At 44.5% G+C, this 144,179-nt stretch overlaps 1 protein-coding gene across 1 annotated transcript; it reads left to right on the top strand.

Annotated features, from left to right (window-relative positions):
- The first annotated feature begins 24,441 nt into the window (after positions 1-24,441).
- RNF41 (ring finger protein 41) lies at positions 24,442-133,911 on the top strand. Its single transcript, XM_073565152.1, has 6 exons — positions 24,442-24,655; positions 94,632-94,743; positions 116,801-117,072; positions 124,066-124,201; positions 125,711-125,814; positions 127,633-133,911. The coding sequence occupies exons 2-6, from the start codon at positions 94,654-94,656 to the stop codon at positions 127,982-127,984; spliced, it is 954 nt and encodes a 317-aa protein (XP_073421253.1). The 5' UTR covers positions 24,442-24,655; positions 94,632-94,653; the 3' UTR covers positions 127,985-133,911.
- Positions 133,912-144,179: the final 10,268 nt, after the last annotated feature.

The following is a 144,179-nucleotide window of genomic DNA, read 5'->3' as shown; positions in this document are numbered from 1 at the left end:
TCACCTATCTTTCTATCTGTGTTAGTGTTTTCATCTTGCTTCACCGTCATTATATGTTGGGGGCTGCCTATTGCTTTGGGGTCTGCTCTGGGGCAGTTTAGAATTCCCCTTTCTTTCTTTAGGCCTATTTAGTTCTCCGGCTGTGATCGAGGGGTCTAGGGCATCGTAGGAACCCCCCATGGCTACTGTTAGTTGTTGTGGATAGGATCAGGGGTCTGCAATCCAATAGCTGCCAACCTCTCCGGTTTTCTGGACTTAGCTTTTATTTATATTTTTTCCTCTATGTCTCTGAGGCCGTAGGGGGAATTTTTTTTTTTCTTTCTCAATGGAGATGAAGCAATTGTCTGATCGTGTGGAGCAGCTCACTGCTGAAGTGCGGGGAATTTCCGCCTATCTTGCTCATTCACATGCTGCTGAACCAAAGATCCCTACTCCTGATGTGTTTTTTGGGGATCGGTCTAAATTTTTGAATTTTAAGAATAATTGTAAATTATTTTTTGCCTTGAAGCCTAACTCGTCGGGGAGCTCCGCGCAGCAGGTTAAAATTGTCATCTCTTTGCTGCGCGGCGATCCCCAGGATTGGGCGTTTTCTTTGAAACCTGATGACCCTATTCTTACTAATGTGAACGCATTTTTTCAAGCCTTGGGGTTGTTGTATGATGAACCTAATGCTATTGATCAGGCTGAAAAGGCCCTGTTGGCATTGAGCCAGGGTCGGGATTCTGCAGAGTTGTACTGTCAAAAATTCCAAAAGTGGGCGGTCCTTACTACCTGGAATGATGGTGCCTTGGCAGCTCTCTTTCGGAAGGGTTTGTCCGAAACCTTAAAAGATACTATGGTGGGATTTCCTGTTCCCTCTGGTCTTGACGATTCTATGTCATTAGCCATTCAGGTTGATCGGCGTTTGCGTGAACGCAAAACCGCACGAGAGGTGTTGCCACCTGTTGAACAAATGTCTGAACCTATGCAATGTGATAGAGTTTTGTCTAGGGCGCAACGTCGGGAGTTCAGAAGGCGTAATAAGCTGTGTTTCTTCTGTAGTGATGCCTCGCATATTATTTCTGTTTGCCCTAAACGAGAGAAACGTTTTGCACACACATTTGCTGTGGGTGGTGTTCAACCTAAGTTTCTTCTGGCAATTACTCTGATCTGCTCCCTGTCAACATTTTCCGCTAAGGCTTTTGTGGATTTGGGAGCAGCTCTGAACCTGATGGACTTGGATTTTGCTAAACGTTGTGGATTTCCTATGACACCTCTGCGGATGCCTATCCCTTTGAGGGGTATTGATGCTACTCCTTTGGCGAAGAATAAACCTCAGTTTTGGACCCAGGTGGTAATGCGGGTCGTCCCAGACCATCAAGAGAATTGCAGATTTTTGGTGTTGCATAATTTGCATGATACCATTCTGGGGTTTCCCTGGTTGCAAATCCATAATCCAGTTTTGGATTGGAAATCTGTGTCTGTGGTGAGTTGGGGTTGTCGGTGTGCCCTTAGTGAAGCTCCTGTTTTCTCCACCACTCCCCAGTCGCATGATGTTCCTGACTATTTGGCTGATTATTATGATGTATTTAGTGAGAATGAGTCTGCATCTTTGCCTCCTCATAGGAGTTATGATTTTGCAATTGAGCTGAGCCCTGGGTGTAAATTTCCCAAGGGTCGACTTTTCAATTTATCTGTACCCGAACACGAGGCTATGCGATCCTATATTAAGGAGTCGTTGGAGAAGGGTCATATTAGACCATCCTCTTCACCCTTAGGTGCTGGGTTTTTTTTCGTGGCTAAGAAAGATGGGTCATTAAGGCCTTGTATTGTCTATCGTTCCCTCAACAAAATTACTGTTAAATATCAGTATCCGTTACCCCTGATTTCTGATCTATTCTCCAGAGTTAAAGGTGCTTGCTGGTTTACAAAGCTTGACCTCAGGGGGGCGTAGAATCTTAATCGCATTAAGCATGGGGATGAATGGAAGACGGCATTTAATACTCCGGAGGGACATTTTGAGTACCTGGTGATGCCTTTTGGGCTCACTAATGCCCCTTCTGTCTTCCAGTGCTTCATGAATGATATTTTCCGAGACTTGGTGGATAAATTTTTGATCATCTATCTGGATGATATTTTGCTCTTTTCCAAGGATTGGGACTCTCATGTGGAACATGTTCGGACTGTGTTCCGGATTTTGAGGGAGAATTCCCTGTATGTCAAGGGATCGAAATGCCTTATAAGGCAGCCGACGCCCTTCTGAGTCGCTGGTGATTTCTTTGCTGGATTCTTGGAGACCAGTCTGATTCCTGCTTCCCAAAGATAAGTTTTTGCTCTGCTATTGAACGTATTAGTTTTGTTTTGTTTACCTTGTTTTTTTGAGTTCAGCCATCCCCGGTCGGGGGTGTGCTGAGTTCCATTTTTGTCTCTGATCAGTTTGTCTCTTTGCTCTGTCTTCAGAATTTACCTGAGTGCTGACATAGTCTTTTTGAAGTCCTAGCAACTTCAGGGCCTGTTTTTCCTATCAGCCGGTTGGGACATTTTTTGGTAGGGTTTTTTACGGATTGCAGACAGCAGCTTTTCTATCCTGTTCTTTTTAGTTAGCTTGGGCCCCATCGTTTGGTCACCTATCTTTCTATCTGTGTTAGTGTTTTCATCTTGCTTCACCGTCATTATATGTTGGGGGCTGCCTATTGCTTTCGGGTCTGCTCTGGGGCAGTTTAGATTTCCCCCTTCTTTCTTTAGGCCTATTTAGCTCTCCGGCTGTGATCGATGGGTCTAGGGCATCGTAGGAACCCCCCACGGCTACTGTTAGTTGTGGATAGGATCAGGGGTCTGCAATCCGATAGCTACCAACCTCTCCGGTTTTCGGGACTTAGCTTGTATTTTTGTTTTTTCCTCCTTTGGTGACTCATTCATAACACTCCCCCCTCCTTCCTATAAAAGGTAATCAGCTGCTGCTGCTCCCTGTTGGTAATACTGGTCGTTCACTAACCAACCTTGGAGAAGAGAGGAGCTATTTAGAGCAGTGCTGTTGCAGCTTATATGAAGCCATGGTGTTTCTGCTGGAAGCTGTGTCCGGGTGCCATACTCTGCTGCCTCAGGAGCATTGGCAGCAGAGAAAGCTAAGTTGTTTGTTTTTCCCTGTCTGTTGTTTTCCCTGGTGTTTTACTAGTACAGTGGTGAGGACCAGTGTCCGCACTTGCCAGTTCCCTAGTAAGGGATAGGTGCAGGGTGTCATGGTTTGAACAGGGTTCTTGCCCTGCACTCACAGGGTTAAGTGTTCGTGGTCTCTTTCTGGATCTGGGAGGGGTATTTATACTAACTCTTTACCAGGGTTCTCTGTCAGCTATACTGTTGTTCTGGTGTGTCTAACCCCTGGTGTGCGTGTATTCTGCGTTGCTTGTTTGCTTCCCGTGTATGACCCGGCCTGTTCCCTCACTCTGTACTCCGTCTCTCGCTTTGGTACTACTGTCTTCTCCGGTTCTGACCTCCTGGCTTGGCTATCGTTACTCCGTTACAGTTTGTCCCTATTGTACCGTCTATTGCCCGTTCTGGTTTTCTGACCTATTGCTACGTCCTGACTATGCTTTCTGTCTAAACACCGTGGTACTGTATTGCTATCTGGTACTTTGACCCTGGCTTCGTCTGGTTTCTGTCTCTGTCTATGCCCCTTGGTAACATTGCCCCGTAGTTACCTTTCTAGGAGTTTCCCTGCAGCTCCTAGATCTGTGGAGCTTAGGCCACGCCCCCAGCAGTCATGTGCTTCAGGTCCTGATACTCTGAAGCACGCATCGTCACCGCTGCTGCCCTGCTCCACAGGTATCTGTGAGTACTGTCTTTGTACTCAGGACACCCGCACTGGCACAGTGAGCAAGTGCAGTGCGGGGCTCCTGACATTATAGCTGACCGTTTCAGGTTTTTTTTTTCCCCCTCTGAGGGAAAAAAAAAAAAAAAAAGTGTTATCCTCATGGATCCCATACAAGCTTTGGCTGGTCAGGTCAAGCACCTGACCCAAATGTTCCACAAACTTAATGTGGAACAGCGTACGATGGCCCAGACCCAGCAACAGTTGGTGGATACGGTACAGGGGGCTGCCGCTACAGGGGATTCTTGTGCTGGGGATAGAGATGTGTCATTGGCATTCCCAGAATCTCCGGTCAAATTGCCAGACCTTTTCTCAGGGGATAAAAAGGAGTTCAGGTCTTTCAGAGAAGGATGCAAGCTGTTTTTTTTCTCTGAGGCCCTGCTCTTCCGGGGATGAGTTCCAGAGGGTGGGGGTCGTCATTTCCCTACTTCGGGGGGCTCCACAGGCATGGGCTTTCTCTCTCTCTTCCTCTGCTCCTGAACGCATGTCTGTGAATTTGTTCTTTGAGGCTCTGGGGCACATTTATGATGAGCCTGATAGAGTGTGTCTGGCAGAGGATATGGTGATGAGTGTGACACAGGGAAGGAACTCTGCTGAATGGTTCTGCTCTGAGTTCAGACGCTGGGCAGCGGAGGTCTCCTGGGATGACGCGGCCCTCCGGGGTTTGTTCTGTAGAGGCCTGTCCGAACGTTTGAAAGATGCCCTAGTCCTTCATCCTCCACCGGATTCTTTGGAGGACGCTATGATCCAGGCCGTCCGCATGGACCGTAGGCTGCGGGCAAGAGGGGTCATGCTGCAGGAGACCCCTTTATTCTCCAATCTGAGAGACTCTGCATCTAGTTCTGAGCCCATGGAGGTTGGTGCCACGTCATTGGAGGAAAAAGAGAGGAGACACCGAAGAAACAACCAATTGTGCTTTTACTGTGGATCCGCTGGACATTGGAGAAGGAACTGTCCTTCTTGCCCTTCTTCAGTGAAGCCGTCAGGAAAACGACTGAGTCTGGGTAACAATCGAGGAGGTTGCCCAGACTCCCAGGTACCCTTTTACTCGCTTACTAAAATTCTGCTTCCGGTGGAACTGGAACTTACAGGCGGTCCGGTTGGGACTACCGCCTTTGTTGACTGTGGTTCTTCTATTAATCTGATCGATGCCAAAGTTGTGACTTTTCATAAGATAGGGACAGTCAGGTTAAAAGATCCTGTTAAAATCGTGGCAATTGATTCTTCTCCTATCACCCAGGAGGGAATTTGTTTCATGACTGATATCTTTTCTCTGAAAGTGGGTTCCACTCACGTGGAAAAATTAAGATGTTTTGTCATAAATAATCTGCCGGCTGGACTGATACTGGGTATGCCTTGGCTTCAACGTTACAATCCTACTATTAACTGGGTCACAGGGGAGATCATTCAGTGGGGTTGTATGGCTAACGGTCTATGTTGTAACTTGACAACCCTTGTCACCCCAGTAAAATCTGTGTCAGTGTCGTCTGTCGATCTGGAAGGTATTCCGGAGTGCCTGAAAGATTTTGAAGACGTATTTTCTGAAAGTGAGGCTGAGGCGCTACCACCACATAGACCCTTTGATTGTGCCATTAATCTAGTCCCTGGAGCCAAGTTACCCAAGGCTCGCCTGTTCAATTTGTCAGGGCCCGAACGTCTAGCCATGAAGGAGTACATTACTGAGAGTCTCCGCAAAGGGCATATTAGGCCTTCTGTTTCACCTGTGGCAGCGGGCTTCTTTTTTGTTCAGAAAAAAGATGGTGGTTTGCGGCCGTGCCTCGACTTTCGGGAATTAAACAAAATTACTGTGAAAAATACATACCCTCTCCCCCTAATTCCTGATCTATGTAACCAACTCACCGGGGCCAAGTGGTTCTCTAAACTGGATTTACGTGGGGCATATAACCTTATAAGAGTCCGTGAAGGGGACGAATGGAAAACAGCATTCCTGACGACTGAAGGGCTGTTCGAAAACTTGGTTATGCCCTTTGGTCTCACCAACGCTCCTGCTGTTTTTCAGAATTTTATTAATGTAATTTTCTCTGAATTAATCGGTCGTTTTGTGGTTATCTATTTGGATGACATTCTGGTGTACTCGGTGGACAGTCAATCTCACTTGCACCATTTGCGGATGGTTCTCATGAGACTGAGGGAGAATCATTTGTATGCCAAGCTGGAAAAATGCTCATTTTTCATGCAAGAAGTGTCCTTTCTGGGGTTGATTGTGTTAGGGGAGGGGTTCCGCATGGATCCTAAGAAAGTCCAGACTGTTACGGAGTGGGTGCAACCTCATGACTTGAAAGGGTTGCAACGATTTTTGGGCTTTGCCAACTTTTATAGGAAATTTATTAAGGGCTTTTCGCAGGTGGTAAAGCCTCTAACGGACCTCACTCTCAAGGGAGCTGATGTAAAAAATTGGTCTGTAGCTGCAAAAAACTCTTTCATGACATTAAAAAAGTGCTTTTCTTCAGCCCCTGTATTGGTACAACCCGACCCGTCAAGACCTTTTGTCGTGGAGGTTGACGCCTCGGAAGTGGGGGCAGTTTTGTCTCAGGGCCCTCCTACCCTTACTAACCTGAGGCCTTGCGCCTTCTTCTCTAAAAAATTTTCCTCTGCCGAGAGAAATTATGATGTCGGCAATAGAGAGTTGTTGGCGGTAAAGTTGGCTTTTGAAGAATGGAGGCATTTCCTGGAGGGGTCTGTTCATCCCATTACTGTCATCACTGATCACAAAAATTTGGCCTATATCGAGTCTGCCAAGAGATTGACCCCCAGACAGGCTCGGTGGGCGCTTTTTTTTTCTCGTTTTCAGTTTACCATCACATTCCGCCCGGGACCTAAAAACATCAAGGCTGATGCCTTATCCCGAAGCTTTGATTCGGTGTCCCCTCCAGAACCTCCATCCTCCATTCTTCAGCCAGGAGTAGTGGTGGCCGAAATCTCATCTGAGTTACAGAGAGGGATTTTGGAGGCCCAGGCTCGGGCTCCTGGTGGTAAACCCCCGGGTAAATTGTTTGTACCGGAACATTTCCGTCTCGGACTTATGCAGGAATTTCATGATTGTGTGTTGAGTGCTCATCCTGGGATTGCAGCTACCCGGGGGGCAATTGCGAGGGATTTCTGGTGGCCCTCTATGGTAACAGATATTAAAAAGTTTGTGACTGAATGTGGGGTGTGCGCTCGTTCTAAAAGTTCTCAGGTCTGGCCGGCCGGGGAATTGGTGCCTTTGCCAATTCCGGATAGACCATGAACACATTTGTCCATGGATTTTATCACAAATCTTCCTCCTTCCAGGGGCAACTCGGTGATATGGGTGGTGGTGGATAGGTTTTCAAAACAAGCTCACTTTGTACCTCTCCCCGCGTTACCATCTGCTGAAACCCTGGCCCGCTTATTTATGCAGCATATAATTAGGTTACATGGAGTGCCTATGAATGTGGTGTCAGACAGAGGGGTACAGTTTGTAGCCAGGTTCTGGAGGGCTTTTTGCAAAAAGCTGGGGATTTCGTTGTCCTTCTCCTCTGCCTACCACCCAGAGTCTAATGGACAGACGGAGCGCACGAACCAATCGTTGGAGCAGATTCTGAGATGCTTGGCCTCTTCCAGGCAGGAGGACTGGTGTGAGGTATTGCCCATGGCAGAGTTTGCATTCAACGGTCGTGTGAGTCAGTCTACTTGGAAATCTCCTTTTCAGGTCAACTATGGCTTTAACCCACATTTTGGAGAGTTTTCCCGTATGGATTCAGGTTGTCCTGGTGCTGAGGATGTGACACAACGTCTTAGAATTCTTTGGAGGGAGGTTCAGAGGAATATTTCCAAGGCCCAGGAAAACTATAAGCGGTTTGCTGACAGGAGGAGGGGGCCAGGTCCAGCATTTGCAGTAGGGGAGAAGGTGTGGCTATCCACCCGCAATATCAAGCTTAAGATACCTTCTATAAAGCTGGGCCCCAAGTTTATTGGCCCATACAAAGTTTTGGAGGTTGTTAACCCAGTAGCCTACCGACTGCAGCTGCCCACCTCCTTTAAAATTTCTAATGTCTTCCACAGGTCCCTGTTAAAGCCTGTGGGGACGGTGAGAGAGGATCCCTCATCAAATGCTCTGCCAGTGCTGGTAGAGGGGCAGCTGGAGTATGAAGTAGGGCGCATTGTTGACTCCCGGTGGGTGCGCCGGAGACTCCAGTATCTGATACACTGGAAGGGGTACTCTCTGGAGGATCGGTCATGGGTTCCGGCCAGTTCTGTGCATGCGGATCGTCTGGTGCGGGCTTTCCACGCCAGATACCCAGACAAGCCTGGGGGTCCAGTGGCCCCCCGTTAAGAGGGGGGTACTGTCATGGTTTGAACAGGGTTCTTGCCCTGCACTCACAGGGTTAAGTGTTCGTGGCCTCTTTCTGGATCTGGGAGGGGTATTTATACTAACTCTTTACCAGGGTTCTCTGTCAGCTATACTGTTGTTCTGGTGTGTCTGACCCCTGGTGTGCGTGTATTCTGCATTGCTTGTTTGCTTCCCGTGTATGACCCGGCCTGTTCCCTCACTCTGTACTCCGTCTCTCGCTTTGGTACTACTGTCTTCTCCGGTTCTGACCTCCTGGCTTGGCTATCGTTACTCCGTTACAGTTTGTCCCTATTGTACCGTCTATTGCCCGTTCTGGTTTTCTGACCTATTGCTACGTCCTGACTATCCTTTCTGTCTAAACCCCGTGGTAATGTATTGCTATCTGGTGCTTTGACCCTGGCTTCATCTGGTTTCTGTCTCTGTCTATGCCCCTTGGTAACATTGCCCCGTAGTTACCTTTCTAGGAGTTTCCCTGCAGCTCCTAGATCTGTGGAGCTTAGGCCACGCCCCCAGCAGTCATGTGCTTCAGGTCCTGATACTCTGAAGCACGCATCGTCACCGCTGCTGCCCTGCTCCACAGGTATCTGTGAGTACTGTCTTTGTACTCAGGACACCCGCACTGGCACAGTGAGCAAGTGCAGTGCGGGGCTCCTGACACAGGGCAAGTGAGGGACTGAGGCATCCTGGTTGGCGACAGGTTGAAAGAACCTGTATAGGGAACGTAAGGAGAGTTCAGGGCTCTTCCTTAGGGAGTGCAGGAGGTGTCCACTTCGCCCAATCCGTATCATAGGGCCCACCGTTGTAATTGTTTCCCTGGTGTCCCCTTGTCTGTCTTGTGGTTTTGTGATCGTCGGGTCGCATCACGCAGAGCCAGACATACCGTGACAATACCGTGACATTATTACCAACCTTTTTTCTGGTAAGCCATGACCCAAATACAGGCCTTTGCCCAACTGCTTCAACCCCTTATTGATGAGCTTAGGGTGCTGCGTGATGAGGTGGTAAAGCAGCTGCAGCAGTTGGGGTTTGGGGGCTTGGTTCAGGTGCAGGCCCAACAGAACCCAAGATATCTCTCCCTGACAGGTTTGCTGGAGGGAGAGATAAATTCTTGGTTTTTCAGGAGGCCTGCAAGTTATACTTCAGGTTCCATACTCGTTCATCAGGGAGTGATGCATATGAAGATTTCCGGGTCATAGAAGCAAGGAAAATACCAGCGCATGTGCAGTAGCGATTATATGCTTTGCCCACAGTTGGGCAAAGCATACTGTGCAAGCTCGATCGGCCTTATCAATGCGCAGGTGCGAATAAACAACAGCATCTGTGATATTTCACAGAAAAAATTACGTCCAGCAAGCCAAGGGGGGAGTAGAATAAGCCACGCCCATCGGACCGGACCGCGGCGATTTCCATAAATCAGAAGAGTAATATAAAAGGTATTTATGCATCAAAGGTGTGGGGACAGGGGGGATCAAAAGTACGACTAGAATACTTAGGTAACACACAATTCAATGATATCTTTACATGATATCTCAAAAAATGGGTGACAGATTCCCTTTAATTAGTCCGCACTTGCCAGTTCCCTAGTGTTAAGTAGTGTTGAGCATTCCGATACCGCAAGTATCGGGTATCGGCCGATACTTGCTGTATCGGAATTCCGATACCGACTTCCGATATTTTTTCAATATCGGAAGTCGGCATCGGAATCAGAAGTTCAAAGTTGATTGACAGCCTGACGTCATCATGATGCGCGGTGTGTGCGCATCATGATGCGCCGTCATTTCGGGCCTTCCGGGGGTCTCTGCCGGCCTGCCGGGGGGCTGTGCCGGCCTGCCGGGGGGCTGTGTGGGCTGCCCGGGGTCTGTACCGGCCTGCCGGGGGGCTGTGCCGGCCTGCCGGTGGTCTGTGCACCCTGTGGGGGTCTGTACCGGCCTGCCGGGGGGCTGTGCCGGCCTGCCGGTGGTCTGTGCACCCTGTGGGGGTCTGTGCCGGCCTGCCGGGGGGCTGTGCTGATGTCCGGGGGTCTGTGCAAGCATCGTCCGATGGGACTACAAGTCCCATCTGGCGATGCCTGCTACCATGACAGTGATTGACACATTAGCCAATGATGGGACAGTAGTAGTCCCATCATCCGGCTAATGTGTTAAATGTTAAAAAAAAAACAAAAAAAAAAAAACTACATACATACTACATGCATGCTACATACATACTACATACTACATACATACTACATACATACCACATATATACTACATACATACTACATACATACTACATACATACTACATATATACTACATACATACTACATACATACTACATACATACTACATATATGCTACATACATACTACATATATACTACATGCATGCTACATACATACTGCATGCTACATACATACTACATGCTACATACATACCACATATATACTACATACATACTACATGCATGCTACATGCTACATACATACCACATACATACTACATACATACTACATACATACTACATGCTACATACATACTACATATATACTACATGCATGCTACATACATACTACATGCTACATACATACTACATATATACTACATGCATGCTACATACATACTGCATGCTACATGCATGCTACATACATACTACATGCATACTACATGCTACATACATACCACATATATACTACATACATACTACATACAATACATTCATACAATACATACATAGACATACAGTACATATAACATAGAGTAACATACTTACCAATACTTGTCACATTGTTCCCCGAAGCCATTGTCTTTTACGGAATAAATATTAACATAACAAACCACAAAAATACTCACCCACGATCCGAAGCAGTCCACGAGTGTGTCCCACGACGATCTTGGGTAGAGAACTGCAGCATCAGCTGTTGCTGCCGTTCTCTACGGGCTGCAGGAATCCAATGACGGAAGGTAGGTATCCTTCAGCACTGTATTCCTCCGCCACTTAAAAAAAAAAAAAGTCCCTAGTCTCATTTTATGCCATTGCTGTGTGGGAAATTCAGATTTGTTTTTTATTCATTTCATTGTGCATTCAGTGCATATAGGGGTGTGACCGCCCTTTTTCTGAGCTGGGAAAGCCATCCAGTCTGGCCTAAGCTGTTGCAAGTGGTTCAGCCGCTCGACCCTTATTCACATTCACGCCACTTGGCAAGTGATAAGGTTTTAAATACTAGAGTAGGGACTGTCCCACAAGGGTTGCCGTGACGTGGCGGGATGGCTTGTACATTATTTTGATCAAAATTATGTTTACTAAATACCCTTATTATTATTATTACCTTTATGCATTATTTGCAGTATATTTTTTATTTTTAGTTCAGGATATTTGTGTTTTTTGCTTTCTGTTTTCTAAGATAGACTTTTGTTGAGACTTGTGTGAGTGATGACGGATGCATGAAACTGGTGACTGACTCATTAAATTACCCCTTCCTTTGATACGTATGTGTTAGGGTTAGTTTAGCCCAAGTTACCGTCTCATGGTGGCAAAGCATGTGCCACAGTGCTCCAGTCCAGCACAAAGGTTAGCGCCATAGTGCCGCCATATCTCCCGTAGCTCTGGGCGGTACGAGTCTATCCGCTGCACCCCGTGACAGCTAACAGGGCACAGCACTTTCCTAGTGTCACTCTCTAGCGCCGCTGCAGTGGCTCTGTGTGCAAGTGGGTCTAGAAGGACTCTGACTCCATGCCTCTGGGCAGAGTTCTGTGACCACATCGCTTGCGCTCACATTATATTAGTACGACCTTGTGAAGTAACAGGGTTCGCCTCGCACACTCCGGGTGAGGTAACTCGAGCGTGCTACTATCCGCTATTGTCTAGCAGCAGTTTCCATTGCAGCACGGTGGACCCCAGGCTGCGAACGCACCTCATTAACATCTATATTATTTGGTGCGTTCCGCCAGCCTAACAGTAAGGGATAGGTGCAGGGCAAGTGAGGGACTGAGGTATCCTGGTCGGTGACAGGTTGAAAGAACCTGTATAGGGAACGTGAGGAGAGTTCAGTGCTCTTTAGGGAGTGCAGAAGGTGTCCACTTCCCCGTTTTCTATCATAGGGCCCACCGTTGTAATTGTTTCCCCGGTGTCCCCTTGTTTGTCTTGTGGTTTTGTGACCGACCGATCGTCGGGTCGCGTCACGCAGAGCCACACATACCGTGACAATACCTTGACAATCACCAGGTTCTCATAGTGTCCCTCAGGGGTATTGAATGCTGTTTTCCACTCATCCCCTCTTTAATGTAAATGAGATTATACATCCCCGGAGATCCAGTTTTGAAATTCATTTTTCTCCTACAATCTGATTAAAGAGGTCCGGGATGAGAGGGAATGGATATGGATCCCGGAAGGAAATCTAGGCATGGGTGTACCCCCCATCTTTTTTCTTTACAAAAAAGAACCCCGCGGCAATGGGGGATGAGGATTGTCAAATATGACGTTTTGCCAAACTTCCCTGCCATATAGTCCTTCATGGCCTGCCTCTCTGGACCAGAGAAATTATACAGTCTGCTCTTAGGCAGCTTGGCACCAGGTAGAAGATTAATGGCACCATATGGACGATGGGGAGAGAGTTCTTGGCCCCTCTGCTCTGAGAACACATCCCCAAAATCAGACAGGTATTTCGGCACAGACTGGATATCCCTCCTAGCAAGCCAAGTACCCAAGCAATGCTCACTGCATTTCACCACTTCCTGAGTCTGACAATCTACTACAGGATTGTGCAGAGCGAGCCAAGGAAGTTCAAGAACCACAGGTGAGGGCAGACCCTCTAGCACATAACAATCACCTCAGAGTGCATGACCCCTACCTGAAGATGTAAACCTCAGACAAATACCCGTCTCAAGGGGGCGTGTTATGAATGAGTCACCGAGGAGGAAAAACAAAAACAAGCTAAGCCACAGATAACCAGAGAGGTTGGTAACAGTACCCCCCCCCTTGAGGAGGAGTCACCGAACCCTCATCCACGCCACCAGGCCGATCAGGATGGGCCCGGTGAAAAGCACGAACCAATCTATCGGCATGAATGTCAGCGGCAGAGAGCCAAGAATTGTCCTCCTGGCCATAATATAAAGCAGCAAACGAGATAAAATGTAACTTTTAGGCTATGTGCACACGTAACGGAACTCTCGCGGAAATTACCGCGAGAATTCCGGAATTCCATTCGGCGGGAAAATCGCATTTTAAATTCCCGCGATTTTCCCGCGGAAAAACTAGCATTTTGCAAGCGTAATTAGCTTGCGGAGTACTAGCGTTTTCCAAGCGATCTGTAGCATCGCTTGGAGAACTGATTGACAGGTTGGTCACACTCGTCAAATATAGTGTTTGACAAGTGTGACCAACTTTTTACTATTGAGGCCGCCTATGCAGCATCAGTAGTAAAAGATAGAATGTAAAAAAAAATAAAAAATGGTGCTATTCTTACCTTTAGACGTCCTGCGCAGCCGTTCCCAGTAATCCTTTGCGAAAATGCCCGCGATGACGTCCGTTCTCGCAGTAATACGCGATGACGTCGCGCGAATGACCGCGAGACTTCGCGATCCCGCGAGAACGGACGTCATTGCGGGCATTTTCGCAAAGGATTACTGGGAACGAGAGCGTGGAGAGAGGCGGGAAGGCTGCGCGGGACGCCGGAAGGTAAGAATAACAATATTTTTTATTTTAAATTCTATTTTTTACAGGGATATGGTGCCCAAAGCCCGGAGGACAGTCTCCTCTCCTCCGGACCGTGGGTACCATCCGCAAATGTTCTGCTTACTTTCCGCATGTTGTGCACAGCCATATGCGGGAAATAAGCGGAACAATGCATTCCTATGGGTGCGGGATCGCCGCGATTCCGCAAAATAATGAGCATGCTGCGTTTTTTACCGCAAAGCGATTCCGCCGCGGTAAAAACCGCAGCATTAGCACAGCATTGCGGAATCCCATAGGAATGCATGGGATGCTTATTTTTCACATTTTCGCGGCAAAATCGTGCGGTTAAAACCGCCGCGGAAACGCGAAAAAAACGCCACGTGTGAACTCAGCCTCAATATACCAATTAAAAAGTACCAAAAAAAATGTTACCCACAAGTGAGTTTAAAAAAAGATGCAAGATAAATGGGTGATCCTCAGAGGATACTTGCTAGCACCCAAACGCATCACATAAGGGATATAGAGTGTATCTGATGAAACAGATAACAACCTATATAATGGATACAGCATGAATAAAAGAATAGCACAATGCTATAGCCAATTGCACATGTATACACATGTATATTTCAAAGGCCAGACCACAAGTTCATAGCCTTCCATAGACGAGATTTAAAAAAAAAGGAACAATCTCACCGGTTTATGCAGACGGTCAGGAGTCACCAGGGATACTCTGTATGCCAACAGGAAGGTAGCGATGGGAAGACAATACCCTGTCAATTCCCTTACATGCTAACCATTAACTGATCCCCAGGCTCCTGCCCTTACAAGGGCAGTCCACAGCTAGCCCTATATTGCACATGCCCTGCACTTTCCCTATAAGGAGGTGCCCCCGTAGGAACCACTGGCTCAACCTCTTCAACAGAGACTTATGAAACACGGATCTTAAATGTAACAGGAAGAGCAGCCAAACGAAAAGAAACCGGGTTAAGTATTTCCAAAATCCTATAAGGTCCAATAAATCTTGGTTTGAACTTTGGAGACGCAACCTTCATAGAGATATTTTTTGACGACAACCAAACCATATCACCCACTTTATACCGGGGACCAATGGTCCTATGCCGGTTGGAAAACCGCTGGGCCTTTTCTTGAGAGAGAGACAACTTATCCACCACTTGGTCCCAAATCTGCTGCATTCTCTCTACCACAGTGTCAACACCTGGGCAGGCTGAAGATTCCACTTGCCCTGAAGAAAATCGAGGCTGAAACCCAAAGTTACAGAAAAAGGGCGACATCAGTGTGGCAGAACTAGCTCTATTATTTAGGGCGAATTCGGCCAAGGGCAAAAATGAGACCCAATCATCCTGATCAGCAGATATAAAACATCTCAAATAGGACTCCAAAGTCTGGTTTGTTCTCTCAGTCTGCCCATTGGTCTGTAGGTGAAACGCAGAGGAGAAGGATAAACTGAATTCCCAGCTTGGAACAAAAAGCTTTCCAAAATCTGGAGACAAACTGGACTCCTCTGTCCGACACAATGTTCTCAGGAATCCCATGCAACCGAACCACCTGTTGTAAAAACAAGGGCACCAACTCTGAGGAAGATGGCAGCTTTGGGAGTGGTACAAGATGGACCATCTTAGAAAATCTATCACAAATCACCCAGATAACAGTCATTCTCTGAGAGACAGGAAGATCAGAAATAAAATCCATTGAGATATGGGTCCATGGTCTCTTGGGCACCGGCAAGGGCATCAACAACCCACTAGAACGAGAACAGGGTTTAGACCGGGAACAAGTCCCACAAGACTGCACAAAATTCCTGACATCACGAGACAAGGCGGGCCACCAAAAAGACCGACTCAACAAATCTCTGGTAATAAAAATACCTGGATGACCAGCCAACGCGGAGCAATGAACTTCAGACATCACTCTCTTCCTCCACTGGTCAGGAACATACAATTTTCCCATAGGACAATGCTCAGGTCTGTCCTCCTGAAATTCTTCCAGGGCATGTCTCAAGTCGAGCGAGATGGCAGAAAGAACTACCGCCTCACCTAGGATGGTAGCAGGTTTGGTCACAATAGGAGAATCAGCAAAGAAACTCCTAGAAAGGGCGTCTGCCTTAACATTCTTAGTGCCCGGAAGAAAGGAGACCACAAAATTAAAACGCGTGAAAAACAAGGCCCACCTAGCCTGTCTAGGATTCAAGCGTTTGGCCGACTCCAGGTAAATCAAATTCTTGTGGTCAGTGGGGACCACAACTTGGTGTCTAGCTCCTTCCAACCAATGTCTCCACTCCTCGAATGCCCACTTCATGGCCAACAATTCCCGATTCCCCACATCATAGTTGCGTTCAGATGGGGAGAACTTACGGGAAAAGAAGGCACAGGGATTCATTTTAGAAGTCACCGGATCTTTTTGGGACAAAACAGCTCCTGCACCAATCTCCGAAGCATCTACCTCTACATGAAATGGAAGTGAGACATCAAGTTGCCATAAAACCGGAGCAGAAGTGAACCTCCGCTTCAGCTCCTGAAATGCCAAAACAGCCTCTGGAGACCAATTCAGCACATCAGCTCCCTTCTTGGTCAGATCAGTCAGTGGCTTGGCAATACCAGAAAAATTAGCTATAAATTTACGATAAAAATTAGCAAAACCCAAAAACTTCTGGAGAGCCTTCAAAGAAGTGGGTTGAACCCAATCATACTGTATATGGCCTGTACCTTGGCCGGGTCCATTTCAATAGTTGACGGAGACAAAATAAATCCCAAAAATGAAATCCTCTGTACACCAAAAAGGCATTTCGATCCTTTAACGTACAGGGAATTCTCCCTCAAAATCCGGAACACAGTCCGAACATGTTCCACATGAGAATCCCAATCACTGGTAAAGATCAGAATATCATCCAAATAGATGATCAAAAACTTATCCACAAAGTCCCAAAAAATATAATTCATGAAGGATTGGAAGACAGAAGGGGCATTAGTGAGCCCAAAAGGCATCACCAGGTACTCAAAATGTCCCTCCGGAGTATTAAACGCCGTCTTCCATTAATAATAATCTTTATTTTTATATAGCGCTAACATATTCCGCAGCGCTTTACAGTTAGCACACATTTTCATCACTGTCCCCGATGGGGCTCACAATCTAAATTCCCTATCAGTATGTCTTTAGAATGTGGGAGGAAACCGGAGTGCCCGGAGGAAACCCACGCAAACACGGGGAGAACATACAAACTCCTTGCAGATGTTGTCCTTGGTGGGATTCGAGGCTGCAGTGCTAACCACTGAGCCACCGTGTTTCCATTCATCCCCATGCTTGATGCGAATAAGATTCTACGCCCCCCTGAGGTCAAGCTTAGTAAACCAGCAGGCACCTTTAACTCTGGAGAATAAATCAGAAATCAGGGGTAACGGATACTGATATTTAACCGTAATCTTGTTAAGGGAACGATAGTCAATAGGCCTTAATGAACCATCTTTCTTAGCCACGAAAAAAAACCCAGCACCTAAGGGTGAAGAGGATGGTCTAATATGACCCTTCTCCAACGACTCCTTAATATAAGATCGCATAGCCTCGTGTTCAGGTACAGATAAGTTGAAAAGCCGATCCTTGGGAAATTTACACCCAGGCCTCAACTCAATTGCACAGTCATAACTCCTATGAGGAGGCAGGGACGCAGACTTACTCTCACTAAATACATCATAAAAATCAGCCAAATAGTCAGGAACATCATGAGACTGGGGAGAGGTGGAGAAAACAGGAGTGTCACCAAGAGCACACCGACAGCCCCAACTCACCACAGACACAGATTTCCAATCCAAAACTGGATTATGGATTTGCAACCAGGGAAAACCCAGAACAATAGTATCATGCAAATTATGCAGTACCAAAAATCTACAATTTTCTTGGTGGTCTGGGGTGACCCGCATTATCACCTGGGTCCAAAACTGAGGTTTATTCTCCGCCAAAGGAGTAGCATCAATACCTCTCAAAGGAATAGGCGTCCGCAGAGGTATCATGGGAAAACCACAACGTTTAGCATAATCCAAATCCATCAGATTCAAAGCCGCTCCTGAATCCACAAAAGCCTTGGCGGAAAATGTGGATAAGGAGCAGATCAGAGTAATTGCCAAAAGAAACTTAGGTTGCACGCCACCCATAGCAAATGTGTATGCAAAACGTTTCTCTCGATTAGGGCAGACAGAAATAATATGAGAGGCATCTCCACAGAAAAAACACAGCTTATTACGCCTTCTATACTTCTGATGTTGCACCCTAGACAAAACTGTATCACATTGCATAAGTTCAGACATTTGTTGAAAAGGTGGCAACACCTCGTGTAGTTTTACGTTCACGTAAACGCCGATCAACTTGAATGGCTAATGACATAGAATCGTCAAGACCAGAGGGAACAGGAAATCCCACCATAATATCTTTTACGGTTTCTGATAAACCCTTGCGAAACAGAGCTGCCAAGGCACCATCATTCCATGTAGAAAGGACCGCCCACTTTCGGAATTTTTGACAGTATAACTCTGCAGAATCCTGACCCTGGTTCAATGCCAATAGGGCTTTCTCAGCTTGATCAATAGCATTAGGTTCATCATACAACAACCCAAAGGCTTGAAAAAATGCATCCACATTAGTCAGAATAGGATTTTCAGGTGTCAAAGAAAACGCCCAATCCTGGGAATCGCCGCGCAGCAAGGAGATGACAATTTTAACCTGTTGCGCAGAGCTCCCCAATGAGTTAGGCTTCAAGGCAAGAAATAATTTACAATTATTCTTAAAATTCAAAAATGTAGACCGATCCCCAGAAAACACATCAGGAGTAGGGATTTTTGGTTCAACAGCATGTGATTGAGCGAAATAGGCGGAAATTCCCCGCACTTCAGCAGCGAGCTGCTCCACACAATCAGACAATTGCTTAATCTCCATTAAGGAAAAAATCCTCCTACGGCCCCAGAGAAAAAGAGGAAAAAATACATATATCTATATAAAAAAAAAATTCTGACTTTTTTTTTTACAAATTTTTTTTTCCTGCTTTTGAGTACACTAGAATCTGCGGTATGGCTGGTGATTCTGTTATGAATGAGTCACTGAGGAGAAAAAATAAAAACAAGCTAAGCCACAGATAACCAGAGAGGTTGGTAACTAAGCGGATTGCAGACCCCTGATCCTATCCACACAACTAGCAGTAGCCGTGGAGCGTACCTACGATGAGCCTAGATGCCTCGTCACAGCCGGAGAACTAAATAAGCCTAAAGCAAGAAAAGGGGAAATCTAAACTGCCCCAGAGCAGACCCCAAAGCAATAGACAGCCCCCAAACATGTATTGTCGGTGAGAAAAATAGGCTGAGCAAACGATGGGGCCCAAACTATCTAGAAAGGACAGGAAAGGAAAGATGCTGTCTGCAATCACGCACAAAACCCTGCCAAAAAATGTCCAACACTTTCTGATAACAAAAACCCTGAAGTCGCTAGACTTCAATTCCCTATATCAGCACTCTGGTATATTCTGAAGACAGAGCAAAAAGAGACCAATCTGATCAAGGACAAAACGCAAACTGGCATAAACAGAGACATAAGAATGGAAATTCAGCACAGCCCCAGCAGGGGCTGGCTGACCACCAAAAACTGAGTAAACCAAACCAAATCTCATGTGAAAAAAATAGCAGAGCACACTTAGCTTGAGAAGGCAGGAACAGAACTGGAAACTAGAACCTCAGGGCAGGAAAAAATCACCAGCACAAAATTAGGGAGTCGGCTGTCTTAAATCCAGTCAGAGACTCCTGATGTCCACTCACAATCCTCCTCCTCAGGTGACAGGTCTCTGCCATTTAGATCAGCTTCATTATCTACTGTCACCACTAGAGGGAGCCCGGATGGAGAACTCACGACTCCTCTGTCAACACAGCCAGCTCCACCACCCTCACCAGAAGCCAGAGGTAAACCAGAAAATGAGTTCACAACAGGGGCGGAGTCGATGACGATTATGGGTATGGGTCTAGACAGTGTATTTGGATTGAGTCCATGGACCTGGACGGACCTTGTGTCGATCAAGTTAAACCTCGCTCCACTGTCTAGTAATGCAGACACCTTTACCTTAATTTCACCCGGGTGAATTTCTGTTGTCAGAAAAAATTGTGTCCTACCCACGGAGGTGGTGAGCACACCCGGGTTGCTGACCTCCCCGCAACCCGGGCTTCTTACTTTCCCTAATGGCTGTTTACTGCAAGATCAGTGCCACGAAATGACACTTTTTACCACAGTAAAAACACACTCCCCCTTTTCGCCAAACAGGCAGTTCTCCAGAGTGAGTTTAGTTTTCACACCTACATGCATGGGTTCCTCAGATGACTCAGTCCCGATCTCCCTTGGCATCGGACCTACCTAACCTTGGGGTGTCTCCCTATGTCTTTGGTGAAGACGGCAATCATCCTGGATCCCCAGAGACATGGCTGCCTCAAGGGAGACTGGAGTCTCATGCAAGGCTAAAGCATCCTTCACCCTTACTGTAAGCCCCTCACAGAACAGGCTACGGAGTGCTGGATCATTACACTTAGTATCCATGGCCCACCTCAGAAACTCAGAGCAATACTCTGCCGGCCAGTCTCCTTGCTGAAGATGGCGCAGTGTGGACTCTGCCAAGGAAATGCGGTTGGGGTCATCGTATATAAGGCCCAGCACCCAAAAGAATTCTTCCACCGTCTGAAGTGACTGGGAGTCAGATGGAAGAGAAAACACCCATGCTTGGGGGTCCCCCTGAAGGAGCAAGATTATTATTTCCACACGTTGCTCCTCTGTACCTGAGGAAACAGGACGTAACCTAATGTACAGTTTAAAGGCCTCTGAAAACAACAAACTTGTCACGCCCCCCTGACAACCTGTCAGGCAAAGCGATCTTAGGGTCCACTATGGCTTGCCTGGGAGACGTGATGCCTACATAAGATGTACTAGGGTGCTGCAAAACAACCATGCGTAAATCTGCCACCTTCAGACTGAGCTGCTGCAAATGCCCCGTAAGAGCAGTAACAGGATCCATAATGGATCAGAAAATGGTTATGATCAGAACTAATGTCACGACTCAGCTGTTGGGTGACCCGAGACAAGTCACTCCTTCCCTGTCCCTACCACTAGGAGGTGCCCTATTCCCCGAGTTACTTCTGAAGGTGAAGATGCTGGGGCCGCCATGCTTACCTTATCTTCCGTCTGTACTCTTCCCCCACCCAGGGAAGAGGGGAGCTACTGTACAGTGCAGTATCCCGACAAGCAAGGCTACACAAACAAGGGGGTAACTGAAATACCAAGCATACAAAGTATGAGGAGGGAAGAGAATTACCACACTTAAAAACCACGCAACAGTCACGGATAACTTCTCCACAACTGCTTCTCATATAAACTGCTCTAACCAAAGCCATGCAGCAAAAGCTAGCTCTGAAGTGGGTTTGAATCAGGACTCAGATTATAAAGGGGATGGGACTGGCTAACTGAGCTCAGCTGAGAGCTCAGAGTTTCCAACATGGCCGCTTAACCCCTGTTCTGCAAAAAAAAAAAAAAAAAAAACACCATTAAAAAGTGCTTCTTTTAAGCGCAGGAGTAGGAGCAATCAGTTGCTGCGGTCTTACGGCTCCTTTCTGTTGCGCTTACCCCGTGACAGTGGGTTTCCTCCAGGTTGTTCCCACACATCAGAGAGATGCTTATAGGGATTTAGATTGAGCACAAATGGTGACAGTGAGGATAATGAATGTAAAGCGCTGCGGAATAATATTTAAATAAAGTATAGTAAATAATAATAAATATTGGCCAACACTTTGAGGATTCCCAATGCTTTTCATTACCTCCTTACTTCATCTTCTGGTTCTAATTAACTTTTCTTCCATGAAGTCTGCTCTTGTTTCCGCTACTGTTCTTGACAAGGAATTTGAAATTAAGAAAATTCTGGAAAATCAAACCGTTTGTGGGAATCTTTTCTACTTGAGAGATTTGAAGGAATACAGTCCCTAAATGAGATTCTGAGTCGTTATAAAAGACGTTAAAAGGAAACAGTCGGCTGATTCATATTGCCCATGGATCGAAGATTGGCTGCTGCATGCCAAATACACGTTCTATTCTGAAATGCAGATTTTGCTCTGATAATGCAATATGTTTACCGCAGCATTAACCTTTCCACTGTAAAGGGTGAAATCTGCATTGGAGAAATACAGGATAAAGTGACAGGTGATGATCTCTAGTTAGCAAGGCTGCTGTGGATTACTTCTACAGTGTGTGGATGACATTTTGTAAAGATTCGTTCTCAATGCCAGTACTGTACTAACCAACAGATATTCAACTTGCAAAATACTCTGGTCCCTGCTGCAAAATTTGGACCTGGGCCTCCACCAGCATGTTGGTCAGATGTACTATTCAAGATCCTATAGTGATAGAAGTGTTGGCTCCGACTAAAATAAAAAAGGGAAAAGACTAAAGATAAAATCTATAAATCTGATAGAAAACACTAAATATAATATAAGCTCTGAACGTGTCGCATGGATTTAGGTCTTTGTACATAAATTAAAGGGAACCTGTCACCTTATTTTTGGCTATTAAACTGGCCCCAGTGGGGTGTTAGTGATACAATGTGCAGCACTGACCTGTTTGTGTTAAAGAAAATCTCCAAGTATCAGATGTAAAAAAAAAAACCTTTATATCAATAGAAGATTCCCTCAGATACATTTTCTGTCAGTCATAGCGGTGGTGACTTTATCTTTTCCATCACGGATCAGTCAGTGTACTTTTGAAATGACACTGACTGCTCCGGAAAAAAAAAACACAAGCCGAAACACGTGTAGGGGTCGTGGCACTGCAGGTCTGAGGTAAGTATTGAATCGCACGTTTTATTTGCCCCTTCATCTCTTTACCACTTTATTGGTGTACATTACCAATGGTCTAAATTATATAACGGTTTGATACCTATTTACATTATTATTGATGTCTTGAGCAGTATGTTGCACTGATTTCTCACTTACTTGACTCTGATCTGTGGTGCCTATTTCTTGGTATTTTCACAGTCTCACCATTCCTTATTAATATTACGGATATATGTGGTTTAAATAATTGTCTAATAAAAAATTATACCCTTTTATCTACTTCCAGTTCTGCATGTGCAATTTTTCTTTGTATGGGTTATTAATTTTCATATTATGCAGGCCCACAGGATTGCATTTGATTGTCCCAACGTCACAGCAACCACGTATTAAATCCCGCGCGTGTGCACTGCCCATCTGTCCCCGACTCTGGGTGTACAGCCCCAGCTTCATGTCAGATGTTGGCATGCGCCAGAGCCGCTCCCAGTCAGTGGTTACATGACGTGTGAGCGTGAACGCTATACGCACCACTGTGTCTCCTCCACTCAGCACACAGCGCATACGACATGAAGCTGGGGCTGTACAAAAAAGTGTATTTTAAAGGGAACCTGTCACCTCATTTTTCAGCTATAAGCTGCAGCCACTGCCTTTCGGGGCTTATCTACAGCATCTATAATGATGTAGATAAGCCCCCGATCCGACGTGAAAGATAAGAAAAACAAGTTTTATTATACTCACCCGGGGCGGTCCGGGTCCGGCGCCTCCCATCTTCATGAGATGTCGTCATCTTCCTTGCTTCTTGTCGTGGCTCCTGCGCACGTGTACTGATCTGCCCTGTGGAGGGCAGAGCAGAGTACTGCAGTGCGCAGGCGCTGGGCCTCTCTAACCTTTCCTGGCGCCTGCGCACTGCAGTACTTTGTCCTCAACAGGGCAGATCAGTGCACCTGCGCAGGAGCCACGACACGAAGCAAGGAAGGTAACGACATTGCATGAACATGGGAGGCGCCAGACCTGTGACCCCCATCGGACCGGACCGTCCGTGGGTGAGTATAATATAACCTTGTTTTTCTTATCTTTCAGGTCAGATCGGGGGCTTATCTACAGCATTACAGACTGCTGTAGGTAAGCCCCGAAAGGCAGTGGCCGCTACTTATAGTTGAAAAACGAGGCGGCAGGTTCCCTTTAAGCCTACTACTTAGAGATTTTTTTACAAAAACGTGTCCACACTGGGACCAGTTTAATATCCAAAAAGAGGTGACAGGTTCCCTTTAAGGAATGTTCTCAGACGTGTGGGGGCATCACAGCCCTGGACCAGACCTCACAGAGGACAACACACTCCTTATCTATGAACTCCTCCAATATTTTTGCCATGGCTGCCTCTCCCCTTCCCACACTGATAGTTCTGCTTCACGACCCCTAGACCAGACATTCTAGGCTCTGTAGTGCTGCACTGGCCACACTGCAAGATATTCAGCCATACTGAAGCTCCCTGCAACTGATGAATGGAAAGAAACAACATGGCGGCCAGGATTTACAGTCTGCCGTAATTAGAGCTCTGAGCGGGTGCGCGCCGGTGACGTATGGAAACAATTGACTAGCAACTACACTCTGATTGGCCGGGAGTTCTGCTACGTCACGAGCTCAGGAATGAGTTAAAGGCTCTCCCTTCGCTCAGGACACCTCCAGGTCTATGTCCCCGCCCCTTTATCCCATATTTTCTTCTGATTTGTTGCAGAATAGTTGGTCGTCGCCCACTCTCCAGAATTCTGCCCTGTGATTGGGTAATGTCAGCCATTAGTCATAGGACGGACGGGCGTGACTTGGCTGTGGGTTGCGTAGCAGCAGAGCTGCAAGACCGGTGGTGGCGTCAGCTTCTGTCAGGGGCAAACGGAGAGACGGAGCGTCCGGGCACCGGAGACTCCCTTCCCCGGGGGAGGCGGCGTCCGCTCCGTTGGGGTTGGGGCTAGTCACGGTGAGTTCGTTTGAAGTGTCAGGATACCCGGGCTGAGGCCCCGGGAGGAAGTTCGTGTCCGGGCAGGTGGGAACTCCGAGCATGTTATGTGCGCTGCCTGCAGGGGGAGGCCGGGGTAACTTTCCTGTGACACTTTCTGTGTGCACTGCACATTATGGCGGCAGAAGTTATTGCTGGAAGGTACGGCTGTAATCCAGCTTCTAGCCACCACCCCCGGGTTAGCCCCCCCTTAGTGAGAATTTGGGTAAAAAATGACTACATTCGTTAGATCTTTGTTAGATCCGGTTTGATCAACCAAAACTAACGTTAGATCACCCCTACAAAATGAGATATTTACGATCTTTTCCAGGGGGGGCTAACCCGTAGCTAGCCCCCCCAACTATGAAATTTGCCGTTTTTTGGATGGATTCTGATAGATATTCGTTAGATCCGGTTTGATCAGCAAAAATTAGCGTTAGATCTCCTTTCGTTTCCGAGATATTGGGGGGGGGCGGTGGGGGGTTAGCCCCCCCTAATTTGAAATTTGCCATTTTTTGGATGGATTCTGATAGATATTCGTTAGATCCGGTTTGATCAGCAAAAATTAACGTTAGATCTCCTTTCGTTCCCGAGATATTGGGGGTGTCAGGTGGGGGGTTAGGTACGGGTTAGCCCCCCCTAATTTGAAATTTGCCGTTTTTTGGATGGATTCTGATAGATATTCGTTAGATCCGGTTTGATCAGCAAAAATTAACGTTAGATCTCCTTTCGTTCCCGAGATATTGGGGGTGTCAGGTGGGGGGTTAGGTACGGGTTAGCCCCCCCTAATTTGAAATTTGCCGTTTTTTGGATGGATTCTGATAGATATTCGTTAGATCCGGTTTGATCAGCAAAAATTAACGTTAGATCTCCTTTCATTCCCGAGATATTGGGGGTGTCAGGTGGGGGGTTAGGTACGGGTTAGCCCCCCCTAATTTGAAATTTGCCGTTTTTTGGATGGATTCTGATAGATATTCGTTAGATCCGGTTTGATCAGCAAAAATTAACGTTAGATCTCCATTCGTTCCCGAGATATTGGGGGTGTCAGGTGGGGGGTTAGGTACGGGTTAGCCCCCCCTAATTTGAAATTTGCCGTTTTTTGGATGGATTCTGATAGATATTCGTTAGATCCGGTTTGATCAGCAAAAATTAACGTTAGATCTCCTTTTGTTCCCGAGATATTGGGGGTGTCAGGTGGGGGGTTAGGTACGGGTTAGCCCCCCCTAATTTGAAATTTGCCGTTTTTTGCATGGATTCTGATAGATATTCGTTAGATCCGGTTTGATCAGCAAAAATTAACGTTAGATCTCCTTTCGTTCCCGAGATATTGGGGGGGGGCGGTGGGGGGTTAGCCCCCCCTAATTTGAAATTTGCAGTTTTTTGGATGGATTCTGATAGATATTCGTTAGATCCGGTTTGATCAGCAAAAATTAACGTTAGATCTCCTTTCGTTCCCGAGATATTGGGGGTGTCAGGTGGGGGGTTAGGTACGGGTTAGCCCCCCCAACTTTGAAATTTGCTGTTTTTTGGATGGATTCTGATAGATATTCGTTAGATCCGGTTTGATCAGCAAAAATTAACGTTAGATCTCCTTTCGTTCCCGACATATTGGGGGTGTCAGGTGGGGGGTTAGGTACGGGTTAGCCCCCCCTAATTTGAAATTTGCCATTTTTTGGATGGATTCTGATAGATATTCGTTAGATCCGGTTTGATCAGCAAAAATTAACGTTAGATCTCCTTTTGTTCCCGAGATATTGGGGGTGTCAGGTGGGGGGTTAGGTACGGGTTAGCCCCCCCAACTTTGAAATTTGCTGTTTTTTGGATGGATTCTGATAGATATTCGTTAGATCCGGTTTGATCAGCAAAAATTAACGTTAGATCTCCTTTCGTTCCCGAGATATTGGGGGGGGGGGCGGTGGGGGGTTAGCCCCCCCTAATTTGAAATTTGCAGTTTTTTGGATGGATTCTGATAGATATTCGTTAGATCCGGTTTGATCAGCAAAAATTAACGTTAGATCTCCTTTTGTTCCCGAGATATTGGGGGTGTCAGGTGGGGGGTTAGGTACGGGTTAGCCCCCCCAATTTGAAATTTGCAGTTTTTTGCATGGATTCTGATAGATATTCGTTAGATCCGGTTTGATCAGCAAAAATTAACGTTAGATCTCCTTTCGTTCCCGAGATATTGGGGGTGTCAGGTGGGGGGTTAGGTACGGGTTAGCCCCCCCTAATTTGAAATTTGCCATTTTTTGGATGGATTCTGATAGATATTCGTTAGATCCGGTTTGATCAGCAAAAATTAACGTTAGATCTCCTTTCGTTCCCGAGATATTGGGGGTGTCAGGTGGGGGGTTAGGTACGGGTTAGCCCCCCCTAATTTGAAATTTGCCATTTTTTGGATGGATTCTGATAGATATTCGTTAGATCCGGTTTGATCAGCAAAAATTAACGTTAGATCTCCTTTTGTTCCCGAGATATTGGGGGTGTCAGGTGGGGGGTTAGGTACGGGTTAGCCCCCCCAACTTTGAAATTTGCTGTTTTTTGGATGGATGCTGATAGATATTCGTTAGATCCGGTTTGATCAGCAAAAATTAACGTTAGATCTCCTGTTGTTCCCGAGATAGTTCCGATCTTTTTCTGGGGGGGGGGCTAACCCGTAGCTGTCTGAATGCAAAATCCTACAGAGACAAGTAGCGGCTTGGAAAATTCATTGTGGCGGTCTGGACTAGAAATAGGCAAAGCAAATGACCCCAGTAACAGCAAACGTCGCATGTGACCACTGGATATAAGGCCTCTTTCACATGATCTTAGTTTTGTCGTGTAATACGCTGTTTTTCATGCATGTGTATTTCACGATGAAATGTACCCATTGAAACCGATGCGTTTATTCTCATATGCGTTATTTTCACGCATACGCAAATGTGTGTAAAAAAAAAAAAAACAATTACAGGATGTTCTATTCTGTAGCATATTACACGATTAGCCCATTAATACAAATCACTGGGCTGCGTGAAATATGACGGGAAATGTGCAGTGACAACGCTGCATTTTTAACGCGCGCAATACGCATATGATCATGTGAAAGAAGCCTAAAAGTAACATAACCACTAGTGCGGTCTGCAGAGCGCCTGTGTAGCTAGTTTCTGCCTATCTATGGTCACTGTATAGGAGTAATATTGGTCTTTGCATGGTGTTTTATTCAGTCACAGTATGGCAGTATTATTTCATTACTACGTTGGTGTAACTCTCATCAGAGTGGGGGCAAGTAGGAAATCTTGGGTGAGTTCCCACATTTTTTTCCCAGAACTTGACCCCTGGTAGTAGCTGATCTGTAATCCAATGTGAGCATGTGATGTATGGTGCTGAAGGGGTTCCCCGGGATTTTCCCAGGCTGCAGAACGCTGGTGGGGTGACGTCACCCTGCCAGCGGGAAAGCTCAGGGAATCCTTACAGTGCCACAACAGAGGGACGCCTGTGAGCAGTGCTCCGCTGCAGCGGCACGGGTACTCATGGCCTCCCTTGCTGTCGGCTACCTGTGGGTCTTGTACTGCAGGGCTTGCCTGTGGTTCCCTGGCATTTCCCCGGCATAGGACACTGGAGGGGCGATGTCACCCCGCCAGCAGGAGACACCAAGGAACCCCTGCAGTACCACATTCAGAGTTTAATTTCGGCTCAGACAAAACAGGTGTCATATTTAAGCAGTGTGAACTTAGCCTACGTCAGCAGATAAACGTTGATATGCCTCTATGACTTATCAAAAGTTACCTGAAAGCTAAATACAGGGCAGGAAATGCAACAGGTGGCATAGCGGTGGAACAGAGGAGCGCAGCATGATGGAGCCGATCACATGCTCATCCGCTCCCTAAGCACTGCATGATGCCATTGAAAACCACATGTGGAAAAACCAGGTGGGGCAATGGCTTGAAAACCCACTTAGCTCCTTTTACATTTGCATGTAGTTTTATCAACACCATGTCTCCACTTTTGAGTGATTTTGATCCCGCCCTCTGTTTGACCCTGTGTGTGACCCTTTTCTTTGGATGTTCAGCTTCACTTTAGTCATAAGAGCAGGCAGAGAAACACATCCTCGTATAAGTGTGATCACTAAATGTGAAGGTTGGTATTGATTTCCTATGTATGGCATATTTCTATGCAGGAAGGTCTGATCTGCTGTGTGTAATCCGTGCATGAGTGTGTGTATGGATCTGCTGGTCAGTGTGTGCAGATATGGATGGCGGCAGGAGAATGGATGTACATAGCTGTGTGTTAGGAAATTTAATCCCACTTTAAGCACATAAGTGCACAATAGGAAAATGTGCCAAGTAGCTGCAAACCCGTCCTTTACTTCAAGCCTCCCCATTACGTTATTTGTGTTGGCCAATTTATTCATATATAGGATATTAGTCATTCACACGAGTGTAGAATGCTTCACTGAAATGCTGAGAACTGGCAGCAGAGCTGGGCTAGTGACCACATGACCAGCCTAGTCGTGCTATTAGATAGCTGGCATGCGCCTAGTTCTGGGCGCTGCAGCACCCAGACGGCACCTCGGAGTGGAGCGCCACTGGTGTCATTATTCTGTGTGTCTGCAGGACAATACAGGCCTGCTCACAGCTGCATAGAGTAGCATTAGGTGGAAGATTCCCTTTAAGCACACCAACATATATAAATCCAAAAGAGAAAGAAGCATGATGCCCACTAAAGAGGCATTCCCAGCCTGATGGGTGTGCAGAGGCATGCCGTCTCAGGCAGCTAATTATCTTATCTGTCTCCTCCTCCAGCTTATGTGTTCAGATGGCGGACATCATCCAGTATACTTGAGGAACTCCCCTGCTGGCACTGTTCACTTCCATGCAGGCTGATGTGCAGATTGCAAGTACACAAGAGTGTGCCAGACGTCAGCGATCCGACCACCTCCAGCTCATGAACCAGAGGAGGTGCCAGAGAAATGAGAGTCGGCGGCCTGAAACTGCATTGAAAATTATTAATTCTCTGAGGGGCAGACGACAGGCAGTGCTCTGACCATCAGTGAATGACGACAAGAATAAGGCTGCTAGCAGCATTTTCTCCCCACTACTTTCCCACCCAGTCTTATGATGCCATGACGGGACGGTGAAGTAGTGGGGAGACAAAAAATTGTAATGATGGTCCCATTCACTTTGAATCGGACCATCACCTCACCTTTTTTTCTTTCCTGCCATGATGGCAGTCATTGATGGGGAAAAATTGTGAGCATGGACACAGCGTTAAAGAGCACCTGAACCTTTACTCTGCATTCTGTCATGCTGTGGCTGATGCCCACAGCATGACAGAAAACTGTGTGCAGCTGCAGCTGTGCTCCTGACCTCCTGCAGCCCTCCTCCCACCGCCAGAGCCAGAAATCTCTTGACTGATCTGGCAAAATGCTAAATGAGTCAAGGTCCTCGCGCCGGGGGCAGGCCAGGAGTGGCTGCGATGCGGCCACTTCCTGGAATGAAGGCCACACCCCCTGCAACATCACATGATGCAGCAGTCTGCTGCGTCACGTGACGTCGACTCTTGGCCCATTCAATGGCTGTGGGTGGGCGGGCTTCAGCGGCGGTGGGCGTTATGCCTAATGACCTGGTTCATCACCAGGTCATTGAAGGTTTCCACTCACCAGATTCGGCGGGGGTAGGGGGTCCCCCGACCGGTGCAGCGGCATTGGTGGACAGATGTCCCGCCGTACTGCCGCACATAACTTACTGTCATGCTGTGGCCAGCAGCCACAGCATGACAGAATTAAAAATAAATAAATAAAAAAAACGTTACGGTACCCTTTAAACAAAATCTATTTTTTGATGACAGTTCAACTTTACAAATGAAATTCCAACCAAAACACTGAGATGTCCATGGTGTATTGGCGATTAAGTAGGATCACTTTCCATGTTACATGCAGTAATGTTTACAGACAATACATGTAATACAAGTAACAACCCTCACATACCCCCATCTTAAGCAATAATGCCCCCAAAGTCAGTAATGTTGCCTTCGCTTTGCTCTCCTGTGTGTCCCTAGTCCCACTCCTCACCACCTGCTGCACAGCAATATGGCTTACATGGCAGCAGGAGCAAGTGGCTGCATGGAGCTCATCATCCCGCTCACCTATAGGAGGGCTGCTGCTGTCTGAGCTGATCCGACATCTGCAGGCTGGGTCAGGACGCTTAGGAGGCAGTGACACACAGCAGCGCTTGCCAAGCTCCTCACAGGCTGAGCACAGCTACAGCCTCTACTAGGAGCTAAGCCGGCCTCGGTGGAGCGCCCCGACCGCCACACACTTCTTTCTATCCAAAGACGGTTCCTCCATTCCGAAGTAGGGTTTTTGTATGAGTGAAGAAAAACTAAAAGGGAAATGGAGATAAATTTATTGAAATGTTTAATCTCATAGAATACCAATAATAATTTACAATAAATATTCACGAAAGATGTAGGCTGTATCTGAAGAATAGAAGGACTGAAAATTCCCATGAGTGCAAAGTAACTCAAAGGAAAGAAGAAGAAGAACAGGAATGCCCCGGTGTTGGGGTGTTGGTGTTCTTCTTTGTTTTGTTTGAGTTACTTTGCACTCATGGGAATTTCCAGTCCTTCTCTTCTTCAGATACAGCCTACATCTTTCATGAATATTTATTGTAAATTATTATTGGTATTCTATGAGATTAAACATTTGAATAAATTTATATCGAGTCACATTAGTAATTTTCTTTGTTTTTTGTGTAAGTCAAACACCGATAACTCAGGAACTCCGTCTAGATGTTAAAATGTAGGTGTTCTATTTATATTACAGGGATTTGCAGTCCTAAACTTTCAGGTTTTCACTGTTAAATATCTATTTCTGTAAGGTATTACTTTTACTTGTGTTTTTCACTGTACTAATAAGATTTACAGTGGGGAAAAAAAGTATTTAGTCAGTCAGCAATAGTGCAAGTTCCACCACTTAAAAAGATGAGAGGCGTCTGTAATTTACATCATAGGTAGACCTCAACTATGGGAGACAAACTGAGAAAAAAAAATCCAGAAAATCACATTGTCTGTTTTTTTTTTCATTTTATTTGCATATTATGGTGGAAAATAAGTATTTGGTCAGAAACAAGCAATCAAGATTTCTGGCTCTCACAGACCTGTAACTTCTTCTTTAAGAGTCTCCTCTTTCCTCCACTCATTACCTGTAGTAATGGCACCTGTTTAAACTTGTTATCAGTATAAAAAGACACCTGTGCACACCCTCAAACTGTCTGACTCCAAACTCCACTATGGTGAAGACCAAAGAGCTGTCAAAGGACACCAGAAACAAAATTGTAGCCCTGCACCAGGCTGGGAAGACTGAATCTGCAATAGCCAACCAGCTTGGAGTGAAGAAATCAACTGTGTGAGCAATAATTAGAAAATGGAAGACATACAAGACCACTGATAATCTCCCTCGATCTGGTGCTCCACGCAAAATCCCACCCCGTGGGGTCAGAATGATCACAAGAACGGTGAGCAAAAATCCCAGAACCACGCGGGGGGACCTAGTGAATGAACTGCAGAGAGCTGGGACCAATGTAACAAGGCCTACCATAAGTAACACACTACGCCACCATGGACTCAGATCCTGCAGTGCCAGACGTGTCCCACTGCTTAACCCTGTACATGTCCGGGCCCGTCTGAAGTTTGCTAGTGAGCATTTGGATGATCCAGAGGAGTTTTGGGAGAATGTCCTATGGTCTGATGAAACCAAACTGGAACTGTTTGGTAGAAACACAACTTGTCGTGTTTGGAGGAAAAAGAATACTGAGTTGCATCCATCAAACACCATACCTACTGTAAAGCATGGTGGTGGAAACATCATGCTTTGGGGCTGTTTCTCTGCAAAGGGGCCAGGACGACTGATCCGGGTACATGAAAGAATGAATGGGGCCATGTATCGTGAGATTTTGAGTGCAAACCTCCTTCCATCAGCAAGGGCATTGAAGATGAAACGTGGCTGGGTCTTTCAACATGACAATGATCCAAAGCACACCGCCAGGGCAACGAAGGAGTGGCTTCGTAAGAAGCATTTCAAGGTCCTGGAGTGGCCTAGCCAGTCTCCAGATCTCAACCCTATAGAAAACCTTTGGAGGGAGTTGAAATTCCGTGTTGCCAAGCGAAAAGCCAAAAACATCACTGCTCTAGAGGAGATCTGCATGGAGGAATGGGCCAACATACCAACAACAGTGTGTGGCAACCTTGTGAAGACTTACAGAAAACGTTTGACCTCTGTCATTGCCAACAAAGGATATATCACAAAGTATTGAGATGAAATTTTGTTTCTGACCAAATACTTATTTTCCACCATAATATGCAAATAAAATGAAAAAAAAACCAGACAATGTGATTTTCTGGATTTTTTTTTCTCAGTTTGTCTCCCATAGTTGAGGTCTACCAATGATGTAAATTACAGACGCCTCTCATCTTTTTAAGTGGTGGAACTTGCACTATTGCTGACTGACTGAATACTTTTTTTCCCCCACTGTATTTGTTTGATAATTAAATTGATTAAAAATGAGACCACATGAGGAGTTTTTGTTTAGTCTATGTACAGGCTTTTTTAACCCCTTGACGACCGCCCATTGACTTTTGCCGACGGGGCCAGCCGGGCCTTATTCCTCCGCCATAGAGTTTTCACGTCGGGCGGGGAATGGCAGCCCCAGCTTGCCCCGTCGGCAATCGCAGGAACCCAGCTGTCCTACCGTCAGCTGGGATCCCAACCCCCAAAAATTAAATATTTTAATATTTATTCCACACGGTAAACGCCATAAAAAATAAAAAAAAGCCATAATTTCTATTTTTTTCACTGTTTGAGTCACAAAAAAAGGCATAAAACGTAATTAAAAAAATCGGATATACCCCAAAATGGTCCGAATAAAAGCTACAACTCTTCCCGCAAAAAATGAGGCATCCCACAGCTCCGTAGTCAGACAAATAAAAGCTCTACGGGGCTGCGCATGCGGTGAGACCAAATCCTCTCTCATTATTTAAAAAAAAAACGTTTTACTTTTTAAAAGTAGTAAAAAAAAAAAAAAATTACATAAATTTGGTTTCGGTGTGTCTGACCTGACACGGAGAATAAAGTTATTCTGCTATTTTTACCGCACAGGAAACTAACTAAAAATAAAACTCAAAAAACATTAGCGCAATTAATTTTTTTAAAATTTTCTCCATCCTAAAAAATAAATAAAAGTTATACAAAACATTATATGCACTCCAAAGTGGTGCCAAGATAAAATACAACTTGCTAGCTATGCAAAAAACAGGCCCCCCTGTACTTTGAAATTTGCCGTTTTTTAAATGGATTCTGATAGATATTCGTTAGATCCGTTTGAGCAGCAGCGACTTCGGCGGGGGCCAGTTGTGGGCAGCATCAGGACTTCACTGGCGATGTGTCGCGGCGAGGAAGGGGGGGGAGTGTGCTGCGATGATTGCGAAGAGGCGGCCTGTAGGCATCATGGGGGACGAAAATGACTCACTGACCGAACTTTCAGATTGTCCCACTCACTCACCACCTCCTCACTTCACTCTCTCTCTGTTGGTCTCCCCCAATTGGACCCCTCCTCTTCTCCATCTACACCTCGGGACCGCTGCTGAACCAGATCTAACGAATATCTATCAGAATCCATCCAAAAAACTGCAAATTTCAAATTGGGGGGGGGCTAACCCGTACCTAACCCCCCACCTGACACCCCAATATCCCGGGAACGAAAGGAGATCTAACGTTAATTTTTGCTGATCAAACCGGATCTAACGAATATCTATCAGAATCCATCCAAAAAACGGCAAATTTCAAATTAGGGGGGGCTAACCCGTACCTAACCCCCCACCTGACACCCCCAATATCTCGGGAACGAAAGGAGATCTAACGTTAATTTTTGCTGATCAAACCGGATCTAACGAATATCTATCAGAATCCATCCAAAAAACGGCAAATTTCAAATTAGGGGGGCTAACCCGTACCTAACCCCCCACCTGACACCCCCAATATCTCGGGAACGAAAGGAGATCTAACGTTAATTTTTGCTGATCAAACCGGATCTAACGAATATCTATCAGAATCCATCCAAAAAACGGCAAATTTCAAATTAGGGGGGGCTAACCCGTACCTAACCCCCCACCTGACACCCCCAATATCTCGGGAACGAATGGAGATCTAACGTTAATTTTTGCTGATCAAACCGGATCTAACGAATATCTATCAGAATCCATCCAAAAAACGGCAAATTTCAAATTAGGGGGGGCTAACCCGTACCTAACCCCCCACCTGACACCCCCAATATCTCGGGAACGAAAGGAGATCTAACGTTAATTTTTGCTGATCAAACCGGATCTAACGAATATCTATCAGAATCCATCCAAAAAACGGCAAATTTCAAATTAGGGGGGGCTAACCCGTACCTAACCCCCCACCTGACACCCCCAATATCTCGGGAACGAAAGGAGATCTAACGTTAATTTTTGCTGATCAAACCGGATCTAATGAATATCTATCAGAATCCATCCAAAAAACGGCAAATTTCAAATTAGGGGGGGCTAACCCGTACCTAACCCCCCACCTGACACCCCCAATATCTCGGGAACGAAAGGAGATCTAACGTTAATTTTTGCTGATCAAACCGGATCTAATGAATATCTATCAGAATCCATCCAAAAAACGGCAAATTTCAAATTAGGGGGGGCTAACCCGTACCTAACCCCCCACCTGACACCCCCAATATCTCGGGAACGAAAGGAGATCTAACGTTAATTTTTGCTGATCAAACCGGATCTAACGAATATCTATCAGAATCCATCCAAAAAACGGCAAATTTCAAATTAGGGGGGGCTAACCCGTACCTAACCCCCCACCTGACACCCCCAATATCTCGGGAACGAAAGGAGATCTAACGTTAATTTTTGCTGATCAAACCGGATCTAACGAATATCTATCAGAATCCATCCAAAAAACGGCAAATTTCAAATTAGGGGGGGCTAACCCGTACCTAACCCCCCACCTGACACCCCCAATATCTCGGGAACGAAAGGAGATCTAACGTTAATTTTTGCTGATCAAACCGGATCTAACGAATATCTATCAGAATCCATCCAAAAAACGGCAAATTTCAAATTAGGGGGGGCTAACCCGTACCTAACCCCCCACCTGACACCCCCAATATCTCGGGAACGAAAGGAGATCTAACGTTAATTTTTGCTGATCAAACCGGATCTAACGAATATCTATCAGAATCCATCCAAAAAACGGCAAATTTCAAATTAGGGGGGGCTAACCCGTACCTAACCCCCCACCTGACACCCCCAATATCTCGGGAACGAAAGGAGATCTAACGTTAATTTTTGCTGATCAAACCGGATCTAACGAATATCTATCAGAATCCATCCAAAAAACGGCAAATTTCAAATTAGGGGGGGCTAACCCGTACCTAACCCCCCACCTGACACCCCCAATATCTCGGGAACGAAAGGAGATCTAACGTTAATTTTTGCTGATCAAACCGGATCTAACGAATATCTATCAGAATCCATCCAAAAAATGGCAAATTTCAAATTAGGGGGGGCTAACCCGTACCTAACCCCCCACCTGACACCCCCAATATCTCGGGAACGAAAGGAGATCTAACGTTAATTTTTGCTGATCAAACCGGATCTAACGAATATCTATCAGAATCCATCCAAAAAACGGCAAATTTCAAATTAGGGGGGGCTAACCCGTACCTAACCCCCCACCTGACACCCCCAATATCTCGGGAACGAAAGGAGATCTAACGTTAATTTTTGCTGATCAAACCGGATCTAACGAATATCTATCAGAATCCATCCAAAAAACGGCAAATTTCAAATTAGGGGGGGCTAACCCGTACCTAACCCCCCACCTGACACCCCCAATGTCTCGGGAACGAAAGGAGATCTAACGTTAATTTTTGCTGATCAAACCGGATCTAACGAATATCTATCAGAATCCATCCAAAAAACGGCAAATTTCAAATTAGGGGGGCTAACCCGTACCTAACCCCCCACCTGACACCCCCAATATCTCGGGAACGAAAGGAGATCTAACGTTAATTTTTGCTGGTCAAACCGGATCTAACGAATATCTATCAGAATCCATCCAAAAAACGGCAAATTTCAAATTAGGGGGGGCTAACCCGTACCTAAACCCCCACCTGACACCCCCAATATCTCGGGAACGAAAGGAGATCTAACGTTAATTTTTGCTGATCAAACCGGATCTAACGAATATCTATCAGAATCCATCCAAAAAATGGCAAATTTCAAATTAGGGGGGGCTAACCCCCCACCGCCCCCCCCCAATATCTCGGAAACGAAAGGAGATCTAACGCTAATTTTTGCTGATCAAACCGGATCTAACGAATATCTATCAGAATCCATCCAAAAAACGGCAAATTTCATAGTTGGGGGGGCTAGCTACGGGTTAGCCCCCCCTGGAAAAGATCGTAAATATCTCATTTTGTAGGGGTGATCTAACGTTAGTTTTGGTTGATCAAACCGGATCTAACAAAGATCTAACGAATGTAGTCATTTTTTACCCAAATTCTCACTAAGGGGGGGCTAACCCGGGGGTGGTCTTCTAGCCCAGTGCCTGCTGCGTATGCGTGTGTGTGTGGGGGCCCAGTGCCTGCTGCGTATGCATGTGTGCGTGTGTGTGGGGGCCCAGTGCCTGCTGCGTATGCGTGTGTGTGTGTGTGTGTGTGTGGGGGCCCAGTGCCTGCTGCTTATGCATGTGTGTGTGTGTGGGGGCCCAGTGCCTGCTGCATATGCATGTGTGTGTGTGTGTGGGGGCCCAGTGCCTGCTGCATATGCATGTGTGTGTGGGGGCCCAGTGCCTGCTGCATATGCATGTGTGTGTGTGTGTGTGTGGGGGCCCAGTGCCTGCTGCGTATGCATGTGTGTGTGTGTGTGTGGGGGCCCAGTGCCTGCTGCGTATGCATGTGTGTGTGTGTGTGTGTGTGGGGGCCCAGTGCCTGCTGCGTATGCATGTGTGTGTGTGTGTGTGTGTGGGGGCCCAGTGCCTGCTGCGTATGTGTGTGTGTGTGTGTGTGTGTGTGTGTGGGGGCCCAGTGCCTGCTGCATATGCATGTGTGTGTGTGTGTGTGTGTGTGTGGGGGCCCAGTGCCTGCTGCATATGCATGTGTGTGTGGGGGCCCAGTGCCTGCTGCGTATGCATGTGTGTGTGTGTGTGGGGGCCCAGTGCCTGCTGCGTATGCATGTGTGTGTGGGGGCCCAGTGCCTGCTGCGTATGCATGTGTGTGTGGGGGCCCAGTGCCTGCTGCGTATGCATGTGTGTGTGGGGGCCCAGTGCCTGCTGCGTATGCATGTGTGTGTGGGGGCCCAGTGCCTGCTGCGTATGCATGTGTGTGTGTGTGGGGGCCCAGTGCCTGCTGCGTATGCATGTGTGTGTGTGTGTGGGGGCCCAGTGCCTGCTGCGTATGCATGTGTGTGTGTGTGTGGGGGCCCAGTGCCTGCTGCGTATGCATGTGTGTGTGTGTGTGTGGGGGCCCAGTGCCTGCTGCATATGCATGTGTGTGTGTGTGTGTGTGGGGGCCCAGTGCCTGCTGCATATGCATGTGTGTGTGTGTGGGGGCCCAGTGCCTGCTGCATATGCATGTGTGTGTGTGTGGGGGCCCAGTGCCTGCTGCATATGCATGTGTGTGTGGGGGCCCAGTGCCTGCTGCGTATGCATGTGTGTGTGGGGGCCTGCTGCGTATGCATGTGTGTGTGGGGGCCTGCTGCGTATGCATGTGTGTGTGGGGGCCTGCTGCGTATGCATGTGTGTGTGGGGGCCTGCTGCGTATGCATGTGTGTGTGGGGGCCTGCTGCGTATGCATGTGTGTGTGGGGGCCTGCTGCGTATGCATGTGTGTGTGGGGGCCTGCTGCGTATGCATGTGTGTGTGTGGGGGCCTGCTGCGTATGCATGTGTGTGTGTGGGGGCCTGCTGCGTATGCATGTGTGTGTGTGGGGGCCTGCTGCGTATGCATGTGTGTGTGTGGGGGCCTGCTGCGTATGCATGTGTGTGTGTGGGGGCCTGCTGCGTATGCATGTGTGTGTGTGGGGGCCTGCTGCGTATGCATGTGTGTGTGTGGGGGCCTGCTGCGTATGCATGTGTGTGTGTGGGGGCCTGCTGCGTATGCATGTGTGTGTGTGGGGGCCTGCTGCGTATGCATGTGTGTGTGTGGGGGCCTGCTGCGTATGCATGTGTGTGTGTGGGGGCCTGCTGCGTATGCATGTGTGTGTGTGGGGGCCTGCTGCGTATGCATGTGTGTGTGTGGGGGCCTGCTGCGTATGCATGTGTGTGTGTGTGGGGGGGCCCAGTGCCCGCTGCGTATGCATGTGTGTGTGTGTGGGGGGGCCCAGTGCCCGCTGCGTATGCATGTGTGTGTGTGTGTGGGGCCCAGTGCCCGCTGCGTATGCATGTGTGTGTGTGTGTGGGGCCCAGTGCCCGCTGCGTATGCATGTGTGTGTGTGGGGGCCCAGTGCCTGCTGCGTATGCATGTGTGTGGGGGCCCAGTGCCTGCTGCGTATGCATGTGTGTGTGTGTGTGTGGGGGGGTCCAGTGCCGGCTGTGTGTGTGTGTGTGGGGGGGGGGGGGGGGGGTCCAGTGCCGGCTGTGTGTGTGTGGGGGGGGGGCCAGTGCCGGCTGCGTGTGTGTGTGGGGGGGGTGTCCAGTGCCGGCTGCGTGTGTGTGTGTGTGTGTGGGGGGTGTCCAGTGCCGGCTGCGTGTGTGTGTGTGTGTGGGGGGGGGGGGGTCCAGTGCCGGCTGTGTGCGTGTGTGTGTGGGGGGGGGGGGGGTCCAGTGCCGGCTGTGTGCATGTGTGTGTGGGGGGCAGTGTTTGTTGCGTGGGGGCTCGGATCATGTCTTCTGTATTCCCATGACCCGTATACTGTGCTACAGGTATTGGTCTTGTATGTGAGTAACCTATGTACAGATGAGATTTATTCTTGTGCATGCATTGTTAAAAATAGAAACCATGACCCAATGCCAGATCATTGTTTGATACCAGTTTTGCCCAATGTCTCCCGTTGAGCAGTAATGGGTTATGCCAAGGTGTTTGTCCTTACTACAATAAGACAATGTGGTGTTGAGGATCTGATACAAATATCCTATTCTCAACATGGATAAGTAATCTGTAGTGACCAGTGGGCTATTATCTGGCGGCAATGTCCGACAACGAGGCACTGGTATTGCCGATGGAAAGTAGTTCCATCAGAATATGTAGCTGTATCTATCGGCAGATCATATATTCCAATGAAACTACCTGTCTTCAGCAGCTCGGCTACTCCTTTTCTCTTTTTGGCATCGCCGTAATAAAATAGTCCATTGTTCACTACGGATCACTACTATTCCAGAGGTGCTTATTGGACGTCTATCTGTTGGGATGTAGTGGCTCAAAGCCCCTTTTTTTCTTTTTTTTTTTTTTTTTTTCTTTCTCTCTCCATTTCGCTGTTTTTGAATGCTTATGCCCATAGGATGCACAACTCCTCACCTTCTCTAACCTTCACTGATGTGCTACACTTGGCTCCTTTCTCCTATAGCACTGAGTTAATGCACACTTCCATAAGTTGCTGATTGGTTTGGGCTTACCTATTGAAATCCCTACTGATCCACGTAATGGGTTTCGCTATGACAAACTGACAGCTACAGGAAGCCAAGCTCTGCTATCCTCTCGGCAGTCCATGGGGTGGATGGGTAAAATATCAAGGTCTTCACTCTGCATCATAAATGAGTAAAATTCTTAACTGCTTCTAAAAAAATAAACAGCTGTAACTATACTTGCAGCATCAGATGTGCACGTTTCAGACCAGTAATATGCAACCATGCTGCTGGTCCACCTAATCAGTGCACCACCCCTAACTGAAGAGCAGAAAGGACAGGCGCTGTGTGCTCCTCATCAATGAGGTTGAGAAAACCCATTTAATGTCAAGGATAGGATATGTTTATGCACAATAAACTTGGACTCGTTGGAAAAGTATGTAACTGTAATTGGAACACTTACCAGTTTAATGGGCCTGGTAAAGGGATTGTGCAGTTTCATAGTAAAACAACCCACAGGCTCGAACAGTCTTGGGCTGAGTACAGAAGGCTGTGTTTCACTGTCTTTATAGGGACCAAAATGTCCAGACCAACCGCAGGTCTTCTGATCTGAACTTACAACCTTATAGACATAAATGCGGCTGCACGTTTGGGCCAGGCCATCCACAAACAGTCCTGGCATTGCATTCTGTATATGACCATCTGAGCTTTACCTAGAACTACTATAGCAAGCATTCTACGTTGGCTTGAGGTCCCGTGTAGTGAAAAGCGAGTGTGCTCGGCTAAGGCTAGTTTCACACTAGCGTTTTGAGGCGCAGCGCACGCTCGCCATGAAGCTCTGCCTCCTCCGGTCAGCTCCGCCTATGGGCCACAAACAAGAAGCACTACATGATAGTATTACAGCAGCACCAAAATCACAGCACCTTATGTTAAAGAAATCTCATGCCCACTGTTAATTACTTTTCTTTTATTTTGTGTAAACTGACCTTCAGTAGCACCCTTTAATTGCTGTACGCTGATCTTTGTGAGGATTTGCCACATAAAATTGCATTAGATGTGGACAATCCGCTGGTAAACCTGCGTATGCGTTTTTCTGCTGCAGAAACGCGCTACAAGGTGCACATGACTGTAACAAGGTGCTCATGACTGTAACAATACTGTTATCAAAGGCAAATACCAGTACCAGGAAGTATCAAAAACAAAGCAGCTTTATTTAACAAATGACAGACCAAAGAGGCTAATTCTGCAGCGTCAAAAATGCAATAAAAAACACATGTAGTAACAAACAAATTTATAAAGCTACTTGTATATTATATCTTTTTTCTTTTTTTGCACAACTCTACTTTATCTCCACCCATGAGTGATTTTTATGTATGCCGATTACTTTGACACTTTTTTTTTTTTTTTTTTTCTTTTTGTGAAACATGCAACCTTTTGTGCTAAGGTCAGAAAAAAACGACTTTGGGCTTTGCACAAATCTTATGAATGGCATGTGCCCTTTTGTTGAATTTGACACCAAAACTACAAGTGTGTTAAAATTGCATGTTAAGTACTGCCCTTGGATTTGCAGTTCTCACTATGAAGGCTAATTTTTTTTTTTTTTTTTTTTCGTTTTGTTATCTACAAGAATAAATGCTCACATTTTCTGACACATATGAATGGTGTTCGAGAAGCCATGTTCACAAGCATGGGATGCAGATTTCAAATATGCATGATAATCATTCTGTGAAGGTTGCGTTCTGGTGGGACACTTCCGCTTAAATGGAACTTGTCACCAGGTTTGATAGATATGAGCTAAGATCACCACCTTTCAGGCCTGATGTACAGCAATCTATAATGCTGTATATATGCCCTCAACCTGACCTGCAAGAAAAGAACCATTTATTATACTCGCATGTGGGGAGTTCTGGTCTGAGGGGCGTTGCTTGTCTTGGTTTGGCGCCTCCCTTTTTTTGCGATGCTGTCCTCATTCTTGCTTTGTGTGGGTGACGTGTCCCTACGTCATCCACAGAGTCTCCCAGGCATCACAATCCTTCGAGGAACCCCAGCGCCTGCGCACTACAGTTCTTTACTCTGCCATTAACAGGGCAGAGAAGCACGCCTGCGTAAGAGCGCAATGCCCTGGAGACTGTGGATGATGTAGGGAGGCGCCGGACCACGACCATTCACAACCACCGGACAGTCCCGTAGGTGAGTATAATAAAAGGTCTTTTTCTTGTCTTGCAGGTTGGGAGCTTATATGCAGCATTATAGAATGTTGTATATCAGGCCTGAAAGGTGGTGATCATACAGTGTCTCATATCTGTCAAACCTGGTGAAAGGTTTGGTTTGACTTCCTGCGATGGAATTGCATCAGAAAAATCTGCAGCAGTAAATACTACTGTGGCTATGATTAGTGCATATAAATACTACTGTGGCTATGATTAGTGCATATAAAGAGAATCTGATATTGCCAAAAACATTAGTTGCCTGCAGATATAGGGTTAATCTGCAGATAAATGGCTTTAAAGCAATGTATAGTGTACTGGTTTGAAATGTTTCTATGGAGAGAAAATTAAGTTTTAATCACTGAGTAACTGGTCTCCGAGTCCTTGGGACTGTGCTTGGCAGAGATTACGTCACCGCTCAGTTTACTGGGAGAATCACACAGTAATAACTTTGAGTTGTTGGCACTGTGCTGGTGAGAGATTAAACCACCGCTCAGTATACTGGGAGCTGTGCAGAGTACAGCGCTCTGGCAGTGACAATGAAGCTTGAATTGAGCATGCGCACACCCGCTTAAATAAAGACATGGCAATCTCAACAACAAGCAGAGTCCCATGGATCACTGGGGTCCCAGTAGTTGGACACCTAGGGGTCGTAAGTTATTCTTTAACTCTTGGCTAAGGGATAATTTGAGAGAAGCTATGGCGTATCTACTGGATGTGAAATGTCAGCTATGTAGTGATGTGGCTGGCTTTCTTACAGCGTATATCTAGTTACACCCCAATATTGAATTTTACTTGCAGTTCACCCATATCCTGAGTTTCCCTCCTTTCCTCTGTCTGACCTATAAAATTAGAAACATTGGAGTCATGAAATCTGTCTTCAAAATATATACAAAAATTGTTTATGCATAGATATTAAGTATAGACAGAAAAAAAATTTAACTATACATAAATATATAAGTAGAATTGATGTGAAGGACACTGGAAAAGAGGTATGGAGAACAACACTAGATTATAAAGTATTCGACCGCATTCCTGTTTTAGCGAGAAGTACTGGGCATTCACATGCACTCTTCATATGGCCGTATATGGGTGACTGCTCCAGGAATTTGCCTGCCATGAGGACAAATTCTTGGGTCACAAGTGCCCTATGTCGCTGTCTGATCAGCAAAACACTTAGTTTTTTTGAGTTTTGATGTCATTATTTTTTTTTTTTTCCTAGATCAATACATATCCTGCTTTTAGTACAGAAGAACTTTTTATTCTAGTGATTGTGCTTTATTTACGTAAGCCCAATTAATTGGGGACATGACTAAAAGGCTGGGACAGACTGAAAGGTTAGATGTGGTGACAAATTCCCTATCTAAACTATTAATATGTGCATTAAGGTTATATATTGCTGAGAATATGCCTCCTATCAGATGCCTTGTTGATAAATCCTCATCACTTTTTGTAAATGATCTCTTCCAGGTTCTGGGGAGGCTGCTGCCTGGAGATAACTCTGCCTCTAGAGATTTTTATACATGAAGGGGAGTTACCAGTGTGATGCCCACTCTCTGTTCTCCTGATCTCACTGCAGAGCTGTGTGTGATTATACCTGACACATCTGCGGGTTTCCTCTCAGCTTTCATCTCCCAGGCAGGTTTGCAATATAGCAGAGATCAGAGAAGCAAAAAAAAATGTTTGCAAGAAGACAAACTTTATTTCTCCTGCTCTGTTAGTTTCTTGTCTCGCTGGTAACTCTCCCTTCATGTATAATAACTCTGCCTCTAGAGATTATCTTCCAGGCAGCGTCCTCCCCAGAGCCTGGAAGAGGTCATTTACATAAAGTGATAAAAGATGATTTATCCACAACAAAACATCTTATATGAGGCTTACAGGTAGGGTTTTTTTTTCAGTAGTCTATAACCTGTATGCAGGGCTGTGGAATCTGTGTCCATTTTTGGTGGTGTTGGAATAAAATGGACCGACTCCTAAAATATATAAACTGGGTACGGTACAGTGCAGGATGTGCTGTAAATGTTTACATAAAAATTTGAGAAGTTATAAATTTTCCTATTCCTGATCTAAGGACCTAGGCTTGTACATGCTCAGTAGTGACCAGTGCTGTGGTATAGGAGGTCAAGGAAATTGAGGAGTCTGAGGCTTGCCTTACCGACTACACAGCTCTGCCTGTATGCCCATATTAATAGTTTAGGTAGGTCAAATGTGGTGACAGATTCCCTTTAACCCTGTTCTATATGTAGAAAGTATTAAACAGGATGAGATGTTGAAATTGCACCAAATTTATAACCTTGGAGCCTGCTCTTTGCATAATTTGGCAAATCTTGATAAACCCGTTACACACTTCCTCTTCACTTGCAGTGCCCCTTGGCTTGTCTTCCAATATTTTACACCAAATTGATGGTGCATTACAATTTGCTTAGCTTCATTTTCAATGGAAGGTCCAGATGTAAAAGTGTGGATGTTTGCCTGCTGTTCTTGTCTGTCTAGATTATTATGTGCAGATACAACGTATTAGGGCCTTTCTGCTGTTCGCTGTTTCACCGTGATCCTAGGTTTAGATTCCGTTTACAATATCGATGTTTTTTTTAGACTTCTTGCAGCATGACATTTTCTGTTGTATTTCTGTGCTGGACGTGTTTCTCTTTGGATATCTTTATGTATGTCTGGTTCTTTTTGATCCCTAACTTAAAGTAATTTTGAGGACTAGAAATGGTGGCCACATTTAGATGGATGGCTGTGATATGACTTTGTACAGAACCATTTTTTCTTTTGTTTTAATTGCTATTAGATACTGTTGGAACATTTCTCTGCTTTGTTCTAACCAAAACCTTTTTGGGACAGATTTCCTAGCTTTGTTCTGATGGCTGCCATATTGCAGATTTCTGTAGGCTGTCAGTGAGACTTCAAAATATAGTCCCGAAGGAGCGCTAATGGATTCGGTCAGCAGAATCATTGATAATTTATGATCGAAATCAGTTCTGTACATCTGATTTTAGTGTTTCCTTTTGCAGAATGTACAAGAATATTTGGAAATTTTTGTTTTAGACTATTTCATGAAAATTTTCTGCCACAGGAATCGCAGTATGTTTGTGTGTGAGTTTTAGAATGTACCAGCAGATATGTCTGAACCCAATCTATAATTACTATCCCATGTTTACTTGCCCTAATCTTTGTTCATATGACTTTGTTTCAGTTCACATGATGTCTATATGCAAAAAGCACAGCCTGTGAACCAGTGGTAGCCCACATACAACTGTCAGAAAAGCTTGCAGTATTCTGGTTAATTTTACACATTGAAATGCTGCTTGTAATAACAGGCAGCTCCTGTCCACAGTGCAGAGCTACACAAAGAAAAATGCATCTGCAGCTTGTAGATGTTACCGGCATGTGGCATGACTATTACAATGGCCTCCTAAACTTGGTCCTACTATGAACCTGTGAAAATGAAAACATTCTTGATCATGTGATGGGTATTGTTTTAAAGGCATTTACCAACAGGGCTGTGGAGTCGGAGTTGGTATAAAATGGACCGACTCCTAAAATATATATAATGTACAGTAATTCATTGTAGAATGTGCTGAATATTTTTTTCATAGGAATTTGGGAAAGTTATAAAATGTCCTGTAAATGGCTGTTCTATTCCTGATCTAAGACTACATTCACACAGCATTTTTCCTGCGTGTTTTGAGGATACGTTTTTCAGCTGCAAAAGCAGATCAGCTTTTTAAAAAAACTGCATCACCTGAAAGGTTCTTGAGCTCATAGATAATTTCAATAGCAAAAGCAGATTAGAAATCTGCTTTATCTATATATCCATTTATCCATATCTGTCTATCCATATCATATCTGTACCAAAAAGAATGAAAGCTGGGTAGCACACAGACTAACACTTTTTTTTTTTTTTTTTTTATCACCAGTCAGGTACACCTCATAGCTACCCAAAAGGATGCCCAGGACAGGCATTGCTCGTCTTCAGTAACACATCAACATCAATTGATAGTTGGAATAAATAGACTGCATTCATCACCACATCTTTTTAAGGTGCAGGCGTTATTTTCAAGTGTAGGGTTTGCAGTATGAGATCCTGCAGCAGCTGAGGTGTGCAGTATGAGGTTCTGCGGCCCCCCCAGGTTTGAGCCTGGATACGCCCATGGTGTGAATGTAGACTGAGGATCTAGGCTTTCTTAGCTGAGAAGTCATAGTGATATATATTGTGTGTATGTGTATATATAATATATACACATATATTACACACGGTACAGCCCAAAAGTTTGGACACACCTCATTCAAAGAGTTCTTTATTTTCATGACCTTGAAAATTGTAGATTTACTCTGAAGGCATCAAAACTATGAATTAACACATCTGGAATTATATAATTAGCAAAGTGTGAAACTGGAAATACTGTGTCTTATATCCTAGGTTCTTCAAAGTAGCCACCTTTTGCTTTGATTTCTGTTTTGCACACTCTTGGCATTCTGTTTTGCACACTCTTGGCATTCTCTTGAGCTTCAAGAGGTAGTCACCGGAAATGGTTTTCACTTCACAGGTGTGCTGTTATGAGCTCATTTTCTCCTTCACCTTTGATGTCTGATGAACTCCCTCTGCTGGTGAAAGGAGGTAGTGAAATTGATTTGGATGGGAAAAACCTGTCATCTGACCAGGTGGAGTGTGATTGGACACTCAAAATCTGAGTGGATATAAGGCCGCCGACGCCCTGCTGGGTTGCTGGTGATCCTCTCTGCTCTGAGCTCTGGCCTCCAGTTTAGTCCTGTCTACTAAAGCTAAGTTTTTGCTCCGCTATTGTTACATGAGATTTTGTCTGTTTACTTAGTGTTTGTGTTCAGCCAGCCCTGGTTGGGACTGGCTGAACTCCATTTTTGTCTCTGATCAGTTGATCTTTTTGCTCTGTTTTCAGAATATACCTGAGTGCTGATGTAGTGATTTTTAAGTCTAGTGACTTCAGGGCCTTTTCTATCAGACGTGTTGGACATTATTTTTGGCAGGGTTTTTGCGTGATTGCATACAGTTGCTTTTCTCTCCTGTCCTATCTAGTTAGTGAGGGCCCCATCGTTTGCTCAGCCTGTCTTTCTGTCTGTTTGTGTTATCTGTTTTCACCGTCAATACATGTTGGGGGCTGTCTATTGCTTTGGTGTCTGCTCTGGGGCAGTTTAGATTTCCCCTTTCTTTAGGTTTATTTAGTTCTCCGGCTGTGATCGAGGTGTCTAGGACCACCGTAGGAAACCCCCACGGCTACTGTTGTTGTGAATAGGTTCAGGGGTCTGCAATCCGCTAGCTACCAACCTCTCCGGTTTTCTGGACTTAGCTTGTATTTTTGTTTTTTTCCTCCTCCGGTGACTCATTCATGACAGTGTGCCCTGTCAGGTTTAATAAGTGGGATTTCTTGCCTTATAAATGGGGTTGGGACCATCAGTTGTGTTGTGCAGAAGTCTGGTGGATACATAGCTGATAGTCTTACTGAATAAACTGTTAGCTGCTTTTTTTCCTTGCCATAATACAAATTCTAAGTAAAGAAAAATGAGTGGCCATCATTACTTTAAGAAATGAAGGTCGGTCAGTCCGAAAAATTGGGAAAACATTGAAAGTGTCCCCAAGTGCAGTGGCAAAAACCATCAAGCGCTACAAAGAAACTGGCTCACATGGGACCGCCCCAGGAAAAGACCAAGAGCCACCTCTGCTGCAGAGGATAAGTTTATCCGAGTAACCAGCCTCAGAAATCGCAGGTTAATCGCAGCTCAGATTAGAGACCAGGTCAATGCCACACAGTTCTAGCAGCAGACACATCTCTACCACAACTGTTAAGAGGAGACTTTGTGCAGCAGGCCTTCATGGTAAAATAGCTGCTAGGAAGCCACTTGTAAGGACAGGCAACAAGGAGAAGAGACTTGTTAGGGCTAAAGAACACAAGGAATGGATATTAAACCAGTGGAAATCTGTGCTTTAGTCTGATGAGTCCAAATTTGAGATCTTTGGTTCCAACCACCATGTCTTTGTGCGACGCAGAAAATTTGAACATATGGACTTTACATGCCTGGTTCCCACCATGAAGCATGGAAGAGGAGGTGTGATGGTGTGGGGGTGCTTTGCTGGTGACACGGTTGGGGATTTATTCAAAATTGAAGGTATACTGAACCAGCATGGCTACCACAGCATCTTGCAGCGGCATGCTATTCCATCTGGTTTGCATTTAGTTGGACCATTTATTTTTCAACAGGACAATGACCCCAAACACACCTCCAGGCTGTGTAAGGGCTATTTGACCAAGAAAGAGAGTGATGGGGTGCTACGCCAGATGACCTGGCCTCCAGTCACCAGACCTGAACCCAATCGAGATGGTTTGGGGTGAGCTGGACCGCAGAGTGAAGGCAAAAGGGCCAACAAGTGCTAAGCATCTCTGGGAACTCCAAGACTGTTGGAAGACCATTTCCAGTGACTACCTCTTGAAACTCATCAAGAGAATACCAAGAGTGTGCAAAGCAGTAATCAAAGCAAAAGGTGGCTACTTTGAAGAACCTAGAATATAAGACATATTTTCAGTTGTTTCACACTTTTTTGTTATATAATTCCACATGTGGTAATTCATAGTTTTGATGCCTTCAGAGTGAATCTACAATTTTCATAGTCATGAAAATAAAGAAAACTCTTTGAATGAGAAGGTGTGTCCAAACTTTTGGTCTGTACTGTATATATGTAATTGATATTACATAGTGTATTATATATTTACAATTTATTAGTTTTTTGTGTTCTAAAGTTGTATTAAAATAAATATATTATGTTCTATCTAAATATCTTGATTATTGGATCATAAAAATGATTAAATGTCTGATGTTCACATTGTACTACAATAAATTTTTCACTTAAATGTAAGCAATATATGTGGGAGTCTGAGTCGGTGTAAGGGAAATTGAGAAGTCGGAGTCACAGGTTTGGCTTACCGACTCCACAGCCCTGTTTACCAATACACTTTATAGGTAAAAATAAAGGTTATATGTTTCCATTAAAGGGTGTTTCTTTGGGAGTGCACTGTGCCCTAGCATCATGGTTTGTTGGCGTACATGCGCTCTAGATGTTCTGTGCCATGATGCCTCTGCTGGCCTGAACACTGCACTCTCCCATGCTACAAGTGGAGAATCTGGTCCGATTCAGTGTGGTGCTTGCAAGCATTGCGTGTTCCTTATTTGTGAAACCAGCCACCCTTGGTACAGTGGTAATCTAGGCAATGAGCTGGAAGCTATGGAATTCTAAGGGCCCTGTTACACGCATCAATATCCCAGCGATCCCACCAACGATCCAACGTGGATGGGATCGCTGGAACTTAGTTAGCTGATCGCTGGTGAGCTGTAACGTAGACAGACCCACCAGCGATCAGGACCAGCGAGCAAGCTGGTTTCCAATGTAAACGGCGGGTATCTAAGAGCTTTGCGGATCTTAGATACCCACTGTTTAGATTGGAAACCAGCGTCGCTGACCGTTGCTCTCCCGCTGCCACACGCAGCGATGCGTGCTGACCAACGGGAGACCCAGGTATCAAAACGGCCCAGGACGTTCAAGCACGATCAGCGATACCCGGCAGGGGGGCCGGTCGCTAATACATGTTGCACACAGCGATGTCGCTGGCGATCTCGCTGTGTGGCCGGGCCTTTAGTCTATGTTCATACATTGCTTTTTTTTTTTTTTCTCTGCAAGAAAGCCTGCTCTCTTAGGCTGTGTATACACGTTGCGATTCTCCCGCACAAAAACCGCAGCTCTTGGCAGAAAACGCATGTGCGTTTTTGGTGTGTCTTTTTTGCCGCAGATTTGATGTGGCTTTTCAGTGCAGTTTTGCCTGTGGATTTGTATGCGTTTTTGCAAGCTAAATAAAGATGTTGTTTAACACAAAAAAAATGTAATTTCTGTCCAACCTCCTCATTTACATTGGTCCAACCCACACTCCATTACACACACAGATTGAAGGATATAGATCTATTTTATCTAAATGGAACAAAATGGGGAAAAAAAAAATCCTTCTATCTATAGATATGATAACACTGCAGCCTTGCAGCGCTGGAGTCCTGGGTTCGAATCACATCAAGGACAACATCTGCAAGGAGTCTATGTTCTCCCCGTGTTTTGTGTGGATTTCCTCTGGGTTCTCAGGTTTCCTCCCACATTCCAAAGACATACTGATAGGGAATTTAGATTGTGAGCAGTGATGATGTGTGCAAACTGTAAAGCGCTGGAGAATGTCAGCGCTATATAAAAATTATTAGATATATGGCCATATAAACTAAAAAAAAAAAAAAGCGTGGGCTCCCTTGCAATTTTCTGTGCCAGAAGGGGCAAGCCGACTGCTAGGGGCCAATATTTGGTTGTAGCCTGGGAAGGGGGTAATACCAATGGCCCCTCCCCAGGCTATGAATATCAGCCCGCATCTGTCTGCGTAGCCTTTATTGGCTATTAAAATAGGGGGACCCAAAAAAATGACGTGGGGTCACCTATATTTTATAGCCAGAAAGGCTACTCAACAGCTGTGGGCTGATATTCATATACTCAGTCTAGGAAGGGGTCGGCTACAAATACCAGCCCACAGCTGCCCCAGAAATGGCGCGTCTGTAAGATGTGCTAATTCTGGCACTTAGCCTCTCTCTTCCCACTCCCGTGTAGTGGTGGGATATGGGGTAATAAGGGATTAATGTCAACTTGCTATTGGAAGGTGACATTAAGCCCGGTTAATAATGGAGAGGTGTCACTAAGACACCGAATCCATTATTAATCTTTTGAAAGGGTTAAAAAACCACACATGAATAATTCTTTTAATGAAATAAAACACAACGCTCTTTTCATATTTTTATTGCACGCTCAGATCCAAGACACACCCTCGTCTCCTAGAAAAAAACAAAAAATAATAAATCAACCATATACTCCCTGTCCAACGCCGTCCAATTAATAACAAGAGTCCCACGACTATCTCCCCTATAGAACAGTGACATCAGGTGATGTGACCGCTCTATGGGGCCTCCCAGTGATGGACTGACAGGAGATAATCCTCCTGCAGTCCATCGCTGAGGTTACCTTAGTTCCAGAGTCTCGCTTTACAGCACTGCTGCATGAGGGTTAGGGTTATGGGACCTCTTTCCCGGCGGAGGGATACCTCTGCCTGTCATTTCAGTGCAGGAGCCCCTGTAGAGCGGTTGCATCAGCTGATGCGGCTGTTCTCCACGGGAGATGGTCGTGGGACCCTTATTAATTTGACTATGGCAGAGAGGTGAGTATAGGTTGGTTTATTTTGTTTATTACAGGAGATCGATGGCTTCAGGGAATTTGGTGTGTGCGGTGTGTATGTACTCTTATGTGTTGTATGCTATATGCATGTTCTGTACGTAATGTGTTTTTTTTTTTTTTTTTTTTTTTTTTTTGTTTTGTTTTTTTTTTTCTTCATGCAACACATTAGCCGATGGGGCTACTACTGTCCCATCATTGGCTAATGTCACTGACAGTGTAGCAGGCATCGCCCACTGGGACTTGTGGTCCCATCGAACGATGCATGCAGCAGAGGCCCGATCAGACCCGGAAACCCCCCCCAGACAGCCCTATGACCTCTGCACACACAGTCACCACCCACACTCCACCCCCCCACCCTTTCATCCACAGCAAAGCCGCAGATCTTTTTGAGACCTGCGGTTTTGGTGCAGATCAATGCAAGTCAATGGGTGCAGAAATGCTGCAGATCCACACAAAGAATTGACATGCTGCGGAAATAAACCCGCAGCTAATCCGCAGATTTTTTTCCCTTCCCTATGACAGCACCGCACATGAGATGGTATCTGCCTCCAGGAACAGGAAACCTGTGGCAGAGATGAAAAAAGGGGGTGGCACCTCTCTCCCCAGCTTGGTTTCCTGTTCCTGCAGGCGGATGCCTGTGGCAGACTTCGTACCTCCAGGGGGATCCCTCTGACGATAGCCGGTCCGGAGGCCGAGGTCCATGGGGAGGGAGGAAGCAGTGAGGTGCGGTAGCGCGTGCCCGTCATCCCGGCGTCCTAGGAGCTGCAGCATGTCCATCCCCCGCTGGATTCCCTGGCGGCCGCTCCTGTTGGGAGGCTGGGCCGGGGAAGGCATGTCCACCATGACTCTGGCGCCGACTGAGTGGAGACTACTTCCGGTCGTGCCGGAAATGACGTTGCACGCCGGAGGAGACTGTGTGCTGGACACTTCCGGGGGAGAGCGGTTCAATGGGGGCACACACCGCTCCTCCACATAAAACGATGTGGTGCGCAGGCACCGGAGCAGCAGCAAGCTTCTCCAGTGTGGCAGACACAGAAGCCGAAGTGCACGCACCAGAGGAAGACCTATAGGCTACCGGGGTACCCAGAGGGTTCAGGTGAGTGCCTTTGTAAGGCAAACACATGTCATTAACGATCGCCCTATGTCATGTCTCTTCTTTAGGGAAAGGCCATATAAAAGCAAAAAAAATAAGGAATGTGCATTATGCAAAAAGACCATAGTTAAAACTCATGACCAGCGACTGTCACTCATGCATTAAGAAAACAGTGGCCAAAGTCACCGTCCCTATTTCAAAGTATTAAGTCCATGATCCGGGACCAAGTAAAAACATTAAAGGAGCAGACTGCACTTGACTCTGCCAAACCCACTGCAACCCCACCCTCACGTCCTACAGAAATGGGGACCGATGTAGACTCAGAGGAAGAGCCGGGGGATGTAGGCCCCTCTGACTCAGACCTGGACTCCTCAAACGAGGAAGAAGGTCGTCCTTATTTCCTATCCGAAGAAATTGGAAAGTTGCTCAAACTCGTAAGGTCTACCATTGGGGGTTGAAACGCCTAAGGAGCCGCGGTCTATTCAAGATTCCATGTTTAGTAATTTAGAAGGGAAGAAACAGAGGTTTTTCCCTTTCATGATAACCTGCTAAATTTAATAAAAAGAATGGAAAAAGCCCAACAAAAATGTCCATACCACAAGCACTCAAACGTAAATACCCGTTTGAGGAGGTATGCGAGAAATGGGGGGGGGGGGGGGGGGGAAGCTCCCAGACTGGACGCAGCTATTGCTAGTACCTCCAGAGGAATAGCATTGCCCTTTGAGGACATGGGCGCCTTAACCCTTTCACTACTGGAGCTTTTTTCGTTTTCCGCTCCTTCTTTCCAGAGCCATAACTTTTTTTAATTTTTCTGTCTATATGACCATATGAGGGCTTATTTTTTGCGGGACAAGTTGTACTTTTAAATGACACCATTGGTTTTACTATGCCGTGTACTCGAAAACGGGGAAAAAAATTCCAAGTGCGGTGAAATTGCAAAAAAAAATCCAATCCCACACTTTTTTGCGTGGCTTTTTTTGCTAGGTTCACTAGATGCTAAATCTTACCTGCCATTATGATTCTCCAGGTCATTACGAGTTCATAGACACCAAACGTGTCTATGTCCTCTTTTATCTAAGTGGTGAAAAAAAAAAATTCCAAAGTTTGCTAAAAAAAAAATAAAAATTACGCAATTTTCCGAGACCCGTACTGTCTCCATTTTTTGTGATCTGCGGTCGGGTAACGTTTTTAATGATACCACTTAGGTGCAGATACGTTCTTTTGATTGCCCATTATTGCATTTTAATGCAATGTCGTGGCGACAAAAAAAGTAATTCTGGCGTTTTGAATTTTTTTTCTCGCTACGCCGTTTAGCGATCGGGTTATTGCTTTTTTTTTTTTTTTTTTTTTTCGGGCGATTCTGAACGCGACGATACCTAATGTGTACGTGGGAATTTTTTTTTTTTTTTTTACTGTTTTTATTTTGATTGGGATGAAAGGGGGGTGACTTGAACTTTTTTAGGTTTTTTTATTTTTTTTTTTTTTTTTTTTTTTTAATTTTTAAACATTATTATATATTTTATTTTTTTTACTTTTGGCGTGCTTCAATAGCTTCCATAGGAGGCTAGAAGCATGCGCAACCCGATCGGCTCTGCTAGATATGGGCGATGAGCGGATCTCCCATATGTAGCAAATTTACTCCTGTGCTCTCAGCGCCGACCAACGGGTGGCGCTGAAAGCCATATGCCTGGAACAACCATAGAGGTCTCATAGAGACCTCTGGTTGTCCAGGCAACATGACGTCGACCACCGATCACATGACGGGGGTCGGCGATGAGGTCATTTCCGGCCCGGCGGCCGGAAATGCTATTTAAATGCCCGCTGTCAGCGGGATTTAACTAGTTAATAAGATATAAAATTGGCACACACGTGGGTTACTGATGCGAAAAGTGATATTTAATAGGATATAGTACATACAGTCAGTGACGTTTCTGTCTTATGACCTTCATCAATGTACTGAAAATGAAATATAATTGTTTACCGATAGATAAAATAAGGTGTATACATAATAATAATAATAATAATAATCTTTATTTATATAGCGCCAACATATTCCGCAGCGCTTTACAGTTGAACAGTTTCAAACACAACAGTCATAAGTAACAACGTTAACAATACAATAATTAAAGCGAAATAAGACGACCCTGCTCGTGGAGCTTACAATCTACAATGAGGTGGGGGGGATACAAAGCACAGGTTTGTATTTACAATGATGTATTTACAATGACGGTCCAGCCATCTTCAGGGGGTGGGGGTTAGATGGAGATAGTGAATGGGCTACACACACACAAACATGACTTTGATTACTGAATGTGATAGGCCGCTCTGAACAAATGTGTTTTGAGCGAGCGCCTAAAACTATGCAAATTGTGGATGGTCCTAATATTTTGGGGTAGAGCATTCCAGAGGATTGGCGCAGCACGGGAGAAGTCTTGGAGTCGGGAGTGGGAGGTACGGATTAGGGCAGAGGTTAGTCGAAAGTCATTTGCAGAGCGCAGCGGTCGGTTAGGCCGATAGACAGAAATGAGGGAGGAGATGTAAGGGGGTGCCGCACTGTGGAGAGCTTTGTGGGTGAGAACAAGTACTTTGAATTGTACCCTGTAATGAATTGGCAGCCAGTGTAACGACTGGCGAAGAGCGGACGCGTCTGAGAAACGATTAGCCAGATGGACAACCCTGGCTGCTGCATTAAGGATAGACTGGAGAGGGGAGAGTCGAGTGAGAGGGAGGCCAATTAATAGAGCATTACAGTAGTCTAGGCGGGAGTGGATCAGGGCGACAGTGAGAGTTTTTGTTTCCATGGTGAGAAAAGGGCGGATTCTAGAGATGTTCTTTAGGTGTAAGCGGCATGAGCGGGCAAGAGATTGTATATGGGAGGTGAAGGAGAGATCGGAGTCGAACATAACACCCAGACAGCGCACCTGCTGTCGGGGTGTTATTATGGTGCCACCCACAGAGAGGGAAATGTCAGATTTAGGGAGGTTAGTAGATGGTGGGAGCAGAAGAAGTTCAGTTTTGGAGAGGTTGAGTTTCAGATAGAGAGCAGACATGATGTTGGAGACTGCAGACAGACAGTCAGTGGCGTTCTGTAGTACAGCGGAGGTAAGGTCAGGGGATGATGTGTACAGTTGTGTGTCATCAGCATAAAGATGGTACTGAAAGCCAAATCTGCTGATGGTCTGTCCAATTGGGGCTGTATAGAGAGAGAAGAGAAGGGGGCCAAGGACTGAGCCCTGAGGTACCCCAACAGTGAGAGGAAGAGGAGATGAAGTGGAGCCAGAAAACAGAACACTGAAGGAGCGGTCGGAAAGATAGGAGGAGAACCAGGAAAGAGCAGTGTCCTTAATGCCTAGTGACTGGAGCCTAGAGAGTAGGAGAGGATGGTTAACAGTGTCGAAAGCTGCAGAAAGGTCGAGAAGAATGAGCAGAGAATGGTCACCATTACGTTTTGCTGTCAGAAGGTCATTGGTCACTTTGAGTGCAGTTTCTGTCGAATGTAGGGGGCGGAAACCGGACTGTGAAGGGTCTAGGAGGGAGTGAGTGGAGAGGTAACGGGTAAGGCGTGAGTATATCAGGCGCTCCAAGAGTTTAGAGATGAAGGGGAGATTGGAGACTGGTCTGTAGTTGTTTGTGCAGGATGGGTCAAGGGTGGGTTTCTTTAGTAATGGAGTAATGATAGAGTGTTTGAAGGAGGAGGGGAAAATGCCAGAGGAGAGGGAGAGATTAAAGATTGTAGTTAGGTGAGTTGTGACGACTGGGGAGAGAGACTGGAGGAGATGTGAGGGAATGGGGTCGGTTGTGCATGTAGTTGGACGAGAAGAGGAGAGGAGCCTGGAGATTTCTTCTTCTGTGATGGGAGCAAATGTGGAGAGTGAGCCAGGGGAAATGCAGGGAGGGATGGGAGTCACTGAACTTGGTGATTGGGAGCGGATTTCCTGACGGATATTGTCTATTTTCTCTATAAAGTGGGAGGCCAGGTCATCAGCGCAAATGTCTGTGATAGGGGCTTGTGCTTTTGGCCTGAGGAGGGAGTGAAAGGTGTCAAAAAGTTTCTTGGGGTTGTTGGATAGTGAGGAGATCAGGGTGGTGAAGTAGGTCTGTTTGGCGAGGTGAAGGGCAGAGTTATATGTCCTTAACATAAATTTGAAGTGTATGAAGTCTTCTGGTGTGTGTGTGTTTTCCTCCATAAGCGTTCAGCACACCTAGAGCATCGCTGGAGAAATCGGGTTAGCGATGTGAGCCAGGGCTGTTTCACTCTGTGTTTGGAGGTTCTGAGGGTGAGGGGAGCTACTTGGTCAAGGGTGCTTCTAAGAGTGTCATTGAAGTGATGTACAGCCAGATCAGGACAGGACAAAGAAGAGATTGGGGACAATGATGAGTGTAGGGAGTCTGAAAGTGTATGAGGGTTAATGGCTTGTAGATTTCTGACTGAATGGTAGGTAGGAGGGTGCTGGGGTGAGCGAGGATTTGTGAGTGTAAAGGAGAGAATGTTGTGGTCAGAGAGGGGAAGCGGTGAGTTATCTAGGTAGGAGATTGAGCAGAGCCGGGCGAAAACCAGGTCCAGGGTGTTACCGTCTTTGTGTGTTTCAGAGGTTGAGAGCTGAGAGAAGCCTAGAGAAGTGGTTAGTGATAGAAGCTGGGATGCAGATGTGGAAGTGGGGCTGTTAATGGGGATGTTGAAGTCTCCCAGGATAAGGGTTGGTAGTTCTGAGGACATGAAGTGCGGCAGCCAGGCAGAGAAATGGTCCAGGAAGTGGGTGGGTGAGCCTGGGGGCCGGTATATGACCGCTACTCTGAGGGAGAGGGGACGAAAGAGCCTGATGGTGTGGACTTCAAAAGAAGGGAATGAGAGTGATGGAACTGAGGGGATGACCTGGAAAGTGCATTGTGGGGACAGGAGTATGCCGACTCCACCACCAGGTCTATTTGTCGGTCTCGGGGAATGGGAGAATTGTAAGCCACCATGGGAAATGGCAGCAGGAGAGACAGTGTCAGAATCCTGAATCCAGGTTTCCGTGAGGGCCAACAAATTCAGAGAGTTTTAGAGAGAGTATACATCAAATTGCTGGGTATGAGACAACAGGTACAATAACATATGCCATGATTCATCATACAAAAATATCAAGTGGGCAAAAGGGACCATATAATGCTGAGGATAACATTGAAAAGAGCAGGTATCAAAAAATAAAGAATGCACATACCCCTGTACTGTACTGAATGCTTCTAGAGTGTGAGCAAAAGATCCTGTGAGGTCAGGCTGGTAATATATACCGTCAATAGTGCCAGTGGGATTCTCGCCATTTATAGACCCTGTTCTGTTCGTAGTCTTCAGTATCCCTTGCAAATTTATTCCTTTTCCTTGTTTCTGGGTCCCGTCGATGTTGGTTAATGACTTCGTTGATCCTGGTCTTTAAATTGAATTCCTCAGTCGTAGTGGAAGCTGCCAACTGATTCTCGATGTTAGTTATCTCCTCCTTACACTTGGTGATTCCCCGGTGTAAATGCTCTATTTCTCTAAATGCTGTATATACAATTTGTTGTATATACCACCTTTTATCTATTGGTAAACAATTATATTTCATTTTCAGTACATTGATGAAGGTCATAAGACCGAAACGTCACTGACTGTATGTACTATATCCTATTAAATATCACTTTTCGCATCAGTAACCCACGTGTGTGCCAAGTTCATATCTTATTTACCACGGATTGGGCCCCTACTTGTGCACCACCTAAATTGGAGTTGTGCCAACGGTTGTTTCATTAACTAGTTAATAGGCGCGGGCGGACGGCGATTCTGCTCGTGTCTATTGCGGGCACATGTCAGCTGTTCATAACAGCTGACATGTTGCGGCTTTGAGGTGGGCTTACCGCGGGGCCCAACTCAAAGCGGGGGACCTTACCGATGACTTACTATTACTTCATCGGTAAGGAAGGGGTTAAAAGACCCCCTCGACAAGAAAGCTGATGCGTTTCTAAAATCTGCTTGGGAGGCGTCGGCATGGTCATTTAAGCCGGGGGTAGCTGCCACTTGCACAGCGTGTGCTATGGTCAAGTGGTTGGAGGAATTGAGTGACCAAATCTATAATAATGCCCTAAGCAACTTCCGGTTGTAACAACTTCCGTCCAGTTGTAACCGGTGACGTCACCGCACACCTCTTTCCATGTTAACCCTCAACACACACACTCCACTCACCTTTCACCATCTCCACTCACGTCCACTCACTCTTTCACTCCACATACGACCCTTTCTCTCACTCCGTCTCTCATACTCACGCCGTCATCGCCGCTGATCCACGATCCCCGACATCATCTTCCGCCGGCGCCATCCTGGATCCAGACGTCCTCCACGCCGGCGACATGTTCTTGCGGCGACGCCATTTTGGATCGGCGAAATCCCGCGATAGTCAAGATGGCGTCGCCACAAGAACATGTCGCCGGCGAGGACGACGTCGGGATCCAAAATGGCGTCGGCGAAAACTCGCGAGATTTCGCCGACGCCATTTTGGATCCCGACGTCGTCCACGCCGACGACATGTTCTTCCGGCGACGCCATCTTGACTATCGCGGGATTTCACGATACTCAAGATGGCGTCGCCGGCGTGGACAACGTCTGGATCCAGGATGGCGCCGGCGGAAGAAGATGTTGGGGATCGTGGAGCAGCGGCGATGACGGAGTGAGAGAAGGGATCGTATGTGGAGTGAAAGAGTGAGTGGAGATGGTGAAAGGTGAGAGGAGTGTGTGTGTGTGTTGAGGAGTAACATGGCAAGAGGTGTGATGCTATCGCATTCTCCCGATGCGATAGCATCGGGCCATAATCTAGTAAAGAATAAATGTCCAAGGGAGAGGTTGCCAGAAGCAATACCTTCCCTACAGAAGGCGGCAGGATTTCTGGCTGATGCCGCAGTGGATTCCATTCGAGGTGCCACCCATGCATGTGCAAATTGAAATTCAGGTCGCAGAGCACTGTAGTTAAAAAAATTGGACAGCAGACTTTCAGTCAAAAGTCAAGCTCTGTGACGTCCCTTGTGAGGGGCAGTACCTGTTTGGGAAAGCATTAGACGAAATTTTGGAGAAGGCGTCAGGAAAAAACTATTCCCACCCCCCCTTCCCTAGGCGCTGTTGGAGTGTCGCTCGCTCGTCCTTCCGTAGATCAGGGAATAGAGGGAGCCGAGGCCGGACGATAGGGCCATATAGGGCAGACCCTGGAGGGAGAAGGAAAAGGATTCCTCTTCAGTATGGCCACCCCGAAACCTGATACCAAACAATGATGCAAGAATACTGATGGGGTGGGGGGGGGGGGGAGTCTTCAGGATTTTGTTAATCAGTGGGCAGCATTACCCCCATCAAAGTGGGTAACCGACCTGTTATCTGAAGTTCTGCGACTAAACTTTCTGAGCCTTCTGCCACAGCGAGTAAAAATGTCCCAGGTGGCCAAAAAGAATCGGGCCACGCTAGAAAGAGGTTCAACTCGTACAAAAGGAAGTACTAATAAAGGTACCACACCATCAAATAGGGAAAGGGTTCTACAGCACCCTGTTCCTCACGCCAAAACCCAATGGTTCGCTGAGGTCAGTATTCAACCTGAAAGCCTTGAACCAATATATCAGAACAGAAAAGTTCAAAATGGAGACCTTAAGGTCAGCAGTGAAATTACTCGACCCTGGCTGCTACATGGCAGTAATAGATCTGACCAACGCCTACTACCATGTGCTAATACGGGGAGAACATCAGCAATACCTAAGGTTGGTAGTAGAGATTGCTCAAATCCCCACTCATGTCCAATATCAGTGCGTCCCCTTCGGGGTGTCAGTAGCCCCTTGTATATTCACAAAGATCATTGCAGAAGTAGCGTCCTTTGTGAGGAAAAAACATACTATTAGTGCCCTATTTGGACGATTTCCTTGTCGTGGCAAACAATGAAGAAAATTGCGGGAAGGCGGTCGTGGAGGTTCTGGAAATATGAACCAGATTAGGCTGGGTAATCTAAAGTCCAGATTAACTCCAGTTCAGACACAGGAATTCCTCGGAATTCAATTAAATTCAGTAGAGCAACAATGTGTCCTCCCAGAAAGAAAGATTTGGACTATCCAACAAAGGGTACAACAAATACAACCCGGTCAGGCCATATCGATAAAAGAGGCAGTGTCACTCCTGGGTACCTGACGGCAATGATCCCAGCGGTCCGGTGGGCACAAGCCCACACGAGAACTACAGTGGCAGATCCTATCCGAGCAAGGGACGGGCCCTTACAACATGAATCGGAAGATCATCTTCTCACCTCAAGTTCAGGAATCATTAAAATGGTATATACCCAAAAAAGACTCAAAAATATCGACTATTTTTAAAAACGCCACCAGAAAATATACAATAAAATATTATCTTAACTTCTGACAAATGATTTAAATAAGAATTTTTATTTTTTGAGCATTAAAAAATACATGACATAAATGTGTGCAGGGGTACACAAAGAAACCAAGCAGCTGAGAGAGATCCAAATTTTTTTTTTTTTTTATAGAATTTCAAAGTGAAATATATCAGTGTATATAAAAAAATAAAAAAAAAATAAAAATTCATCAGTGAAATGCATTTGTGTGGGTGTTTTGTTTTTTTTTTTTTGCTCAAATTAAATTCTTATTCACAACATTTTTGTCAGAAATTAATATTTTATTGTATAGAATATTTTCTGGTGGTGTTTTTAAAAATGGTCTCTTTTTGAATATTATTATTTTTTTTTTTTTTTTTTTTTAAGCCATTTTGGTATTTCTTCTTCATATAGGGATCTGTCATTAAAATGTTGGCTGAGCCCCAAAAACTTAAGCGGGGCAATGCCCTGGACTGTTCAGAACGCGGTGGTGCTTACCACGGACGCAAGTCCGATGGGGGGGGGGGGGACAAAACCTAGGAGATCGAATCCTACAGATCCAATGGGAACCCTCATTGAGAACATATAAATCCCCTTAAAAACAAATTTATTCAATATGCATTAAAAGCACACCTTCCCAGTGAATCATTGGCAAATGCCACAAATGAAAAAAGACCTAATCTGAGATGCTGCACAGCCCCATAAGGCTATCTGATACCTTCCTAGCCGTGGAGGTTGGCGCCCTAGAAGTACGAATCTGGCGCTGCCACTCAATGAGGACTGTCCCTCACTCCCCTACCAGTCCCTGATATGACCAGGAGGGAAAATAACCAAATAGTGCAGAAATGAAAATTCAAAGTGCCCTACAGCTACTGCAGGATCCCAGACAAACAAACAAATATTAACCCCTTACCTACAAGGGACGTAATATTCCGTCCATGTGACCCTGGACCTAATTACCATGGACGGAATATTACGTCCCAGCGATCAGCGGCGCCCACATGGTGAGCGCCGCTGATCGCGGCCGGGTGTCAGCTGATTATCACAGCTGACACCCGGCACAATGTGTCAGGGGCGGTCACGGACCGCCCCCGACACGTTAACCCCTTGTACACCGCGATCAAACGCGATCGCGGTGTACTGGGGGTTAAAGGGAAGCATCGGCAGGGAGGTGGCTCCCTCCTTGCTTCCCTGAGCCCCCCACGGCAGTGCAATGTGCAGCGCTGCTGCGGGGGTCTCTTTCCCTACAGGCCCCCGGATCCAAGATGGCGACGGGGGCCTGTAGGGAGCTGGCTTCCTCAGTGCCTGCAAAGTGCAGGCATGAGGAAATCTGCAGAACTGCCTGTGACAGATTGCTGATCTGTGATGTGACAGATCAGCGATCTGTCACAGGACAGTGATGTCCCACCTGGGACAAGGTAATAAAGTAAAAAAAAAAAAAAAGCTAAATAAATTAGTAAAAAAAAAAAAATTTTTCCCAAATCCATTTTTTCAAAATAAAAAAAACAATAAAAGTACACATTTGGTATCTGTGTCCGTAGCGACCCGCCCTATAAAACTGTCCCATTAGTTAACCCCTTTAGCGAACCCCTTAAAAATAAAGATAAACCATTATTTTTTTGCTTCGTTTATCATACCACCGAACAAAAAGTGCAATAATGCGCAATCAAAAAGACGCATATAAATATCCATGGTACCGCTGAAAACGTCATCTTGTCCCACAAAAAACGAGCCGCCATACAGCGTCATCCGCAAAAATAAAGTTATAGCTCGAAGAATAAAGCGATACAAAAATAATTATTTTTTATATAAAATTGTTTTCATTGCAAAAAACCGACAAAACATAAAAAGACGACCTAAATGAGGTATCGCTGTAACCGTACTGACCCGAAGAATAAACCGCTCTATCAATTTTACCGCACGCGGAACGGTGTAAACGCACCCCTCAAAAGATATTCATGAAACGCTGGTTTTTGTTCATTCCGCGTCCCAAAAATCAGAATAAAAAGCGATCAAAAAATGTCACGTGCCCGAAAATGGTACCAATGAAAACGTCAACTCGTCCTGCAAAAAATAAGACCTCACATGACTCGGTGGGTCAAAATATGGAAAAATTATAGCTCTCAATATGTGGTGATGCAAAAACTATTTTTACAATAAAAAGCGTCTTGGCGTCTGACAGCCGCCAAACATAAAAACCCGCCATAAATAGTAAATCAAACCCCCTGTTATCACCCCCTTAGCTAGGGGAAAAATAATAAAACTAAAAGAAAATGTATTTATTTCCATTTTCCCGCTAGGGTTAGGGCTCAGATTAGGGTTAGGAGTGTGTTGGGGTTAGGGTTGGAGTTATAATTGGGGGGGGGGGGGGGTTTCCACTGTTTGGGCACATCTGGTGCTCTCCAAAGGCAACATGGCGTCTAATCTCAATTCCAGCCAATTCTGCGTTGAAAAAGTCAAATGGTGCTCCTTCCCTTCCAAGCTCTGCCATGCGCCCAAACAGTGTTTTACCCCCACATATGAGGTATCAGCCTACTCAGGACAAATTACAAAACAACTTTTGGGGTCCAATTTCTCCTGTTACCCTTAGGAAAATAAAAAATTGGGGCCAAAAATATCATTTTTGCGGAAAAATACGATATTTTTATTTTCATGCCTGGGCATTATAAACTTCTGTGAAGCCCTTGGGGGTTCAAAGTGCTCACCACACATCTAGATAAGTTCCGTGGGGGGTCTAGTTTCCAAAATGGTGTCATTTGTGGGGGGTTTCTACTGTTTTGGTACATCAGGGGCTTTCCAAACACGACATGGTGTCCGATCTCAATTCCAGCCAAAAACGTCAAATGGTGCTGCTTCCCTTCCGAGCTCTGCCATGCGCCCAAATAGTGGTTTACCCCCACATGTGGGGTATCGGCGCACTCAGGATAAATTGCACAATATCTTTTAGGGTCCTGTTACTCTTGGAAAAATAAGAATTGAGGGTGAAAAGATCATTTTTGTGGGAAAAATATGATTTTTTAATTATACGGCTGTACGTTATAAACTTCTGTGAAGCCCTTGTGGGTTCAAAGTTCTCACCACATATCTAGATAAGTTCCTTGGGGGGTCTAGTTTCCAAAATGGGGTCACTTGGAGGGGGGGGGGGTTTTCCACTGTTTAGGTACATCAGGGGCTCTCCAAACGCGACATGGCGTCCGATCTGAATTCCAGCCAATTTTGCGTTGAAAAAGTCAAACGGTGCTCCTTCCCTACTGAGGTCTGCCATGCGCCGAAACAGTGGTTTCCCCCCCCCCCCCCACCACATATCAGGTATCAGCGTACTTAGGACAAATTGCACAATAACTTTTGCAGTCCAATTTCTCCTGTTACCCTTGGTAAAATAAAGAAAATTGAACCTGAGGTATTTTTTTTGTGAAAAAAAGTTAAATGTTCATTTGTTTAAATATTCAAAAAATTCCTGTGGCGCACCTAAAGGGTTAATAAACTTCTTGAATGTGGTTTTGAGCACCTTAAGGGGTGCAGTTTTTAGAATGGTGTCACTTTTGGGTATTTTCTATCATATAGACCCCTCAAAGTGGCTTCAAATGTGATGTGGTCCCTAAAAATAAAATGGTGTTGCAAAAATGAGAAATCGCTGGTCAATTTTTAACCCTTATAACTTCCTAACAAAAAAAAATTTTGGTTCCAAAATTGTGCTGATGTAAAGTAAACATGTGGGAAATGTTATTTATTAAGTTTTTTGTGTGCCGTATCGCTGTGATTTAAGGGCATAAAAATTCAAAGTTGGAAAATTGCGAAATTTTCAAAATTTTCTCCAAATTTCCGTTTTTTTCACAAATAAACACAAGTTATTTGAATGAAATTTTACCATTATCATGAAGTACAATATGTCACGAGAAAACAGTGTCAGAATCACCGGGATCCATGGAAGCGTTTCAGAGTTATGACCTCATAAAGGGACAGTGGTCAGAATTGTAAAAATTGGCCCGGGCAGTAACATGCAAACCACCCTTGGTAGTGAAGGGGTTAAAAACTGAGATACATCCACACCTTGATGAATTATGACCAACTGATAGAAATCGGCCCCCCTTTTGGGGTATGAATTAGATATAATATAATAGAAGCGGTCACTTATGTGTAGAGAAGCTCCGACGCATTTCTCTGCCTAAAGCGGTTCATCAGGAGGAATAACCGATATTATTGAAGTCCATAGCTTATCGGTTATACTTCCAGGGTACAAACGGGTACAAAAGCTTCAAAATCAACCATTGCATGGTGGCTACGTATGGCTATTTCACTGGCTTACTCTTCCTCAGGTCAGACTCCCCCCACTGGGTGTAACGGCTCACTCTACAAGGGCAATAGCCACATCCTGGGCTGAAAGGGCAAATGCATCAAAACAGATTTGTAAAGCAGCAGTATCACCATCCACTTCTGTCACTATAGACTAGATCTAGGGCTCTGAAATCTTGCCTTTGGGAGAAAGGTGTTATCTGCTGTTGTCCCACCCAGGAATCTCTTGCTCGTGCTGTCATGGGGAAGGGAAAAAATGATTACTTACCGGTAATTTGATTTTCCAGAGCCATGACAGCACTGCACCCGACCTGTGATGGTTGTGTGGGGCACCAGAGTGTGTGTATGTATGTGTGTGTATATGTGTGTGTGTGTGTGTGTGTGTGATAGATAGATATAGATATATATATAATATATATCTATCTCAGTAACCTTGTCATATAATATAATATACATGTGAACTAATAAGGCGGCCACCTTGCATACTCTGAAACAAACTGGGCAGAGAGCTGCCGCCCCTTACTTTTATCTCTGCTAGAGGCTTCCTGTTCCTGGGGGCGGATACCATCTCTCATGTGTGGTGCTGTCATGGCTCTAGAAAATCAAATTACTGGTAATTTATCATTTTTTTCTGCAGCATGTGCACAGCGTTTTTCAAATTCCATTGACTTAATTGGTACTGTGCAACGCAGCAGAATCCGCTGCGGACCCGCAGGGCCGAATCCGCTGCGGATTGATTTATCTGCGGATTTTCCTGCAGTTTTGCCCTGCGGTTTTTAATCTCCACAATAGAGGAGATGGTAAACCGCTGCGGAATCCGCAGAAAGAATTGACATGTCAATTCTTTCTGCGGTTTAGAAACCGCAAAAAAATTCCACAGCATCTGCACTGTGGTTTCCATTTCCCATAGGGAATAATGGTACTGTACACCGCAGCAAAAACTGCTGCGGATCTGCAGCGTGTGCACACACCCTTAGTGGTAAAGAAGCTGCTAACAACTCTTTTTTTTTTTTTTTTTTTTTTTTTTTTTTTTTTTTTTTTTTTTTTGGGATCTCAAAGTTCAGCTTTGCTTCCACCATAGAAGCATGAATACAGGTCACCAAAGCAAGACATGCGAAACCCAAAACAATTTTAGGGAAATGTAACAGTGGTAGGAGGTGAATTGGACCGGAATGGTTTATCTAGGACATTGACACTGAGTTTGCAGGACACTGTTTACTTTCACGGTGCTCAGTCACAGGCATTGCTCAATTTCACACATTAGTTGGCCAATGTTCACTTTGTACACATCAATAATTAGTGTACTAATCATAAATTGCAATCCTCAACTGCTGTCAACATCAAGACATTATGGCTTAAACTGGGGCGGGGGGATCATAAAAATGTCACATACTGCTGTTCTTTTTTTTTTTTTTTTTTTTTTTTTTTTTCGGCTTCAGCATAAATGACTAACAACCCCATATCTTTTGCAGTCTTTCTACAGTTTCCCAGCGCAATTGCTTAATTTTGCAGGGATATAGTTTTACCTGCAAGACTGTGCGCAACTGAATGTGTGAATACAGCTTACAAATAGACAAAATTGCCCTGCTGACATTAAAGTTGCAATCATGTAGTTTCCAGAATCTGTTTGTCAGACAGCAGAAGTCCCATAGAGAAAACAGTTTACTGTCGATACCCTCTCCACCACTGTATAACATGTGCTGTGTTCATGGAGGGGGGGGGGTTAACACTGTAAACTAAATACCACTGTCAATCCCAATTGCTGTTACTAGCCCTACCCCCATAAGTGTCTATTGTTGAAAAATTTACAGAAATAGAAATTTTGATGGTCATAAAAAATAAACACAAAATTGGGAAAAACACACTTTGTTTTCCCAACAATATCATCATCAGAGACCGGTGGATTTAAAATATAGCCCCATATGTTACAAAAGACACAAATTACTTTACTGTCTGAAATGATTTTGCAGATGTTTAAACCATGTATTTGAGAAAAATGGCTACATTTATTTTTTTTCATAAATAGTACCCATGAAAATATGAAACTTTGTAATCGATCTTTTATTAGTGAAATCTGCTTCTTCCTGAACTGATGTTTAATTCTTGGTTTATGGGTAAAATCTATCTTTATCGAGATTATAGTTAGCACTCTTAGGACAATTAATTGTCATTTCTGCAGAACTTTCAGCACAATGAGCTCCCACCCAGGAATTAAAGGGAATGTCACCCTCATTTTTCGCATATAAGCTGTGGCCACCGCCATTAGGGGCTTTAGCTACAGCATTCTGTAATGCTGTAGATAAACCCCTGATGTAACCTGAAAAATAAGAAAAACACATTGGATTATACTCTCCCGGGGAGGTGGTCCGGTCCAATGGGTGTTGCAGGTCTGGCGCCTCCCATCTTCATGTGATGTCGTCATCTTCCTTGCTTCTGTCGCAGCTCCTGCGCAGGCGTACTTATCTGCCCTGTTGAGGGCAGAGTAAAATAGTGCAGTTCGCAGGTGCTGGGCCTCTGACCTTTCCCGGTGCCTGCGCACTGCAGTACTTTGCTCTGCCCTCAATCGCTAGAAGATGAAAGGACCTGGACCACCCCTGGGGGAGTACAATCTAACTTGTTTTTCTACTCTTTCAGGTTACATCAGGGGTTTATCTACAGCATTACAGAATGCAGTAGATGGGGCCCCTAATGGAGGAGGCCGCATCTTATAGGCCAAAAATGAGGTGACAGGTTCCCTTTAACCCCTTAACGACCGCCGATACGCCTTTTAACGGCGGTAATTAAGGGTACTAAAACCACAGCGTCGTTAATTTACGGCGCTGTGATTTAAGTGAATAGCGCCCCCCAGTGTCGGATTTTCTCGGATTTACCGACCCCTGCTTTTGCGATCGCCGTTATTAACCCTATAACGGCGACCGCAAAAAAAGCCGCGATTTTACATTTAATTTCTCTCCTCTGATGTGATCGCACATCAGAGGAGAGAGAAATAGGGTCCCCGATTTTCCCCCCCCCCGGTACCTCTCCGTGGCCCTCCGTCCCCTCCCGGTGGTCCCACGTCCCGCCGGCATCCTCCGATGGGCGCCGCCATCTTGAAAATGGCGGGCGCATGTGCAGTGCGCCCGCCGGGAATCTTCCGGCTGGCAGATTCCATTCATTATTTTGATCACTATGATAGACGATCATAGTGATCAAAATAAAAAAAATAGTACATAACCCCCCGTTTATCACTCCCTTATATAGGCCAATATAATGAAATAAAGAAAATATTTTTTTTTTCAGTTTTCCGTTAGGGTTAGGGTTGGGGCTAGGGTTAGGGTTGGGGCTCGGGTCACGACTAGGGTTAGGGCGAACTAGAATTAGGGTTGGGATTAGGGTTAGGGTTTGCCAACTTTGGGGGTCTAAAAATTGGGGTCTAAAAAATCACTTTTGTGGAAATAAAGACTTTTTATTTTCACGGCTCTACGTTATAAACTTCTGTGAAGCACTTGAAGGTTCAAAGTGCTCACCACACATCTAGATAAGTTCCTTAATGGGTCTAGTTTCCAAAATGGGGTCACTTGTGGGGGGTTTCCACTGTTTAGGCCCATCAGGGGCTCTGCAAGCGCAACATGATGTCCGCAGACCATTCCATCAAAGTCTGCATTCCAAAATGGCACTCCTTCCCTTCCGAGCTCTCCCATGCGCCCAAACAGTGGTTCCCCCCACATATGGGGTATCGGCGTACTCAGGACAAATCGCATAACAACTGTGCGGGTATGATTTCTCCTGTTACCCTTGTAAAAAATAAAAATTTGGGGGCGAAAAGATCATCTTTGTGGAAAAAAATAGATTTCTTATTTTCACAGCTCTACGTTATAAACTTCTGTGAAGCCCTTGGGGGTTCAAAGTGCTCACCACACATCTAGATAAGTTCCTTAATGGGTCTAGTTTCCAAAATGGGGTCACTTGTTGGAGGTTTCCACTGTTTAGGCACATTAAGGGCTCTCCGAACGCAACATGGCATCCGATCTCAATTCCAGCCAATTATGTGTTGAAAAAGTCAAACGGCGCTACATCCCTTGCGAGCCCTGCCATGTGCTGAAATAGTGGTTTACCCCCACCATATAGGGTATCGGCGTATTCAGGAGAAATTGTACAACAAATTTTGTGGTTGATTTTCTCTTTTAACACTTGTGAAAATAAAAAAAATTGGTTCTGAAGTAAATTTTTTGCAAAAAAAGTTAAATATTAATTTTTTTTCCTTCCACATTGCTTTAGTTCCTGTGAAGCACTTAAAGGGTTAATAAACTTCTTGAATGTGGTTTTGAGCACCTTGAGAGGTCTAGTGTTTAGAATGGTGCCACTTTTGGGTATTTTCTGTCATGTACACCCCTCAAAATGACTTTAAATATGATGTGGTCCCTAAAAAAAATGGTTTTGTAAATTTTGTTGTAAAAATGAGAAATCGCTGGTCAACTTTTAACCCTTATAACTTCCTAACAAAAAAAAAATTTTTTCTTCCAAAATTGTGCTGATGTAAAGTAGATATGTGGGAAATGTTATTTATTAAGAAATTTGTGTGACAACTCTCTGATTTGAGGGCATAAAAATTTAAAGTTTTAAAATTGCAAAACTTTCGCCATATTTTCATTTTTTTTTCATAAATAAACACAAGTCTTATCGAAGAAATTTTACCACTAATATGAAGTACAATATGTCTCAAAAAAACAGTCTTAGAGTCAGCGGGATCCATTAAAGCGTTCGAGTTATAACCTCATAAAGGGACAGTGGTCAGAATTGTAAAAATTGGCCTGGTCATTAAGCTGCATACTGGCTCTGTCGCTAAGGGGTTAAGCATAAAATATTTTACAACTGAATTGAGTGGAAAAATCAGTCAATGAAGGTAAAAATAAGCAGATTTCTCTGATGGACTACACAAAAATAATAAAAACTTTGTAATTGATTTATGAAATACAGATTTATTACAGTGGTTACTCTTTAATCCCATGTTTACATGGGAAGCGCAAGACTCGTGACGAGGGTCACAATGCCTGAACGGGTCACAATGCCTGAACTGGCCACTGGCTCTCCCAGTCCGAGCATGACAGCATGTGTTTCTATGCTGCTGTCACACCCTGTTCTGGAGAGCTGACTGCCAGTCCACACGTTATGATCCTTGTCCAAGTTATTCGGCCCTCTGACCCTTCCCTTAGGGAAATAAGCTAGGGGGGGGGGGGGGGGCTGTTGAGCAAAATTCCTTAGGGTATTCCTCAGAGCAGAACCTTCAAGTGGTTGTTGCTGATTATAGCGCAATTTATTCAATGGCGCTTTACATGAGAAAAGGGGTATTCATAATAAAAACCAGACCAATACAAGTCACCAACTACTGGTACAGGAAACGTTTCACATATTTAAAGAGTTTGCTTCAAAATGTCGTAAAAAAAAAGCCCAATGGTATGTGCAGTTTTATTTTATTTCTAGATGTGACTGTTTCGAGCTCTGGGCTCATGGAGTGGTCTAACTGGCTCCTAAAGTCTTTACTATGTCCATTCCTAATGTACGGATTCATCGGATGGATTAGTTCATTTCGGTGACATAATGTAATATGCAGTTTACACTCAGTCACAGGATCAAAGCTGAGCAGGCTGTAAATGATGCATCCTTTATTAATTTTTCTCCATTTATTGACTAAAGTCACACTTAATGTGCCTGTAAACACTATGGCATGAAGTATATCTTCTGCACAGTTACCGAAAGATGACTTCATGGCCATGATGTCCTCATTGTATGTGAACTTAGTTGAGAAAATAGGATTGATCTTAAGATCCCCACAACAACCAATATATTAAAGAGCAAAGAAAAAAAGCAATCAAACAGATCCATAATGATATAAAGTAGGCGCTGCAGTGTCTATGAAACTACTATTTGGGAAGACTGTGTGACTCTATGGCTCTGTACTTATGAGGTTACTGTGTGTTGGGAATCATGTTGCCTATACTTAGTTACCCATTCTAGTCAAATATTCTCATCCTTTGAAGAAATTTGCTTTATGTATGTATTGCTTTGTATTTCTATTGACATACTGCTTGCCCCTTGCATCCCTTGGATGTTTTTGATGCACGTATGCACTTTTTTTTTTTTTTCTCATGTACCTGCTCCTTAAGATAAAAATAAAGGTTTTTACTTTATTGTATCTATTTGATCGCTCTTTTTCTTGGCTCTTTAATATTATTTTTGCGATTGGTCCTTGATTCTGTCCGCTAACATTAGCACCAATATGCTTTGTTTACCTTGTGTGTTGACTCTTATTTCTCTCATAATGGTGCATTATCTATTGCTCAGTATTTTCACCACCAATATATGTATAATGTGGCTATTGGTTAAATTTTAGTGGTTGGATCACTTCGTTCCCTCTTATGCAGAGCTTGACTATATCAAAGTCCCATCCATCACATGCCTCCTTACATCTGGCTTACAGGGTAAACCCACAGGTGTAAACTCACACATATATGAAAATATAAAGTGATATTAAGAGATGAGTGAATCTATGCCAGCCACCATGTTACAGAAGGCAGAAGCTTACATCTGCCTTAATGGGACCCTGTCAGCACAGAATGACTGTTCAAACAAAGTGCAGGTGCTCAGTGCTACACCGTGTGGCCAACTATTTGTATACACCTGCTTGTTTTCCATCCATCTCCACCAGGGGTGGGTTAAAAGTAGCCAGGGCCCTGGGCAGTTTAGAAGGCATGCCCCCTCCCCCAGGTACCTGATGTATCCCCCAATAGGTCATGTGAGTAACACTGGTGTTCTAAGTTAAATCCGTACACGGACATTGTCATAATATTTTTTCAGTTCTTCAATACGAAAAGTGAAACTCCTATATAATATACAGTCATTATAAACAGTGATCTATCTCAAGTGTTTCTGTTAATGGTGATTATGGCTTACAGCCAATGAAAACCCCCAAAAAGTCCTTACCTCGGTAAATTAGGAAGCCTTTGCAGGTGTTTTTTGTAAATTATTCTAAGCGTTTAAAAAGGTCCCTTAGATTTTCATTAGACTCCACAATCATGGGGAAGACTGCTGACTTGACAGATGTCCAGAAGGCAGTCATTGACACACTCCACAAGGAGGGGAAACCACAAAAGGTCATTGCTAAAGAAGCTGGCTGTTCAGAGTGCTGTATCCAAGCATATTAATGGAAAGTTGAGTGGATGGAAAGTGGAGAAAAAGTTGCACAAGCAACAGGGATAACTGCAGCCTTGAAAGTATTAAGAAAAGGCCATTCAAAAATTTTGGCGAGATTCACAAGGAGTGGACTGCTGCTGGAGTCATTGTTTCAAGAGCCACCACACACACACACACACACACACACACACACACACACACACACACACACACACGTACCAGGACATAGGCTACAAGTGCTGCATTCCTTGTGTTAAGCCACTCATGACCAAGAGACAACGCCAGAAGCGTCTTACCTGGGCCAAGGAGAAAACCCCTGGCACAAACATGATCGCAGTGTACCGGGGGCATAGGGAAGAATCGCGCAGGGAGGCGGCTTTCCCAGTACCTGCTGAGAGCATCCTGCACTGCCTCAGATCGCTGATCTGACACAGTATAGTATAATGGAAACGCGTCATGATTAAGACCTGAGTCGTTGAAACGCGTTGTTCTGTAGTCATCCGACTGATATGCTGTACCTGCTGGAATTTTAATATGCATTGGCACAATAAAATGGATTTTTAATTTTCCATTTCTGGCGCTGGAATTTCTTTTCTTTTTTCCACTATTGATTGACTGCTTAGTCAAATCCGTGCGCAGGATTTGGATTCTACCAGCAAGGCAGTACGGTGAGCTGGATTTTTTCTTTTTACCAGTATAGTATAATGTCCCACACTGGGACAAAGTAATAAAGTAAAGAAAAGTGTAAATTTTTAAAAATCCTAAATTTAAAAAAAAATTCCCTAATTCATTATTTATTTTTTTTAAATTAAGCCCCAAGGGTGGTTTGCACGTTCATGACCGGGCCAATTTTTACATTTCTGACCACTGTCCCTTTATGAGGTTATAACTCTGAAACGCTTCCATGGATCCTGGTGATTCTGACATTGTTTTCTTGTGACATATTGTACTTCATGTTAGTGGTAATTTCATTCATATAACTTGCGTTTATTTTTGAAAAAAACGGAAATTTCGCAATTTTCCAAATTTGAATTTTTATGCCCTTAAATCAGATACGGCACACAAAAAACTTAATAAATAACATTTCCCACATGTTTACTTTACATCAGCAATTTTGGAACCAAAGGTTTTTTGTTTTTTTTTGTTAGGAAGTTATAAGGGTTAAAAATTGACCAGCGATTTCTCATTTTTGCAACACCATTTTATTTTTACGGACCACATCACATTTGAAGCCACTTTGAGGGGTCTATATGATAGAAAATACCCAAAAGTGTTACCATTCTAAAAACTGCACCACTTAAGGTGCTCAAAACAACTTTCAAGAAGTTTATTTACCCTTTAGGTGCGTCACAGGAATTTTTTTAATATAAAAAAAAGAACATTTTTAACTTTTTTTCACAAATAATTCAGGTTCAATTTTTTTTTTTTTATTTTACTAAGGGTAACAGGAGAAATTGGACTGCAAGTGTCATTGTGCAATTTGTCCTGAGTACGCTGATACCTGATATGTCGGGGGGAACCACTGTTTCGGCGCATGGCAGAGCTCAGAAGGGAAGGAGCGCCGTTTGACTTTTTCAGTGCAAAATTGTCTGGAATTCAGATCGGACGCCATGTCGCGGTTGGAGAGCCCCTGATGTACCTAAACAGTGGAAACCCCCCACAAGTGACCCCATTTTGGAAACTAGACCCCCCCCCCCCCCCCCCATGGAACTTATCTAGATGTGTGGTGAGAACTTTGAACCCCCAAGGGCTTCACAGAAGTTTATAACACCTGGGCGTGAAAATAAAATCATTTTTTTCCACAAAAAAGATATTTTTGCCCCAATTTTTTATTTTCCTAAGGGTAACAGGAGAAATTGGAATCCAAAAGTTGTTTTGCAATTTGTCCTGAGTACGCTGATACCCTATATGTGGGGGTAAAACAATGTTTGGGCGCATGGCAGAGCTTGGAAGGGAAGGAGCACCATTTGACTTTTTCGACGCAGAATTGGCTGGAATTGAGATCAGAAGCCATGTTGCATTTGGAGAGCGCCTGATGTACCCAAACAGTGGAAACCCCCAATTAGAACTCCAGCCCTAGCCCTAATGGGAAAATGGAAATTTTTTTCTTTTATTTTATTTTTCCCTAACTAAAGGGGTGATAACGGGGGGGGGGGGGGTTTGATTTACTATTTATGGTGGGTTTTTGTCTGGCAGCTGTCACACGCTAAAAGACGCTTTTTATTGTAAAAATAGTTTTTGCATCACCACATTGAGAGCTATAATTTTTCCGTATTTTGACCCAACGAGTCATGTGAGGTCTTATTTTTTGCGGGACGAGTTGACGTTTTTATTGGTACCATTTTCGGGCGCGTGACATTTTTTATCGCTTTTTATTCCGATTTTTGGGACGCAGAATGAACAAAAACAAGCGTTTCATGAATTTCTTTTGGGGGGTGCGTTTACACCGTTCCACGTGCGATAAAATTGATAAAGCGGTTTTATTCTTCGGGTCAGTACGGTTACAGCGATACCTCATTTAGGTCTTTTTTTTGTTTTGTCGGTTTTATGCAATGAAAACTATTTTATATAACAAAAATACTTTTGCATCGCTTTATTCTGCGAGCTATAACTTTTTTTTTTTTTTTTTTTTTGGCGGATGACGCTGTATGGCAGCTCGTTTTTTGCGGGACAAGCTGACGTTTTCAGCGGTACCATGGATATTTATATGCGGTTTTTTGATCGTTCGTTATTGCACTTTTTGTTCGGTGGTATGATAATAAATCATTATTTTTTTGCTTCGTTTTTTATTTTTTAAGGGGTTCGTTAAAGGGGTTAACTAATGGGACTGTTTTATAGGGCGGGTCGTTACGGACGCAGCGATACCAAATGTGTACTTTTATTGTGGTTTTGTTTTTTTTTTAATTTTATTGGGGAATTTTTTTTTTTTTTTTTTTTTTTTTTTAAACTTTATTACATTGTCCCAGGTGGGGACACAGGCACTGCTGCAGACTTCCTCATGCCTGCGCTTTGCAGGCAGTGAGGAAGTCAGCTCCCTACAGGCCCCCGAAGGTCCCCGTCGCCATCTTGGATCCGGGGGCCTGTAGGTAAAGAGCCCCCCGCAGCAGCGCTGCACATTGCGCTGCCGTGGGGGGCTCAGGGAAGCACGGAGGGAGCCCCCTCTCTACCGATGCTTCCCTTTAACCCCCGGTACACCGCGATCGTGTTTGATTGCGGTGTACAAGGGGTTAACGTGTCGGGTGGTCCGTGACCGCTCCTGACACATTGTGCCGGGTGTCAGCTGACACCCGGCCGCGATCAGCGGCGCTCACCACTGAGCAGAAAGGGGTCTGATGGCAGAAAGGGGTTAAACACAAGTCCACACATCTAGTATTGTGACGTCCGCAACAGCCCACCCCATAAAACTGTCCCACTAGTGAACCCCTTAAAAAAAGGCAAAAAACAATGCTTTATCATACCGCTGATCAAAAAGTGCAATAACACACGATCAAAAAGACGGATATAAATAAACATGGTACCACTGAAAACGTCATTTTGTCCCGCGAAAAAATAAGTTATAGCTCGCAGAATAAAGCAATGCAGAATAAAGCAATGCAAAAATATTTTCTATAGAAAACTAGCTGAAGATCCCGGCGCTGCCCGGGCATAGTAATTACGGTTAGTGTGCAAAGCTGTGTATAGCCCTGCCCACGCCACATTCACTATTGTATCCCACATCATCCAGTCAGCCAGAGCCACCGGACTACTATCCCTAATATCCCACATCATCCAGTCAGCCAGAGCCACCGGACTACTATCCCTAATATCCCAGATCGTATAAAGCTGAGTGTAGAGCCCCGCCCACTCCACATAGCCACATTCACTAGAATATCCCACATCATCCTGTCAAAGCCAGTAAAAGAATAGTGAAATTGCACAGAAACGTGTTTCACTTAGATCTCAGGTCAACTTATAATTTGTCTGGCTGAGTTGCTCATGGATGGACAGCATCTGTATGCAGTATAGTGTCATATTTAATGGGTTGTTATGGGAAAAGCATTACGTGTTATATGGGTAAATTCAGGTGAATTATGGGGAAAGTAGCACTTCAAAAAAAAAAAAAAAAAACTCAGAGCACAGTAACACATCAATAATGCATAAGTGTCTGTGAGAAAATATTAAATCCACATGACATTTAATATGTGCACTTTCCTACATTCATGTGTGTCACTTAATGATACCACACGGGAGGGGGGGATTCATTTGTCATGTACTCACTGCTCCTTTCTGGGGGACAAGACAATGGCTGGAGCTTATGTTCCTGGGAATGCTAGATTTCTCCCACCATGTCAGTGTCTGCTGAGGTGTTGTCAAGTGGTAAAACTTGCGCATAGCAACCAATCACAGCTGAACTACTTTTAACCAGCTCTGGTGACATGAGAGATGCTTAGTGATTGGTTGCAAGGAAAACTGTTGGTCATAGCAACCAGTCACAGCTCAGCTTCTTTTGAACAGCTCTGGTGAAATGAAAGATGCTTCGTGATTGGTTGGTGACACACACTGATTTTTATATATAGAAATTGTTTTTATTGCATAAAAGTGCCAAGACATTAAAAAGATATGAATGAGGTATCGCTGTAATCGTACTGACCCGAAGAATAAAACTGCTTTATCAAGTTTACCACATGCGAAACGGTGTAAATGCCCCCCCAATAAAAAAAAAAAAAAAAATTGGATTAAAAAGCTATCAAAACATGTCACGTGCCTGAAAATGGTACCAATAAACATCAACTCGTAATTATCTGCCTATTATCTCCCACCCTTCTCTGGACCTATGAGGCTAATGCTGATGATCAAATGAGGTTGGGTAGGGATTGAGGTAAAACAGGCTGGTGGGAAGGTGTACAGTGCCTACAAGTAGTATTCAACCCCCTGCAGATTTAGCAGGTTTACACATTCGGAATTAACTTGGCATTGTGACATTTGGACTGTAGATCAGCCTGGAAGTGTGAAATGCACTGCAGCAAAAAAGAATGTTATTTCTTTGTTTAATTTTTTTTTAAATTGTGAAAAGTTTATTCAGAGGGTCATTTATTATTCAACCCCTCAAACCACCAGAATTCTGTTTGGTTCCCCTAAAGTATTAAGAAGTATTTCAGGCACAAAGAACAATGAGCTTCACATGTTTGGATTAATTATCTCTTTTTCCAGCCTTTTCTGACTATTTAAGACCCTCCCCAAACTTGTGAACAGCACTCATACATGGTCAACATGGGAAAGACAAAGGAGCATTTCAAGGCCATCAGAGACAAGATCGTGGAGGGTCACAAGGCTGACAAGGGGTACAAAACCCTTTCCAAGGAGTTGGGCCTACGTGTCTCCACTGTTGGGAGCATCATCCGGAAGTGGAAGGCTTATGGAACTACTGTTAGCCTTCCACGGCCTGGACAGCCTTTGAAAGTTTCCTCCCGTGCCGAGGCCAGGCTTGTCCGAAGAGTCAAGGCTAACCCAAGGACAACAAGGAAGGAGCTCCGGGAAGATCTCATGGCAGTGGGGACATTGGTTTCAGTCAATACCATAAGTAACGTACTCCACCGCAATGGTCTCCGGTCCAGACGAGCCCATAAGGTACCTTTACTTTCAAAGCGTCATGTCAAGGCTCGTCTACAGTTTGCTCATGATCACTTGGAGGACTCTGAGACAGACTGGTTCAAGGTTCTCTGGTCTGATGAGACCAAGATCGAGATCTTTGGTGCCAACCACACACGTGACGTTTGGAGACTGGATGGCACTGCATACGACCCCAAGAATACCATCCCTACAGTCAAGCATGGTGGTGGCAGCATCATGCTGTGGGGCTGTTTCTCAGCCAAGGGGCCTGGCCATCTGGTCCGCATCCATGGGAAGATGGATAGCACGGCCTACCTGGAGATTTTGGCCAAGAACCTCCGCTCCTCCATCAAGGATCTTAAGATGGGTCGTCATTTCATCTTCCAACAAGACAACGACCCAAAGCACACAGCCAAGAAAACCAAGGCCTGGTTCAAGAGGCAAAAAATCAAGGTGTTGGAGTGGCCTAGTCAGTCTCCTGACCTTAACCCAATTGAAAACTTGTGGAAGGAGCTCAAGATTAAAGTCCACATGAGACACCCAAAGAACCTAGATAACTTGGAGAAGATCTGCATGGAGGAGTGGGCCAAGATAACTCCAGAGACCTGTGCCGGCCTGATCAGGTCTTATAAAAGACGATTATTAGCTGTAATTGCAAACAAGGGTTATTCCACAAAATATTAAACCTAGGGGTTGAATAATAATTGACCCACACTTTTATGTTTAAAATTTATTAAAATTTAACTGAGCAACATAACTTTTTGGTTTGTAAGATTTATGCATCTGTTAATAAATCCTGCTCTTGTGTGAAGTTTGAAGGCTCTAACTTATTTGCATCTTATCAAACCTGCTAAATCTGCAGGGGGTTGAATACTACTTGTAGGCACTGTATATAAATGATTGCCACTTGGTGTGGCCAGGATTCTGTGCTGACAGTGCCTTTTAACCCCTTCACGTCCTTGGGATTTTCCGTTTGTTCTTTGCTCCCCCTTCTTCCCAGAGCCATTATTTTTCTGTCAATATGGCCATATGAGGGCTTGTTTTTTGTGGGACGTGTTGTAGTTTTGAAGGACACTATTGATTTTTTATCATGTAGTGTACCTGAAAACAAGGAAAAAATTCTAAGGCTGGTTTCACATTTGCGCTTTTGTGCGCAGCGCATCGTGCGCACCCGTGCGCATGCGCACTGCGCACCTATGTTTAACATGACGTGCGCATGTTTTTGCGCACACTTGCGTTTTCGTGCGCATGCGTTTTTTTGTCTTTTGCGCCAGGTGCGCCAGACGCAACATGTTGGATTTTTTGGTGCGCCCTGTCTCGGCAAAAAAACGCATGCGCACGCTTGCGCACGGAATGCGCAAAAACAACACATTGAAGTCTATGGTAACGCATGCGTGCGCATGGTCTTGCGCACGGTTGCGTTTTTTTACGCATGCGTTTTTGAGTGAAACAAGTCTAGAATGTTCTCTAGACAATGGAAAAAACGTCACACTTAAAAACGCATGCGCATAAAAAACGCCAACGCATGCAAAAAACGCATGTAAAACGCAAACAACGCTGCGTTTTTTTTACACATCAGCGTGCGCATGACGTTAAAAAAACGTGCGTTTGTTTTGCGTTTTTCTTTGCGTTTTTTTATGCGCCCGATGCGCAGCGCAAAAAAACGCTAATGTGAAACTAGCTTAAGTGCGGTGAAATTGCAAAAAAAAAAAAAATGCAACTCCATAATGTGTTTGGGTTTTCGTGTTTTTTATTCTTTACCATTGTCACTAAGGCTATGTGCACACGTAACGGAACTCTCGCGGAAATTACAGCGAGAATTCCGGAATTCCATTCCGCGGGAAAATCGCATTTTAAATTCCCGCGATTTTCCCGCAGAAAAACTAGCCTTTTGCAAGCGTAATTAGCTTGCAAAATGCTAGCGTTTTCCAAGCGATCTAGAGCATCGCTTGGAGAACTGATTGACAGGTTGGTCACACTGGTCAAACATAGTGTTTGACAAGTGTGACCAACTTTTTACTACTGAGGCCGCCTATGCAGCATCAGTAGTAAAAGATAGAATGTAAAAAAAAAAAAAAAATGGTGCAATTCTTGCCTTCCGGCGTCCTGCGCAGCCGTTCCCAGTAATCCTTTGCGAAAATGCCCGCGATGACGTCGCGCGAATGACCGCAAGACTTCGTGATCCCGCGAGAACGGACGTCATCACGGGCATTTTCGCAAAGGATTACTGGGAACGAGAGCGTGGAGAGAGGCGGGAAGGCTGCGAGGGATGCCAGAAGGTGGGAATAACAATATTTTTTATTTTAAATCCTATTTTTTTACAGGGATATGGTACCCAAAGCCCGGAGGACAGTCTCCTCTCCTCCGGACCGTGGGTACCATCCGCAAATGTTCTGCTTACTTTCCGCATGTTGTGCACAGCCACATGCGGGAAATAAGCAGAACATTGCATTCCTATGGGTGCGGGATCGCCGCGATTCCGCAAAATGAGCATGCTGCGTTTTTTACCGCGAAGCGATTCCGCCGCGGTAAAAACCACAGCATTAGCACAGCATTGCGGAATCCCATAGGAATGCATGGGATGCTTTTTTTTTTTTTTTTTTTCGCGGCAGAATCACGCGGTTAAAACGCCACGTGTGAACTCAGCCTAAATGTTAAAACTGACCTGCCATTATGATTCCCCAGGTCATTTCGAGTTTGCAGATGCCAAACATCGGTTCTTTTTGAAAAAAAAATAAATTTAAATAAATAAAATCCAGTGTTCTTTCGCACCAAGCTGGCTTTGTTATTGATACCATTTTGTAGTAGAATCTTTAATCGCCTGTTATTGTGGTGACCAAAAACATAATTCTGGAGTGTTTTTTTTTTTTTTTTTTTTTTTTTTTGTTTGCTTGCCTCAATAGCCTTCTTAGGAGACTTGAAGATGGGATGTTCCGATCGCTTCAGCCCTGCCTTGTTAGGGTATGTCGCCATGTTCTGTTTTGGCAGCGCTTTGGACGCAGCTCTGCCCAAAGCGCTGCTGGATTTTGTATGCGCTGTGATTCTGCATGTGTTCATTGAGCCATGTGGAATCGTCGCATCCTATACATAGACTGTGCTAGATAAATAGACATGCTGCGGTCTAGAAAGACGCGCCACGTGGCCGGTTACGCAGGTCTGCAACCTGCGTCTCTGTACGCATAGTGGAGATGGGATTTCATAAAATCCCTTCCACTATAACATCTGGACGCTGCGGCTGTACGCAGCGTCCAATCCCCATAAGATACTGAACGTGGAAACATACCCTAATGTGTAGCAGAAATGTCATCTCCTGTGAATTCTGGCCATGGGCTGACGTTCCTAAGAGTTCTGCAATGACAAGCAAGCACGGGTCTCCTAAAGACTCCTGGTTGTCATGCCAACCCATTGGCGCCACACGATCTTGTGACTGGGGTGCCAATGAGCTGGATTTGTGACGAGCTTCCAGCGCTCTTATGTTAAATGCTGCTGTCAGTGATTGACAGCAGCATTTAACATGTTAACAGCCACTAGTGGATCATGATTCTACCCTTGGTCGTTGGGGGCGGGCACGTGACAGCTAATGAAATCGACTGTCATGTGCTTGAAAAGACATGGGCTCTGAAGGTGAGTAACAAACTTGGAGACTTGTATTTTAAACACCACTACAGTCATGAAATAAAAAAAAAAAAATTAAAAAGAAACAAAACTGGAGAAGTGCTTTTAACAATCACACAGCATTTGTGTTTTTGGGCTTTGTGGCAGTAGAAAAGGATGTGTTATCTTAAATTACAATGGAATTGGGTTGTGGGTCTATGAATGTTATCTTGAATTCATTCTTTTGGGATAACCTGACATTTGGCTTCCTCTGTGATACCTGGGATTATGGTTTGTGTCCAGCTTTCTTGGGAGCATACAAGCTTCCTAGAGATAAAATCTAGTTCAGGGCCACAGAAGACTCCATCCATTTTCTTAATAGTGGTTGTAATATCCAGGGCTGTGGCCTCGGTAAGCCAATCTTCCGACTCCTCAATTTCCCTTACACCGACTCTGACTCCACAACTCCGACTCGCACATATATTGCTTATATTTAAGTGAAAAATTTATTGTAGTACAATGTGAACATCAAACATTAAATCATTTTTATAATACAATAATCAAGATATTTAGATCATAATATATTTATTGGAATACAAGTTTAGAACACAAACTGTAATAAATTGTAAATATGTAATACACTAATATCTATTATATAGTGTGTGTAATATGTATATATCTAATACTAGCTGAAGAGCCCGGCGCTGCCCGGGCATAGTAACTAACTGTGGTTAGTTATAGCAAATTATAATTATCCTCTGTCCCATAGTCCCGTGCCCATATACCCATCATACATATCCTCCATCCCATAGTCCCGTGTCCATATACCCATCATACATATCCTCCATCCCATAGTCCCGTGCCCATATACCCATCATACATATTCGCCATCCCATAGTTCCGTGCCCATATACCCGTCATACATATCCTCCATCACACATCCTCCATCCCATAGTCAACCATTATGACATCATAATAGGTTGCAAGCCCCGCCGCTCATGATGACATGAGTGTCGCCATGGCACCATTATGACCTCATAATGAGGGGAGAGGCTTGATACACACACTTTTTCCCCATTATGTAGATAGGGGCAAAATTGTTTGGTGAATTGGAACGCGCGGGGTAAAAAATTCGCCTCACAGCATAGCTTAGGACGCTCTTGGGGTCCAGACGTGTGACTGTGCCAAATTCTGTGGCTGTAGCTGCGACTGTGCGGATGCCAATTACATACATACATACATACATACATACATACATACATACATACATACATACATACATACATACATACATACGAGCTTTATATATTAGATATAAAGCTCAAGTGTGTGTTTATGTCCGGGATTGGCATCCGCACCATCGCAGCTACAGCCACAAAATGTGTCAGTCACACGTCTGGACCCCGAGAGTGTCCTAAGCTATATTGTGAGGCGAAACTTTAACCCCGCGCATTCAGATTCACCCAAAAATTTTGCCCCTATCTACATAATGGGGGGGAAAAAGTGTGTATCAAGCCCCGCCCCTCATGATGTCATAATGGTTGCCATGGCGACGCTGATGTCGTCATAGGTTGCAAGCCCCGCCGCTCATTATGATGTCACAATGGTTGACTATGGGATGGAGGATATGAATGACGGGTATATGGGCATGGGACTATGGGATGGAGGATATACATGATCGGTATATGGGCACTCGACTATGGGATGGAGGATAATTATAATTTTGTTATAACTAACCACAGTTAGTTGCTATGCGCGGGCAGCGCGGGCTCTTCAGCTAATATATTAGCAAAAAACAGTTTTCAATAAAAACATACTAAATAACATTTGTGCAGTCTATGAATTTGTTCTAAGAAATAGAATTGCCTCCATCAGATCCTCCTTCATAATGACCTCAAATCTGACCAAATTATTTTAAGGCCAGAGAACAACCTCTCTACAGTAACTTGGGTTGGAGGCAAAGCCGTAACCACATGGGCAACATCTCTAACAATTTCCGGGTATGAAGGAATTGCCTCATGCACAGTCAGTTTTGATGAACGGTTGAATTTTTCTATTTCTTTGAGAGTAAGTGAAACATTTTGCTGAAATATGGTCAATCTGCTTGCTATAGGAGACGGAGTGAAATCTTTTTCCTTGCAACGGTTTGCCTGCTCCATGTCATCCAAATACTTGTCAAAGTCAAACGCCTCATCTGATGAGGATGAAGATATGGCAGCAGTAGCACTGTCAGGACCCAAGTCCGCTTGTGCCTGGCAGTCCTCCTGTAGGCCACTCATCCTAACTGCTACCTCAGTCAGAGCTTCTTTTCCGTTAGTAAGCTGTTGATCATCAAGCAGTATACGATGACTTGGGTCCACATAAACAGCTGCCAGAAAAATTTTATTTTCCAATAGCTGTCTCTCTCTCCGTTTCATTGAAGCAGAAATGCCATCTGCAATTAAACCTCCTCTTTGGGACAGGCAAAATAGCAAGTTCTTCCACTCCCTTATGAAAATGCCAGGAGTTAAATCCTCAGCTTGTAATTTTTTAGTCACGGTAAATGGGTGATTAAGCAATTCCTTCTATTCAGCCACCTGTGTCCATTGACCTTCATTTAGGGTTATCTGAGGGTTCGCCATATCTATAAAACGGTTTTAGTTCAAGCAATCGCTCAATCATTAAATAAGTGCTGCCCCACCGAGTGGCTTGATTGACAATTGCCCCTTTCCCAGCACGTCTCTTCAAGATGGAATCAATTTTAGGGGTTCTGGCGGCAATAACCAACTTCCTCACTTTTCCAGTCAGATTTCCAGCATGTCCCTCTTGCAGACTATCTCTTATTGCCAGCTGCAGCGTGTGCACAACTTTCTCACTTTCTCCAACGTGGGGCCAAGGAATCGGATCCTGTGCAGGGCAGGCACCCCCCCCTCCTCTCTGGTGTAGACGGCAGAAGACAGGACAGAGGAGGGGTGATAGCCCCCTGGAGTCGGTGCAGGGCGGGAGCACTGAAGCATACAAGTGAGTTTTGATAGGTGCATGCCCCTGCTTCTAGGGGGGGGTCATCTGCCCCTCGCTGGCTACGGCCATGATTCAGAGTTTTTGCGGATCTGTTTTTTTGCAGTAAAATGCAGTGACACTGGGCATCCCAGCAAAATCAATGGGTTTCAAGATCTGACAATCGGACACATTGTTTTGTGAGGATCCGTTTTTGGGCTGAATGAGCATGTCAGTTTGTGCGGTGTTTTTCTAATCTGCTTTTGCTATTGAAACCATCTACGAGCTCAAAAACCTTTCAGGTGATGCGGTTTTTTTAAAAAGCTGATCTGCTTTTGCAGCTGAACAATGTATCCTCAAAAAAAGCATCAAAAACGCTGTGTGTGAATGTAGTCTTGGATCAGGAATAGAACAGCCATTTATAGGACATTTCATAACTTTCCCAAATTCCTATGGAAAAATATTCAGCACATCCAGCATTGAGCTACTGTACCCAATTTATTTATTTTAGGAGTTGGTCCCTTTTATACTGACTCCGACTCCACAGCCCTGGTAATATCCATGAAAAGTGCCTTTTACACTGGTGAAAAAGCTTTCTAACTGGTGCTTAGACACTATTTCATAACCATCCATTGTCTTGTAATAGTGATCAAAACAAATGAACACTACACTTAGTTTAATATTTATTGACACTTTGCCATATTTCAGCTGTCATCTCGTAATTTTTGATCAGTCTTCAAAGCGAAGGCCTCGTTCAGTCATCTGGGATTTTTCTGATATGCAAGAAAAGGGCAATTTTTTCATCAGTGCTTTGTCAGTATTTCAGTTTTTATTACCATTGTTTAATCTGTGACTTTTTGTATGGGGGGGAAAAAGCTGCATAGATTTTTACCCATTGGAGTATTAATGTGCAGCACAAGGTTGTGTATGCACCAGTGACTTCACTGACCCATTGACTGACTTGTATGGGTAACGTTGATCCGTGACTCAGACCAAAAATGGATAAATACGTTTGTTTGCAAAAAAAAAATCCACAGGCAGATGAATATCCCTGTATACTGTAATGGGAGGATACATGTTGTATCCAAGAAAAGCAGACCATGTACGCGATTCAGGGACGTCTGAACAAGGTTAAGCCGTAGACATGTTGGGTCCTCAGATAATGTTGGTTGGAACATGCTGGCCATTGGCATACAATATATGGTATATTACCGTAAATTGCTTAGATTATAATTTTTTTTTTTTGTTAGATTGTTGCAAGAAATCTTTTCCCTTTGTGGCCAGGTTTCAGTTGACGCCACTCTTGGATCAGCAGTTGAGTGCAGCCAGTTCATGGACAATGACAAAATTCAGATATGTTTAACACACACTTAGCAATACTTTCATTACACAATAGTGCGTTTTGATTGATTGAATTAGTCCTTTCTAATCGCAGTAAATGTTTATTTGAAGGTGTGTAAGCCACTTCTAATTATTTTATACATGTTGTAATAGTGTGGGTTTTTTTTTTTTTTTTTTTTAACTTTCATATATACAAGTCTATAAAAGATCATGTACTAACTACTCTGATTCTTAAGTCCTGTTAAGTTTCTTAGTCACATAAGTGGGTGTTTGGCCGTGACCTATACAAGTAGTTGCATTGACTTGTCAGGTAGAGCCAAAGTCAGCAAGACCTTCAGTATGGCCCAGTTTCTGATACAGGTATTTGAGGCATCCAAAAGGGAGATCTATCCATCTTTACTTTTATACTTCTGGTATTCACCCTGACTTTGGCTCTAACTGTATCTAAAACTGCCACAGTATGTGTAATTCCTTCCTGAATCAAACTTCATTTAGTCTATATTTTCTTTTTCCTTAAGACACTGTAACCACTTCTTTGCGCACTAAACACACATAGCCGCGTCCAAAAATCCTGATAATGTATGGCCATGCACTTAGTATTTGTGTGTAATTCATGATTATATTGTGTCGTAGCTGCAGAATTAGAGTTGGCTTGTACTCCTCTAGTGTATGTGCTACTACACATAAGGACGGTAACACCCTTGATCTGGTCTTCTGCCGACTCTGTTCAATCTCCCACCTAAACAACTCACCGCTTCCACTCTCTGACCACAACATTCTCTCCTTCACGCTCACAAATCCTCGCCCACCCCAGCTCATTCCTACCTACCACACAGTCAGAAATCTACAAGCTATTAACCCTCAGACACTTTCAGATTCCCTACACTCATCTCTGTCCCCAATCTCCTCTTTCCTGTCCTAATCTGGCTGTTCATCACTACAATGACACTCTTAGAAGCACCCTTGACCAAGTAGCTCCCCTCACCCTCAGAACCTCCAAACACAGAGTAAAACAGCCCTGGCTCACATCGCAAATTCAACTTCTCCAGCGATGCTCCAGGAGTGCTGAACGCCTATGGAGAAAAACCCGCACACCAGAAGACTTCATCCACTTCAAATTTATGTTAAGAACCTATAACGCTGCCCTTCACCTTGCCAAACAGACCTACTTCACCACCCTGATCTCCTCACTAGCCAACAACCCCAAGAAACTTTTTGACACTCTTCACTCCCTCCTCAGGCCAAAAGCACAAGCCCCTATCAGACGTTTGTGCTGATGACCTGGCCTCCCACTTTACAGAAAAAATAGATAATATCCGTCAAGATATCTGCTCCCAACCACCAAGTGCTGTGACTCCCATCCCTTCCTACATCTCCCCTGGCTCACTCTCCACATTTGATCCCATCACAGAAGAAGAAGTCTCCAGACTCCTCTTCTTCTCGTCCGACTACATGCACTACCGACCCCATTCCCTCACATCAGTCTCTCTCTCCAGTCGTCACAACCCACCTAACTACAATCTTTAATCTCTCCCTCTCCTCGGGCATTTTCCCATCCTCCTTCAAACACGCCATCGTTACTCCATTACTAAAGAAACCTGCTCTCGACCCATCCTGCACAAACAACTACAGACCAGTCTCCAATCTCCCCTTCATCTCTAAACTTTTGGAACGCCTAGTTTACTCCCGCCTTACCCGTTACCTCTCCATTCACTCCCTTCTAGACCCTTCACAGTCCGGCTTCCGCCCCCTACATTCGACTGAAACTGCACTCATCAAAGTGACCAATGACCTTCTGACAGCAAAACGTAACTGTGACCACTCTCTGCTCATTCTTCTTGACCTATCTGCAGCTTTCGATACTGTCGACCACCATCTCCTACTCTCTAGGCTCCAGTCACTAGGCATTAAGGACACTGCACTCTCCTGGTTCTCTTCCTATCTCTCTGACCGCTCCTTCAGTGTTTTGTTCTCTGGCTCCATGTCATCTCCTCTTCCTCTTGCTGTCGGGGTACCTCAGGGTTCAGTCCTTGGCCCCCTTCTTTTCTCTCTCTACACGGCCCCAATTGGACAGACCATCAGCAGATTTGGCTTTCAGTACCATCTTTATGCTGATGACACACAACTATACACGTCATTCCCCGACCTTACCCCCGCTGTACTACAGAACGCCAGTGACTGTCTGTTCGCAGTCTCCAATATCATGTCCGCTCTCTATCTGAAACTCAACCTCTCCAAAACTGAACTACTTCTGCTCCCGCCGTCTACTAACCTCCCTAAATCTGACATTTCCCTCTCCGTGGGTGGTACCACAATAACACCCCGGCAGCAGGTGCGCTGTCTGGGTGTTATGTTTGACACCAATCTCTCCTTCACATCCCATATACAATCCCTTGCCCGCTCTTGCCGCTTACACCTAAACATCTCTAGAATCCGCCCTTTTCTCACTATGGAAACAACAAAAACCCTCACTGTTGCATTGATCCACTCTCACCTGGATTACTGCAACGCTCTATTAATTGGCCTCCCCGTCACTCGACTATCCCCTCTCCAGTCCATACTTAATGCAGCGGCCAGGATCGTCCATCTGGGTAATCGGTACTCGGACGCATCCGCTCTTCGCCAGTCCTTACATTGGCTGCCCATTCATTATAGGATCCAATTCAAAGTACTTGTTCTCACCCACAAAGCTCTCCACAGTGCGGCACCCCCTTACATCTCTTCTCTCATTTCTGTCTATCGGCCTAGCCGATCGCTGCGCTCTGCAAACGACTTTCGACTAACCTCTGCACTAATCCGTACCTCCCACTCCCGACTCCAAGACTTCTCCTGTGCTGCTCCTATCCTCTGGAATGCTCTACCCCAAGAAATCAGGACTATCCACAATTTGCATAGTTTTAGGCGCTCCCTGAAAACACACCTGTTCAGAGCGGCCTATCACATTCACTAATCAAAGTCATTCTCTGTGTAAGTGTGCGTGTGTAGCCCATTCACTATCTCCATCCATCCTTCACTCCTGCAAGATGGCTGGACCTTCATTGTAAATACACCATTGTAAATACACACCTGTACTCTGTATCTCCCTCACCTCATTGTAGATTGTAAGCTCTCACGAGCAGGGTCGTCTTATTTCGTCTTATTTTGCTTTAATTATTGTATTGTTAGTGTTGTTACTTATGACTTGTGTTCTGAAACTGTTAAACTGTAAAGTGCTGCGGAATATGTTGGCGCTATATAAATAAAGATTATTATTATTATTATTATTATTATTATTATTATTATTATTCTGTTATTTGAACATGGTTGGCATGTCATGATGGCAGACTTTATGTTCGCACTGTCAATCCATGGACTCAGTGGCCATGTCTTGACAGTGAACATTGCCTCTTAAGACAGTAATTGGTTGCAGAGTTAAGATTGGTATAACCTGTACTTCATCACTGCAGGACAGAAAAAAAGCCAGAGCGAAGATATAGATATAGCCGTACTGAAGTTTTGGGCAGATGTGGGAAAAAATACTGCAAAGTAAGAATGCTTTTAGAAATAACGTGGTGGGTTTTTTTTTTTTTTTTTTTTTTATCGACTAACTTAATACAAAGTGAACAAAAGTGATATCAAATTCAATATTAGGTGTGACTACCCTTTGCCATCAGTTCTCCTAGGTACACATGGACACAATGTGGGAAGGAATTCAGCAAGCAAGTTGTTCCAAAAATCTTGGCAAAAAAATTGCAGAAAATCTGTGGAGGTAAAGAGTGGGCCATTTATATGGCTACACCTGGGTGGGCCATTTATAAAGTTGGAATCCAAAATGGCTGACTTCAAAATGGCCACCATGGTCACCACCTATCTTGCAAAGTTTTCCCCCTCCCATATACTAATGTGCCACAAACAGGAAGTTGACATCATTAACCATTCCCATTTCATTTAGGTTTAGCCATATAAATGGCCCACCCTATAGTTTTGGGAAAATCCAAGTCTTTATGTAAATTTAGAAGACTTGGTGATGACGACCAGGGCTCTGTGGGGACCATATCACTTACATGTTTACTTATTATTTTCCACTGGTGATCATTCTTAATGATGTGGCTGTATATTTGGAGTCTTTTGTGCTGCAGAATAAATTTGCAGCCTCACTGATGGTATTGCATGATGGATAAGTGTCTGCCTATATTTGAGCATTGAGGACAATTTTTAATACTGACCAAATATCCTACTCAGTTTGCTGACGTGCAGCCCCAAACATGCAAGGACCCTCCACCATGCCTCACTGTGCCTGCAAATGCTCATTGTCCTGGCCTCCAGCCCTCTGGTGAGCTGTCCTGTTACAGCCCGATATGTCACATTTTTGACTCATCAGTTGAGGGTAACAGCTACTGTCTCTTTTCTGTACCCCAATTATGTTTTCAATTGTAGTTTAGTCACTTGGCCTTGTTTCCATGTTGATGGTATAGTTTCTGGCCACAATTCTTTCATGAAGACCACTTTTGGATAGACTTTCGGAACAGTAGATTTGTGTAGCTGGGTCTCGCTGGTACCATTTCTGAGCTGGTGGCACTGCTGAACATTTGTTTCAAAGGGAAGCAAACATAATGCATTTCATGTGCTCCACTAAGTTTCCTTGGCCAACCCCTGATTCTACAGTCCTCATTGTTGCAGTATTTTTTCCACACATGCCTAAAAACTCAACACTGTAATGTATGTGTCTGTTTAGGTATAACCTGACTATGTGGAAACTAATGTATGATTATGGGTGAAGACAGGTCTGCTGCCTGAATAGCTGATTGTGTCAAATTCAGAGAGCTAAGGGCCTTTTTACACGAACCTATTGATATAAGTCTGTGCTATGTGTTTTCTTTTGTTTCACAAATCATTTTTTTTTTTTTTTTGTCTTGTTTTCTTCCCTCCTGAGGTTGCACTTTCACCACAGATAATGGTTACCGTGTTACTAATATTTGGTTTAGTCTGGATGGGTTTGCTGTCTGCAATGCAGAGACTGCTGCAGGGTCCAAATCCAGACATCTTTGCATCTCATTTGCATGCTATTAACCTAGATATACTGTATACTGTAAATGAGAAATCTGGAGGAGCACATACAAATATAAAGCTGCCTACCTCGCCAGATTGTGCTCAGCCCATCTGTATGGCCAAGAAAAGATTCTCATCCAGTCAAAATTAACTATTTAACGTGATGGATCTAAAAATACACAGTATTTATTAGCAATGTACTCGCATACACAACCCTTGCATAATGGAGTAGATGGAGGAATACGATTTTTCACTTGTCTTGCTGCTCTTAAGAAAAATATTCAGAGTTGAGAGTACTCAGTGGTTGATACCTTTTTAATGGCTAACTGAAAAGATGCTAACAAATTGCAAGCTTGAGACTACTCGGGTCTCTTCATCAGGCATAGACTAAGGCCTCTTTCACACTTCAGTTTTTTACAATCAGTCACAATCCGCCAGGTTTTGAAAAAAAAAAACAACGCAATTTTGTTTTGAGGATCTGTTTTTTTTCCCCATTGACTTACATTATTGGCGGATTGTGACGGATTGCCGTCCGTTGCATCCGTTTTTTGTGGCGGATCCGCCAGAAGTTGCTGTCCGTCACCATCCTCAAAGATTTCAAAACGGAGCTTGCAACGTTTTTTCCTCTGGCGGATCCTCCAGACACTCATTTAACCTGAAAGTCTTTCTGGGTGCCAGACTCTCTCTCTCTCCCTCCCTCTCTCTCTCTCTCTCTCTCTCTCTCTCTCCCTCTCCCTCTCTCTCTCCCTCTCTCTCTCCCTCTCTCTCTCTCTCTCTCTCTCTCTCTCTCCCTCTCCCTCTCTCTCTCTCTCTCCCTCTCTCTCTCTCTCTCTCTCTCCCTCTCTCTCTCTCTCTCCCTCTCTCTCTCCCTCTCTCTCTCTCTCCCTCTCTCTCTCCCTCTCTCTCTCCCTCTCTCTCTCCCTCTCTCTCTCCCTCTCTCTCTCCCTCTCTCTCTCCCTCTCTCTCTATATATATATATATCTCTCTCTCTCTCTCCCTCTCTCTCTATATATATCTCTCTCTCTCTCTCCCTCTCTCTCTATATATATCTCTCTATATATCTCTCTCTATCTCTCTCTCTCTCTCTATATATCTCTCTCTCTCTCTCTCTCTCTCTCTCTCTCTCGGAATTGGCAGCAGCTGGGGTTCGGAAGGCTGATGAATCAAAGTCCTGAAGCCGGGTAAAGCGGACTACTTAAGGGTGAGGGACAGCTGCAGCATTCCTGCCTTACTATTAAGTGCTAGCCATTCTAACATCCAGCACTTAAAGCAGGGTTCCCCAACTCCAGTCCTCAAGGCCCACAAACAGATCATGTTTTCAGGATTTCCTTTAGTATTGCTCAGGTGATAATTGCTTCACCTGTGCAATACAAGGAATTCCTGAAAACATGACCTGTTGGTGGGCCTTGAGGACTGGAGTTGGGGAACCCTGCCTTAAAGCCATCCTTTGATCATGTGAGTAAAGCATATTAGGTCATGTTACTTGCCCTAGGTCACAATACTACAGGGTTACTTTCATATACTGTCTTTTAGGACAAAGACACCTAAGTGGTCCACCTCAGTGTTCAAAAGGAAGGCTTAAGGCCCCGTTACATTTAGCGATGCACCAGCGATCCCGACCACAATATGACCCGGTCAGGGTCGCTAGTGATCTGCCAAACAGGCAGATCTCACGAGCGATGCAGCAGCGGTCGATACTTACTGTCAAACGCAGCGATGATGACTTCTTCCGCCCTCGTACTGCCTATGAAAACAGTATATTTTTAAAAATAAGAAACACTCAAAATGCATGTTCCAAATTATTATGCACAGCAGAGTTTTCAACCTTTATTTTGTACAAAAAAATGGTCAATTGTGAAATTATAAGCATTGTCAGCTTATTACAAAATGAAATCAAACAGTTTTCAAGTCAAAACTTTATTCTAGGTGATGTTACATTTGCACATAGGACCCCTTGTTCGAAAGAAGCTTCTGAACTCTCTCCTCAATTGAATTTGTCAGTTTTTGGATGGTTTGTGCTTCAATTGTTTTGCATGTGGACAGAATACCCTCCCAGAGCTATTGCTTAGATGTGAACTGCCTCTCGCCATCATAGACACTGCTTTTGATGATGCTCCAGAGGTTCTCAATGTGGGTTGAGGTCAGGGGAAGATGGTGGCCACACCATAAGTTTGTCCTCTTTTATGCCCATAGCAGCCAGATATGCAGATCTGTTATTTGCAGCATGAGACGGTGCATTATCATGCATGAAAATGATCTTGCTGCAGAAAGCACGGTTCTTCCTCTTGAACCATGGCAGGAAGTGCTGTTTTAGAAACTCCACATAGATTATGGAGTTCATCTTTACCCCTTCAGGGATCCTAAAGGGGCCAACAATCTCTCTCCCCATGATTCCAGCCCAAAACATTACTCCACCTCCTTGTTGGCGCCTTAGCCATGTTTTCATGGGGTGGCCATCAACCAGCCATCCTCCACTCCATCCATCTGGACCATCGAGCATTGCACGGCACTCATCGGTGAACAAAACAGTTTGGAAGTCAGTCTTCATGTATCGTTTGGCCCACTGGAGCCGTTTCTGCTTGTGTGCAGTGGATAGAGGTGGTCGACAGGATGGCTTATGCACAGCTGCAAACCTCTGAAGGACCCTGCATCTTGTTGTTCGGGGGACGTTGGAGGCACCAGCAGCTTCAAAAACTTGTCTGCTGCTATGACAAGGCATTTTTGCAGCTGCTCTTTTAACCTGACGCAATTGCCTGTTGGAAAGAGTCCTCAATTTTTCCTTATCAGCCTGCACACGTGTGTGCTGGGAATCAGCTACATACTTCTTGATTGTGCGATGATCACGATGAAGTGTCTTGGCAGTGTTGATTGTAGTTAGTCATGCCTTGACCTGAATACTCCACAATTTGTGGCTTCTCAGCAGCCGACAAATCCTTTTTCTTTCCCAGTTTGTCAAAAAATGTAGGCTGCTTAATAATGTGGAACAGCCTTCTTAAGTAGTCTTGCCTTTATTTGGACACACCTGCCAAACTAATTTGCACAGGTTTCTGCAATTGCTTTCAGTGATATAAAGAGCCCGGACACACATCACCATCAATGAGTTTAAATGACAAACAAAAAAATTCTAACCTTATCACTCCTAAACTCTTTTTGCATAATAATTTGGAACACAGTTTAAAGTCCCACTGTGCCCTCACATGACCTCAGCAATCATGTGCCATACAAGCTGTTGTGACCGCTGAGGCTTCTGATTGGCTGCATCTGTCATGCGAATGATGGCCATGACAACTTCCCTACAGGACCATTGGAGCAGTGATGTGACTAACGAATAATGCCTATCAGATAAGAAACCTCCTTTTAGGGATAGCTTGTTTATATAATCCAGGTTTATTATGATTCAGAGTAGAACTGCACAGATTCTGAAATTCAATTTATCTTTACAGAGTTTAGTTTCGGTGATGAGCGATGGGGTATGATGTAACGCGCTTCCAGGGTGATGTGGATGAAGATCTTATCTGCCCCATTTGCAGTGGGGTTTTGGAGGAGCCAGTTCAAGTAAGTGTTTAACCAATCCTGCAAAAAGAGAAATCTCTTCATTTCATATGGATGATGTGCAGTGATCCTTCTATATGATCTGTCTTGTCAATATATCTGCTCTTCAGCCTTACAATCATTTGTGCGGTGAAGATAAATGACAATCTGGACCGGATTGGCACGAAGCATTGCATACAATTTCTCTTAGCTCCTCTCTGCATACAGCTCTGTATTGGGTATGTGAGTGTAAATGTCTACGGAGGCTTATTGTAAAAGCTATACTGATTTTCACGAGAAGTCTACTTCTGATAAAGCCACAGGGCTCTACTTGCCAAAAGTGTGTACCTTTCAACTCCCCGTCAAGGTTTTTTTTTCCTCTGCTTTTGCTTTTGGCAACATGTTGCATCAGTTACCATGTGTTGTATTACAAATGTCAATGTATGGCCCATACAGTGCAATACACTGCAACTAGTGGAGGTCTCAGTATTGTCATGCATTTGTGTGTTTTCTGTTCAATACGATTTACTTATTTTCTGAGGATATCCAACATATTGTATGTCCACTTAATGCCTCTTTCACACATCAGCTTTTTGCCATCAGTCACAATCTGTCTTTTTTTTTTTTTTTTTTTTTTTTTAAAAAGGATCCAGTGACTGATGCCGCTGGATTCGTTTTTTTCTCATAGACTTGTATTAGCGACGGTTTGCAACTGATGGCCGCACGTTTCATCCGTCGTTCGACAGATCCGTTGGAAAGTCTTTGTCCGTCAGCAGGAGACTATGCACAAAGGAACATTTTTTTGTGTAAGGCCTGTTTCACACTTCCGTTTTTGTGTCCGCCAAACGGATCCGTTTCCGTTTTTTTGACGGAAACTGATGCAAACGGATCCGTTTTTAAAAAAAAAAATGGCGGATCCGTTTTTTTACGGAAACCAACGGATTTTGACGGATTTGAAAAAACGGAAGTGTGAAACAGGCCTAAGTCAAAAAGTCGGGCAGCGACGGATCCAGCGCCGTCCGTCATTGACTATAATGGAAGCCTATGGGCGCAGGATCCGTCGCTGTCCCAACTTTTTGACGTACACAAAACGTTTTGCACATTTATTCCATTCTGGCACAGAAAAAAAATCTTTCGCTCGTGCTCTTTCTTTCGCTCGCGCTCTTTCTTTCGCTCGCGCTCTCTTTCAGATGCTGCGACGGATCTGGTGCATCAGTTTTTACAGTCTGCGCTGGATCAGTTTTTTTACACACTTTGATGGATTGCGACTGTTTCTAAAAAAAAAAAAAAAAAAAAAAACTGTGAAAGAGGCCTTAGTAGTTTGCTTGTGGTGGTGGTAGGAGGTGCTCCTGTAAAATGTCATTGACAGTGCTCTTTACATGCACAAGCACAGCAGAAGACTTGTTTGAGCAATTTCTGAAGTAGTCAAAGTATTAGACCCTCTGTAACAAAACTCTCATCAGACCCATCCCAATGGGCGTAGGATATTAGAAGCTGTGTGGATGTGGGTCACACTTTCAAGAACTGCATACGGCATCTAGTAATCAGCTCTATAAATCCATCTTTTTTTAGGGAATCTGGAGCTATGTTTAGAAATATTTCACAAGGAGAATTTGGACAGCTCAAGTGTTTATTTTTCCATTCCAGTCTGGCAGGAAATGGCTTCCATTTCTCAAGCGTTTCCTCCTTAAAGTACCAAATCTTTCCTCTACACTTGTATGTGCAGTGGATATAAAAAGTCTACACGCCTAAAAAAAAAAATAAAAAAAAAAAATGCCAGTTTTGTTATGTAAAAAGAATCATTCCATAACTCTTTCCACTGCAAAGGGAACCTGAAAACCGTGGTTAATCTGCAGCTATGGGGTTAAATAGTCTTCATAACCTGGCACCCACACTTGGCAGAATGTTTTATCTCCCTCCAACAGCCCAAGGGTGGTACAGTCTGATCATACCACAGCTCCTAGGCAGGGGAGAACGCAAAATATTATACAGACATTACAGCAGGGGATTGCACATTTTTTTCTTTCTTTGAGGTAAAACATTGTTTAAAAACAGACAGTGGAATTTTTGTTCCTCCCAAAAATCAGCTGTGATCCCCTGCTGTAATGTCTGTATATTCTTTTGCTTTTCCCCCTGTCCAGGAGCTGTTGTATGATCAGACCATGTCCCTGTACGGTCAGACACAGCCATTACACAGTACACAGCAGGGACGCATTTATAAGTTTCTCAGCACAGGAACACTTTATTTAACCCCTTAATGACCGCCAATACATCTTTTTACTGACCTGATGTGAGACTAGCATCCCCATACAGGTGACAATCCAGCAGCTGTCGGCTGTACACTATAGCTGACAACTTACTGCATCAGCCTGTCAGTGTTGGCACCATCCATACCTGTTTAACCCCTTAGATACTGCTGTCAATAGCGACTACATCATATAAATGTTTTAAAGAGTGTGGCTTCTCCCTCTTTATCCCCATCGGCACCCTGAGATCATGATTGTGTGGTCCTGATGTCTGCCGGCTACAGTGGCCTGTTCAAAGTGGCATGACAAGAATGAAAAAGCGTATTTTTACCACTTAACTATCACTAACTTCTGCATTCATTCCTTAACATCACCTGAAGGGTTAATTAAAATACCTGACAGCAGTTTTCAATATGTTGAAGGGTGCTGTTTTTAAAATGGTGTCACTTTTGGAGGTTTTCCAACATCTAGGACTAGGTCACTTCAAACCCTGAATAGGTCCTTCAAAAATAAGTCTTGTAAATTTTCTTGAAAAAATCAAAAATGGGAGGCGTGGTTTGCAGGGGAAGGGAGCAGACGTGCTTCTCTGGAGCTCCTGCAACTTCCCCTAAATAAGCGGCTAAAAGCATACTGAAGTGGACTTTTTTTGGACTAAAGGCCCTTTTACATTTAGCGATGCACCAGCGATACGACCCGGTCAGGATCACTGGTGCATTGCTAAATGATCGCTAGTGAGCTTCCACATAGGAAGATCTCACAATGATGCAGCAGCGCACGATACTCGCCTTTCACACACAGTGATCCTGACATCCGCCCGCCCGCCTCCACGCGTCGCTCATCTCCCACAGCAGGAAGCCCAGCAGGAAGCAGACGACGAGAAATGGAGCTGCCCAATCTCGCGCGATGAGCGACAGACAGCGGGGGAGCCGGTCGGAGGTAAGTATCACACATAGCGATATCGCTATAACGTCACAAAATCAGTGACGTTTTAGCGATATTGCTAGCGATATCGCTATGTGTAAAACCCCTATAAAAGCTAAAAGAATATGCCTCGAATGGAAAATAGGAAGATTGCTGCGAATTACGCAAGAAAAAAGCCTTTCATGGAGCAGAGAAAGAGGTCTGCAAAAGTTGCTGACAAATCCTCACTGCCTGCAGGGAGGAAGAAGGTGAAAACAGCAAGGCCCGGGACAGAAGAGGAATGGAGTGACATCGACGAGTAAGGGCCCCGTCACACATGGCGATCTCGCTAGCGAGATTGCTGCTGAGTCACAAGTTGTGTGACGCAACAGCAATCTCACCAGCGAGATTGCTGTGAGTGACAGCGATCAGCCCCCCTGCCGAGTATCGCTGATCGCTCTTGGAAAGCCCTGGACATTTCTCTGATCGCTGGTCTCCCGCTGGCCCTCGCATCGCTGCGTGTGACAGGCGGGAGACCAGCGATCAGCTGGTAACTAGGGTAAATGCAGGGTTTCTAAGCACCGTGCGGTGCCTAGAAACCCTCTGTGTACCTTAGTTACCAGCGCGCTGATGCAGGGAGCTGGTAACTAAGGTACACATCGGGTTTCTAAGTGACGCACGTCCCTTAGAAACCAGATGTGTACCTTAGTTACAGCTCCCTGCATCAGCGCGTGGGGAGAACCTGGTGTAAGGTTCGAAACGCGTCAGGCGTGGGGGTCTGTTTTCCCCTTTATGGTTTTATCATGAAATTATGTGAATAAAACTTATCGTGGATTTTATCAAGTCTCCAGTGCCGGATCTTCCTTCTCTCTTCATGTTTGCAACACATGGTGGTCAGCCATTTGATCCCTAGGCACGACCGGCTTACAGGACTATTTTGGTGAGCACAAATTTCCCTTTCCCCTTCCTAATTTTGCAAAATGTGGACACACAGAACATAAGGCAAGGTGCGTGCAAGAGCACGCCGAGGTCCAAGACTTGAGGAACTCTTCAGGGTGCAACAGGAGCAAACGTGAACACAGAGTTCGTGGAACAGGGTGCGTACAATGGCACGCCGGGGTCCAAGCATGGAACGTGCAGATGGTACGCGGACATCGGACTCTGAACAACAGTCCACGATCAACCAGGGCATCAGGGTCTGTAGCTCAGAGGATGATCGTCAGGATCCGGACATCCAGAAGTCAGCCAGGGTTCCATGCAAGGAAACAAGATTAGAGTTAGTGACATGGTGCGTGTCAACGGACACGCCAGGATCAGGTTCACAGAACAGACCTGCGCATGCCAAGGGGCATGCCAGGGACGGGTCAGGTTCACATGACTGTGGCCTGCGCATGCCAAGGGGCATGCCAGGGATGGGTCAGGTTCACAGGACGGTGGCCTGCGCATGCCAAGGGGCATGGCAGGGAGAGGCACAGAGTACGGTGGCATCGGAATCCAAATGCTGGCATCGACCGACAGGGTCCAGGTATCTGGCTACGGACATCAGCTCCGGACATCAGGCCGCAGTCATCTAGGTCCGGACCTCTGGCAGCGGTTGGCTGGTTATGGAATCCGGCAGGCAAACTAGAACAGAGAAGAGCAGAAGAGACAAAGGCTTTGTGCAAGAGTAGCACGAAAAGGCTGAGTGCAAGGAAGCACAGAGACCACGACTGGGAGCATCGGCAGGTGGTACCGACGATGGCAGTTGCAAGCGGGCACGACTAGAGGCGGGGCCACGCAGCCAGACCACTATAGCACTGGACGGGGCACGGCTGGGGCACACAAGCGAGCATGGCTAGAGGCGGCACGGCTGAGGCAGGCACAGGCAACTAGGCACGTGCACGGAGCCACAAGGCAGGGCTAGGCAAAGGGTGCAGGACAGAGCCACATGCGAAACAGCATGGCAAAGCCTAGTACGAAATGTGCAAGAGCGCACGAAACAGGGACAAGACAAAGAACGAGGCAGAGACCTGAGCATGCCAGGGACAGTCTAGCAGCGGAGCGTAGGCCGAAGCCCAGAACCGGGCCAAGGGAGGACCTTGGGACTAGACAAAGTACAGAGCGAGGCCTGCACGTGTAGAGACACGACAGACAGAGGCCTGCACGTGTAGGGAGACACGTCAGGGCAGGGTGCAGAGACGGAGGCCTGCACGTGTAAGGACACGCCAGAGACAGGCAGGATACCTGAAGCCACAAAGCAGAGCGAGACATGACACGAGGACAGAAACACGGAACAAACAGAGCAAACAAGGACTACAAGGCAAAGCAGAGCAGGAACAAAACATGGCACGAAGGACAAACACTAGACAAGACACAAGACCAGAGACGGAATACAAGCACGGAGCGTGTGCAGAGATGCACGACAGAGCAGAGTGCAAGGGCACAGAATAGAGGGAGCGCCCCACAGACCAAGTAGCCATGCAGGGACACAACACAATACTCAGGCCCTGAGCATAGGAAGGGGCGGCCTGATATAGGGCATAGCACCTCCTCTTCCAGGTCAGGACCAGGGGAGCACTTCCAGGTTCAGATCCACAGGATAACAGAGCGTAGTCACATGATCAGAGTTCCAGACATGAGACGACAGCAGAATCAGTGCTGAAACCTAGACAGGTCACATGATCAGAGTTCTAGACATGACTAGATGATTACCCAAACCAGACAGTGCAGGATCCTAGTAAAGGTCACATGATCAGCGTTCCAGACATGACAAGATGATTGCAGAACCAGACAGTGCAGGATCCAGACAGGGACACCTGATCAGAGATTCTAGACATGACAAGAAGATCACAGAAGACAGAGCAGAAACGCAGGCATCCTGCAGCTCAGACATGAGGTGAGTGTGCACACTGCTCTAGGGAACGAGCAGAATAGCAGACAAGATATGCGCATGCACATCGCTCCAGGAGTTCTTCAGAGACAACAGACATGGCGGACATGACACGCGGTTTCTCTGACAGCCCTGCGGCTGCACACTGAGAAGACTGTGAAGATGGAGCAGGGGAGCAGCGCGGTGGCACCTGCAGAGTCAGACCAAGCCGGGAGGAGAAACCACAGTGATGTAGAGCGGGCAGCACAGCGGAGGAGCGCTCCGGGTCAGGGTGCCGGGACACAGCTGACGCCGATGGGAAAGGGTTATATGAACATAATATTTATACAGGGGTTACTGCTTGTTTCCCAGTCCCTCTACTCTTATCCCTAAATTTAAAGGGGAAGTGCACCAGAACAACGTAGAGGGATCATGGATGAAAGGTGCTAATCATCTGTATAATGATGGTGGTCTGGAGTCTTTTGGGTCATCCTATAATGATAAAGATAACAAAGGAGATCAAATTGGGACACTCAGATAAAAATGGCTTGTCAAACAATTTTGACAGTTTTTGTTCGGAGGCATTTATTGCGGAGGATGATTTATATGATGAACTTGGGAGCGATTCTCTCAGTGATGAGGCATCGGATGAACCTCTGTCATCAAGCTGCTCTTCAGAGTGGGGAACTAAAAGTGAGATAAATACATTATTACTAGATGCCATTCCCACCTCGGATGACTAACCTATTTGAAGGTTTTATGGTCAGTTTGTGCAAAGCTTTTTTGGACTCGCCTCTATGGGGACTCCTACCCTTCAGGGAAATCCGTTTAAGGTACAAAATAAATCTAAACCATCTGAAGTGTTTGTGAAAGACCTCTTCAAAGATACCCTGATGCGTTTAACCGACGACTCCTACCCGAATTCTACGAAGGATTACGCTAACACCACAGAAGACCAAAAAATACCCGAATCTCTTAGAAATCACGAGATTCTAGATTCAAGTCAGCCACAGATCCTTCCTGCATTTTCAGATTCCCTGGATAAATTACAAAAAGACATTACTTCTCTCAAAATTAATATGGCCAACTTTGAAGACTTTAGAAGAAAAAATAATGTGAAGATCAGAGGGATTCCAGAGTCAATTCAGGCTCCCCAACTGAAGGACTACATACATATTGTCAATGATCTCTCATTTGTTCCCTGACATCAATGGGAAGTGTCTGATTGAAAGGGTTTTTAGGATTCGCAGGCCATCCTCTCTCCCTCATGATTTAGCAAGAGACACTATAGTATATTTTTACCCCAATTGGCTGAGAAACACTTTGATGGGTATCTCCAAAGATCCAAGATTCCTGTCTTCAAAATAGTCATCTGATTTTCCTCAAGGATCTTTCAAAGGACACTTTACCGAAAAGGAAAGCATTTTTCCCATACTACTGGTGAACTCCGACGCGCAGAGATTCCTTACACCTGGACTTAATCATCCACTCTTCAGGTGAAATACGCATTGTGATTGGCTCCTATCTGTACCCCGGATGAGGGGAATGACTTTCTTGAATGCATTGGAATAATGTCCTCCAAGGCTTCTCACAGACCTTCTTCCACTTTGAAATCGGATCTTCGTCTCGGCTGAAGGAACTATTTAACTGTTAGTTACATTTTTGTTTTTGTCTTTTTGTGTTTGTGTTTTTTTTTTTTTTTTTTTTTTAATCAAACGGCTGAAACTAAATTTTTCCATCCTCTTTAGTTTTTCGGGGTTTTTTTTGTAAGGAACCCAATTTCAATTCTGATTTCATTTGTCGTTGAGTAATCTAGATTATATAAGTCTGAATAAATATTTCCACTTTACAGTTTTTGATTGAACCAATTGTTTTGGCCTCCACTCAGTCTTGGGGACATCACAGTATGTTCCGGACAGGCTTTCAAGTATTAGGAGCATAAGTGTATTGATCTTTTTAAAGCACAATATGTGTACTGCTTTTTCTTACGGCTATTATATAAGTATAATGATTTTTGAATTTGTCATTGTCTTTTAACCTTTCTTCCTACAGGTTTGTATTTAAGCAACAATTGACTTGTGTATTATTGATATTTCATATTTTGCTTTGGAACTACTGCATTGTATGTACAGTTTGTTTGCCTGTCTATTTCCCCACTTTGTGGGGATATCCCTGTCTTTACAGGGATTTGTTCTCCCTACCCTAATCCCCTTGTCTTTGTTCTGTACCCTACTCCCCCCTCCCTCATAAACATTTTAAAATTTAATAAAAAAAAATTGGAACAGAAAAAATGAAAAATTACTGCTAAATTTGTAAACCTCCTAAAAGGCAAACAAAATAAAAGAACATTTTACAAATGGTGCTGATGTAAAGCAGGCATTTTCAAAAATGTTTATGAATGTTTGTGTGGTATGACTATCTGGATTAAAGCTAATCATTCAAAGATTAAAAATTGCAACATTTTTTACATTTTTGTCAAATTTCTGATTTTTTTTTTCAAATGAACACAAAACGTATAGAATTTTACAATTAACATCAAGTACAACATGTCACAAATAACCGTCTCAAAATCATTATCTGTTGAAGCGTTCCAGAGATACTACCACAAAGTGACACTGGTCAGATTTAAAAATTTTTTGGCCCAGACACTAAGGGGTTAAACACATCCAATTGTGGAAATTATTATTCCAAGATGTATTGATTTAAAATGTACGTTTGTTCGTGGGAAACCCCTTTTAAGGTAAAAAAAAATCCAAATCTACAGAGCCCTGTGTGAAAGTGATTGCCCCCTAAACCTAATAACTGCTTTGGCCACCCTTGGCAGCAACAACTGCAATCAAGGGTTTGTGATAACTGGCAACTATATTTTCTTAAGCCATTCGGAGGTGGATTTGCTGGTGTGGTTTGGATTATTTTCCTGCTGCATAACCCAAGTGTGCTTGAGGTTTCAAATGATGGCTGGACATTCTCCTTCAGTATTTTTTTTGTTAGCAGAATTTATGCTTCCATTTACTACAGCAAGTCATCCAGGTCCTGAAGCAGCCCAAGACTATCACACTGCCACCATCATATTTTAGTGTTGGTATGATGTTCCTTTTCTAAAATGCTGTGTTACTTCTACGCCAGATGAAGTTGGGTATATACACATTCCAAAAAGTTCAACTTTTGTCTTGTCAGTCCAGAGTATTCTCCCAAACTCTTCTGGATAATTAAGATGCTTTCTGACAAAACTGGCCTTAATGTTCATATTGCTCAGCAGCGGTCTTCATCTTGGAACTCTGCCATGCAGGCCATTTTTGTCTAGTCTCTATCTTATGGTGGAGTCATGAACATTGACCTTAACTGAGGCAAGTAAGTCCTGCAATTCTTTGTATTTTGTTGTGGGGTCTTTTGGGACCTCTTGAATGAGTCGTTGCTGCACTCTTGTGGTAATTTTGGAGTCAGCCAGCCACTCCTGGTAAGGTTCACCACTGTTCCATGGTTTCGGCATTTGTGAATAATGGCTCACTGCGATTCGCTGGATTCCCAAAGCTTTAGAAATGGCTGTATAACCTTTTCCAGGCTGATGGATCTCAATTACTCTTGTATTTGGAAAAAGCCAGGTGCACTACAAATAGATTAATAAATATAGGGAGGTGCAAATCTGTAGTAACGAAATTGAGCAACAAAAAAGTGAGAAAAGGTACTACTGTAGATATGCACACTACACGTAAATGGTGAAAAAGTCAATCTTTATTGGCACATAATGACAAACAAGTGAAATTTAAAACATTATTAAAACCATGTGGCTTCATCACTCAGAATATCTTGCCCCAAATATACAGACATGATACATGTAAAACATGGTACTGCATGTAAACAATAGACAATGAGGTAATATGGCTCATGAGGTTGTAGGTCCTTAAAGGAGGTCTATATGGACCCTTAGGGTATGTGCACACGTCTGGAATTCCTGTGGATTTTTTGCGTTTTTGCTGCATTTTTTCGCCGCAAAAATGCATAAAATAAGCAACCCATTGAATTCAATGGCATTCCACACATGCTGTGCTAATGCTGCGTATTTTTCCGTGGCGGAATCGCATTGCGGAAAAAAACGCAGCATGCTCATTCTTTTTGCAGAATCACGGGAATCACGGGAATTCCGCACACATAGGAATGCATTGATCCTATGGATTGATTACTTTCCGCGTGTGGCTATGCCCACCATGCGCAAAGTAAGAGGAAAATGTGCGGATGGTACCCACGGTCTGGAGGAGAGGAGATTTTCCTCCAGGTTCTGGGTACCATATCCCTGTAATAAATACAATTAAAATAAAAAATCATGTTATTCTCACCTTGCAGCGTCCCCAGGCCTCAGCGATGCTCCCGGCAAGTCCCGTTCCCAGCGATGCCTTGCGACAATGATGTTTGATGTAACGGTCTCGCGAGACCGCTACATCATCAAAGGTCATTGTCGCAAGGCATTGCTGGGAACGGGACTTGCCGGGAGCATCGCTGAGGCCTGGGGACTCTGTGTGGGACGCCGGAAGGTGAGAATAGCGTGTTGTGTGTTTTTTTTTTTTTTTTTTGTTTGTTTGTTTTTTTTTGTTTTTTTGTTTGTTTTTTTTTTTTATTCTCTTAAACTTTTAGATCTTTTTACTACTGATGCTGCATAGGCAGCCTCAATAGTGAAAAGTTGGTCACTTGTCAAACACTGTTTGACAGGTTGGCCGCACTCGTCAATCAGTTTTCCAAGCGATTCTACAGATCACTTGCAAAACGCTTGTTTTTCGCGGGAATTACGCATGCGGATTTTTTGCATATTTCCCGTGGCAGGGAGTTGCGGAATTCCGGACGTGGGCACATAGCCTTAATGTGAAAAAATGCAGAAAGCAAAAAACATGTGGAATGATGCAAAGAGACCACAAACCAAAGGGCTGGAAATACAATGCTTACAATATAGCATCGATCCTAATAGCACTGAATGATAAAAAGGTGCAGAAAGCAAAAACAGCCGAGGCTAAAATGAGCAATCGGTGTGCAATAACCAGGCTAAAAAGCCCTAGTGCACCCATAGTAGGACAAATGCCTGCAAGAGCAGCATCATATAGGTATATAATTACCCAAGTGCAGTTATTGAGACCAGTTCCACATGGGCAAGATCGTGAATCAAAGCCAGGTGAAGTGGCCCCACGCGTATGGCCCTATCCTGTGTGGCTTCGTCAGCGTAAGTAGCGCCATTATCGCCAAAGCAGTATAAGTACCACAGGCCTCCATGAAGAGCTGCTGTTCAAGGGCTTCCTTGGATAATGGAGTTTTCAGCCCCCAATGTATGGGATATCTCTTGTTCAAGTACTTGCTGATGTTTAGGTCAAATTTAACTTCTCATTGGATTCTGGGGGAAAATGGATCTGTCCTGGCTCATTTTGGGCAAAATTAAACAATATTCCATGATGCTTCATTCTGTCAGATGTACATCTAGGTACACTTGTACTGATCAGGATTAGTCTTGGACATTTCCTATGTTTTGGGCCTTTGAATATCAGCCACTTATTATGGAGGGCCTGTATCTCACACCAAATATTCAAATATGTCAATTTTTATTTTCCCACTTTTGTCATGGGCTCATGAGGTTTCCTAGGCTCCCTATTTTCTTTGCATGGGCTAAATATTCTTTGGCTGTTTTGGTTGCAATAGGGTCTGGTGTCTTTGACCACATAAACTTCTTATTTTTGTGGTCACTTCTGTTTGGACTTGGTAACTTAATTTCAGCTATAATATGTTTTTCCTTTAGTTTTTGTGGGCAGTTGTGTGGTGCTCAAGTGTTTTGATTACAATAATAAACATATTTTCATGATTGTTTTTTTTTCTTATTAATTCGATCTGTTTATGTACAGGATGTTATTTCTTCATGTTTTTTTACAATTGGATCAATTTTGCATCTATCTTTCCTTTCGTATTTTTATTTATTTTTCCATGTTCATTTTATATTTTTTTTTTTTATTTTTTTTTTTATACTTAATTATTTTTTACTGTAAATGTGTTTCATACTGATTCTGCATACACACTCCATTCCAACATGTCCATGTGGTTTGCTGTGATGTCTATCATCTTTGCATTATATTATAATCTTTCACTGTTTTTTCTCTTATTTTTTTATTATATACTAGCTATACGGTTAGTTACGACAAATTATAATGTGTGTGTATGTATATGTGTGTATGTGTATATATAACTTGCGTTTTTGTGAAAAAAATGGAAATTTTGGCGAAAATTTTCAAAATTTCTCAATTTTCCACCTTTGAACTTTTATGCCCTTAAATCACAGAGATATGGCACACATAAATCTTAATAAGTAACATTTCCCACATATTTGCTTTACATCAGCACAATTTTGGAACCAAAATTTTTTTTTGTTAGGAAGTTATAAGGGTTAAAAGTTGACCAGCGACTTCTCATTTTTGCAACACCATTTTATTTTTACCGACCACATCACATTTGAAGCCACTTTGAGGGGTCTATATAATAGAAAATACCCAAAAGTGACACCATTCTAAAAACTGCACCCCTTAAGGTGCTCAAAACCACATTCAAGGAGTTTATTAACCCTTCAAGTGCTGCACAGGAATTTTTTAAGTATTTAAAAAAAAAAAAAAATGAACATTTAACTTTTTTTCACAAAACAAATACTTCAGGTTCAATTTTTTTTATTTTACCAAGGGTAACAGGAGTAATTGGACTGCAAAAGTTATTGTGCAATTTGTCCTGAGTACGCTGATACCTGATATGTGGGGGGAACCACTGTTTAGGTGCGTGGCAGAGCTCAGAATGGAAGGAGCGCCGTTTGATTTTTACAATGCAAAATTGGCTGGAATTCAGATCGGACGCCATGTCACGTTTGGAGAGCCCCTGATGTACCTAAACAGTGGAAACCCCCCACAAGTGACCCCATTTTGGAAACTAGACCCCCCAAGGAACTTATCTAGATATGTGGTGAGAACTTTGAACCCACAAGGGCTTCACAGAAGTTTATAACGTACAGCGGTACAATTAAAAAATCTTTTTTTTTCCACAAAATGATCTTTTCACCCCCAATTCTTATTTTCCCAAGGGTAACAGGACCCTAAAAGTTATTGTGCAATTTGTCCTGAGTACGCTGATACCCCATATGTGGGGGTAGACCACTATTTGGGCGCATGGCAGAGCTCGGAAGGGAAGCAGCGCCATTTGACGATTTTGGCTGGCATTGAGATCGGACACCATGTCGCGTTTGGAAAGCCCCCGATGTACCAAAACAGTGGAATCCCCCCCACAAATGACACCATTTTGGAAACTAGACCCCCCAAGGAACTTATCTAGATGTGTGGTGAGCACTTTGAACCCCCAAGGGCTTCACAGAAGTTTATAACGCCCAGGTGTGAAAATAAAAAAATCATTTTTTTTTTCCACAAATATTTTTGCCCCCAATTTTTTATTTTCCTAAGGGCAACAGGAGAAATTGGACCCCAAAAGTTGTTTTGCAATTTGTCCTGAGTAGGCTGATACCCCATATGTGTGGGTAAAACACTGTTTGGTCGCCTGGCAGAGCTTGGAAGGGAAGGACCACCATTTGACTTTTTCAACGCAGAATTGGCTGGAATTGAGATCAGACGCCATGTTGCGTTTGGAGAGCACCTGATGTGCGCAAATAGTGGAAACCCCCAATTCTAACTCCACCCCTAACCCTAATCTCAGCCCTAACCCTAGCCCTAACCCTAATGGGAAAATGTAAATAAATACTTTTTTTTTTAATTTTATTATTTTTCCCTTACTAAGGGGGTGATAACGGGGAGTTTGATTTACTATTTATGGCGGTTTTTATGTTTGGCAGCTGTCACACGCTAAAAGACGCTTTTTATTGTAAAAATAGTTTTTGCATCACCACATATTGAGAGCTATAATTTGTCTATATTTTGACCCACCGAGTCATGTGAGGTCTTATTTTTTGCGGGACGAGTTGACGTTTTTATTGGTACCATTTTCGGGCTCGTGACATTTTTTTGATCTCTTTTTATTTTGTTTTTTGGAATGCAGAAGTTACAAAAACCAGCGTTTCATGAATTTCTTTTGGGTGGTGCGTTTATGCCATTCTGTGTGCGATAAAATTGATAAAGCGGTTTTATTCTTCGGGTCAGTACAATTACAGCGATGCCTCATTTATGTAGTTTTTTTTATGTTTTGGCGCTTTTATGCAATGAAAACTATTTTGTATAAAATTATTTTTGCATCGCTTAATTCTGCGAGCTATAACTTTTTTTATTTTTTCGCTGATGATGCTGTGTGGCGGCTCGTTTTTTGCAGGACAAAATGACGTTTTCAGCGGTACCATGGATATTTATATGCGTCTTTTTGATTGCGCGTTATTGCACTTTTTGTTCGGTGGTATGATAATAAATCATTATTTTTTGCTTTGTTTTTTATTTTTATTTAAGGGGTTCGCTTAAGGGGTTAACTAATGGGGCAGTTTTATAGGGTGGGTCGTTACGGACGCGGCGATACCAAATATGTGTATTTTTATTTTGTTTCCAAAAAATGAATTTATTGGGGAATATTTTTTTTTTTCTTGAATTTATTTAGCGATTTTTATACAATGTCCCAGAGGGGACATAACTGTCCTGTGATCGGTGATCTGTCACATCACAGATCGCTGTGACAGATCAGCAATCTGTCACAGGCAGTGTGCAGGTTTCCTCCTTGCCTGCGCTTTGCAGGCACTGAGGAAGCCAGCTTCCTGCAGGTCCCCGCCGCCATATTGGACCTGCAGGAAAGGAGCCCCCCGCAGCAGCGCTGCACATTGCGCTGCCGTGGGGGGCTCAGGGAAGCACGGAGGGAGCCCCCTCCCTGCCGATGCTTCCCTTTAACCCCCGGTACACCGCGATCGTGTTTGATCGCGGTGTACAAGGGGTTAACGTGTCGGGGCGGTCCGTGACCGCCCCTGACACATTGTGCCGGGTGTCAGCTATCATAATTGGCTGACACCCGGCCGCGATCAGCGGCGCTCACCACGTGGGCGCCGCTGATCGCATTAGACATAATATTCCGTCCATGGTAATTAGGGCCCAGGGCACATGGACGGAATATTACGTCCAATGAAGGAACTGCACTTGGGTAATTATATACCTATATGAGGCTGCTCTTGCAGGCATTTGTCCAACTATGGGTGCACTAGGGCTTTTCAGCCTGGTTATTGCGCTCCGGTTGCTTATTTCAACCTCTGCTGTTTTTGCTTTCTGCACCTTTTTATCATTCAGTGCTATTAGGATCGATGCTATATTGTAAGCATTGTATATCCAGCCCTTTGGTTTGTGGTCTCTTTGCATCATTCCACATGTTTTTTGTTTTCTGCATTTTTGCACATTAAGGGTCTATATCAAGGGGGGGTGGAACCTCAGGCCCCAGGGCCATTTACGGCCCTCGATGACCTTTTATCCGGCCCCCGAGCAGATTCTCAGGGACCGCTTTCTTGGGCAGGGAGCTGTATTTTGATTGCCACAAGCTCACTAATTTCTTCTTGCTCTGTTAACGCACACCCGCAGTGTTCACTACTGAACATCGAAAGGTATGCAATGAAAGATTTAAGTCATGAAACCGGTGGCAGAGTCAGGATGTAATTTGTGGGCGGAGTTTGTACGGCCCCCGAAGGATGGTATAAATATCCAGATGGCCCTTGGCAGAGAAAAGATTCCCCACCCCTGGTCTATATAGACCTCTTGTTTAGGGACCTACCTCATGAGCCATATTACCTCATTGTCTAGGCCTGTTTCACACTTCAGTTTTTTTGTCAGTCAAAATCCGCCAAAAAGGCGAAAAGCGGATCCGTTCCTAACTGATGTGAACGGATGCCACCTGATCCGTATTTTTGATGGACCCGCCGAATGAAGAATTTTAAAGGAACCGCTCTCCGAGAAGGGGAGAGAGGGATATTTTGCATTTTCACTATTTTGGTGTAGTGTGCATACCTACAGTAGTATCTTTTCTCAATTACTTTGTTTCTCATTTGTTCCAGAATCTCCTTGAATTTCTAGCTTTTGAGGATCTTTTGGTCCACTTGACTTTGTCAGGCAGGTCCTATTTGTGATTTCTTGATTGAGAACAGGTGTGGCAGTCATCTGGCCTGGTGGGACTAGCGAATTTGAACTCCGCTTTCCAAAGATGTGGTGATCCAGTTACTTTGTTTAAAAGGTGGGGGGAGGCAGCCATCAGTTTTTCACACAGGGCTTTCTTAGGTTTTGGATTTCTTTTTAACTTCATAATGAAGACCTTAATTTAAAAACTGCAGTTTATCATTGTTTAATATGTAAATTTTGTTTGGTGATCTGAAACACTTAAAGGGAATCTGTCACCCTTTTTTGACTAAGAGCTGCCGGCATCCACATCAGGGGCTTATCTACAGCATTCTGTAATGCTGTAGATAAGCCCCCGATGTAACCTGAAAGATAAGAAAAACGAGTTAAGTTATACTCACCCTGGCGTCCGGTCCGATGGGTGTCACCGTCCCGTCTGGCGCCTCCCATCTTCATACAATGCCGTCCTCTTCTTCCCTTCCTATTGTGGCTCTGGTGCAGGTGCACTGCTCTGCCCTCTGCCCTGTTGAGGGCAGAGCAGCGTCCTGCAGTGCACAGGTGTTGGGAGAGGTCTGGCACGTGCGCACTGCAGTATTCTGCTCTGCCCTCAACAGGGCAGAGCACTGCGCCAGAGCCTCGACAGGAAGGGAAGAAGAGGACGGCATCGTATGAAGATGGGAGGAGCCGGACTGCAACACCCATCAGACAGACTGGACTGCCCCTCGGTGAGTATAATCTAACTCCTTTTTCTTCTCTTTCCCGTTATATAGGGGGCTTATCTACAGCATTAGAGAATACTGTAGATAAGCCCCTGATGTTGATGCCTGCAGCTCATAGTCCAAAAAAAGGTGACAGATTCCCTTTAAGTGTGATAAACCTACAAAAGAATAAGCAAGCAGGAAAGGGGCAAATACTTTTTCACACATCTGTATGTCTGTGGAGAAGTGGTGCGTGTAGTATACCGATGCTGTATATCACAGAGCCAGTATTCCTCACTTCTATGCATGTTTTTTTTTCTTAAGTTAATTTTATTGAACTCCTTGTAGAAAAAAATAAAGGTATACAATACTCTGTGAGAGGTGTGTTTTTTGGTTTTTTTTTTTGTTTTTTTTTTGCTAGTCAAATTACTATGTTACACATTGTCTATGGTTTGCGATAATTCCTTTCCATTATTCTTAAAAAAAAAAAAAAAAAATCTGTCATAATAAGCTGTTGGGCTACACTTGGCTTGAGCGTGTTGTCTCTGTCCCAACCTTCCATTAAGTCTCGAAACCAAACAAGACCTTAAAGTTGCAGGGGGATGTGCATTTAAAGGGGAGCGCACCACAGGCCCCACACTTCCTAGAGGTTTTCTATATACAATTTGTTTTGCTAAGCTTATCCATTGCGTAAATGATTTGTCTCTCGCATTCACCTAAGAGCTATTGCTTTGCTTTCAAGAAATAGGATTTTGTAAATAGTTGCGCATATGGTGTTGCCATGTGTTGTCTTCAGGCAGACCCAACAAACAGCCCTCTGGTGCATGTGGATGGGAGCCATAGAAACAATTAGCATGATTGACACCTCCTCCCTAAAATGAGTATAAGAACATCATCTCTGAGGTGGCAGAATGCCATGACCTTTTATTGGAAGTCATTCTTCTTCTAATTTCTTTATATCCATTTTTTGAGATGTTGATGCAGAGTTTTATTTTTTGTCTAATCTTCTCCACAGCATGGTAACCATGTAATGGGGGGGGGGGGGGGATGCTAATACTGCCTCCCATGAATCTGTCACCAGGTTTTTGACAGTTTTCTGCCTATGCACAGTGTACACAGCTGCTAATCAGTGGTGTCAGCATTCAGAGACCTGAAACTTCTGCAGGCAGCAAACAAAAGGGATTGTATCAAAATTGCAACAAGCAGCCCAGTAAGTGAGACATTGCTGGAATCGGGGTCTGTCACTACATCACGCTGCTCTCAGATTGCATGGCAAAAACTTAATGACAAATTCCCTTTAAATTATACTGAGGAAAACACCGGAGACCGGACAGTGACAGAGAGCCGGCTCTGTTCCTGGGAGGGCGGTATTTACTTGTTTTTTTTTTTAGAACTACTGCAGCCCATGATAGGCTTTCAGAAAGGGGACAACCCTTTTCTTTTTTTTTTTTTTTTTTCTTTTCTTTAACCCCTTCATGACCCAGCCTATTTTGACCTTAATGACCTGGCCATTTTTTGCAATTCTGACCAGTGTCCCTTTATGAGGTAATAACTCTGGAACGCTTGAACGGATCCTAGCGATTCTGAGATTGTTTTTTTTTTTCGTGACATATTGGGCTTCATGTTAGTGGTAAATTTAGGTCAATAATTTTTGCGTTTAATTGTGAAAAAATCAGAAATTTGGCAAAAATTTCGCTATTTTCAAATTTTGAATTTTTATTCTGTTAAACTAGAGTTGTGACACAAAATAGTTACTAAATAACATTTCCCACATGTCTACTTTACATCAGCACAATTTTGGAAGCAAAATATTTTTGTTAGGAAGTTATAAGGGTTAAAAGTTGACCAGTGATTTCTCATTTTTACAACAAAATTTAAAAAAAAACATTTTTTTTTAGGGACCACCTCACATCTGAAGTCACTTTGAGGGGTCTATATGGCAGAAAATACCCAAAAGTGACACCATTCTAAAAACTGCACCCCTCAAGCTACTCAAAACCACATTCAAGAAGATTATTAACCCTTCAGGTGTTTCACAGCAGCTAAAGCAATGTGGAAGGAAAAAATGGACATTTAAATTTTTCCAACACAAATTTTCTTTCAGCATCAATTTTTTCATTTTCACATGGGCAACAGGATAAAATGGATCCTAAAATTTGTTGGGCAATTTCTCCTGAGTACACCGATATCTCATATGTGGTCATAAACCACTGTTTAGGTGCACGGCAGGGCCCGGAAGGGAAGGAGCGCCATTTAACTTTTTGAATGGAAAATTAGCTCCAATCGTTATCGGACACCATGTCGCATTTGGAGAGCCCCTGTGTGCCTAAACATTGGAGCTCCCCCACAAGTGACACCATTTTGGAAACTAGACCCCTTAAGGAACTTATCTAGATGTGTAGTGAGCACTTTGAACCCCCAAGTGCTTCACAAAAGTTTATAACATAGAGCAGTGAAAATAAAAAATCATTTGTTTTTCCTCAAATGATTTTTTTAGCATGCTATTTTTTATTTTCACAAGGGTAACAGGAGAAATTGGACCACAAATGTTGTTGTCCAGATTGTCCTGAGTACGCTGGTACCTCATATATGGGGGGGGCCACTGTTTGGGTGCACGGCAGGGCGCAGAAGGGAATGAGCGCCATTTGGCTTTTTGAAATGAAAATTGGCTCCAATCGTTACCTGACACCATGTCGTGTTTGGAGAGCCCCTGTGTGCTTAAACTTTGGAGCTCCCCCACAAATGACCCCATTTTGGAAACTAGACCCCCTAAGGAACTTATCTAGATGTATAGTGAGCACTTTGAACCCCCAGGTGATTCATAGAAGTTTATAATGCAGAGCAGTGAAAATAAAAACTTTTTTTTTTTCCTAAAAAAAATTTTTTTAGTTGGCAATTTTTTATTTTCACAAGGGTACCAGGATAAATTGGACCCCATAAGTTGTTGTCCAGTTTGTCCTGACTACGCTGGTACCCCATATGTGGGGGGGGAAACCACTGTTTGGGCACACGTTGGGGCTCAGCAGGGAAGTAGTGACATTTTGAAATGCTGACTTTGATGGAATGGTCTGCGGGCATCATGTTACATTTGCTGAGCCCCTGTGTGCCTAAACAGTAGAAACCCCCCACAAGTGACCCCATTTTGGAAACTAGACCCCCCATGGAATTTATCTAGATGTGAGATGTGCACCTTGAACCCCCAAGTGCTTCACAGAAGTTTATAACGCAGAGCCGTGAAAATAAAAAATCATTTTTTTCCCTAAAAAAAAAATGATTTTTAGCACGCAATTTTTTTTTTTCACAAGGGTAACAGGAGAAATTGGACCCCAAAAGTTGTTGTCCAGTTTGTCCTGAGTACGCTGATACCCCATATGTGGGGAAGAACCACTGTTTGGGCACACGTCGGGGCTCGGAAGGGAAGTAGTGACGTTTTGAAATACCGACTTGATCGAATGGTCTGCGGGCATCATGTTACGTTTGCAGAGCCTCTGATGTGCCTAAACAGTGGAAACCCCCCACAAGTGACCCCATTTTGGAAACTAGACCACCCAAGGAACGTATCTAGATGTGTGATGTGCACTTTGAACCCCCAAGTGCTTCACAGAAGTTTATAACGCAGAACCGTGAAAAGAAAAAATTTTTTTCCTCAAAAATAATTTTTTAGCCCCCAATTTTTTTTTCCAAGGGTAACAGGAGAAATGAGTCCCCAAAAGTTGTTGTGCAATTTTTCCTGAGTATGCTGATACCCCATATGTTGGGGTAAACCACTGTTTGGGCACACGTCGGGGCTCGAAATGGAGGGAGCACCGTTTGACTTTTTGAATGCAAAATTGGCTGGAATCAATGGTGTCATATCGCGTTTGGAGACCCCCTGATGTGCCTAAACAGTGGAAACCCCTCAATTCTAACCCCAATTCTAACCCCAATTCTAACCCCAACTCTAACCCCAATTCTAACCCCAATTCTAAATAATCGGGGGGGTTCATTTACTTTTTATTTCATTTTGATCACTGTGAGAGTGATCAAAATGAAATAATGGAATCTGCAGTCGGCAGATTCGGGCGGGCGCACTGCGCATGCGCCCGCCATTTTCTAAGATGGCGGCGCCCATGAACCGGACCCGCCGGACACCGGGAGCGACGGGGGGACTTAGAAGGTGCCGGGGGCGGTGAGAGTGGGTGAGGGGGTTATCGGATGCTGGCAGGGCGCGGAGGGAATGGCAGGGGGGGCAGATGATGACAGCGGCGGCAGATCGCCGCTATCATTCAGTGGCGGGGGGGCGATCGCCGGTGGGGGGGGGGGGGGGGGGGGGTCGAATCGGTGTCTCCAGCCATGTCCGATGCTACAGCAGCATCGGCCATGGCTGGATTGTAATATTTCATCAATTTTCATTGATGAAATATTACTATCGCTCTGATTGGCTGTTTCACTTTTAACAGCCAATCAGAGCGATCGTAGCCACGTGGGGGCGAAGCGACGCCCCCTGTATCTGTGGGTCAGGTGACCTTTCAGTGACCCCGGTCACCCGACCCGCAGGGGGGCTTTGAATTCATGACACAGGGTATGCGTCATGGGTCGGATTGGCACCGACTTTCATGACGCATACGCTGTGTCACAGGTCGGGAACTGGTTAAATGTTTTGGCATGCTTGCATCATCTAAATAGTCACTGCCTTTTTAGATTTGTTGGCAAAATGGACAAAAAATTAAAGAAAAATGTGTGTATTCCAATGTGTACGTAGTTGGTAATTTACGACACAATATAATGCAACCATTACCACCAAAAGCAAACGTGTACTTTAGAATTCTAGAATCGTAGAGTTGGAAGGGACCTCCTGGGCCATCTGGTCCAACCCCTGCTCAAAGCAGGATTCACTAAACCATACCTAAATCCCAAGAAGAAATGCGTAGAGCAAGACGGGGAGGGGGGGAGCAGGTGAATAAGTCCCACCCAGCGGACCGGACAGCGGCAGTTTACATACATCTGAACCGATATAAAAAAGGTATTTATGCATGAAAGGTGCGGGGTCAGGGGGAAGCAAAAGTACTAAGAGAATCCTTATGTGACACACAATTGAATATCATTATATATCTCAAAAAAGAGGTGACAGATTCCCTTTAAGGTTATCACCTGGTCTTGGCTACCTGGCATTGTTGTATGTTTCAGCCATCTGTGCATGGCAACAAAAATGTAGGGTGGGGGTAATTTGTTGCACCTTTCCTGTAATGTTTGGCTATATTTACTGCCTAGTCTAGGGTATTAATGGCAAATGCATTAGTATTCATCCCGATTTCTTGTTCCTCCCAGGCTCCTCATTGTGAGCATGCCTTTTGCAATGCCTGCATCACACAGTGGTTCTCCCAGCAGCAGACCTGTCCCGTGGATCGCAGTGTGGTTACAGTAGCACATCTCCGGCCGGTCCCCCGCATCATGCGGAATATGCTCTCGAAGCTCCAGATCACATGTGACAACGCGGTTTTTGGCTGTACCACAATTGTGCGACTGGACAACCTCATGTCTCACCTTAACGACTGTGAACATAATCCAAAGCGACCAGTGACGTGTGAGCAGGGATGCGGGTGAGTCCATGTTGGTTACAAATTAATGTACCTATTAATACTTTCATCCTTATAACCGATGGCAAATGTGCTCCTAGGGGAATGCGCCCAAGAAGCTTTAATCCACAAAACCCTGGATTCAAATTATGAGATTTTCTTGTAGAAAATGATTTGGGCACTCCTAATGATGACATGGTATACAAATATAAGTACTCTACATGCATCCAACGTATGCTGCTTCCCTCATCTGAACACTCATACTAGCCTCCATGTCCTGGCTTGTTTGCCCACTGGGCATAATGTGTCCTCACCAGGTAGGCCCCGGCCAGATGCAAGAGGGTTTTGGCTCTGGAGCACCTCCGTTGCTCTCCTCCACTATCATACAATACAACGGCACTAGTTGTAGAGACAATTTCCTCAGTATAGGCATGCACTGTTTTAGAAAAGCGGTAATCGTGACAAATACTCAAGAAGAATCGAAATGTCAAATCTGTCACCAACCTCCATCACCATTGCTTTCTTTATTTGCATGTTTGCACTTGAAATGAAACCCTGCATATCTGGAATAAGTGTGCGGTGAATTTCGTACTCCTTTTACCATAGGGTCCACACCTTGTTCCACCAGCACCTCGTAACTTTGACCGAGTGCACGCTGATCTTCCCTTCTAAAACACTTTGGAAAGTCACAATTATTGTTCAGCATGATGTCTCCCCCAAATTTTAGCAACTCGTAATGTTTTAACACCAGATTCAAGCAGCTCTGCAAAAATGGGAGGAGCTGGTGTGGGGCACAGCTATGCCTACCCATCAAATTCCTCAATTGTGCCAGCGATTCTTACCTCAAGAAATGTTGCTCTAGTCCTTAACTGGAGTAACTTGTCTCATGAGGCATGCACCAAATTCATTGAAAAGGGTGTTTTACAAGCTAATTACTTTTAAATCCATAGTTTTTGGAATAAAAATTAGTTACACAATTGGATGTGTTTTTAAAAATAAAATTATCTATGATCCTGTGCTGTCCTATCTGTATACTTAGTTTCCATCCCCTGGCCAGAAGCTGGAGTATGCTTAGACACAGCCATTACAGTACATATCATGGGCACGTTTATACAATAATCTCATACAAGATCATAAGTTATAGAAAAATATATATTTTATCACATCCTGTTGTGGAACTTATTAGTCTAAGCTCTTGGTACGAAACTAGGCCTTAGTCATCAGAGAACCGATTCGTGTCAGATTTGGTTATTGTTAATTGCATAGTCATGGATGGATGTATTAATGAGGCAATAAGAGATCTGTTTTATTTTTTTATATTCTTGTGTTTTGCCCGCTCCCAATTACAACTCCGCTGTATTCCCAGTTCTCCTGGTTGCTCATAAAAATCCCTGCTTAGTGCTTTGCTCAACTCCTCTTGTATTTGGACAGTTTTTTTTCTATACCTGATTATAGTACCACTAGATGGTGGCTCAATTCTAACGCATCGGGTATTCTAGAATATGTATGTAGTTTCTTTTATGAAGATTTAATAATTCAATAATGCACCCCCAATCCTGGTATGCATGGTCCTCTCACCCCCCCCCCTTTGCTGGTATGCATGGACCCCCCTCGCCCCCCCCTTTCGTGGTATGCATGGTCCCCTTCGCCCCCCCTTTCATGGTGTGCATGGTCCCCCCCTCACCCCTAGGAAACTGCACATATACAAAAAAAAAATTTATACATGCCCATCTTTCCTGTGGTCCAGCACTGTCCCATTCTGCCGGAGGCTGGGGGAGGAGTGTGGCACTGGCGCCGGAGTACGCGCATGCCCACACCGCTCTGTCCGGCGCCATTTTCCTGAAGACACATTGCAAATGCGTCTTCAGGAAAATGGCACCGGATAGCGCTATGCGCATGCGCGTACTCTGGCGTCAGTGCCACACTCCTCCCCCAGCCTCCTCCCCTGGTCACCGTAGGAAGAGAAGCGCCGCGGCAACGCTCCTCCCGGTGAGGTAAGTATGGCGCTGGAGATCGCGATCTCCGGCGCCATACCCATTATCATACAGTACCTGTCATGGAAATCCTGCGTCGCTGATTGGTCCCGGCCGGCCGGGACCAATCAGCGACGCGGTATTTCTGTTACAGACAGACATGATAAGACGAATATATATAGAGAGAGAGATATGCCCATTGCTAAAAGGACACTTTCCTATTTGCAAATCACCTGAACAAGCCCATACAGATATTAAGCCAGTAAGGAATGCAAAAGAAGTAATCTATGTACTTATAAACGTAACAGTTTCGGTAGATTCACTCTGCATGTGCACTCCTGCTTAACCTGCCTAATCTTACAAGGAATTGGTCTTAAAGGGAAATACCATTTTAATTGACACAATATGGCACTTGTCTGCGTATCCTCAAACCATTGAGCCACAATCAGGAGTAGGTAAATGCCAAAGCGTTAGTATTTCCATTCCATTGTTGGCAAGGCCAAAAAGACATTTGTCCATCCAGTTCAGCCTATATTCCGTCCGAATAAATCCCCAGGTCTGTGTCCTTCTAAAGAACCTAATAACTGTAAGATACGATATTACGTTCCAGGAAGTCATCGAGGCCTCTCTTGAATCCCTCGACTGAGTTCGCCGCCATCACCACCTCCTCAGGGCAGTGAGAATCTGGAATTCCTTGCCTAACAGTAAAGAATCCTCTTCTACTGTATGTTGGTGGAAAAACCTTCTTTCCTCAGGATGCAGAGAATGCCCCCTTGTGACGTCACCTTCCTTGGTATAAACAGATCCTCTGAGAGAAATTTGTATTGTCACCTTATATACTTACACATGGTTATTAGATCGCCCTTCAATCTTTTTTTTTTTTTTTTTTTTTTTTTTTTTCTTCTAGACTAAATAATCCTAATTTTGCTAATCTCTCTGGGTATTGTAGTTCCCCCATCCCCTTTATTAATTTTGTTGCCCTCCTTTGTACTCTCTCTAGTCCCATTATATCCTTCCTGAGCACCGGTGCCCAAAACTGTACACAGTACTCCATGTGCGGTCTAACCAGGGATTTGTACAGAGACAGTATAATGCATTCATCATGTGTATCCAGACCTCTTTTAATGCAACCCATGATCCTGTTTGCCTTGGCAGCTGCTGCCTGGCACTGGCTGCTCCAGGTAAGTTTATCATTAACTAGGATCCCCAAGTCCTTCTCCATGTCAGATTTACCCAGTGGTTTCCCGTTCAGTGTGTAATGGTGATATGGATTCCATCTTCCCATGTGTATAACCTTATATTTATCATTGTTAAACCACATCTGCCACCTTTCGGCCCAAGTTTCCAACTTATCCAGATCCATCTGTAGCAGAATACTATCATCTCTTGTATTGACTGCTTTACATAGTTTTGTATCATCTGCAAATATCGATATTTTACTGTGTAAACCTTCTACCAGATCATTAATAAATATGTTGAAGAGAAGAGGTCCCAACACCGACCCCTGCGGTACCCCACTGGTCACAGTGACCCAGTTAGAGAATATACCATTTATAACCACCCTCTGCTTTCTATCACTAAGTCAGTTACTTACCCATTTACACACATTTTCCCCCAGACCCAGCATTCTCATTTTGTGTACCAACCTCTTGTGTGGCACGGTATCAAACGCCTTGGAAAAATCAAGATATACCACTTCCAATGACTCACCTTGGTCCAGTCTATAGCTTACCTCTTCATAAAAACTGATTAGATTGGTTTGACAGGAGCGATTCCTCATAAACCCATGCTGATATGGAGTTACACAGTTGTTCTCATTGAGATAATCCAGAATAACATCCCTCAGAAACCCTTCACATATTTTACCAACAATAGAGGTTAGACTTACTGGCCTATAATTTCCAGGTTCACTTTAAGAGCCCTTTTTGAATATTGGTACCACATTTTCAATGCACCTGTCCTGTGGAACAGACCCCGTCGCTATAGAGTCCCTAAACCTAAATAATGGCTTGTCTATTACTTAGGGCCCCGTCACACATAGCGACTCACCAGCGATCCCGACAACGAAATGACCTTGTCGGGATCGCTGGTGAGCTGCCAAACAGAGAGCTTCACCAGCTATCAGGACAGCGACACGCGGGTAACAAGCGACGCACGTTGCTTAGTTACTCGCAGTGTACGTTACATACCAGCGCGCTGGTGCAGGGAGCTGGTAACCAAGGTAAACATCCGATGTTTACCTTGGTTACCAGATTGCTCGTCTCCCTCCTGCCACACGCAGCGATGTGTGCTGGCCAGCAGGAGACCAGCGATCAAAAAAATGTCCTAGACGATCAGCATTACTCGGCAGGGGGGCCGGTCGCTGGTCAGTGTCTCACACAGCGACCTCGCTTGTGATCGCTGTTGTGTCACAAAACTTGTGACTCTGCAGCGATCTCGCTAGCGAGATCGCTGTGTGTGACGGGGGGCTTAAGTTATCTTAGTTCTCGTGGGTGTATGCCATCCAGGCAAGGAGACTTATCCATTTTAATCTTATTTAGCCGGTTTTGCACCTCTTCTTGGGTTAGATTGGTGACCCTTAATATAGGGATTTCATTTTCCACAGTGAACACCATGGAGAAGAAGGTATTTAATATATTAGCTTTTTCCTCGTCATTCTGTTACTTTTCACTCCAGATGTGGCTTAGAAATACTAATGGAAAGTACGGACATCTGACCCAGGCTAACCACTTGAATTTGGAGACCTTGGATTCTAACAGCGCAGACTCCTTTTTATTATTGCAGAGGGCTCCTTTTGTGTCGCTAGAAATCCCAGCAGCACCCATTGTTGTTCTTGGTCACTCGCCTTTTTATGAAGGCCTGTACATTGTACAAGCTTGTATTGTCTAAGTTATCTTTTGGTTCATTCTTATATGTGCAAGCCACAAACTGTACCCCGGTCGCACAATATTGGTGCTGGTCCCAGCAGCGTGTGACCAGTGCTGTATATGAAGGGGCTGGCTGCATGATCTGTTGTGCCTGAGGAATGCAAATGAGTAAAGTAAAAGTCTCTTGTATAGTAAGGGTATGTGCACACGGTCAGGATACGGCAGCGCTTTGGACACAGCACATGTCCACTGCGTTCAAAGTGCTGCCCCCTTTTGTATGCAGGTGATTCTGCATGTGTTATTTGAACCATGTGGAATCACCGCGTCCAATACATTGGATGGGCGAAATTTATCTTGCAGAGACTCGTGTCTCCACAAGATAAAGACGTGCTGCGGTCTGGCAAGACCCGCCACATGTCTGTCTCCTCAAAAAATCGGTGTCAGAGCACGCAGGGTGGACATGAAACCCCATCCACTATGCTGTAACATCTGGACCCAGCAGATGTACACAGCGTCCAACCCGCAGCGTTCACTGACCATGGGAACATACCCTAAATGTGCACATATTAGTATTTCCATAAAAGCAATGGCAGGTTTTTATTTTTTTTCTATAAAGCTGTCATAGTTTAAAAAAAAAAAATAAAATACTCTAGAATGCAGGAGTTTTAAATTGTCTTTCTCAAAGTAATGATGACAAATTAAAAATGTGACTCTGGAGCCTTCTATATAGGCTCTGGCCACACTATCAGTATTTTGTCAATAATTCACGTCAGTATTTGTAAGCCAAAACCCGGAGAGGGTCAAACATGCAGAATTGGTGCACTTGTTTCTATTATGCCTTTTCCTATGCTTGTTCCTCACCTTGGTTTAGAGGTGTATCACACTTCTGTTTTTTGACGTACGTCAAAATCCGCCATTTAAAAAAAAAAAAAAAAAATGGATCTGCCTTTTTTTTTCCTTTTTTTTTTTTTTTTTTTTTTTTTTTGGCGGATCCGTTTTTTCCCAGAGAACTTTAGCGGATCCGTACAAAAAAAAGGATCTGGTAGCATCCGTTTGTGGCAAAACGGATCCGTTTTTTCACACTTTGGCGGACGCCAAAAAATGGAAATGTGAAAGAAGCCTTAGCTTACAAATGCTGAGAAATACTGAACAAATGGTGTCCATAGCCATACAGAGATGTCAATGCTGTCGCACAGGTGATTGCATGGCTGTAATGATTGTGCACTGATTCTAGCAACACTAGAGCTGGAATAACCTGGATGTAATGTGGTCATTGGGTTTCTTCAGATACTAATGGTGAATGGCAGCATTCCTAGTGTACAGGTGAAGCCTGTATGTAATCTCAGATGTCAGGATTTTTCACCAGTGATGCAGATCAGCTGTGTAATGCCAGCTTTGTATGGGACTCTTTAATAAGGTCAAATATACAAGTGCAATTTTCATTATTGCCTGTGGTTAGATATGAGACAAACGTAGGGACATCAAGTAAATGGTGTCAACTCCGCCACATATTACTCTGAGGATATCTGCTTCCCTTACATATAGCGCTCAGTCTACTTTATTCTCCTCTCCATGAACCCTTCAGAAATGCTTGTTATGGCTTCCTGAGCCTACAGGTACTTGAATTCCCCTCCTATTAGTGAGTGAATTCTACAAATGGCTTCTCTGAATCTGGAGGACATAAATCACTACATGACTGGCCCTAAAGGAGCCGTGTTGATACATTGGCATGAGGGGGACTGACGTCTTACAGAATTGGCTGTATCCATTACGGAAGCTGCTCTTGTGGTGGTTTAGATCACTTGTACAAAGTGGTCCTCCATCCCGGAAATCCTATTTGATTGGGACCTTCAGTTCTTTTTGAAGGGCAGCCACTTCCTCTGTTTCTGTATACAGCATATACCACAGTCTCCTGGGGAATTTTTTTTTTAATGTCAGACACTTACACGACACCTATGGACACTAACAGCAGACCCTTACAACAGTAGTGTACGCTGCATCGGAGCAGGCTCAGCCTCCATATAGCAGAGTTTGGATCATTTGTCATTTACTTTTTCTGCCTCAGGAATTGCTGTTTGTGAAATATACAATTAATTGAACCATTATTGTTTGACAATTTAGTAATGTGCATGTGTTTTTTTTTTTTTTTTTTTTTTTTTTTTTTTTTCTTTTCTTAGTCTGGAAATGCCCAAAGATGAATTACCAAATCATAACTGCATAAAACATCTCCGCTCTGTAGTACAGCAGCAGCAAACTCGTATAGGGGAGCTAGAAAAATCTGCAGCTGAGAATAAGCACCAACTATCTGAACAGGTACAGTATAAAGACTAAATCCCCCACTCACCCTGATAATATTCAGGGTCCAGGAATCCAATTCTTTACCCAGTACAAAGCTGCCTGCCTTGTGCATGATGCGTCCATCCGCTGCTGCCCCTGGTGTCTGGCTACTGCATTGCCGTGTTACATCAAATATATAAGGAAGTTCAGAAAGGGGATAAGTGGCGTGTGCCTCATAATGAACTTGGTGCATCTTACTCAATCACGCTCCTTCGTAAGACTGACCTTTAGCATGCCTGTATTGGTGAATTCATCCCTTGGTTATCTGCAGTAACTCCATAGGTGTGAGCAGTCTGACCTCCGCTCTATTGAAATGCCACTTATTGTAGATGTGCAGTGTCTGGATGCTTATTGCCCAGCTTGTGGGTAGGTTATCACACAGCGTACATTAATTGCCTATTTAAATATAATGCAAGTCAAATCACCACTCAAGCTTTTAAGCTTTTTTTTTTTCTCTTCCCAGCACTGAAGTGGTGCTTCTAACGTAAGGTCCCTGCCCCTACTTAACTCACCTACCGCCGGTTTCACCTTTATTCAGCGCTGTTCCGTTCCCACCTCGCCATCTTGTGACCACAACTTTTGACTGGCTGGAAGTCGGAAGTTGCTCTACAAGAGCTCTGAGAGCCAGAACAGAGCCCTGATAGACTTGGGGTACCGTTACACCTAGCGACTCACCAGCGATCCCGACCAGCGATATGACGCGGTCAGGATCGCTGGTGAATCGCTAGGTGGTCGCTAGTGAGCTGCCACTCAGGCAGATCTCACCAGCGACATCGCTGGTGTCGGGGGTCGCTACTTACCTGTCAGACGCGGCGATCCTGCGTCCTCCCACCCGGCTCCACGCGTCGCTCGTCATCACAGCAGGAAGCGGCCGACGAGGAATGGTCCAGCAGCTTCTCGCGCGATCAGCGATAACCAGCGGGGGAGCCGGTCGGAGGCAAGTATCACATGCAGCGATATCGCTAGCAATATCGCTGTAACGTCACAAAATCGGTGACTTTACAGCGATATTGCTAGCGATATCGCAGTGTGTAACGGGGGCTTTACATTGATTAGGTACCTCCGGGTCTCTACATCAAATAGTGAAGCGATCCAGCAGATCACAAACCGCAGGAGACTGAGGGGAGTGGCGGTAATAGAAAGTGAAGATGGCAGCGGTTAAGTAATTTAGATTAGAAGCACCACTCCACCGATGTAATAGACAAAAAAACGCTGCATTGGTGCATTTATATGGATTGTTTTTTCAGTTTAAATCCACAAAACTACAATATCCTGATCTATACCTTCATGACAGAACAGACTGTGTTCAATATAGCACTTTAAAATTGTATTGGAAAGTAAGTAAAACTAACAAAACTGAATGCAGTTTAATGTTGGGTAGTAAACACCGCAATAAAAAAATGCTGCCCTAACGACCAGTGGATCCATAGCTAAAGAACTGATGCTTCGGGAGTGTAACCTGACTTATCCTTTCATTTGTTTTAGAAACGGGACATTCAACTCTTAAAGGCGTACATGAGAGCGATCCGCAGTGCCAACCCAAACCTACAGAACTTAGAGGAAACTATAGAGTATAATGAAATTCTCGAGTACGTAACATCTTTCTATTTAACGGTTTTTGTGTTTTAGCTCCTATATGTAAGCAATGTTATCAGGGATTCCTGAAAACAACAAGGCCGATGACTTTACCTCTAGAGAATGTAAACCAATTCTAGTCTGCACCGCAGTAAGTGTATCTAAGCTGGCTAGACGTATGAAATGCTTAACCACCCATACACAAAGCCATTGTGTGGCATTATGGCTACCCCATTAGGTGTAACCTTTTGAAAAGTTTTCCTGGGGTAAAAGATTGGATTTGTTTTATGAATTTAATTTTATAAAATTTACAAAATAAGTGAAGATTTTATATGGGTTACGTGGTGACCCTCATTTGCGTGTTTCCACCAGCCATTCCTAGACCTTTCTCATCTCCACCACAGACAATCCTATTTTCTTGGCACTAAGTAAAAGCTCTCTTAACCCCTTCACGCCGCAGCCAATTTCCATTGTTTCCAGTCTTCCAAGTGCCACAACTTTTTTTTTTTTTTTTTTTTTTTTTTTTTGTTGACATACGCATGAGGGCTTCTATATTGCGGGATGAATTTTACTTTTGATTGGCACTGTTCATTTTATCATATGATGCGCTGGAACGTGACAAAATTCCAAGTTCCTTGGTATTGCAAAAAAGTGTAATTCAAACTGACCTGGCAATGATTCTCCAGGTCAGCATAACTACTATACCAGTGACAAACATTTGTTGGTTTTGTTTTTTCATAATTATTTAAAATTTTTTTTTTTTTTTTTTTTTGCTTGTCTCGCCGTTTTCCAATACCTATAACGTTTAAACTTTACATGATTTGAGGCTGTGTGAGGGCTTATCTAATGCACCCTCAGCTGACTCTTTCAGTGGTGCCATTTTGGAGTAGATGCAATGTTTTGATCACCTTCTATTGCAATAGGCAAAAAATAAACGTAATTCTGGGTGTTTTTTAATTTATTTTAGTTTTCTTTCTTGTTACTGTTTACCCATTTGTAATAATTGATTGTTGATTTAAGTTGATTGAGTTTTATTGCTTTATTTTTAATAAGGCCAAAGGGGTGTTTTTGAAAAAAAAAATTTCCCAACCTTGTACTGTATTTATTAGCCCCCTTAAGGAGCTTGAACCTGTGACCAGCTGATCACTCATACTGTACTACTGTACACAGCTCTGCTATCAGGGTCTCCTATGAATGCCAGATAAACAATGACTATCACAGGAGAACAGTAATGACAAGCACGGAGGTTTTCAGCAGACCCCAGGCTGCCCCATGAACACGTCATGGGCTCGTAGAATGACAGTGGCATTTAACAAGTTAACAGCTGTGGGTGCTTTTCTGCTCCACCTACAGTTCTTAGAAGCAGATGATGACTGAATAATTCAGCCATCTGCTGGGAAAGATGCAGGTTCGGATTGTGAGCCCGCATCAGTCAGGGACCAGACATATGGTGTAACGCTATGTCATATATCGAGGAGGCATTGGCTGTTTTCTCCTTGCCCAGCCAGGCACTGGGAAAGGAGCTAAACTGCAGCCCCATTTACGTTTATGGGATTGGATACAGGTCACCAGACTGTTGGGGTGGCTGCGAGTGCCACTTACGGAAATCCTAGGTTTCTATGGAATTTCACAGTGGGATATATCCTAGTGATATGCCAACATTCTGGAGAGCGGTTTCTCCATATTACAAAGAGGTTTCTGTAATGTAGACTGACAAAATATAACTAGGCTGTTAGGAATTGCATCTTCCGCTTGGCAATAAGTCAGTAATTTGCTGCATAGATTTGTTTGAAATTCCAGCGATTTGATTTATTTTTTTTTTCCTTTTCAAGGTGGGTGAACTCCTTACAGCCGGCACGTGTGACTCGCTGGGGAGGCATGATCTCCACGCCAGATGCGGTGTTGCAAGCTGTCATCAAGCGTTCTTTAGTGGAAAGTGGCTGCCCAGCGTCCATAGTAAATGAGCTGATAGAGAATGCCCATGAACGCAACTGGCCTCAAGGTTTGGCTACTCTTGAGACGAGGCAAATGAATCGGCGATATTATGAGAACTATGTGGCAAAACGAATCCCAGGAAAGCAGGCTGTGGTGGTGATGGCCTGTGAGAACCAACACATGGGAGAGGACATGGTTTTAGAGCCAGGTTTGGTGATGATATTTGCTCACGGGGTTGAAGAAATTTAATTGCACACCGATGAATATATGCACTCCTTGTGCTGCTCCACATGTGCCGTCCTTTTCAGAAGGCAGGGTCTTGTATCCCAAGCTAATCTCTTAACATATAAAGTCTCTGGACCCCACTCTTGCTACTGATGCCAACGAGTGTGGAGTAAGGACTTTCTGCTGATTTTTGAAGACACTCTAAGGGCGCATCATCTGATTTGTTGTCCTTCACAGTGCACTATGACGTCAACTTGTTACAACTTCAAGCAATCCATATTCATTTCCTTATTTCTGCTTAATGTTTGCTGAAAAGAAAATGGCCCATGATGCGTAAAGCAAACATCAACAATATGCCGAAGTGCAGAAGAAACAGTAGCAATGTATGAAGGAGCAGAGGCATTTTTAATGGAGTTCCGGGCATTGTCAATGAGGTGCAGAGGCATACTCTTAAATCACTGGTATCTGGAACAAGATATGCTATGACTTGAACTTTTGACTTGTGCAAACCACTGTGGACTTGGATTTTGCAGGAGAATTTTGTGCAAGTAGGCTAGAATAAAAAAAGTAGATATTTTTTTAAACCCTCCGTCATTGGCACCATCTTCAGATGTTCACATTATTTTGGTTTTGCCACAATAAATTAGCAGCAATATGCAGCAGACAATGCAGCTGTTCCATAGCAATCCTGACACTCATTCTGTCTCATGTCATTTCCATCCATAGATGTGAACAAATAAGGGTACCACACTGCAGCTTTTCTTTATCTTGAATGAATGGAAAAAGCAGTGGCTATAAATTCCAGGTGCTTTTGTGAAAATGTGTGGTGGCGTGTGTTTTGGGTTTCACTCCCAACCTCTTAACAAAAGGGAACATGGAGCACAAAAATAAATGGCATGACACTTTGTTTATTTTTTCTTTTGTTGGGCTTGTGTATAACTTTCTTACATATGTTATATGTTTTGAGCATAGCTTTTTTTTTTTTTTTTTTTTTTTTCTTCCCCAATTTTGATTTCCTTTGTTGTAGAATTGTTGTAGTTTGACTCTGATATGCAGCAGTTTCCCCATACTCAACAGGTATAAAGTTAGGGGATAACCTTGCATAACCTCAGCCAATACGGACATAACTGAACTAGCCTTTCATTATCTACAGTGTTCTATAAATCTACTTTTTTGTCCTATGTTGATTCCGCACACATCCACTAATCAGGAACCATATGGTTTACCTATTGACCATATAGGGTTTTTTTTTTGTTGTTTTTTTTAAACTTGGAACTATTCAAAGAAGCACTCTAGTGATATTTTTAAGGATGTTTGTGAAAATTGTTGTAATTACTGTGATTGGGTGCAGTACTCGCGCCATGTAGTCAGGATGCTGACAAGTCCAATTGGACTACGAGAATCTGCAGAGGAGCATGGAAGGGGCTTTAAGGGTAATTCTTAGTTTGATATTTTGATATTTTTACACACAGGATGCTGATGTCCTTTACAAATGGAAACCTTTCAAACCGTTGGGCCGCCTTCACACATTCAGTATTTTGGTCAGTATTTTACATCAGTATTTGTAAGCCAAAACCAGGAGTGGGTGATAAATGCAGAAGTGGTGACGTTTCTATTATACTTTTCCTTTGATTGGTCCACTCCTGATTTTGGCTTAATCAGAAGAAAAATATAAATGCAGACGTGGTGCACATGTTTCTATCACCCACTCCTGGTTTTGGCTTGGAAATACTGATGTAAAATATTGACCAAATACTGAACGTGTGAACATGGCCTTAGGTGAAAAAAATACCAGATTGTGGTCAATTAAGCCTGGAAACCCCTCTCCCCTAAGTTTATCATATTGATGTGTGCACGATCCATCTATTGATGACCTATCCTTAGGACTGGTCAACACTCGGCACCCCCACCAATCATCTGTTCCAATCCATTTACTATTTGCATTTGGCTACTGCCAGATCATCCCCCTCCACCTTGTTATTGATGACCCTTCCTATGGGCGCAGTCTAATGGCTGTATAAATCTGACAAAGATTGGATTGCAATGCTAAAGGTACCGTTACACTTAGCGATGCACCAGCGATCCCGACAACGATATGACGCGGTCAGGATCGCTGGTGCATCGCTAAGTGGTCGCTAGTGAGCTGCCACACAGGCAGATCTCACCAGCGACATAGCAGGGGTCGGCGGTCGCTACTTACCTGTCAGACGCGGCCATCCTGACGTCCTCCCGCCCGCGTCCATGCGTCGCTCATCTCCACAGCAGGAAGCGCCTGACGAGAAATGGTCCAGGACGTTCTCGCGCCACCAGCGATGAGCAGCGGGGGAGCCGGTTGGAGGTGAGTTTCAGACATAGCGATATCGCTAGCAATAACGCTCCTGCGTCACAAAATTGGTGACGTTACAGCGATATTGCTAGTGATATCACTATGTGTAACGGGGGCTTTAAAATGGCCAGTGAATTGCGCAACCCGAGTGTGACAGCTGCATAAAAATATGTAAAGTTATTACGCTCCGGTCTGGAGATATGCTGGCCAGTCCGGCATTGCATTTCGATCTGTCTTATTTATACGGCTGTCTGACTGCGCCTTAAGGAAAGGTAATCGATTTAAGTCTGGAAAACCTTCCCTCCCCCCCTCCTTTCGTGGAAGTGCTTCTTTAATCGCCAAAAAAGGAAGTGTTGACTGACTAACCATTCATAAAGGTATGTAAATAACAATAAAAAAATAACAAAAACAAACTTTTTTTTTTTTTTTAATGATTATTTTTATATATTGTAGCCGAACCCAGCTGCATTTCTGCTCGTCTCTTCTCGTATGGAGCAAAACTTGAATTAAACATTTCTGACTCCAGTGCGCCTCAACCGTATTTTTTTTTTTTTTTTCATTTATTTCTCAGTGGTCTTTAAAAAGCTTTGTATGTATTTTCAGTGTCACTTTAAATGTTTTGTGGTTATTGTATTTTTGCTTTCTTTTGTTATATTAGGTTTTATTTTTCTTATACGTAAAATATTGTACATTTTGTGCATTTTTGTTCTCCAATTCACTGTAGATTGAACCATGATGGAAATGAGTCCTGTCAGTTTTCACGATCTGCCTTTTTGAAGACTTCGTTAGTATGTGTATTTCGTGCCAAGGTACATTTATTTGACGTGCCCATGGCATACAGCAGAGCTTTGGTACATGAGCTATTACTTCAGAAGGATAATCCCTCATTTACATACAGATATTACATGCCTTCTGGAGATGGCATTTTTAATCTCCTTGGATGTGTATTTCCTTTTTCAGTTTCTTTTCCGGGAGCTTAGAAAAAATTCTGGGTATGATGCTCACATAATAAGATTAGGTAATTACTGGAAAATACCACTATCTAAAAGATTGGCTACATGCAGTGTTCTATAATCTAAATATACAGAGACTTGTACAGAAATCATAGATATTGGGTTACTTGCTGATCACATCTATAAATTTCTCCCTGTTAATGAGTAACGTACTAACGATATAATATATGAACTCCAAAATGCTGCATTAAAAGGCTGTTACAATGCAGTGACTATTTAGACCTGCTGTGGTTTTCTGCCACAACTCCGCCAAGTAGATATTAGCATGTTGTATAGCGTGGCTTACACTTTGTAGTTGAGAACTGGGCAATGTATTACTTCAGCCAGTGCAAAATCTATTCACTTTAGAATATGACTTCTCTTGCAGAGAGGCTAAAACTATTCTGCAGCAATCTTGTTTTTTTATCTTCATTTTAATGCAGGGTTTAAAAAAAATTAATTTTGGATTTAAAAGTAATGGGAAACCTAAAATCAGGTTTCTCTTTCCTTCGGGATCCGCTTCTGGCTGTGGCTCAAAAAATAAAATTGGGAGTGGTGTTTTTCCAACCACTTGAAGAGCAGGGAGTAGGATGAAAGGACAAATGACAAGTGGTTCCCATCGTTCCTTGTTTACTTTTTTGCAGCAATTCTATGCCACGTGAGTTTCCGCCAGTTACTTGCCTAGATGTGGTCTCGGGTAGTGCAAGATTGCTGTGGCCAGTGATTGCCTGTAGCCGTCACGTGAATCTGAATATACATGATGTCATTTATACAGTGGAGTAGGCAAAGATTAGCTGGAACCACTGGAGCAATAGGGTGTTTAAACAGGTGACTTTTTTTTTTTTTTTTTTTACCCCTGGTTCAGCTCCTTTTTCTGGTTTTCCTTAATAAAGCCCACCCTAAAATCACCCTTTATAACCCTGAATGCATGGACTTGTGTAGATCCTGCAGTCTGTGCCATGTGTTTCTCTTTTGAGCCTTATTACCCCATTACATCATTGAACACCTTTAATTCTAACACTGATGTTTTAAAATGTAAATTTACTTTTGGGTTATGTCTAAATTTTGGTTTTCTATTTTTTTTTTTTTTTTTTTTGTTTGTTTTTTTGTAGTTAAACATCCTCCAGAACATGGTGGCCCTAAAACTATGCTGGTATGCATTTTAGGACCCAAATTTTTATTTGGATCTGTTGACCATTTTATATGATTGTTGCTCATCAAATCTGGAGGGGATTGACTTTTCCTCTGCCCCATCACTGTTCCAACTTACAAAGTACAAGTGTAAAGCCAGTGTCAGACTTGTGACAAACTCGCACGAGTCTCTTACTTAATACCCAGCACTCTGCACCGGAGTGCTCATCTGCATAGAAATACATACAGCCACACAGTCTGGTCCCGGGTATTGAGGTGCGAGTTTCTCGCAAGTGTGACCCCAGCCTAAAGTGAACTGACTGATGAACTAATATTCTGTTGCAGAGTAATAAAGAATACTCTGACATTGCATCCTGCAAAACAATCACTTGCTGAAAGTTGGCTTGCCTTCATTAGCTTGGTGCTCACCCTGCACCTGGGGCATAGCCCCCTTGTAGCTACACCCAGGTTTGGTTGCTGTCATTCAGTGTACAATCTATACATATATTAATAATATTTTGAAGGATTAGTATTATGAAGGCATGTATCACTTATAAAATCTATAGTAAGAACATAGCCCAATTTCTTACAAGGTTAACAGTTGGGGAATACTTGTTGACTTGATCAGAGCTTGCTTTCATATTCACAAATTGCTTAGGCTACTTTCACACTTCAGTTTCTTGACGTCACAATCAGTTGGCTTGACGGATCCGTCGCAGATTGTGAACCTGGCAGGTTTATATACATTTGGGGCTGTGGATATTGGAGCATGCCCAATTAAAAAAAACAAAAAAAAAAACGGAATCCGTCGGACGGATCCGGCGCCCATAGGCTTCCATTCTAGCAAACGACGGACTACACCGGATCCGTCGCTGTCCGACTTAATGACAGAGACAAACGTTCCTATGTCTGTCTCCATCCAACTGACAATTTCCGACGGATCCGGCGAACGACGGATGAAACGTGCGGCCATCAGTCGTAATCCATCGCTAATACAAGTCTAAGAGAAAAAAATGGATTCGGCGGCATCACTGGCCGGATCCGTTTTTTTCAAAATTTGACTGATTGCGACTGATGGCAAAAAACTGAAATGTGAAAGGCCTTAGTAAGCGATAAAATACACATGGAAGTGTGAGCTTGTATGTTTTCTGTGTAGTGTCTGTTTCTCTCTATTATCCTGTAGGATTTTGTCTCTGAATTTCATTGGCTTTCAGCTATCTGACCCAGAGATGTGAACACTCCCTTGAGCTTCGACCGGAATTCATTGTTGTGTACCTGTGTAAATTGTGCAATCTTCGTATGGCTTTGACTTTCCTGTATGTATCGCAGTGTGGCATTTTGAATTTAGGTTCATTTGTGGAGGAAAAAAAAGCTCTAGAAATATTTGCTTAGGTCATTTTGTTCTCAGTCTTCATGCATCTCACATACTATTTAAAATATACTTTAAAATGAAAGTGCATATTTTTTTGAGACAAGTATGAATAAACTTTTTATAAAAACTATCTACATTTGTTTGGTGTTTTTTTGTCTAAAGTAAAAAAAAAAATTCAAGCAGAAGACTCATCAGGAATGTCTTTAATCTCTATATTTTTAAACCTGGAATGGGTGTTTCGTTTGTTTGTTTTTTTGCCCCAAAAAAAAATAAAGCGATGAAAATGATAGGTCATCTGCCTTTCCAGTGACTTATTGTGAAGTATTGCGGGTCTTCTTAGTAGAAAAACTCGAATACATATGTTTCTTTTAAGCGATTGGGGTCTTTGGAGATGCTAAAGCAGTTTGTGTATTTTTTTTTTTAACCCCTTCACGACACAGCCTATTTTGACCTGGCCATTTTTTTTTGCCTTTCAATTCTGACCCTTGTCCCTTTTATGAGGTAATAACTCAGGAATGCTTCAACGGATCCTAGCGATTGAGATTTTTTGGGTTTTTTTGTGACACATTGGGCTTCATGTTGGTGGTAAATTTAGGGCAATAATTTTTGCGTTTATTTGTGAAAAAATCAGAAATTTGGCGACCATTTCGCAATATTTTTTTTTTTTTTTTTTTTTTTTATTATTTAAAGACTCACAACAAAATCCAGGTTAACATAATTGAAACCAGACAAGTAGATGAATACAAGCAATACAACTTGACTCCCGACCAAGACAATCGTCCACGAGTCCTTTACATCTGGGGACCTGGTAGTAGAGGTCAATTTGGAGGGTCTTTCATTTTTTAACTTTTAACAAACAGTATAGGAAAGAAAAGGCAGAGGAAGGAGAGCAGTTGAAGCTAAAAAAGAGAGTGGGGGGGGAAATAAGTAACGGAGCCAAGAGAGGCAAAAAAAAAAAAAACGGGGTAAAGGAAGGAGTACCCACCTGACCATGTCCACCACTCAGCCTGATGTTTTCAGTTAATTAACCTCAGGGAGATTTGCCTCCAGCATTAGATCACAATACTCACTAGAGCTTTGAAAATCCATTCAAGCCAAGTAGCCCAAAACTTTGGGTATGATTCATATATGGATGAGGTGAAGTCCTCCATATACATAATTTCATTGACTTTTGCGATCCACAGAGTTATGGTTGGAGGAGCGGGACTCTGCCATCTCTCCGGGATTCAAGCGTCAGGATGGGGACCGGGTGTAACAATATATAATGAGCCACATTTGTAATGCTTCAGTGTATAATGGGCCCCTTAGATGCTGCTCCAGTGTCTGATCTGCCCCATTTACATTGCTCCAGTACATGATGGGCCCTATTTTTAATTAACCCAGGCATGGTATGTGAAAAAGAGCTCCATGGAGTAATCTGAGGTATGTGCTTTCACTTTTGGTGTGGGTGAAGGACACAAGGAAAGGGGTTGCTCCTGACCAGAAGCCTGCAGTTACGACTCAGTGCTTGCATTTTTTTACAACTTCAGAAGAGGAGGCGATAGAGATGGAGGCTGTTTCAGCAATGTAAGGCTAGTTTCACATTTGCGCTTTTGAGCGCAGCGACGGCCCGCGCACGGCTGCTGCTAAGCCCCGCCCCTGCCACGCCTCCGCCGGTAGCACCGCCTACCGGTGCATGACGCTGCATACGTCCTGCGTCCCCTATCTTTATCACTGGGGGCGCAGGCCGTGCGCAGTATGCGTTTGGCGGCGCATGCGCCTTTTTGGCGGTGCGCCGAGCGCAACCAAACTGCAGCAGGTTGCGTTTGGCGCAGGTCGGTGCACCGTCAAAAGGACGCATGCGCCGCCAAACGCATACTGCGCACGGCCTGCGCCCCCAGTGATAAAGATATGGGACGCATGCAGCGCCATGCGCCGGTAGGTGGAGCTACTGGTGGGGGAGGGGCTTAGCGGCGGCCGTGCGCGGGCCGTCGATGCGCTCAAAAGTGCAAATGTGAAACTAGCCTATGCCACAAACAGTTCCTGATACTCCGGCTAGTCTACCTACTCCCAGAAAAGGGAGGATTACAGGCCTTGCAGAGCTACACCATGACGCTGGCTCAACACCTCCTGCCTTAGTTGCTATTGTGTTTTTGGCACTACCAGCAGATGCACCACCAGCACCATCCGTACCAGGTGGCCCTCCACGCCCACATCCGTGTCCTCTTCCACCATACTTCCTCATGTTTTGGAAAATGGACCCAAAATACCAGCAGATATATGGTACTGTATCAGAAGCGTACAGCTCTATTCAGTCTATGGTTAACAGTAAATCTCCGTATAGATTTCATGAGGCATACACAGACGCTTACAGGCTCAGTATGGATTACCCAATAAAATAACAAGTTGAAAAAGGGTACAGTATCACCAGATACAAGGTGTGTATATATAGTGTAAACATTCTGATTCTCCGTATACATTTCAGGAGGCAGACGCACACGCTCTCAGGCCGAGGATGGCTTACAAGAATATGAAAAGCTGTAAATGGGTTATGTAACACAAGCGTACAGCTGTATACAGTGTAGGGGTAATCTTAAAGCTCCAAATATATTGCCGGAGTAACAGACAGACGTTTACAGGCTCATTATGGATTACACCAGAATCTAAATAGCTAAAAAGTTTACTGTATCAGAAGCATTCTGCTGTATACCGTGTTGGACAAATTGAAAATATCGGTATATATTTCTGTAGTCACCCTCAGACGCTCAGTTTGGTTTTGACCATAATAAAAAATGTTGTAAAAAAAAAAGGTCCTGGATATCAAGTATATATTTTTTTAGGGTACAATTGAAATCTCCATAAAAATAGACCCGTAGTCACTCTCAGATGCTTACACAGTATGGATTTGACCGTAATGCTAAATGTCGAACAAAGGTACTGTATAACAAAATATAAGCTGTATCGAGTATAATGTAAAAATGTGTTTCTCCGATTCACCATATATATAGAAGGCGTAACCCAAACACGCTCACTCACTATGGATGATGTAGGGAAGGTGGACTGACCGACAAACCAGCCTGTAGTGAGAAGCTGAGGTGTAGCGCAGTGTAGGTGTGAAACCGCTAAGATAAAGAGGGTGCAGTATTTTAGCTTGCCCATTGGAGGGCAGTGGAGAGTGTAGGAGTGGGACTGAATAACTGCTATTGGTCAGAGAAACTGTTAGGTGATGGTGGGCGGAGTTACCAGAACTGGAAGTATAAAAGGCTGAGGGAAGGTTCTGGAAGAGTCAGCGAAGGGAGCACAGTAAAGAGGAAGTTCTGTTGAGGAAATGGAGACAGTGGAAAGGCTCCAGAGAAGACTGACAGTTGAGGTGGTCGGGGGGGGGGGTGGCGGCCCAGAGGACGGTAGCCGCAGACGAAGATGGCCTGGGGCTATCACGGACGGTGTGCTCAGACTGGTGCAGCGCTGTGGTGGTTGGGCCTAGGCCAGCCACAGTGGAAGAGCCACAGAGGACCCCATGATTATAGTTACAAAGGAAGTGACGGTACCGGGGCATGTGTACAAAGAAATGTGAAACGGCTGTGGTGAATTGCTGTTGTCGACAGAAGGATGGGCACTAAAAACAGACCTGTTCAATACAAACTCTGTCTCAGTCTCGTGTTTGTCTGCGGCAAGAAGAGGGGCCCCCCACAGTTGGTTATCCTACAGATGATACCTTAATACAAATTTTTTAAACAAGGTACTGTATCAGCACATACCAGGTGTGTCCAGTCTAGGGTTAAATTTCCGTCTATACTTCCGGAGTCAGACACAGACACTCACAGGCTCACTATGTATTACACCAGAATTAAAAAAGTAGAAAAAAGGAAAGGTATTCATAGCGTACACCAGTATACAGTGTTGTGGTACTTTTAAATCTTTGTATATATTTCAATCTCAGTAAGCCAGTCCAGAATCTCCGCTACTGGAAACTACATGGATACAAGTATAGACGCAAAGTCGAGTGTTAGCAGAAATTTTGGAATTACTCATCGCGGGAAAACCTCCCGGTAGATGTTGCAGAGGCGATGCAGACCCTCAATTACTGTGTCTGTGGAGAAAGCAAAAAAGGTTCTTTGTGAAGAAAGGATAGCTTTATCGCAGTAGCGTGGATCACATCACCGTTACTCGTCTCCATCAAATTGTGATCACAGGGAGAGATGTACCCATGGACCTCACTGCCTATCATGATGTGTCTGGTCATTTTGGAGTGCAAAAGACAGAAGCCACAGGCTGCAGGTGATTCTATTGGATTGGCATGAGAGGAGACATTGAAAAATGGTGGCAGGAATGTCACACGTCTGTGACTATCACAAATGTGAAATGTGATCATAAACCACCACTGCATCCGCTTGTAAGTTGATGTCCATTTCAAATGGTAGCCATTGATCATCTGAAGGTAGAGGCCAGCAGGACAGGCCATACCTACATCTTAACCACAATTGATCAACACACCAAATTTCTAGTGGCCGTCCCTGTGAAGGATTTAACTGCCCAGACTACACAGCGGTGGCGCAGGTGGGTCACCCTCCTAGGGCTGTGGGGTACTCGGTACTGGGCCGCTATCAGTGGGACGTGTCACAGCAGCGGTGACCCGGACCGTGGCCCTGGGCACCCAAGTAATAGGGAGATGTGAATGGTGGAATGTAGTTATATGAATAGTTTGTGACGCCACCTGTGGTGTTCAGCAAGGGAGGTGTTAAGCCGACGCTGCATGCAGATCCTCCGGGACAGATGGTGTGGTGCAGCAATGATGGTATAGCCCTCCACAGGCAGGGCTGTTGTCCCAGGGCAGTGTAAATGTGGAGACACTTAGGTGATGTAGTGTCTGGCGCAGGGGATGTAGCATTGTCAGGCGGGCGGACGCAGGAAGGAATGGAGGACACCAGGTCATGTAGTTTCAAAGCTTTACTCACAGTCTGTAGTGCCTGCTTCTGTGCCGGGTCAGGGACTCAGTCAACCTCCAGGCAAGATGGAAAGCTCCCTTACACACTCCACCAACTTATGTGCCTTTCCTGAACGTCTCCTCTATAGCACCTTTAGGTGTGAAGATCTCCAGTACCGTGTTACACTGGAGTTCCTCCTGACAGATGTTCCCAAGAACTCTACTTGCACGGCAGACAGCTGTACCCTGCTTCGGGGACTCTACTCCTTCCCGGCTCTCTCCGTATTGCTGTTGTGCCCTCAAGTCTTAGATGGGAGTAGTGCATTTACAGCCCACTACTCCACCGGTGTCTGCTGCAGAACCATTATTGCTCATACAACCTCGGGGACCGGGCCCCGGCTTTGCGCTTAGAACTTCTAGGCAGGGTTCTTCCTCTAACCCACGTCCTCTGTGTTCCCTTTTACTCCTACGTTCCGTACTTGTCCTTTCCCTTCTATGGAAGCTCAGGCTTCAGGTCAACGTCCTTCTTCCCTTTCCTTTCCTGTGCGAGCTGGCTCAGGTCACTGAGGCAGCTGCAGCACTCCTTCCTCCATCCCTTCTTCCAGGGCTCCCCACTCCTCCCGAGTGACTTCCTTCCTCGCTGACCTCCTGTCAGACTGACCGCTCATCCTAAACCATCCCACTCATATATATTCTGAACTTCACCCACCTCCTAGAACGTCTAGTGTTCCAAGCAGGGAACCACCAAAGGTGCTCTGCTTCTCTCTAAGCAAGGAGCCGCAATGTGGTTATGCTGAACTACTCTATTGTGTGGGGTGCGAGTGTTGGAGCATGGTCAGGAGCCTCCAACTTACCTGGATGGTGGGGCACCACACCTTAGGAGAGAGGAAGGTGCAGTACCTCTGTGGCGACTGAGCCTCAGTGGCGCCACATAGGGAGAGGTAAGCATTGCAACTTGCAAGTGCTGTGGCCATGAGCAAGCAGGGGGGGGCACAATCGTGGTCGACGGTACTGGCACAGAGCCCCTCATAGTACGCTGGTGTGTCTGACGGCGAGTGGGCCCTCCCACCGTCTGAGACACTGTATTGTACTATGAGGGGCCCTGTGCCATTGCCGTCGGCCATCAGTGGGCCCATCCACCTGTTCAGAGCAACAGCACTTGCTCGGGTGCGCCAGGTCTTGACCCCAGCCGTTGGGGGAGGGGTGGGCAGCGCAGTTAGGGAGGTTTAAAAATTGGCATATGTTGATGTGTTGGCTGGACATTCAGCTGCTGCAAAGGGTGTAATTGGGACGTCCGAGGAAGAGGAGGAAAAAACCGAGGCACTTTTCTGGTAACCTATGTGTCATCAGGGGAAGGTGGGACAAAATCCTTTGAAACCCATGCATGGTTCATTTTAATGAAGGTTAGATCATCAACATTTTGGGTCGACAGACGGGTCCTTTTTTCTGTCAGGATGTGATCCAGCAGCACTGAAGACTCTTTCAGATAACACACTAGCAGCAGGGCAAGCGAGCTCCTGTAAGGCATATTGTGCCAATTCAGGCCAGGCGTCCAGTTTAGAGGCCCAATAGTCAAAGGGGAATGACCTGTGAGGGAGAACATCGATATGGGAGGAAAAGTAGTGTGTAACCATAATTGACAACTGCTGCCTCCTGTCACTTTTAATCGATGCAGTATTAGCAGTCGTGTGAGTGGTACTTGAGAAATCATTCCACAACATGGTCATTGAACCCCTGTCTCCAACGCCACTTCTGCTGTGTGCACCACGAACACGTCTTCCATTGTGCCCACTACGGCTCGTGGGAGAACCTGCGCCGCTGCTGTGTGCTGGGAAAGCCTTAAACAAACGATTTACCAGAGTTGCTTGTTTGTTTGCCAATATTATCTGTAGGTTCTCCTGTGGCATGATGTTGTGTAATTTGCCTTTGTAGCGTGGATCGAGGATGCTGGCCAGCCAGTAGTCGTCATCCCTCATCATTTTGGCAATGCGGGGGTCCCGTTTTAGGATCCGCAAGGCATAATCGCACATGTGGGCCAATGTTCCAGGTGTCAATGATGCACTGCCCGTGGTGGGTGGAGGAGCATTTTCTGGCAAATCCACATCCCTACAGTCACCCACAAACACTGTACCTGACCTTGGAACGCCAACATTTTCTCTTGCCCCCTGAGAAACATCCTCCTGCCCAAAATAATCATCCCCCTCATCCTCCTCCTCTTCTTTCTCCACCTCGTCCAGAACTGTTCCCTGACCAGACAATGGCTGACTGTCATCTAGGCTTCCCTCCTCCTCCGCTGCAGACGCCTGATCCTTGATGTGCGTCAAACTTTGCATGAGCAGGCGCATAAGTGGGATGCTTATGATGGCGTCGTCTGCGTTTACCAGCCGTGTGCATTACTCAAAACACTAAAGGACTTTACAGAGGTCTTTCAGCTTTGACCACTGCACACCCAACAATTCCATGTCTTCCCTCAAACTGCCTGCCCGTGTATCCTCCACCAAATGCATTACAGCCTGCCTCTGTTCGCACAGCCTCTCATCCATGTGCAGGGTGGAGTTCCACCTTGTTGCAACGTCTATAATTAGGCGGTGCTTGGGGAGGTGGAGCAATCGCTGCAGCTTCTGCATACGACTGGAGTGTATGGCTGAGCGACGGATGTGCAAGCAAAGTCTTCACACCTTATGGAGCAGGGATGTTAACTCTGGATAATTATTAAGGAAGCACTGCACCACCAGGTTCAAAGTGTGAGCCAGGCAAGGTATGTGTGAGTTTTGCACGGGCTATGGCTTCCACAAAATTACGTCCGTTATCACTGACTACCTTGCCTGCCTCAAGATGTAGACTGCCCAGCCATGACTGTTTGTTGATGCAAGTAGTCAGCCAGTACCTCCGCGGTGTGTCTGTTGTCGCCCAAAGACATAATCTTTAACACAGCCTGCTGATGCTTACCACTAGCTGTTCGATAGTGGGACACCTTGTGTGCAACACTGCCAGCTGCGGATGTAGTGCTCGTGCGACTGCGCTCTGTGGACGAGCTTTCGCTGATAGACGAGGAGGAGCGAAAGCCTACAGCCGACTGTTTCCTATACCGTGGGCTAGGCAGCACTGTTCCACCGCCGCTGTCCCCAGTAGAGCCTGCATCCACCACATTAACCCAGTGCGCAGTGATGGACACGTAACGGCCCTGGCCATGCCTACTGGTCCATGCATCTGTTGTGAGGTGCACCTTTCCACTCACTGACTGTTTTAGTGCATGGACAATGCGGTCTTTCACATGCCGGTGGAGGGCAGGGATGGCTTTTAGAGAAAAGTGCCGACTGGGTAGGTCATAGCGTGGGACAGCGTAGGCCATGAGGTCGCGGAAAGCTTCGCTTTCAACCAAACGGTAGGGCATCATCTCTAATTAGATTAGTTTGGCAATGTAGACGTTCAAACACAGTGTACGCGGATGAGAGGATGAGTACTTTCTTGTCCTACTCAGTGTCTGGTAGGGTGAGCTGGACTGGAGAGCTGCATATGGGGGAAGTAGCGGTGGACTGGATGGAGTGAGAGGGGGTTGATGATGGTATTGGTGGTGATGGCCTAGATTCAGTGTTGTGTTGGAAAACCATTGAGATTCCCTGAGTGCTTTGGCCTTGCGACGACACCTCCACATTTAGTGCTGGTTGTGTGCTTAATGGTGGCGGTTGTCTTACAGTGGGGGTAGCGATGGAGCGTTGTTGGCTACCTTCAGTCGGAGCAGGTGCACATGTGCTACCTGAGGTTTTGTAGTCCATCCACGCTTGCAAGTGCATGTTGATTAAATGTCTAAGCATGCAACTGGTATTCAAATTTCTGAGTTGTTTACCTCGGCTAAAGGTCCTTCCACACTTCTTACAGGTAACCTTTGCCTCATCAGTAGGATTTTGGACAAATAAGTGCCACACTGCACTCTTCCTACTATGGTAAACATTTTCTGGCCTTGCACGCTGTGCTAAGTTGACCGTCTGGTCAAGCTGTCCTGCAACTCTTTTAGTTTTTGTTCCACGTTTTAGGACAGCTACGGGCCTGCTATATAACCGCTGCTTCGATGTCAATGCCTGCTGCGGATCCTTCTCCTTATCTGAACTATTGCCAGCGCCACCCTCCTCCCCCAATTGATGCCAATCCGGGTCCAGAACTGGGTCATCCATCACCTCCTCTTCAAAGTCATCTGTACCTTCCTCTTTACCTTCCTCTGTGTCACCGTGTAAGGTGGTATAGCATACGGGAAGGGGCACCTGGGTTTCATCAGGGTCAGATTCTGGTTCAATAGACTGTGAGGGCAATGTAGTGCTGTGGGTCAATGTACCAGCAGAATCATCTAGCAGTGGCTGTGCATCAGTGCACTCCATGTAAGATTCATCTTGGACTGGGGAATTCAGGATTTGACTGGATAACCCAGGCATGGTATGTGAAAAGGGTTCCATAGAGTAATCTGAAGTGTGGGCTGCCGCATCCTTAAATTTTGGTGGGGGTGAAGGACACAAGGAAAGGGTTTTTTTATGACCAGAACCCTGCACTGACGACTCTGTGCTTGCTGGTTTCGACCATTCAGAAGAGGAGGGAATAGAGCTGGTGGCTGTTTCGGCAATGTACGCCAAAACCTGTTCCTGATGCTCCGGCTTTAAAAGCGGTTTTCCTACTCCAAGAAAAGGCAACCTTACAGGCCTTCTTGGGCCAGAGGATGACGCAGGCTCAACACCTCCTGCCTTAGCTGCTATTGTGCTTTTGCCAGAACCAGCCGATGCACCACCACCATCTGTACCAGCTGCGCCCCCCTGCCCACGTCTACGGCCTCTTCCACCATACTTCCTCATGTTTGGGAAAATGTACCAAAAATACCAGCTAAGAAATGGTACTGTATGAGGAGCGTCCAGCTGTGTAAGGCGTATTAAACAAATGAAATCAACGTATATATTGTTAGTCACAGATGCTCTCACAGTATGTATTAGATCGTAATCCAACAAGCAGATATACGGAACTGTATCAGAAGTGTACAGCTGTATACGATTTTTGTGCAACTAACAATCTCCGTATATGTATTTACGGAGTGTCACACACACACGCTGACTAGGTATAAAAGTGACTGTAATGCGAACAGCAGATATACAATACTGTTGGAGAATCGGACAGCTCTATACGATGTGTAAAAAATAAAAAACAATAAAAAACAAATCTGAACTGAGAAAAGTAAGTTAATGTGTATGCACAATGTAAGTGCATATTAACACATGCCCATTAACCAGAGAAAACAAAAAGCAAAAAACACAAATATCCTGAACTAAAAAGTAAAAAATATACTGCAAATAATGCATAAAGATAATAATAATAATAAGGGTATTTAGTAAACATAATTTTGATCAAAATAATGTACAAGCCATCCCGCCACGTCACGGCAACCCTTGTGGGACAGTCCCTACTCTAGTATTTAAAACCTTTTCACTTGCCAAGTGGCGTAAATGAGAATAAGGGTC

This window comes from Dendrobates tinctorius, unplaced genomic scaffold (genome assembly GCF_039654945.1).
Source record: "Dendrobates tinctorius isolate UK_male_01 unplaced genomic scaffold, ASM3965494v1 ptg000561l, whole genome shotgun sequence".
Taxonomy (NCBI): Eukaryota; Metazoa; Chordata; class Amphibia; order Anura; family Dendrobatidae; genus Dendrobates; species Dendrobates tinctorius.
The sequence above is the reverse complement of the archived record's forward strand: the minus strand, read 5'-3'. Positions and strand labels throughout refer to the sequence as shown.

Bases quoted from the DNA above. Each gene is read 5' to 3' on its own strand.
- RNF41 (XM_073565152.1), top strand. From the start codon at position 94,654: ATGGGGTATGATGTAACGCGCTTCCAGGGTGATGTGGATGAAGATCTT. The intron at 94,744-116,800 runs GTAAGTGTTTAA...TGTTCCTCCCAG, and splicing joins TTTTGGAGGAGCCAGTTCAA to GCTCCTCATTGTGAGCATGC. The intron at 117,073-124,065 runs GTGAGTCCATGT...TTCTTTTCTTAG, and splicing joins ACGTGTGAGCAGGGATGCGG to TCTGGAAATGCCCAAAGATG.